Source organism: Panulirus ornatus, chromosome 73 (assembly GCF_036320965.1).
Source record: "Panulirus ornatus isolate Po-2019 chromosome 73, ASM3632096v1, whole genome shotgun sequence".
Classification (NCBI taxonomy): domain Eukaryota; kingdom Metazoa; phylum Arthropoda; class Malacostraca; order Decapoda; family Palinuridae; genus Panulirus; species Panulirus ornatus.
Window position 1 is genome coordinate 3,678,619 of NC_092296.1, and position 144,179 is coordinate 3,822,797.

The window sequence follows — 144,179 nt, forward strand, 5'->3', positions numbered from 1 at the left end:
TATATTTCCACTGAACAGCAGACGTTCCTTTTCCACAAATTCAACAACTACATGCAATTGTTTTCTTTACCTTACACTCGCACCTCCACTAGTCTACCTTGTGTTACCAACTGGTTCAATAGGCTTTTGGGAGATTTTATTGTGGAAACTAATAACAAAACCTGCCTAAGGAGTGACCAACCCATCGTGCAAGTGCCATGATTGGCTGGAAAAAGCCGCCAGCGGATGTTACCATTAAGAATATCCTGAAATTACGACTTAAACAAGTTAAACACATTAATGATTGGCTTCTGCGCAGTAGGAACAGCAGTGAGCACGTCTGCCTCTAAATGAATGCACTGAACCATCAGTATCACCCGATATTAAGGAATCAATTTATTAATTGATCGGTACCTCCGCCTGGGTGAGCTAGGAGCCGTGTCTGGTGGCCTGTTAGTGGCGGTGGTCAGCAAGTGTAAGGGTGTCGGGACTATGCTGCGCACGCTCCTCAGGCGTTCGGCTAGGCTAGGTGCTGCGGCCCAGTATGCAGCCTCGCCCTTAGCCAGACACTTACACGTTGGCGTTGTGGAAGCTCCCTTCAACAGGGGACAGGTAAGGATGGAGTCAGCAAAATCACTGATTGACAGCTAACTTAAATGTATTTATCGCTTGTCAAGAAGGTGTGTCAGATGTTGCCGAGAACTGAATACGCTTTATATCTCAGCATTTTATGAAATCACTATTCTGGTGTATATTCGTGACATATATAAGGGAAGGTGATTTATGTATACATGGTGGTTAATCTATCTAAAGTGCACTGTATCAAGAGACAACAGTCTTATCCTTCCTTGGCTTTATGACGTCAAGAAGCAAACCTGTTTCTCAGGGTTAAATGCACTAGTTGCCATGCTTCACGTTTGCACTGCATTTATATTTAGTGCATTCTTTTTTTCTTGCCAACTTGTAAGATTTCCAAACGTTGATGCTACTCTAGCACGTTTATTTTGTTTCTTTCTTGATATGTTCAGCATATCACAGGTTATAGTGGATACGCGTTTGACTCATGCATTGGACGTTGCGTATATGATACTTTTTATCAGTAGAAATTACCATCTCGTTCAGAATGTCTAACATTTGGGCGTTCCTTCGGGCCAGGGTGATCATGGAGGGAGGAAAAAGTGGCCTTGAGTACCTTGTGTTTGCCTCTCGCCACCACTAGGCTAAGGCGAGTCACAACATTCACAGAGTCTCTGATGTAATACCGAAACATTATAAAATGCTTCAGGTCATTCACCTTCATATTATCATGAAGGATATTGGCTCCGTGTTTATACTTGAAGGAAAATTGACTTGTGTTAAAAGGGCAATAATATACAGTATATATATATATATATATATTGCCTCTTGTATTGCCCCGTCCCTTAACCTTGTATATATATTCTACCTCTCTACTGTTGGAAGTGGAGGCGGCTGCACGTATGCTTATAAACATTCCTATGCGATGCCAGGTACCCATTTTATCGACCAGCTCCTGGTTGGGTCGGGTGGGGATGAACAGCTGGATGGACTGTGGGACGGTTGCCGCGACCAGAGTTCGAACCATTGCGGATATTATCTCCAGCGGCCCTTGCATGCGTGACAGCCAGTAGTGTTAACCGTTACATCACAGAGGTATCACAAACTCAAAAATAACGGTCCAAGAGTGAAATACCTGCTGTATCTGAGTTTGCCCCAATAGCTTTTACACGTGGGTAAAAGACAATATTAAGAACCAAATATAAAGTTTAAGATGGACGTAAACGAGAGAAAAACCTAATATTGAGCAGAAAGTTATAGTGCTACAGAACTGGTGATGCTGGAACGGTAGGAAAAAAAATGCTGTTTCTAACGTAGGATTTCACTGGCTGACCAAGGCCAACCAGTGGTCGCCTCCATGTGTGGTGGGTCTATTTGTATCACTGAATATATCTAGAACTACCTTTAACTGCCCCTGGCCAGGTTAGGTCCAATGTAGATTTGTGGCTGTCCCAGTCAGTGTGGACAGGCTATTTCATTCTCTGATATATATAATCATACCTATACCAACAGAGGCGCCTCGGTGTGGAGGATGGACCACGAGCCATTAAGGACACTGGCGTCCTTAGCGAACTACAAAATCTCGGTAAGTCATGAGAATTTCTGTCCGCCTAGCCATGCGGCGCTGGTGTGGTTGTATGATGTGCTGAGGGACGCGCCATCACGGGATTTATTGATCCACCGAACTGTTGCTACCTGCCGCTTCTACGGTGATGTATGGTGATAAGCTTGTGTCCTCCTGGGGACTCACCTCTACGGAGACACTGTTCACGGGAATCAATAGCATGATAAGTGTGGAGAGGGGAGGGAAAATGCTATAGGACGGCTCGGTCGTTGAATGTCACCAATAATCGATACTGACATAGGCCCTGATGCAGTTCCAACCTCCTAGTAAGACGTAAAGTATTCAATATACGGTAAGGCAGCTACCATATGCTATGCATCTAGTAAGAATGAAGTCTTGTAAATGCGTTTGGCAGATCTTGCAAGAGCTGCATCAAAGTTTTATGAGAGATATGTTAATATTCTGTTTACATTTTAAGCAAACTCTTTGTGAAACAAATTTTGATCGCCATCTTATGCGTTAAGATGTTCTTTTGGACATAAACTTCAGCTCAGTCGAGTAACTGTAAGTGTTTTACAGGGGTTGGCGTGCTGAATTACGGGTCGGTCGAGATGACGGAGTGTGCCGACTCCCAGGCTGGTCCGAGCGGGGAGCGCCACCACCCGACCGTGCTAGGCTACAGCCGCCGCCTCGCCTCCTCCGTCGCGCAGGTCGTGCGCGACGGGCGCATCTGTCTTACCCTCGGAGGCGACCACTCCATCGCCATCGGTACTGTCAACGGCCATGCCCAAGCCAATCCCGATCACCAGGTGCGTGTCGTTTTCACAGTGCATGTCCAAGTCTTAAACTTACTTGAATATTTTGATTTGTGACAAGTTGTGGTGTCGGCTGATGTGGTAAGAGCTCTGGTGTTGCAGGTGGTGGTGCTGTGGGTGGACGCTCATTCCGACATCAACACCGGGTCTTCGTCAGGCACCGGGAACATGCACGGCATGCCGGTCTCACACCACCTGCGGGAGATGGCAACACAAGTCAACCGGCTACCCGACAACTGGCCACAACCATGGTTGGGCAAACATCCGTCACATTATGTTACTGTATTATGGGATATTTGTAGTGTTAGATTAAGTAAGGCCTCTTATGAAATAGGCTATTGTTTGATGTGTGTCAAGAGGTGAATGATTAACGTTGATCAGAAACCATACTAATAATGACTGATATGTAACAGAGATGAAACTACGCTATTGATTGATGTGTTACATGTAGGCTAGGCTATTGACTGTGTAACATGGTTACTAGGCTAATAATTCTAATGATTGATGGTGTACGTGTTGAAAGTTAAATTATTATTAACGTTGATCTGAAATAATTCTGGGCTAATGATTGGTGACAAATGTTAATCATATAAAACAAGGCCAGTGGCTAATGCTGGACAGAGATGACTAATATCATTGTATCCTGCTACAGTATCTCCTCTCAACACATCGCCTACATCGGACTGAGGGATATCGATAAAAAAGAAAGGTAAGATGATAATGTACTTTGCTGTAAGCTGTTGAATGTGGAGTGTGGTGTGGAGGGTTGATTGCATAAGCCAAAACACTGTTAGAAGGATGTGTAGAAGCTAGCGTAGTTCGAGTGAGAATTGGCCAGGGGGTGCTGAAATGGTTTTGACATACGAGAGGAAAAGTGAGGAAAGAATAGAGAGGTTGCACTTTAGAAATGTAGGGAGAAAGGTGGGAGGATGGAGTGAAGGAGACTGGGAAATCCTGGGCTGAACGTTCAAGGCTTGCATAAGGGAATGCATCGAGTTCACACAATATATGTGGTTAGGGACTTCAGTCGAGAGTGGCCTGAAAGAACGTGTTAAAGCGGTCTAAGTAAACCATTTAATGGTTTACTTAAATGTGTGGTTTGGTTGCGATGTTGGGCTCTGGTTTATGTCTCTTTATCGATTATATTCGCTGCAATTAAAAAGAAAAATACTAACCACAATACCAGTGGCTTTGCACATATAGGCAACAAGTAAATATATTTCCATCATTCAGAGCTTGGAATAACACGGCCATATGTTGAGCAGCTGTTTGTGTGCCAGTGAGAGAGAATTCACAGCTGTTCATTTCAAGAGATAAGAGCTTCCGTTGCGATGTTACCCTCAAAAGTGTTCCACCGAATCAAAATTGCGTCAATGAAGTGGGAATTTTCGATCTGGACCCTGACTTTTGTTAATTCATCCTTCTTCGTCAGTAATGCAGGTATATGAAATCACTTTAGGCCATGCTTAAATAAGTATTAATTTGGCAGTGCACATAATACACTTTAGATTTCGTGGATTTCTCCAGCATCTCTCAACAACCTGCGGCAAATCTAGCCTTGGTTAATGCACTGACGTAGAATGTTATAGTAGGATATATGTATAGTGTGTAAAGACACAAATCTTGCTACAATGTAATAACCTGCGCATAATCATTACACACATGCGTGTATCGACTTCGTCTAACAATGACTTTCATTACTTTTAGAATTACGGTTCACACTGAGCTTTTATTTTATCATTCTAACAAGGAAACATCAGTTGGTGTAGCAGTGTGTTCTTAATGTATCTAAGAGACGTTGGCAACATTGATAATTTTATGACGTAGCGGTAACACCTCATCCAGATTGACTTCCCTCTCAACCAAACATTTCTGCATGCATGTTACAGCATCAAAATATGCACTACTGCCGTATGCCTAAAATAAGTTTATTTCCAAAACTATAACTAGGTGATGTGCTTTTGTGGGAAATGAAGGCCTTTGTTTCTGTAAAATAAAACGAGTTTTTTTTAAGTACATGAGCATCGTAAATTATTCTTCAAAGATACAAGCTGTAGGCGCTCAAGAGTCATGGGGAGAAGCGTTCTTAAGCCCGAGTTTTGTCTTAAAATTGTTGTAGTAGTACCCTATTTTCCCCGTGAGATCCGGCCCTTTTAGAGTTCCGGGCATGATACTGCTTGCCGCTGGGTAGTGAACACTTCCGTATGGGATATGAGACTGCAGCGGGGATGGACGCAAAATCTTCCATAAAGCCACAACTGTCGGGAAATTTGCAACACTAAATGCACTTTGTACACTGTTGTCTCCACTATATCACGTCCACAGCACAACAGTCAACATCTCTCATTCCTTTCTATTAATTCCCCTTATTTATTTTCCACCACAGCGAGTTTATGAAGGACCTGGGCATTCTGAGGTTCGGGATGCGTGAGTTGGACCAGCTTGGGGTGTCGGCCGTCATCACCCGCTGCATGGAACACCTCCAGCCATCAGCCATGCGCCCACTTCACCTCTCCTTCGACATCGACTCTCTAGACCCTATGGAAGCACCCAGCACCGGCACCCCAGGTTAGTAGGGACGGGAGAGGTTGCTTTAAGACTATGGGGGAATTAGGAGGAGGAACAAGGAGAAACATGAGATATAACTTAGGATTTAATGTAGTGGCAGTAAGGGAAAACAGCCAGTAAAATGTTCTGATATTGTGTTGCATCAAAAAGTCTTTGCCAACAAAATATGTTAGTAGTATAGCAACTAAAGTATGCTGCTAGGAAAAAAAAATATTTCGCTAGTAAAGGAGTTCATGGTAAGTCTTGCCACTAATGTAATGTGCTAGTAAAATGTCTGTAATAAGTGGAAAACTTTGCTAGTAGTCTCTAGTAAAATGTACTATTGCTATTAGTCTAGTGACATTTAGGGTTGCGAGCAGTGTTACAAGCAAAACAAAAATATTTTGCTTGTGTAAGGTTCTGTTTGTACAGTGTTGCTAAAAAATAAAATGATTTACTAGTATTGCGTGCGAGTGAAAGTAAAACATATCGCAAACATTAGATGTTTCTGGTATTAAAAAAAAAAAAAATGCTTAAAAAACAGCTGCTAAGTAACAGGTTTTGACGCGAGTGTTATCATCGGCAGTGCGGGGCGGGATTAACCTCCGCGAAGGCTTGAACATCACCGAGGCGGTGTGGAAGTCCGGCCTCCTACGTGCCCTGGACTTGGTGGAAGTAAATCCTCACCTAGGAACCAAGGAGGACGCCGCCCTCACTGCTGACGCCGCAAGACTCGTCCTTCTCAGTGCTCTCTCGGGCTACAGGGGCGCGTAGGACTCCCCTCCCTACTCAAGGGACACTGGAGGACGCAACTCGATTGGATGCAAGGATACCTACACTGGACTCGCCCATTTTTACCCGCATTATCCTTCGTGATGCCTATTTCTTGCCTATATGAATATAAACTCATTTATTTACCCGTTTATGATATCACTATCGGAAACGCACCTTAACTGTACGAAAATATTTGCTTATACGATAGTGATGAACCCAGTTGAATAATATCTAGAGGAGAAATTATTTAATGTGGCTGAATTAGATGGCGCTATTATATATAAGCTGATAAAGAATCTCTAGCAAATTAGACATATATCTATGTGTTAATGTTTGAATATAATTATATGACTTGTTTTAAACTTAGTGTCTTTTATTGCCCCAAGTGGCGAGTGCCTAACGAAAAACAGTCTTCGATGGCGAGTAGCATATCCTAGCTCATTCTATACAGTAACACCATGGCCTCCCTACACAACATCCAGGCCTTCCTACACAACATCCTGGCCTTCCTATATGCTAGCATTCCTACATAGCAAAAATCTGGCTCTCCTATGTGATAACATCCTGGCCTCATTAGGTAGTAACTTCCTGTATAACTCTGAAGCACTTATAAAATCCAGGTCTTGTTATATAACCTAGCTATATTTAGGAACATTTTGGCCTTTCTATATTATGACTATAGCAACATTTTGGCCTTTCTATATTATGACTATAGCAACATTTTGGCCTTATATATCATAATAACAACACGGCCTGCCTGTATAATAACATCCTAACCTCTTTATATATGATAGTTGTAAGGCTTTCCTATATGGCAACATTCTAACCTTTACACACACAAAATCCTGACCTTCTGATCTTGCAATGTCGAGGCCTCTTTGTTTGATAACACCCAGGCCTTCCTATATAACATGGCCTTGTATGATACCTAGGCTTACCAATGCATTACCCTAATCTCCATGTACAGCAACACCCTGGCCTTCTATCTGGACAGCTCTATCAGTACATGACAACAGATGCTGTCAATGTGCTCCCGTCTGAACTGCTAACTCGTAATGTCTAGAATTACCATCTGTGCAACCTGAACTACCGGGTTCATCCAGTGTCATCGCAAAAACCGTTTTATTCTTCCTAGGATTACAGTAATGACGTTCCTGCAGTGTCACCTTTTCTATTGCCAAATGTCATTATATTCGCATTTTAACAATACAACTACCTCTCACACAAATATAAATACAGTAAAACTAAATCTAAGAAAAGCTCTTCAATTCACCCCCTTAAAAAAAATCACATTATCCGTGAATCGGAAATAATCCCCGAACGTAGTTTACTACATCGGCCAGTCTGTAAACAAAGAAAATATATCTAGAACTACAATGCTAATCTACCTGTCAATGGATAAGGTAATAGCATAATCCCACGCCATCCCATTACTTTCTTAGAAAATGTGATTGAAAGACGAACTGCAATATTTCCCCATCCTTCATGTCATCAGGCGACAACAGTGACTGCATTCATCCTATGCAATAATATATCAAACATTACACTTGACATTCCTATGTTTATTTAAGAGCAGAGCGTGACAAACGTCCAGGAAATTCCATAATGCACACATCCTTTGATTGTGAGAAGGAACAAGCCTTACGAAATCGTCCTATATTCTTACACTTGTAATGAGACGCACTCCAGACCAGTAAACGCTTATGGAGGAATAAATAAAACATTTCTCTAAAGAACAAGTGAACTGGGGCAAAATATTAGGGAGATTAATGCGAAACGGCGGTGTGTCCTGTTGGTTTGAAAGATGGGCGACGGCTCGGGGACAAAGGAGGTAGTTAGGTGGCGTCGCGCGCCCCACCTGCCGGAACACCTGCCTTACAGTTTTATCGACTGGCTTTGTCAGTAACATTATTGTTCATCTGTACATGCAAGACCATGCTGGCGACGAAGCTATAGGTCAAACATCGTACATGCAAGACCTGACGCGGTCATTACGCCCTATTTTTAATTTGCAGGTATAGTAATAAACAAAATCAACTCTGCACAAACAATAAAAACATTGCATTTTTTTCGCCCCATATCACTCACTTCCATCCCATGTAGAAACTTACAAAACGTGTGAACACATCATGAAACAAAACGCGAAATTAAGCACAATAAGTGACTTGCAACTCCTCCCGACTCATCGTAATATTTCTCGGCCCACTGACAGTGACACACGGAAGGTAATCAAATAACCACTACAATCCTTGTATTTGCTAAAGTAACCAACAAGAGACTAATCCTCAGATGAAAGTCCCCGGCATACCTGACTGAGTCACTTTTTATGGGAATCGAGTTCATTGTGCTCTGTCATCCTCCATGAATCGCTACTCCAGGCACTCTGGCGTCCCTCTAGGCAGTGGCACTGTTCTTGACCTCCTCCCATTCGGCTATATATATCTGATGCTCTCCATTACCAAGGAATTCAGCAACTATTTCATTTGTGTCAGTCCAAGTTAACGACTGCAGAGGACGCCTTCAACACGACATTGTGTTGTGGAACTCTTGGCAAATGTCACTCCTTGGAGCAGTAATCACTTCGTCCTTCACTTCATCAGATCACGTCAACGTATCACTTATCGGCACACCTTCAACAACCACAGCAATCACTCAACAGGAACACATAAAAAATCTTGACATCTACCGCCGACATCAACATCAACAAACACATTTGAAAAATAAGTACTGAAGATGTAGGCCTATGTAAACCATAGTATATAAACACTAAGATCACTTAAAAAGCAATGATAAATATAATGTAAATTTACTAAAGCTTTACAGACAAACACACAAGTTTGAAATCATTTTCAAGGTTAGTCATCAAATACACTGACGATAATGAATATCCACATGACCGTTCTAAGCATAACAAGTACAACCGAAATTCGGGATATATTCTATGAATTTTCGCCCCAGAAAAATAATGAAATACAATCTGCTCTCCACTTCTGCAGTGAAGTTGCAGTGATAAAGGACATTCGTAACACATCCAAAAGCATTTGATTATCAAAACGGACAACAACAAATCAACAATCTCCCTCCATTTTGCATCCACCACAATTATTCTACATCTACACGTCACAGCCTATTGTAATAGGTTAATGTGAGGTACAAAAAGGAGATTCAGATGTATCTAAAACGACGAGCGAGATGTCTAGAAATTTCTAAATTGGTATCATATTACCGACCGGAAGAGGAATCTATTTCACTCGTAAAATTACGCATAAAATGATAAAATCTTATCGTTGCAATATAATACTTGGAATTAATCAAAGCAACTTTCATGGACAACGTACAGGCAAAAAAGTGAATAGAATGTTTCAGTTATCCAAAACTAAACATAGAAAACGAGAAAAATAACCAATTATAACCTCGAAAAAGATTTCTTATTTATTTTAATATAATATAACCATATATCGCAATACAAGTAGAAAAATATAGGTTGATGAGATATAGTAGTTAGAATCAGAATAAATATTTTTTATTATCGATTTTTGTGTTTTCGAGCGTAGCATCACTTCCTGCTAGGGGAAGGCATTGCGAAGTTGAGCGCGGGAAACCTGCCGACGCCATCAGCGAACCCGCACCGCCCCACGCCTCTCTGATCCCTGCCCCCTCCACCACCCTCTACCACCACGCTCCTACATCCCGACCTCATCACAGACTCACTCTGTAACGGCACGCGGCTTCCCCAGGCCAATGTCGCTGCAGAATTATGAGAAGATCGAAAAAATCGGCGAAGGAACTTATGGCGTTGTTTACAAGGCCCAGGACCGGATCACCAAGAGGATCGTGGCGCTCAAGAAGATCAGGCTGGAGAAGTAAGTGTTTGTGAGGCTCTGGTGAGCTCGGGGGTTGCACTGTGCAAAGGGGGATATGAAATTGGCGTACGTGTCGTGTGGAAAGGAGATTAATTAAATGGTGGTGAGAATGGAGGTTGTTGATACGGGGCCGCGTGGTGGCCGAGGTAATGACCCCTGGGTTGGCCTGCCTTGGCCCGCGGACCCGCTTGGCTACACACCTCCCGGCCATTGGGATCTTACTGTGACTTGTAAACTTGCAAAAATACAGCAAAAAGTTAAGAATCTTCGATCTGTGCGAGTCGTGAGTTTATTAGTGCATGAGGGATGTACGAGTCTTGTGGCGTGAGATTTAAATGTTAAACAGTATTCGTAAGAGATTTATACTCATATTTCTGGTAATTAGAAATTGTTCATATCCTTGAAAGGACTTCCTGCTGGAAGTAAATTTAGTTGTATCATTTTGATTGGAATTGCATAAGCAAGTCTGGTGTAACCAAAGATTGATTTTAAGAAACCATGTTGCAAACATCTTTGTTTAACGAACTTGCACTGGATTATCAGCCATTCCTGTTGTGAGAAATACTTATTGAAAGTATTGAGAAAAGTAATTGGTATCTGAATATGGTTATTTTACCGACAAATGTGTATTGGTAGGTCAGAGTAATGTGTACTTATTGCTGCTTTTGTTTATTCTTGTTCTTATTTCCTTTAGATTTAAAGGTATTTGCAAATCAAGACCGATAAATTTTGTTAATTTTGATTTCATCGTGGCTAGAGATAATCATATTCTGTGAAGTGTATGGCATAATGTTTGAAAACACTTTAATCAGTCAGTTCTATAAGCATTGGCTGTTCCAATCACAAGCCAACTTACCATAGCTAAGGTGGATGGTAGGATGAATCTAAAAATAGTCTTGGTCATCTTTGTTGTTGGAGACACAACAGTGCCAACTTGAAGAAAGATAGCTGCTGTGTGTAAGGTAATTCCTTTAAAAATACAGTTAAGTATGATTGGTTACACTATTGGTTATGGTTCAAAAATCTAACTTCCTTGGTTATGGTTCATAAACCTATCAGCCAATGGGAGCTTTCCATTTTTTTGGTTGTTTAGCAGTTTGCCATAGCATCAAAGCTACCTTTGGATGTCGTCGTGTTCTACAATGCCTGTTTAGTGTTCAGACAATAAAAATGCAGATCTTGGTTCGAATCATTAGTTTATTTGATGTTCCAGAGCTTTACCGGTTAGGGTACTTAGTATGGGTGGAAATTAGATTATGTACAACTCGTAAGAAATCAATAGACCTGGTTTGGGCTTGAGGCCTGTCACTTGCAAGAGTAACTAAGGCTGCCGGAGACATATAACCACATTAATACATGTAAACCTGCAGATTTGAATTTGTACACGCTCATTGTGTATGATATTCAACAATTTATATAAGCCTCATTTAGCGTCTTGATCATGATTTATCTTGAATCAATACACTAGATAACATATACCAAGCACTCTTGCCTAACTGCTGTCAGAACATGACAGACTCAGCAGCTACATGCACCAATATAGGCCTCTCCAAAATCAGCCATTCCATGCTTTTGAGTTGGGAAAATACAGCTGCAGTACTGCAGGGAACTCGTATGACAAATTGTATATAGACATTATTGGCATGTATTAATCATATGATTATTTTTTGTTATTTTTTACGATTAAGCTACATGCTATGAGAATCACCCTGGATATGATTTGAAATCCAACGTCAGTCTCAATGTAAGCTGTTCGATAGAGCCAGATAATTGCTTTCTTGGCCTATTATACATCTGGCTTATCGTAAATCGGAATTACTATTTATGCAGCTATTAGTAATGTCTGGTGAACTATTGAAAATGGTGTCATAATGTGCATTTAGCACGATTGCCTTGTATACTTATTAAAGTGCACACACGAGCAAAATTCTTTTGCTGTGATGAGCCTTCATACTGTTCTGTTATTGTTGTTAAAGTAAATGGTTCTTCCCCTGATTTTTAATCTCAGCCAATTGATTCCATCAATTATCCATTGCAGCATACCAAAGTTACCACCATATTTCACCCACATATCATCAAAGATTGGTTTGATGCTCACTGTTAAAGTCAGCTTTAGATTACAATTTCTTGTGTATTGGTTTTTGTATCTTTTTTTGTTGGTGTATCATATAAGTACATATTGGCACGTGTAATATGGAAATATGTTTAGGATTTGTGAACTCTAGCTTGCAAAAACCCTTAAAACTGTTTGTAGAATATTACCTGGAGAAACCTCATATAGCACTGATGATTATTGTGTACGTAATGAAAGGAGCATCCATCCTGCCAGTTTGGGCCATCCAATACCAATATAAAGGATTTTATATATATATGTATATATATTTTCTTTCAAACTTCGCCATGTCCCGCGTTAGCGAGGTAGCATTAAGAACAGAGAACTGGGCCTTTGAGGGAATATCCTCACCTGGCCCCCCTTCTCTGTTCCTTCTTTTGGAAAATTAAAAAAAATGAGAGGGGAGTATTTCCAGCCCCCTGCTCCCTATATATATATATATATATATATATATATATATATATATTGCATATTATTCGCCATTTCCCGCATTAGCGAGGTAGCGTTAAGAAAAGAGGACTGGGCCTTTGAGGGAATATACTCACCTGGCCCCCTTCTCTGTTCTTTCTTTTGGGGGGGGGGGAAAATTGTAGTGAATGTAAGTAGATAAGGCCATTCATCTGTTCTTAGTGCTGTCATGAAAAGCGGTGTACAGATTTAAAAAAGTGGCTGACTGTGTGTGTGTATATATATATATATATATATAACATCTTTTAGTGCATGTTAATGAAAAGTATATGGATATTTGTATTGGCAACATCCCATGAACCGGTTGTGACAGTGAAATGTGGGAAGTAGTTAGAAGTAAGCACTGGGTGAGAAAAAATGTACAAGGAAATGAAAAAGTAGAAACTATGATTGTAAATATTATATATTGAATTGAGTGATTTTCCTATGAACTTTTTAGCCATTTGGAATGCATTCTCCAAGGTAAGATCATTCATTTGTATTATTTACAGTGTCTAGCTTGTCATTAATTAATATATATTTTTAACATTATGCTATATTTTATATACCAAATGTTTCATGACTTTAGTATGCTTTATTTCCTACATATACTGTGGTGTTTAGATAGTGATCATCCCCAAACAAATGCTCAAAAAAAGTTTCAAGGCCTTAAAAGTATTGCAGATTTATGTATATTGTAAACTTATTAGTTGGTGTACATATGTTAACCTTTTAAAAACATGCAGTTATATGTAATGTGTGACCATAAACGACGTATGATATTTACACTGGTGATGGCACATTTTAACACACACTGTGACCCCTTTAGCCAATTGACCTTGTTTGTACACTTATTACCTACAATAAGAGAACAAATGTGATAGGAAATGTACTGAAATCAGTATAAAGCATCAAAGATGCTAATTTAATTGGAAATGAGAAGACAGCAGGTAGCTAGCAGTGTGATGTATCCAGCAGATGTATTTAGTTTTCATATGTAGGTCTTTAAGTGCAAAACAGAAAAGCATTGTGTAATCTCTCTTTATGCTAGCTGGTCAGGTTTAACAAATTACAGTAGTGTTCTTGGTGGTGGTGACTGTGAAGAGATGGTCATATTAGCATTGATTTTGGTGAGGTTTTGAGGCTACTGCTTGAAGGATTTTCATGCACACTTCCTTTTTTCCACATACCATGATTGAGAAAAGTCTTTAATTTACTCAGCAGCTTTATTAATGTCTTCAGGTAATTTGCACATAGTTGAATATTAGTTTTTATGAAATTTCATTCTCTTCTAGAATGTTTGACTGCTGAACCCCTCCCGTTGTTACAGGAGTTTTAATTGTTGTGTACCATGCTCTTTACTATCATTATCTCTGAATGATACCAATCCTGTAATTGGTACTTTTTACATTTGTTTATCTAATTTGCTGTGTGAGTGAGTGCATGGTTAAGTGTCGTATAACAACAGATGGTTTTTCACTTTGATGAGGATAGCCTTTCATGATTCGGTTGTTTATCTGTTAGATACACATTGGAGTGGGAGCACCAACTAGGAAGAAAAGATTTAAGTACAGTACAAAGCTATTTCAGATGCTTCGGAAATAATGAATTCTTGAGATGATAGTCAAAAATTACTCTGAACTTCATCCTCTCCACAGGTACTATCACCTTTTTCTGTTAGTTTTGTACACGCACCATTTCATTCAGTTCTTTGCATTTTGCTTCAGGTGCTTCATGCTAAGGATGTGACTTTCCTCTGGGGAAACAGGTTAGTGCCTTCATTCAACGTTGTTTGTCCCAGTAACCATTCATTTCTAGTAGCTAGCTGGATTTGCTGATTGACATTGACCAGTTTTTTTAGTTTCTAACAGCATTCATATGAAGAAAAGTAGGGCTTGTAATAATACTGCTTTGTCATTTATTATCTTTTTTCCTTGTGAAGATGTGTTTAATATTCCCCTTGAAATCATCCACACCAGACAAGCTTGTCTGTTACATTAGTTCTCAGTCATTTGATTGTCTTTAAAAGAAATAATAGATTGTTTTTCACTGTGCCCTTGCACCGCATGTATGGGATATATATTATGTGGTGTGCAACTTTTTATTTATGCCTTGTCTTCCTTTTTTGATTATTTAATTTCATTGGAATTTTTGTAGAATGGTGCTAAAGTTCATACCAGTTCTTGTGCTACCTAGTGTGTGTTTGGGGCATTTTACTGTTGCCCGTGTTTCAGTTTTTGCATGCTTTCATTCTTGTTTATATGATAACTTATGAAAAACAGATGATAGAATCTACATAATTATATCAAAGATGTCCTGTGCTGGTGCAAAGCTGCATATTTTGAGGGGCTCACAGTTACTTAATTTGCATGGTAATTGGGAAAGGCTGATTTTTTATTGCAGTTGCAATTATTCAGAGCTTAGTGATGGAATGTTGATACAATTTATGTATATGGTAAGACATACATCTTGGCCTATAAATATTTTCAAATTAATGAGGGCATTAGCTCCTTTCCTGAAATTGTGTCTTGTGAATTTGAATGATACATGGAAGTGACGTTTGTAAAAGATGAGTAGTTATTTGCATATGGTGCCTCAACAGGAATGGTAATAAGAGCATTTATTTATCCTTTTATAGTTTAGATTTGCATCTTTAACAAGCATCAAATATGAAAAAATTGTCCCTAACATTCAATAACAATACTTCTGCATCAGTGGTAAAAACAAACATTTAGAAAATGTTAATGTAACTATATTTTTAGAATTACATTATTGCTTTCTGAACAAACCTTGCTCACATGATAAATTTTTCAGGAAAGCATTTGAATGCTGTCCATTTCGCTCACATTTGGCCCTATAATGCAAGTACCTCCTGTTCATTGGTTGCATTGCCTTCAAGAATTGTCCATTCCATGTACATATTTGATATGCAGACTGTGTTACATTGTAGGCTGAGACCCTGTTACTGTATTATCCTCAGCTTTGCATTGTGAAACTTTTAGTTTTCAACAGCACACCTGAGGTAGGACTGTTTAACTGCCCCCTGTGTCCACATGCACAACCACACCACAATTAAGTTTTATACCTGAGTACAGTTCTTGCCCACTGTTTTATGTATGGTTATGTAATCTCTATGTGGATGCACATTCACAAGCACTTCAGCAGCCCAATGAAAGTAGTTGATCCTGGCCTCTTATTCATTCCAAAAGGCAAACTTTGTAGATAATCTACTTGTTCATTCTAGAATCATCATGTAGGATTATGTATGCATATATTTGTAATGTAGACAGATCTTATCATTGATTCCAAAATAATTAGATCTTTTAATTTTGGGGGATTGGAGCTATTATTCCCTCAGAAAAATAAATTCATAACATTTAGCACCTTTAGGCACTTTGTACGTGATTCGGTGTATTGGCCTGCATAACGAAGATTAGTTCCAGACTCCCAGATATGTTACTCAAAGGGAGAAAACTCCTTTGGTTAAGGTTACGGTGCTTAGACTGAGTGAATTTGAGAAGGGCCATTTATTAATATATTTGAAGATAGAAGTAGCCGCCTTAGAAAGTTTAAAAGTACATCTAAGTTGTTAGATCAAGGACTTGGTATCATCCATGGCACAGATTCTGTTAGAAGTAGAAATTATAGCATAACTGGTATTATCCCAAATACATATTTTACAGGCATAACTCGGTTTTTGGATTACGACAAGTATCATCTTGGTGAGTAGGTCACTTTCCTTGAAAAACTAAACATAGTTGTAATGAAACAGATTTGTCTTTTCTGTTTGATCTTTCTTCTTGAATGTGTATCTGACAGGTTAAATAAACTTGTGTCAGGCTGTCCCTATTAAAGTAAAACTGACAACTCATTCTTCTGGGGATTTAATGTTATGTATTCTCGAATCTTGCATATATTTGTTTTGGCGACAAGTGAAGCGTGGAAACAACTGCCAGTTGGTTCTGTGCATAAAGGAGAGAGAGCCTTAGATTGGTATGGTCTCATACATGTGATAAATGACAGCTATGGCACTACAGCTGTTCGGAAAAAAAAGAGGTACAATGTGGAAGAAATGGGTTTATATAGCGAGAATTAGTAAGAGTTAGGGGTATTTCTGTTGATGCTAAAGGATCAGTTTGAGATTGGTTGCAGAAGTGTTTTGTTTGTAGATGTATGACTGGAGATATTGGTCTCATTTTTGAAATACATGAAACATCCCACCATTCATTGATGAAGTTAATGACCCATGAACTGAATTTTTGCAATTAACCCCTCCCCACTGGCTATGTACACATCCAGTCTATAACTGTCTTGTGTAATATACAGAAACCAGAGTGTACCATCTACAGCCTAAAATGGCTTTTCAAGATGTTGGGTTATTGGTAGTCCAGCCAGGTAGCTAGAGCTGTGGTTTAGCAGTGTTTAATAGCTATCACAGTCCTAGTTACCTAGCAGTGTTGCCTGGGTGCTGCTATTGCCAAGAGACCTTGCTACTGCTCTGCTGTTAAACAAGCGGGGACATTATGCTGTTCATCATGTGCTCATGTTGGGATTCTGAGTATGGCTCATCAGTGGAGAAAACTTGCAGAAATACATTTAATTTTATTGTTAAGTAATTATCATGTATAATTGACTATACCAGTTTTATGTAATATGCTCACTACCACAGTACTACCAGTTGTTGATGAAGCCACCTATGTCCAAAATTTCAGTAGTTCATGTGTGTATAATCAAGTATCAGTAAGAATGCCATATCTGATATTAAGTTAATGTGTGCATAGAACAGCGGTACCTGTGGCAGTGGTTGCATTAGGTATTTGTGGTTGGGTAGCACGCTGGCTGCTGTGGTGGATATGTGTTTTTGGTCATAGCACCACAGGATTCAGCATAATACTCAATAGCATGCAGCTGAGCCAAACCAATGTCAGTTTTGGAATTTGTTCCATCAGATAGAATTGTTAGGTAGAGTAAATGGTTTGTTGTGGAAATTGATTGGAAAATGCCTCAAGAAAGTAGGTTTGTGAAGTCTCATGGTGAAATAACCATATATCAAGGAATTGTGTTCCTGTTACATGTCTATGTTAAATTGCTACAGCTGTCATTTTGTTATTTTTTTGAATGATGTGTAACTGGGCCTAATAAATTAGTTGCTAAGTTTGTCAGGCTTTCAGGTAAATTTTTTTTCTTTATACGTGGTGCATATTAAATGCATTCATGTTATAATAGAGTGAATGTTTGCAGATGCGCAGTTTATTCTTCCTGATATTCCCCTCTAAGGTGGGAGAGGTAGTTATGAGAGAAAAAATGTACAAACAAAAAAAAAAAAAAGCTTGTTTACAAACACTGTCCAGAGCAATTGTTTCCTGTTTACCAATATCAATAGTGAGCTTTTAAAGATATTTTTCTGCTTTTCATCAATGTTGATGGTTTTTACTCATGGATGCAGCTTATTTGATCCTAAAGTAGATTATAACTGAAAGCTAGAGGTTGGACATATGCAAGGTAGGATGTATGTCTTTCTTTGTACTGCCTTGCAAGATCAAAACCTCCTCAAACTTGCAAAATCAGGATAAGCAATCATGTATTAAAAACTGGAATGTACAGGTGCTCTGATATGAGTATATTAGATGAGATGTAAAATAGATTAAGTGGTTAATAAGTGACCCCAGAAGGATGGGACTGTAAGGATATACAAAACTAGCCAAAATGTATATTTCAGTTTTCTTGGGGCTACCTCACTGAAGCAGGGGGTAGCGATACTGTTTGCTGTGTTTCTTTGGGGCGGGGGTAGTGCCAGGAATGGATAAAGGCAAGCAAGTATGTATGCATATGTATATTTGTATATGTTGATACATATATGTATGTTTATGTGCATGTGTGGCCATTTATATATATACATATATATGTGTGTGTGAGTGGATGGGCAGATCATCTGTTTCCTGGCGCTACTTCGCTGATGCAGGGAACTGCAATCAAGTACAATAGAATAAATAAATACATATATATGTGGTATACCGGGGTCGACATGCTGTCAATGGATTGAACCAGGGCATGTGAAGCGTCTGGGGTAAACCATGGAAAGTTGTGTGGGGCCTGGATGTGGAAAGGGAGCTGTGGTTTCGGTGCATTATTACATGACAGCTAGAGACTGAGTGTGAACGAATGGGGCCTTTGGTGTCCTTTCCTAGCACTACCTCGCACACATGAGGGGGGAGGGGGTTGTTATTCCATGTGTGGCGAAGGTGGCGATGGGAACAAATAAAGGCAGACAGTATGAAGTATGTACATGTGTATATATGTATATGGCTGTGTGTATACATATGTGTACATCGAGATGTATAGGTATGTATATTTGCGTGTGTGGACGTGTAAGGATATACATGTGTATGTGGGTAGGTTGGGTCATTCTTTCGTCTGTTTCCTTGCGCTACCTCGCAAACGCGGGAGACAGCGACAAAGCAAAATAAAATATAAATAAAATAAAATATATATATAGTGTCTGTGTGAACTGGGGTTTGCAACATATATTGTGAATTTGTTTGCAGTGATGGTGGTTTTGAAAAGCTTTTTGAGTTATTGTTCACCACATCAATAGACGAACTATTGATAGATTTTTTGGACTCGAAACACTCATTTGTAGTATCAGTGTCCTGATTTGAAAATTTCAGCTAGTGCTAAAATCAAGAAACTTGAATATAACTTTCATGAGGTAACTGTACTAAAATTGTTGTAAACAAAGTGCAGGGGGATTAAGTAGTTTGTTGGTAGTAGCTACTTGGGGAAGCAGAACATCACACAACAAGCAAACACCAATATATGACAATTTACAAAATTTGCTGTTAAATGTGGCAGTATATGAACGAGTATAGTGCAATGTATGTTCACTTCTTAATGGAACATAAAGAACAGTTGTGTAGAAGGTAGGGGGGATGTAAACAACTAGGCTGTGGATCTTTGAACCCTTAATAGAGGAATTACTTCAATTATTCCAAATTGAATACCCTTCATATCACATGAGTGATGGGGCCTCATGTAATTTCCTGTCAGGCTCACAGTAAGTGGTAGTTATCATGTTACTGACCATCCTGTCAAATGCAGAGATACATGAACAATTAGGGTAGTGTACTTTTTTTTATTTTTATAACAAATGGCCAATACTTTTTATTTTTGGGAAGGGATCCAAAGATATGGTTAAGTCAGCATTACGTAATCTTAGTTTTATGTAATATTTTATATTGTTATTTATGAGACAAAGATAACCAAATCATATGTCATTAACAGTGAGGCGGATGGAGTGCCAAGTACAGCCTTACGGGAAATATCCCTTCTAAAGGAGCTAGATCATGAAAATATTGTACGTCTTCTTGATGTGGTTTATGGTGATCACAAACTCTACATGGTCTTTGAATATCTTAATCAGGTGAGGATCATATGGTTTTGTGACAAGTCAAGAAGTACTAGATGTTTTAGATCTGAAACTTGTTAAAGTTTCACACCACCTGGGAGGGTTACGTGTAGATTTTTTTTCCAAGTTTGTTGTGTATTATCATTGTCTCAAATTAAGTAGTTTAAAGGTATGTTAGTTGCTATAAATTGTCATGATTGTTATATATATGGTAGTTCACATTATATCACGGTTCAAACTGTACTTTTTCATTTAATGGGTAGGCTTGAACAGAATATACTATAAAAGTAATGTTTGCAGTCATATATATTTTATATTCATTGTTAGCACACATCATTAAAGATCCTTCAGATTGCCCATGAGGGTAGTAATGAAATATCTTCACCATCCTTATATAAGGTGGACTTCCTGTGGCAGTACAGAGGAAAGTCTTGCTACATTTATTTGGGGGGGGATGCTTGTTTGTAAGAAGGGCATTTCTCTTTCCCATTGCAGTCAGTACTGCCTGATTATTCTTGTTTGCTTTTTATGGTATAATATAATGGGAAAGAATTTAGGAGGAAGTTCTCAATGGTTGTTGCATGGGTCATGTGTGCCAGTTGGCTTTTGTATTATTATGATTTGTGATGTGTTTATGAATGGGGATCAGCTTACTCCAGTGAAGTTTTATAGTTATGGAGACTGGTTAGTCATTCATTTAATGTAATTTTTGTGGGCACAATGCTCTACCATCCAATTATTTGAAATTATGAATTAGAAGTGTCAGAGAAATGAGGAATGCTGTTGGAATATTTGTGTGTCATAGGAAAATAATTAGAAATAAAAACAAAATAGGATTTAGGGGAAATATCTTGCACCCCAGAAGATACTGCATCAGGCAATTATTGATTGCATGGTAAAGATGGATTTCTGTTTCTAAAAGGACCTAAAGAAACTTTTTGATGAGTGTCGTGGAGGGCTTCCGACAGACCTAGTGCGGAGCTACATGCAACAGCTCCTGAGGGGTATTGCTTTCTGCCACACACACCGTATTCTTCACCGTGATCTCAAACCACAGAATCTTCTCATTGATGCCAAAGGTAAAAAAAAGAAATATGAAAAGGAAATTTAAATCTGTATGTATTTCGACATAGAAGGAACAAATTGGGTGTACAAAAGATTCAGGTTGTTAATGCAGGTTTTAAGGTAGTAATTTTCTGGAATCATGGCTGCAGAATCACATGAATATAACTTTGAATTTCAAAGACTTGAGAATGGGCATATCCAAGCATTACTGAATTAAAAATTGTGTTAACATTTATAGGTGCAATCAAGATTGCAGACTTCGGGTTGGCCCGTGCATTTTGCTTGCCAGTTCGAGCTTATACGCATGAAGTGGTAACCCTATGGTACAGGGCTCCAGAAATTCTTCTTGGAGCCAAGAACTATTTTACTGCCGTAGACATGTGGAGTCTTGGGGCAATCTTTGCTGAAATGGTTAGTACAGTAATGCACCAGACTGGTTGGTAATAATAATATAATTGATTCTTTCTGAATCTGTCTGTCTCTTTTACCTTCAGTTGTGCAAATATATTACTTAAAAAAGTATCTTCTGTCCTGTGTTGTGATTGACTGCACCATTTCAGAAGACTTTGATCCATGTGACTCAAATGATTCTTTCACACAATTTGTCCTCGTATCCTCAACATGTTTCTCCTAATTTCATCTTCACAGTGCTACACATTCATCTATTTCTGCTGCTTTCTTTATTTACTGTCATTAACTACAAAAACTATGGTTTGCACCCTTGTGTTACATAAGAGAGGTTCTTCATACGTACTCAACACCTCGAGTTCTTTCCATTCACCAGAGCTTTCAGTGCTCTTCAGTTTTCGTTGCAAAACTGTAATCACAACTGCTACTTCCCCAATACTTTCTTTTTTTTACCTTTCACATTATAATAAAGTGACGTTTTATGTCTTTTCAAGAACTAGAATCTCGCTTTGCATTGTCATGTCAGTTCAAGCTTACTCATGATCAAAGTATTCTGTTATTCCGCCTAACTTCTCAGATTTAGTTAACACATCATCAGATGATAAGTTTATTTCCATTAGTTTCACCATAGTTCAGCTGAATACCAGTGTCACCTAATGACTCATATCAATGAACATTTTTAATAACTTCCATACAATTCCACATTTATTTGTCTATATTTTTTTAATAATATAAAAGGATTTTTGGATAAAAGAAATGGCAAACAGTGTCACACAAACCTGTTGATCACCGCCATCATAATTACTGGAGAGTTTCATTTTGCAGTCTGCATCATATCTTACAATGTTATGATTAGGGTAAACAGTGCATCTGTCTTGGATATTAACTTCTTTCCCAATGGATCAGATGCACACCTACAAGTGGAATCGAATATTTTGATGCATGTAACTTATTAGTCTAATGTTTATAAGAAACTTATTTACTGAATAATTATTAGGGTCTACTAATAGCAAAGGACCCTCAACAGCTGACTCGGAAAGCTCTGTTCCCTGGTGACTCTGAGATTGACCAACTGTTCCGTATATTCCGGACTTTGGGAACGCCAGGAGAAGAGGATTGGCCAGGTGTGACTCAGCTACCAGACTATAAAAGTACATTTCCCCGCTGGGAAGTAGATGCTAATTATTCTATAGGGCAGTTGATCCCTCAACTGGACCATTATGGACGGCAACTGCTCTTGGTAAGTTCTTGGTATTTGATGAGAATATCATGGTTTGAAGAGCTGTTATCTTGAATCATGTTCACTGCTCTGAACATATGTTATATGACAGACAGCTTTACATTGCAAATTCAGAATGCTGTGAACCAATAATGTGGGAAAAAAATAGTTTACTGTTTACACAGGAGACATCATTTTAGTCACCAAGAAAAATTAATATCCCATTGTATATCATTCCAGCAAGCAAACTACTCATTAGTATTGTAAGCATACAGGGTACAGTTTTTAGGCAGACATTATTGTAAAAGGGATTCCAATAAACCTTATGGATCTGTACTCAAAGATTAATTGGTGCTGGTGTCAAAATTTGAGTCCTCCAGTATTCCATTGTGGCCTCAATTCAGTTAAATTCTTTTATTGACACAGGCTTAGGGGAAGACAAAGTTCGAAGCCCACAACAAGCCTGTACTGAAGAGACAGACAATGTCCCCAAGAGCGTGGGTTTATCTGTAATCATTTACTCCATTTCCAATGACAAGGATTAAGTGCATATAGGGAAGTACAATTTATGGGAATTAATTATTCATGAATGGGTCCCCCAGCCACTGACTCAGGCTTGTAAAGAGTAAGAATGTTGTTTCTTAGGGTTGACTTATTTATACCCAAGAGTTTGTTTCCTCAATATGGGAAAGATGAATTACTTTTAGCAGCATAGCCTATTCATGTGTCTTCACTATATGTACACAATGAATTTTTATTCTTAAGTTTATTAATTTATATGAGCATTTAGGTGTAAATACTTCAAATGTGTTTTGGTGTCCTAAATTGTGTCGTCCCAATTTTGATGTTTATTTATGCAACCCATTAATATGCATTGTCTCTTTAGAATATCTCATTTCTCCGGCAGAGTATGCTTACATATTTCCCAACGCAGAGGATAACAGCAAGACGGGCATTGATGCATCCGTACTTTAATGATGCTTACCTTGTTCCACCTCCAGGAGTACAATAGGCTTAAAGAGAATTCTACTGTTCTTGGACAAAAAATGGTTGTTGAATACTAGTTGAGTACCTTGACTGGTTCTTTCAACTAATATTGCTCCTCGGCAATTCTGTCACTTCTGTGGTCAGTCCACGTAAGGTTATGTCTGGCCATAACATATGAGTAAGCTAAATATTTTTTCATATGCTTAAATTTATATTTAATGCAAAGAGAAATTCATTATTAACTTCACTAAAATGCAAGGTTTTGGCTTATCGAAATCTTGTGCAACATGAAAGGTTCTATCAAGTCTGGCTGTGAAATAATTAGGATTAAGTATAGTGATAAATTTTTGTATCATTTTTATACTTTGATTTCATATGTAATATGCATATCCTATTTTCTTTTCTATTCAGTATCATGTTATACTCATGTATTCTGCCTGCCATTTCGTCTTAATCTCAATAACCGGTAGTGCCTGCAGTCTTCTTCCAACACCTATCACATTTTTATATATCGGACATTCAACAGCTTTTTTCAAAGCATGCGCAGAATGTGTGTGTGTTCAGAAAAGAAACATATAAAGCAGAGCAATCAATCATTTCATATTTAAAAGAAGCTTGAGAGCAACTCAGTGATTCAGAGAAAATCTACTGACATAATGTACTGTAATATTTTGTATCCATCTCTCTGATACCCATTTCCTTTGGGAACTCCTTCTGGGGGTGGCCATGACAAAAGTCTCATCTAACTGATGAAACTCCAGTGCCACTTCTTAGCCTCTAATGCCTCACCCTTAGGCCACTGTTAGAGGGCAAATCTAGTGCAGTGTTTTCAGAAGCTCTTCCCTAATGTTCCTACCAGCAACTACCTAATGCCTCAACTTTTTACTTCCTTCCTACTTCTATCTTATGTTCCTGTCTAACGTACCTATGTATTTCTATCTATTATTCTTAACATTTTGCCATAAGGCAAGGCTAGTGCATAGCACTCACTGCAGAAAAGTCTTTTTACCGAGTTGTGGGACTAAGAATTCTCAAGTGTTATGTGTGACAAGGAGAGATTGCATGTTGTAGACAGTATGCCAGTAGCTCACATGTGGATTTGCAGAAAGAAAAAACAGCTGCTTGGGTCATAGAAGTGCACCTTGACGACCACTGAAGCGCTGGCTCATTATGCAACCATCACTAATTGTTCCAGTGGGTAACACCTGGAGGGTTAGTGGCAGCTGCATAATGAGCCAGCAATTCATTACTTGTCAAGTTCCACTACTTTGGCCTAGGTAGCTGTTTTCTTTCTCCCTAATTTTCATGTGGACAATGGGCATTCTGTCCACAAACATACATTCTCCTTGTTGCACATAACACTTAACTAACATGGCTTGTTCTTATTAACTTGATTTTCCTGCAGTGAGTGGTGTGTGCTATCCCTCCCGCTGATAGGGCTAAGAATGAATCTACAAATTAACTTCCATTCTCACCCCAGCTATTCTCCATTTACCAACTATGTTTGCAATTTCATCACATCCCACTTTGCTTGCATTATAACCACCTTTCTTGCAAAACCACTTATACATCCAAATTTCTCATGAAATGCTTCATATCATCTTACCTCATACTCTTGAGATTGACAGGTGCATATACACACACCCATGCATGCTAAACAATTCCTCAGTGGAACATAAGAGCCAATGAACAGGGAGGTATATTATGAGTACTACCCATCTGGGTATTAGGAGGGTTAGTGACATCTGCTTAGTAAGCCTGCATTTTAGTGGTTTTCGTTGCACTCCACTGACCCAGGTAGCTCTTTTCTTTCTGTCTCGCTAACATTTGCACCACTGGCATTCTGGCCACAAACATACAATCTTGTCATTATAACCTTAACACTTAACTCACAAGCTCATTTTTCACAACTCTAGATTTTCCTGCTGTGTGCACTGCACTAGTTCTGCCTTTTAGCAAAATGGTAGGAGCAGTAGATATAAGTAACTGGTAGGTACATTTAGGAAGAAGCATTACACAGTAGTAGTCATTGGGAGCTTTATGTAGGAGCCTCTCTAAACACTGCACTATATCTGCCCCCTGCCAGTGGCCTGTTAAGGGTGAGGCAACTCACTAAAGGTTAAGCAACAGCATGGGAGTTTTTTAGTTATGGAGAGTGTTGCTGTGGCCACCCCTTTGAGGGAGTTGCAGTTGAAATAGGCATCAGGTATAGAGACAACACAAGTTAGATTTATGCTAAGGCTGATGGTGGATAAGGTACTACATTTGCTAAGAAAAATGCTTTCTTTTTATACTTATATAACAAATGGTGTATGTGTAATCTAGAAATTTCAAAAACATTCATTGACAATGAGCTTTGTAATAAGCATTGTAAATGAAGGACATATGAATCTCGTGAAATGTATGTCACAAAACCATAGTTGTTAAAAGTCCCATTATGTGAAGTGCTTTATTTATATAAATTTGTAAAAAAAAAATACAAAATGAACATGTAAGAGTTATTCTGGAATTTTTCATTTTTTCCATAATCCTTTATGTTGTCTTAATTTGATTAGATCGAAGTATAGTTAGGAAATTTTAACTGCATGCTGGACTTTGTTCCCAAAGTTCCTCATGCTGTCTTCCACCCTGTGGGAGGGCAAACTCCAAGATGGAAAAGTTTAAAAAAGATATGCAACAAGTCAGCTCTAAGCAGTAATGAAAAATGCCTTGATAACCCTTCCTTTAAAAACAACCATATGTGTTGCTACAGAATGCAGATCATGACATTTTATACAATTAATGCATGTGCGATGGTTTTGCTTGAAAACTCATGTATTACATTAAATTACAATAATATCAGTGTCAAGAACATAGAGTTTCAGGTAGTTTTACCCAAAGTTTATCTCCAGTGCCTTGTATAGAAAAAGAGTATTATGAACAGTGCTAAAGTATAGTATTAAATAATTTAATGTGGAAAATACCAAATGCCTAATATCTTGGCCTCCTAAAGAGCCCAAGACTTATCAATATTAACACATGAAGATAACTACTAAACTAAAACAATAATGGTCATCTAGTAGCATTAACTGAAATTACAAAAAAATCAAAATTACAAATTACTATTTTTTTAAATACTTTTCTAATCAGCATTCATATATAACTATTTTTTCTAGAACACTGCAATGAAAATATATTTCTTAGAAAAAAAGTTTCTTTAAATGTCACCACCCGTTTTCATTATTATAATTTCATGAAAGTAAAATAAATTCTTCACAAATTCTGAAAGTTATACGCAGAGTGATCTATCATCATCATTTGGGAATCACACATATAATTTCTTGTGAAAACCAAACTTAAGGAAAATTTGCATTTCCTCAATATATATGAGTTAACAACCAGAACTCTAATTAAATGAAAAGGATGTATAGCACCATTCTTTGGTTTTATGATAGTAACTTTAGTTTCATTACATTTTAAGCACAACCTTCAGCATATAATCTGTATAATCCAAGAAAACTGTAAATGTTCTGAAGAATTCTTTTCATGTAAATTCCATTACAATTACCTGTCTTTTGCCATTTAAAAGACAGAGATGTTATTGGTTTGCATGATCTTAGTGTGCGTTTTAAAATTAGCACACTATGCATCCTGACAGTATGTGAGAGGAACACCATCAGTGACATGTGAAAGTTATGGAGGGAGAGAAATGGAGGAAGAATGTATGGAATGGTATATGCTATGGAGGCATTTAAGGACAGGCAGACTTTGGCTATGACTATCCTCTTGATGGAAGTTCCCAGATGGACCAGGAATCATAGATATAGATAATAGATGCATCCCAACAACAGAATAGTTAAGACAGTTTGCATTTATACCTAAATTTCTTTAGTAACCTTATCCTCAGATTATAAATTTTTATGATCTGCACCAGCAGACCTTAAGGGTAACAGGCATATTGTTTATCATAAGAAATAACATTAGTCTTGTACTGAAACATAAAGCATTAATAAACCAGAAAAGCTTGCATACTGAATATCCTCCCTATCTTTATAAAGTTTAATAAAATACCTGCTTAAGAAGCTAATCCAAAAACTAGCTTGAGAACTATAAAAAATTTACACATTTCAAATGGAAATCATATATACCGTAATTTCAATGACGCCAAGAAAAAAATTCCCTCATTAGATGAGTGGAATTAAAAGAATCGAGTAATACAAAAATATATTAACCACATACACCTTGATGCTATATAAAAACATTTAAACTTAGAGATGCAGCTGCTCTTTCAATCCAGGGAATACCAATTAAATTATGCATCATCCTCTACTTAGAAGTGTGCAGCCTTTTCTACTCTTGGTTATCAATGGGTAATGGCAAGGCATTGGGATATTTCAGAGGGCTAGTTTGAGTTGTAGGTGAAATATGGGACCTGCATATGCCTCTAAAAAGCATGGGCAAGAAGAAAAATTGCTCCATTTTTTCTAAAGCATGCATGTGAACCTATGGTTGCTAGAAAAGCTTAAAGATTTTGGTGCAAGCTAATAATAGTTAAAGAAAGCTTATGGTATCTTATATGAATCTTAAAGCATGGGCCCTTCTAATGTGGGGGTTGAAAATGTGAGAATGCACATGTGCTTCATTCTTTCCCTGTAAATACGTGGACTGAATCAGGGCATGTGAAGCATCTGGGGTAAACCATGGAAAGGTCTGTGGGGCATGGATGTGGATTAGGGAGCTGTGGTTTCAGTGCATTACACATGACAGCTAAAGACTGAGTGTGAATGAATGTGGCCTTTTTTGTGTTTTCCTGGCGCTACCTCGCTGAAGTGGGGGTAGTGATGGGAATGGATTAAGGTAAGCAAGTATGAATATGTACATGTGTATAGATGTATATGTGTATTAATGACTGCTGTATTGTATGATAACCAGTCAAACCATTGGAAATACACAAGCTAGATTATGTAGAATTCAGAGAGCATAAGCAAAACTGCTGGTCTGGAGCCCAAGTCAGCTCTATAGCTCCAATCGGATGCTGTTATAGCTGCCTCTATGTAGCTAGGGTGCTCTTGAGAGATTTTTTAACTTTTGTGTTCACAGTAGGATTCCAACCTTGTGCTTTCTTATATAATTGTAAGGGGGCACTTAGGAACCCTAGATATCTCCAGAGGTATTTGGTTCTGTGGTGTCACTTTGTAATTATTGACCTATAACAGACGCATTATTAGGTTTCAGTGTTGTCTGTCTTCTATTAGTTATTAGTTTTGTATAAGAGGCTTTTTAAAAGGGTTTCCTTTATGTCTGGAATGTACTGCTAGCTAGGGGGTTGTCATGTTTACAAACACATGCAAGGAATTCTTGTCAATTAAGGAACAAGCTATGCGCCCCAAACAACCAGTATACCACTATTGACATAATTACTCCATGTGCTGTCATGACCTTCATGCACATGGGTGGAGAGGTGCCTACTACTTATGGCAACAAAAACAATGGAAGAGGCGAGGGAAACGAGTGAGACAGAGACTATGACAGCCCATTACAATGTGGATTCCCTGTAAACACCAACCCTCGGATGCTGAACCCAAATCCCCGTGGAAAAATGCCAACCTCTAGAGACAAAGGGGATTCAACCAATGCAGCTACTAGAAGTGTACAAAATGTCAAATGTTAACGGGATACGCACAAATGCAAAACCTGAAATTCAAGCCTTACTCTCACAACACAGGGTTGATATCACAGCAGTGAATGAGACCAAACTGCACAGCCTGAAACCCTATTAGAGGGTGGACTTATCAAATTTTGAGTTGCTACGACTGAAAGAGAGAAGTTGGAGTGACCTCTACACATGGGAGGATCTTCAGTGGGTGTTCTCTCAGAGATTCAAGTGCCTGATGAACTGGAGGTACTTTTGTATCAACTTGCCAAGCAAATTGTGCTCTAGTGGCAAATGTTTACATACCTCCTGATGCCTGCATTGCGAAAAGGCAGTTTTTTAGAACATCTTGTGGACACAGTGGACCTGATACGAAACCGTAGATCTGATGTCTATGTTTTTATAATGGGTGACTTAAACTCTTGACCATGATTCACTGCATAGGAAGATTTCTACACAACTAAATATGTTTATTAACCTACCAGGTGCTATGCTTCTCTGCAGTGACATTCTCCATTCGTGATAGTGACCCAGGCTGTCTATCTGCACTACTACCACCCTTCCACTGTTTTTCTTTACACCACAAACACACCTCACGCCACACATCCTCAGGCATTTCCTTTTAATAAGTAAATCCTCTTTCTTATGCATTCAATACACTTTGATGCAAGAAATTGAAATTCAGTTAATTTGCAGCCTTAGAATGATGATAAACACTAGATGGTACAATGCCATAATAGATTTTTGTGTTTCAAGAATGTGATGCAGGCCAATGGACAAATGAAGGTCCTGAACACAGGTTAATCGAAAGGCCATCTAGTCATCACTAATCATCAGCCAGAAGTTACAAATTGACCCTCATGCTTTAAATCTCATCGAATTCCTAATTTCCTTATAAGAAAACAAAACCTCAGTACTTTGGTGGGAGAAACAATTACATACAAAATAAATGTTTTCAATACAGACGTAATAGTAGGCTAATCCTTCTTGGGATAAAAATTACTATTGGTAACAACATATACAAAGGATTTGATTATTAAAGTGCAGCATTTGCATTTACATTACGAACAATATCATTGATATGCTTTCATCTTTTGGGGTTGGTTGACAACATAAAATCTAGAATAATTGCATAAATCTTAAATGTACAAAATTAGCTTAACCATTAAATAACTAACGGAGCACCTTATTTTTCCCAGCCATCAAGTACAACTGTGTCTATTTGTAATCAGCGTTACCAAATTCGAAGCAGTAGTTTCATCATCTACAAACATCATCTACTTTGCTTGATCTTTCCATAAATACTGCTCACTACTTCTTAGCAACCAGCAGGGAGGATTCTATGTGGTAGAAACGCTCTACCAATGGAGTATAAACCTGAAAATATGGGCAACAGACATATTGTAGGCAGTTTGCATGCACACATCAAAATCACAGTTTAAATCTGGTAATAAAAGTATCATAACAACAAGCCATAAAACCTGGGTATATATGATTATAAAATGTATAGATGCTTGTAAAACCTACGTAAAGGTACTTTCAACATAAGTTCTGTATCTGCGGAGAATGGTTGTAGATGGTATCCCCTTGTATATATTACACATGACCCCTATAGACTGGAAGCATTCAAGTGAAGTCAAAGTTTGTTTGTCCCTGATACAAGCTTGTTAAAGTGGAAAGGACAATATACATCTATATATCTGATAATCTGAGTGCTGACTATTTCTACACTAACCAAGGGCAGAGCACACCAACAGAGCCTTAAACATACACTGGATATTTTGTGTACTTAAGTATATGCGAAGCAGGAGAAATATCCTTACTTAGATACAAATGCACACAAAAAAAGTGGAAAGTGGGGGAAGGGGTTCATTTCTTCAAGCATACTCTAGCTTAGAAGTGTGGATAAAATGAAAAATGAGAAAAGATGCAGATATTTGACTATTATAAAGGGTGTAATCAATAAAACTAGAAGATGGCATATTGATTTTGTAAAGAAATGGACTGACAATGGATACTGAGACAGCACTTCAAAAATGTATTTAACTGGGGTATATAGCAGTATATATATAGAGGAAGATTGCAGTGAAGAATCACAAGGGAAAGAAGGGCTTCAGGAGAAATATAGTAAATAGACAGAGGAAACATTAACAGTTGTAAAACTACTGAGCTGGAGGAAGCAAAATATATAAGAGAGGGAAGGTTCTATAAAAAAAATGGCCATCTTTAATTCTTTGCATTCACACTCCAATAGGTATGTATACTGCACAAACCTTTTAGGTCAGTCATTTACATTGATGACATACCTTATCAGCATCTGAATTTGGTTTGCAGGCCAGTTTAAAGTCTTGCCTCTTTATAACATCTTGGTACTGGCCACCCTGAAGTCCATGTTTGGCTCTATAAGCACATCCTAAGCATGCTGAGTTGGCAATCTCCTAGAAATTTAAATGTCAGTTAAAATGGGAGGGGCAATTTTATACAAAAAAAATTGAAGATTCAAAATTATTGATGATAAACATTCAAACAATGGAGAATGTTCACAGGAAATTCTAAATAATCAATCACTAAATAATGCTCTTAAAACCTGAACATCATTCATGATATGTTGAAAGAGGAAAGTTTCACCCACCATAGTATAAACAGGCGTGTTAAACACATCAGCCAAAACCTGCAAAAGACTTTTGTTGCTGGAAGCTCCTCCTGTTGCTAACACTCGTGTCCCACTACCTGCAAAATATTCAGGACTGACATAGTACTTAAGTTTGATCTAAAGACATTTATATTCTTAATCAACTCCTTGCATTAAAATCTCCAAAACCGCTCTGAATTTAGAGAGAGACTTTTTCAAGTCTGGACAGGTTAGGTTGATGATACTTGTGCCTTAAAACCCCTGTCGTCGATCAGTAAAAAATCAATAGAAACTTTTCACATATTGGTGTGGCCACCGATGAAGACTTACCATCAATGATCAGCTATGGATATACAACATAACAAGTCTCCTTAATGTTGACAGGCCATCAATTGGTGTATTAGAGCATCTCACATGCTTCCTATTCTGCAAGTCAACAGAATGCAAAACAATTGGCAAGTCTGATGGTAAACTTGTACCCTGATTTCCAATCTTAGGTTATCAGTGTTTTAAATCTATCTATCTCTGACAACTGTTCCCACCTGGAACTCATTCAAGGGGTGGCCATAGAAATCTAGTCTCCATAGCTAGTTAACTCTATTGCCACTTCCTAGCCTTTAGTACTTCACCCTTAACAGGCCACTGGTAGAAGGCAACTCCAGCACAATGTTTGCAGAGGCTACAACCTAATGTTCCTTATATGTCTACTTAATGCTCCTGCCTAACATTCCTACTACTTCTAACTAATGTTTCTGCCTAATGCTCCTGCCTAAATGTTCTTACTAACTAGATCTATCTACTGCTCTAACCATTTAACCAAAAGGCAGGGTTAGCACACAGTGCTCACTGTAGGGAAATCTAGAGGTACAAAGAATAAGCTGTGTCAGTTGAGTGTTGTCAAGTGTATGTATGACAAACAGGGATTATATAATTGTGGACAGAATGCTAGTAGTGCATGTGTGGGTAAGGAAGAAAAGACAGCTACCTGAATCAGGAAGGTGCAACCTGACACTTCACTGTAAATGGTCTATAAGCTTAGTACAGGCTTTTTCTCCACCTGGACAGCAAAGTTTCTCATTATAAGTACCATCTGACAAAAATCTATGCTATTGATAGCACCTATGAAATACAGGAAAATAAATGGTCTTCCTGGTAGGAATTATACAATGGAAAGATATGAAGCATTTGAAGTCGTGTAACTTATACCCTGAAGCATCAGCACCATTACAAATCACTGCCACTGCAAATATATTGAGAAAATGCTGTCACTAGATCACGTTGCAAGTACCTTTCATCTTTATAATGCAATTTCCTCCAATATTATGGCTCAAATCTCTGACCATTAATGAGTTCAAAGGTCAAGGAAATAACATGCCTCCTGGAAAATACCAAAAACAAATACTTGCATATACATCTGTTTAATTTATTTTTTCAAACTTTGTCCTCATCTTTGTCTTAATCTTTATCAGGATATGAAAAGCTTGCCTATCATATAGAAAAAAAAAATTCAATTACTACAAGCAACAGGAGAGAATGAAGAATTCCAAAGTTTAAAAGTACATGGAGACCAATGTACATCAAAATAATAATGGGAAACATCACTGGAAATGATGAGAAAAAGTGATGGAGCAGAGATACAATACTAGCACCAATGTGGAAGGTGCTAAGATGTATATGGACAAGAGTATTCTGAGGATCTATAAAAGCAGCCCTTCTCTGCATAACTTGTTTGGATTACCTTAATTTACTTTCCTGTCATTTTTGTCATGGCCACCCCTTTAATGGGACTACCTGGAGGGAATGGGTGTCAGAGACCAAGACAGATATACAGTGTTCTTGTTCCAGGATCTCCTGGGGCTACCATTGTGCTCAAAAAGCCAACCATGTCCACTAGGTGGGACTGCAAGTCAAAAAATTAGGTGATATTGTGTGTATGTATTTGTGGAGTGAGCACTGAACAACTATGGAATATGTCTTCTCTGTGAAAGTTGCATCTTGGGGATGCAGCATCTGGAATGACACATAAACAAATATTTACAAAGCTAGCCATTCAATTATGGTTAAAACCTAACAGTTAACTGAGGGATGTCACACTGTAAATCTAAAACCATAACATACAAAAATGAAATTACATTAATTTCACATTCTTTCCTGAACAGACATGCATGCATGTTTTGAGACTGTGTTTTACTAAGTATAACCTACATAGTAATTAAGTGATGGTATGCCAAACCATGATGGTGTAACACAGAACAGCTAAACTGTGTTGGCTAAAATATTTGTAAGGTTTCTGAAACTACACTGAAATACTTGAGTGCATCCTTTCTAAACCACTCTAAGGATTCTGTACTCAGAAGCCTGTTAAGTTGGTAGTTGTCTAAATAGTTACAGGTATATCTATGCAGTGTGTGCAATGAATCATCTATCAGGAAACTGCAACCTTACCTCATATGTTATCAATATTTCAAGGAAAACTGTTTGATGATAAACTATGATCCTATTTCTTACCTGTATTAAAGCCTAATTTCTCTGCATAAGCACGTTTTGCAACGAACTGTCCTTCTATAAGTGCTCGAACCTCTACTTCTCGACTGGTGAAACGTGATACTGACTCGTCAGATTTATTGTAGCGGTAAACACCCTCAAGGTCTGGGGTGATTTCACGCATATCATAGTATATACCTTAGAAATGAGAAATTCAATCAAATTACACTGTAAACAGATCAACTCTGAGAACGAAAAAGCAAGCAGATCATGTATATTATCTCTATGAATACAATACGTAACTCAAATAAGTTTTTTTTTTTTTTGCCGCTGTCTCCCGCGTTTGCGAGGTAGCGCAAGGAAACAGATGAAAGAAATGGCCCAACCCACCCCCCATACACATGTATATACATACGTCCACACACGCAAATATACATACCTACACAGCTTTCCATGGTTTACCCCAGACACTTCACATGCCCTAATTCAATCCACTGCCAGCACGTCAACCCCAGTATACCACATCGATCCAATTCACTCTATTCCTTGCCCTCCTTTCACCCTCCTGCATGTTCAGGCCCCGATCACACAAAATCTTTTTCACTCCATCTTTCCACCTCCAATTTGGTCTCCCACTTCTCGTTCCCTCCACCTCCGACACATATATCCACTTGGTCAATCTTTCCTCACTCATTCTCTCCATGTGCCCAAACCATTTCAAAACACCCTCTTCTGCTCTCTCAACCACGCTCTTTTTATTTCCACACATCTCTCTTACCCTTACGTTACTTACTCGATCAAACCACCTCACACCACACATTGTCCTCAAACATCTCATTTCCAGCACATCCATCCTCCTGCGCACAACTCTATCCATAGCCCACGCCTCGCAACCATACAACATTGTTGGAACCACTATTCCTTCAAACATACCCATTTTTGCTTTCCGAGATAATGTTCTCGACTTCCACACATTCTTCAAGGCTCCCAGGATTTTCGCCCCCTCCCCCACCCTATGATCCACTTCCGCTTCTATGGTTCCATCCACTGCCGGATCCACTCCCAGATATCTAAAACACTTTACTTCCTCAAATAAGTACTCTTCTATATTTACAAAATGAAGGCACATATTCCTAAACCTAACTTCTGCATCATCATATATATCTATCTATCTCTTTATAATTAAGCTAAGACCAACTTTTATGAAAGAGGCCTGGGTTACCTAGAACCTTTCAAAAGGATCTTGTTGCCCAAGGTTGTGCTACTTCCAGCAGTAGGGAAACACAGACTTCTTATGATTGAGATGTTCTTTGATAAGACTGCACTCCTAATGATACAGTAACAAAGGTGACTTTTCAGTCATAGAGTAATCTCTTGCACGAGGAGCCTGAAACACCTGTATCATCACATAAATATATTCTGTCCTTCATTCCTGTTACCTCATGCCCTACTGAGTTCACTGAATTTTGCAGCAACCAGACAGTCAAACTTTCCCTATACAAAAAATCTTTAACAGCAAATTCAACTTGAAATCAGACATCACAGATGGTAGATACAAGGATAACAGAGTAAACACTATGCAAGAGTTCTGCTTCATTGAATTGTGAAAAAAAGATGGTTGAATCAGCATATATGCATGTGTGGAAAAAGAAACACTATGCAAGAGTTCTGCTTCACTGAATTGTGAAAAAAAGATGGTTGAATTAGTATACATGCATATGTGGGAAAAGATCTAATTATCTATCTCTATCTCTGCTGCCCATTTCCTTTGGGAACTCCCATCAGGGGGTGGCCACAGCAAAAGTCTCAACTTATCCCTGTCCTTACATGCCTCCCTCACATACACCATTCCATGCACTCTTCCACCATTTCCCTTCCTCCAGTATCCTTCCACTTTAATTCCCCATATCACAGGTGGTCTTCCTCTCATACAAACCCATTTCATTGTACTCTCTCCTTGTAAAGTCCCAGTCTTGCACTCTTTCCACATGCCCATACGACAGCAAAATATTACATTTACCCACTCTAACATTCCACAATTCATTTTTTTCTTCATTCCATTTAGACATACCACACGCTTCTTTCAAATAGCTCATTTCCTCACCCTGGATTCTTGACCTCTGTGACTCATTCCATTTCTATGTTGCACCAGCATAGGTCAGGATTGGTAGGACTATGCAAGGACATTAAAGTAAAAGAATATTATCATAATACTTGATTGCCATTTCCCATGTCAGTGAGGTAGTGCCAGGAAACAGACAAAGTAAAAGAAACTGAACAATACACACAGCAGAATCTGACAGACAGTATATCATGCCAAACCACCCTCATCATCATTATTGGAAGTACACGAAGAAATTTTTCAGTTCAATTATGATTTCAGAGTAAACAATAGAGGGGTGGTGGTTATTCATGTTATCTTTAAAATGGCACACATACAAGATCTCTTCAGTAAAAATATTAACCATGAGAGACTGAAGGCTACATTGCAAAGCAAAAACAGCATTACTTGAATTATGCAACAACATATTCAATGTTCAATGAGATCATGAAAGAGAAATAAGGAAATAAAAAACATAATTGTCATACCAATGTTTCCAAAGTTGCCTCGAGGAGTCATATCCAATAACTGGTTGAAGATGTCCCACGAACCATCAGCACTTTCATTACGAATCCTCTCACGTGTAAGAGATCCATTTTTGAAGCTGGAAAAAATATGTAATGTTACTCTTGTCTCTTTACACTGTGAATGTTGTCTTCTGTAATAAGAGCAGCGTGGTATGCTTAAAATTTCCCCAGACCCTATCAGCTCTTCAGGAATCAAAAATACAAAAGCAGTATTCAATCACCAGCTGAGGATTCTAAAACATGGACTAGCTATTCCATACAAGAAGCAGGTGCAAAATGCCTGCCCTGTAAGAAATAAAATGTGTGACTGGAATCTTAATTGTACACAAGAAGTGAAGAAAAATATATGTTTTAAGTCTTGCTCAGTTCCTACCTACTGCTTCAATCAACTGCTCCTACCATTCTGCCAAAATGCAGGGCCAGCACATAAGGCTTGCTACAGGAAAATCTAGAGTTACAAAGAAAAAGCTGTACAAATTAAGTGTTGTTAAGTGTGACAAGGAAATACTGTATGTTTGAGGAGAGAATGCCAGCATTCCATGTGTGGGTGAAACAGAAAGAAAAGACAGCTACTTGGGGTCAGATGAGTGCAAATTAAGAAGTACTGAAGTGCTGGTTCACTACACAGGCTTCACTAACCCTCCAGATACCCAGGTGGGCAGTACCAGTAATATACCTCCCTAGTCAGAGGCTAGCTACCAACTACTACCTACCACTCATTCCCCCTTACCGAAATAAAAACTAAAAAAGTAAAAATATTGTTAATTTTAGAGTAATGAAACAACAATAACCAGTATTAGTGCCAATGAAAATAATTTTCACAACTTGCATAATAAACTTCTGCCTGTGTAAATAATACATATGTGCATAGTGTGCTTTTTGTATATAGTTTGAAATCACGTCTGGAGTAAAACCATAAAGTATGTACCATGCTCAGGTGTATCTAACGTGAAATGAGGCCTAGATAAATCCATAATGATCGTACAATTGTGAAGATGCACAATATCCACTGCACCTGCCTGCTTCCTTTCCCCATCAACACAAGATCTTATCACACCAACAATGAGAGATGATTACTAATTCATTTGGTAACTTTCTTTACTTATGGATATTATACAAATAATGTGAAAGGATTTTTTTTCATTTTTTCACCCTGGGGGAGAGTCATCTCTCATGAACACCGCAGTTATAAAGTTATGGATACTCTGTCTCAAAATTATTCAGACTGTAATGGTTCTGATTACCTTCAGCTCAATCTCAGCTAAAAAAAAAAAAAAATCCTCTACTCCTACATGGTTAGTGGTCACTCAACTCTACTTGAACTAAAAGATCCTTCAGGTGCCAAAGGTGTTATTAAGCATTATGAGGACTTCAATCCTCAGGCCACCTCTCAACAAATGCAATATTCAGTGTGGACAACAAAAGAGTCCCTTAGCAGTATATGAAGAATATCAAATTAAGTTACAAAAGAGAAAGTTCATACACAAGAGCATAATTTTTGAAGTAAAGTTGTATCTTATAAATACAAAAGCAAAAGACTGACCTGAAGGGAAAGGATATGAAGCATCCACCCATAAAACATAAAATTGGTAGACCCATGCCTTACAATGTACATCTACAGTAACATACATAGCAAACTATGAAATATAGGCAATAAGCTTACTCTCCACGGGATGAAATGTCACAAGGCACACACTAATAATGTACAAACCTTGATAGTGGATTAATATCCTATGTAGCAAGTACCTAATTATAGGAAATGAAATCACTTTCCATTAAAAAGATCACGAGTAGAAAAAACAGGAATCAAACTTTATGAGATTATGAAAACTAAATCACCATAAACTAACCAGAGAAGAGCCATATATGCACTGCTATCCACTGGGTTGACCAACACATTTCCCTCTAATTGAGGTCTAGGTGTATCTAACCAAAGGAAGAGTGTGTCACTGGTTCCTAGGCTGACTGCCACATCTCCACGCTCAAGGCACATACCTGCAAGGCAATATCAACATAAAACTATTGTTGGTTGGTGTAAAGGAACAAAATGGATTTCTTCAATGAGGAAATAAAGGCAGCAGTTGGTAGGCAGGCAAAGACCAGAGAGGTATAATACCATTACTACCTGCCTGGGTATTGGGAGGGTTAGTGATGGCTGTGTATTGAGCCAGCACTTCAGCAGTTGTCAAGTTGCACTATGATCCACGAGCTGTCTTTTCTTTCTGCCTCACCAACTGAACTGCTGGCATTCTGTCCGCAAACACAGTATACAAAGAAAGTACAGTAAACAAAAAAAAATACATTATATAAAATGAATGGTGAATCTTCACTTTTTTCACTGGGCATGGGATGAGGATTTGTGATAGGTTTCTCAGAGCTGCACTGAGCCAATATATGAAATCCTACAATCCAGCAAGAAAAGGAACAAAAATGAAGACAGACATATTTTGGTTATAAATGAGCTGGCATGCAAGCATCACAAAAAAAATGCAATCAAGCTTTCATACTGTGCACATAAATGGGAAAAATTTGTATATGTTGGATGTTTTTTTATGTGGGTTATGCCATATGCCCCTTCCACATTTTTGTTGTAACATAAAGATAGCTGTGTACTTTTTTACCTGCTAGAGAGGCAGGATTGTCTCCTGTGAATGCTATCACAACACAGTCTGGATTGAAGCTGTAACGGTCCACAAAATATGATGATATTGGCCCTAGTTTCTCTGATGCAGGAACAGGTGTTCCCAATTTATCTGCAAGTCCAGGTGCACATGCCTGAAATTGTACATATTATCATCATACCGAGATATCTTATATATAATGAGACTCTAGATGAAAAAATGACTTGCTGCATAATGGTATAGTATATGTATATCATCCTTATATGATTATGAAATGCAGTAAACTTCATCCAAATTGATGAAATTGAGAGTAAACTGTGAATCTTTCCCTTTTTGTCTACTGAATCTGAAAACCAAGGAAAATGATCCTAACAAACAAAGGAAAATAGCTCCAATTTTTTTTATTAACTTTCCAAATAACTTTTAAGGACAATATCAAGAAAAAATAAGAATACAAAACAAACACTTTGAAACTACAGCTGCTACACTAAGGTTGATATGGAAAGCAACAATTACAGAATGTGAAATTTTACATAAATAAATTCATTGTCAATCTAATGAAAATACTAGTCCTAGAGTTTACTTACATCAAGACATGGCTGTGACCATGTTTTGGTGTTTATGTCAAGCAAATTCATGCCTGAGCCATCAGCAAAGTCAATTGAAGCATAGCAACCCAGGAACAAGGAACAGGCAAAACTGCTTACAAGAGAAATCCTCTGAAAAAGATTTTTCAATAATACTTGTCACTGGTCTCGAGTTCTAAACAATACACTGTACAGAACTGCCAGAGGTAATTATACTATGAACATGCATGTAGTATCTTAATCAATAAATGCTTTAACAAGAGAAAAAGATTCTGATTCCGAATGATTTATCAACATATATGAGTGATACAGATACAAAACTTTCTTCTCATATATGGCAACTTGAAAAACTACTAAAACAAACACCCTAAAATAGGAAATGGAAAGAACAATCAAGAACAAATACTTAAACTTAAATGTAGTTACTCCAACCAATAGTCCCTGCAAAATAATCAGCCAAGATCCTAGTCACTTTACTCCTTAGCTCTTGATCTGATATGACAAAGGCTAATGCCACTAAGGCCTGGACACATGGCATGCAAATGGCAGCTGCTTCCTAGTTTCTGTAAAAAGACTGGCCACATGAGGATTGACAATTATAATGCCTCCTCTCATCAAACAGTGATGCTGTGGAATCCTTTTCCTTCTTTTGTCTTTCCCTCATACTATAATCTCTTCATCTTTAAGGACAATATCTGCAAACGCTTAGGGAACTCCAATAAATTTCTTCTACACTTTTCCAATGCTCTTCATGTTTCCTTTCATCTAAGATGACTATGAATGTTGCATATTTTTTGTCCATGCCAGGAGCCTTTAAAAAAATATATGCACATTCCTGTTCCTGCAATTCAAAACTTCCTCTTGATCCTAACCATAAGAATTAAAAATTACAAACTACAGCAGAACAAAATTTTACATAGATTGGAAAACCTCTCATTATACAAGTGCTCTAAAAATTTTACACCTTTTAAAATCCAAACGATAAGAAGCACTTTGCATTTAAAGATGATCTTACCTCAGTATTATTGTAAGCTTCTTTTCGATTCTGGTAAATCTTGGCAATCTGGGGCCCCGTAAACCTCTTGTATGCCCGAGAACCAGTGATGTCAGCAAGTTTCTGGAAAAGGATAAAAAAATACCCTTTTACAGTATCTTGTCTTATGGAGTATGTACACTTTTAACTATTTTAACACAAATATACTTAGATGGTGAAAAAGACAGCTAAATATATGAGAGAAAATACAAGTGGTATCAACACAATCTTTTACCTGTGGACTTCCAACTTTTTCTTCCAAACCTTGGCACTGACTTGTAGTTGAAGAATCCATCCATAAAGGAGAGTCTGTAATGCTAAAGGCCATTGCTAACTGTTCATGTAGAAAGCGGTCAGGCTGTAATTCTGCCAAGGTTTTAGTAGCACCATTCCGCCAGTACACACTACCATGTTGCTGTAAAAGTTGGTTACATATAAAATTCCACATAACATTTCAACTCTTTGCTCATTAACTCTCTTCCCATTTACCTGGGGTGAATCATGAGCATTAGGTCTCTTAATTCACGAATGCATATCAAACCTACATCCATTGTGCTGGACAAGCTGGATGTTATAAAACTAAAACAACTCAAAATCTACATATGGAATTTGCTTCTGGGTAGACATTATTGGCACAGCCAAAATCTTTCAACAAGGGGACAGGGGTGGCCTGAAACCAAGTTTCTCTTTGTTACAGTGCTTCTATAGCACATCTGCTTTGTGAGCAGTAAAGAAACCCCACATGATTGAATATCTTCATTCAAAGCAATTCCATGCTGTTCAGCAGCTGCACTTGTAATTGTACCAATTTCTCTATTAAATGAATGGCCCAGGGCCTCCTCAGCTGTTCCTCTGACAAACATACTTTCAACTTCAGAACAAAGTAAACCCATGGTAAATCTGGTGCGAGATAACATTACAAGTGATACTATCTTCATACATTCACCAGTTTTAGCAATAAAAAACTCATAATCTTACAAACGAAAGTCCCATTCAAATATAAGTAAAATTTCAAGAGACTAAAAATGCTTCCTTCACTGTCTATATATAAAATCTGATACAATAATACCTTTAGCTTGAACATCTCATAATTACTTTTAAGTTTGAGAAACTTCTCTTATACTCAATCAATCCAAGTTCAACCCATCATCCATAACAGGTATTAATTATAAAGAAAAAAGGGACAGAGAGAGAGAGAAGGAAACTATAAGTACATATTCATCTCAGTAATTTGTTCACTAAACTTGAGGAGCTTTGTTTTAGTCATCAGACTACCACAACTTAGTATTCACCTCACCTGTCCAGTGCCAGATATGGCTGCAATTGTAGAGAAGTCAGCTCCTGCAACCCTTAGCTTGTCCATTAGCATGTCAAGGGCCTTCACCCACATGATTGTTGGAGCCGTCACTGTTACACCATCACCACGAACATGTACTCCACCATGGGTCCTGGTCAGAATTTACATACGCTAATAACATTCTGTGACACAATTGACTTGGCTTAGTTAAGTGTTAATACAAGCAAGCATATCTAATAACTTTCAAGCATTTTTACTGTCACCAAAAAGCAAGATATGATGTAAATGAGTTGTAATCCATACTAATCAACCAAATATACATAACAAGAAGAGGATATAACTTAGTACTATAACGTATAAATATAACATTCATAAAAAAAAAAATGGAAATGAACAATATACTTGATAGGATTCTACCTGTACTCTGGTAAATCATTATCAAACTGGACTGCTGCTTCCTGCAGTAATTCTAGCTGGTCACTGACAACAATAGCTTTGACCTGCAATGATAAAGTTTCTCAGAGCACAAATCTATAATATACATCCGAGTTCCTAACAGCCAGTAGGTAATGCATAATCCATGAAACAAAATAGTCATTCCTCTAATGCATGTAACTTTCTGACATCAGTAATATCCTTCTTCAGTAAATTTGTTTCTAGAGAGCTATAAGCCTTCACATCAAGCTTAGCTACAGAAGCCCATCATAAGGGGGATTCCTTTAGTAACCACATAAATTGCAGCTGATGTTCCTCCACCTTTAGCATTACTGGAATACTTGGTATGATGCTTAGTCTGAAGGTTAGCCTAGATAAACATACTACAATCTTCCACATAACATTTACAAATTAGTTGCAATCATGGTTCCAATGTTCCTCAAAGTTTCCATAAATCACTCTTTACTGGAGAGCACAACACTATCTTACAATCCACTCATTCATTACATAGACTTAGAATACAAAATACACACGGAAGCCTGATATTAGCATGACTGTCAAAGAACTGATCAACATTTCAAAATGAAAATTACACAATGCTTTTAGTGGTATGGTAATTCCATTCTTTTGGCAATTGCTATTGTGTATACTTAGATTTAGAAAATATAACAAAAATGTGTAATATCCATTGATGTACGGATAATAAACATTATAAAGTTGTTACTATGAAGCCATGAATTAGTAAGATAATTTATTTGATTCTATTATTTCATAATGCTGGGTCTTTTGTCTGCTTACTGCCACTCATAGGAAATAAGTCTGAGGGTGAATGATGGGTGTGACTGGTATATTTCGCCTAGGGTATTGAGCATTCAGAAAAATATTCACAGCTGGGAAGGTCAGATGATGTCTTCAGAGGATCTATTAATTTTCTACATATACTTCACATACTTTAACATATATTAACTATTTTCCCCAACGTTCATAACTTCTACAAGCATTGATTTATCTAATACTACAGAATAAACTACAAAGCTTTGAACTACATTCCAAAATTCAAAGTAAAACCTTACACTGCAAAGCAAAATGACTTAATATTTGTAGATAGCGTCGAGTCACGGGTAAGTAATTAATCTCATCTTGGCATTCTTAACACTTCTAATCTAATTTTCTTATTCTAAGTGAAAAATGTATTACCACGTACTTGCTGGGTACTAAAATCAAACCCCAAGTAGTTCTTTGGCTCGTGGGAGACCATGTTGGAAGGTAGCTCTGCATCTGACATCCTGACCGGCAGATAAGGCAGATAACTAAGATGATCTTGATGAACCGAGGCGATAAAGCAGATAACTTCGATAACAATACAATCAGGAAAACCAGTTCTTCTTGCCGGACATCAGGTTGAGGGGGCGCGGCCGCAAAGACACCTGTTGTGTCAAGCCGACCTCATAACCTTCCAATGAGGTGTATATTATATATCACAACGATTATGTCAAGTTCAGTTGTCTCTGCATTTGTCTCAGGTGGTAAATCGGCTTCGTATACACTGAAAAATTCAGTCAGCAAATGTATAATGTCATTAAACTCGGTCACAATTCACTTACCTGCCTAAACCTGTAAACATTGTCTTCGAATTCGTGCAAGAAGGTCTGGTTTGGGCTTAATAACTTTTTATAAAAAAAAATACGTCCTTGGATTTCTATAATAAAAATTCAAATCAATTTAAGTTAATAGGAATAATTCACTTACTTTTCATATGTAACTTTTCGTTTTTACCGTCACTCTAGCAATGAAATCTTCCAAACCTGGAAGATCGAACAGTGAGAGCAAGCATGAGTCATGGAGGCTTTCCGTGTGGAGGTTTAAAATCAATTCGTCTAGCTTTACATTATTTAGCACAACGTATTGTGATTGTCCTCTTCATATTTATCACCTTTTTTTTCGTCAATGTAAACGGTCACTTTCAGAATAGTATCCTACTACACAGTATTAATGGACCTACCTAATCCATGGGAAAATTGACGGCATCCTGTCTAATGACAAAGACTACACAGGTGTATAATCTTTGGTCTGACGGTGAGCTCTTTGTAGTTCATGCCAAGATAAAGGAAAAGAGTTCATTGAGAAATAAAGCAGGAAAACCCTGGTTTCTGGCGTTTGTGACAAAGTTACGAGTGTCTAACTCATGACTGGGAGTGACAGGAGACAGTAGTACAAAGGTCAGTCCTGTCAACGGGAAATGAGGGAAGAATGGTGTGTGGAACATTTCCATTTGTTGTACATCACAGTACCATTGAAGCAGAGCAGCATGGATTCTGGCGTTGCTGGCTAGAGCACTGGCCCCTTAGGATACGATGGTGCCTTGCAGAGGCGGCTGGACTTGGCGAACTTTGGGCACAGGAATAAGTATTGAAGTTGGTCGTCCAGATCCAACGGACTTCAGAAACCAGCGAGGGGGAGCTAGAGACCGTGTTTAGCCTCTGGCTCTGTTCGACCCGGTGAGACATAGAAGGAAAGCCAGGGGATGTATATGGACAGGGACACTGGTGATACCATGTAGATGAGCTGTGACAGGTGGTGTGGGAGGACCATTTGCTGAAGGAATCATTCCTCGGCATTCTGTGATGGAGTTACGTGCGGGAAAAGGATCTGTGCTTCCCTCAGTGGTGTTCACCAAGTTATAAAGTCCTATTGCAGATCCCTAAAGGTGTCTGTGGCTTGAAGACAAGTACATTTTCTTAATCTTATACCTCCCCGTTGTTGAGATAACCTGTGGCGCTCATGATGTTTTGGAAGCTTCAGAAATAACTGTTCAAAGACGGATGAGCATACTTGGTTCAACACGAAAAGGCCAAGTTTAACAAGGTTTTTTTCTTAAGCAATTTGTAACGATGCTGCTTGAGTTCATTTCTGTATAATGTGCTAATGTGCAAGAAGAGCTTGCGTCAACGTATGGAATACGATGCCATATTAACATTGAGCAAAATGCACTCCTTTACATTGTTATCTACACGTGACTGAACTTTTGGTTTGTAACCACTGTCTATTGGTGCAGATTGTCAAGATAACTCGGCATCCTGAATATGTGACTATTCTAGTACTATATGTTGTAACAGAGAGAAAGTAAAACCTGGTTAACATTTGCAAGGTGGATAGGCGACCCTAGTAGTGAACTAAGACGTTGGTGGACTGTCAGCGAAATTTTTGGATCTATTTGTAATAATTATTTTGATAAGTACCATAATTACATCGTATTATTCATGTTGATAGCATATATGGTGAGCTCATTGAAAAATGATATATACGAATTGTTAAGCTTTGTGGGACTGGAACTACAGTTAAGATTATTAACAATAACGACGGCAAAAAAGAATGTATACAAATTATGACTAGAAAATCTAATGAATGATGTGAAGGAAGAAATGCCAGTAAAAACCCAATACAACGTCATTTCAATTGAGTGACACAAAACTATGACGTGAAGAGGATAGAGTAGTTTGCTTAGAGTTATATCTACGAACCCAGACTTGCCAAAAGGAGTTTCATATTAAAAATGGGGAGACAAAAATTGGCTGGCCGACATAATCCAAGTTCCGTTTTCTGTAGATCAGCTGATGGCCCGCGTCAAAACAATCAACAAAACAAAATGGCTTCACGCCGCTTGCAGGGACCAGACTGTCCTTGACCATCAACAGCCGCCTCACACTTACTTATTTAACTGAGGCCACGTTTATGAGGATAGTAATGAGGTATGAGACACAGCTTACACCCATTTTTGCATAAAGCGATAATTATCACGTTTTAGAAATTGCGTAATTGAGGTGGTTTGTCAAGCAACCCCATAGATGGTATGTTAAATACTGGACAGCTGAAGGTCTTAAATTATATGTCGAGGTAGTTTTCGACCTCATCTTCAAGGAGAACTGACTAGAAGTCGAGTGGGACCTACCAGTCAATTATATACGTAGATCGTCAATAAATCTAATCAAAGATGAAGTGACAAAGTATATTAGGGTTTCGTAATTTGTGGCGAGTTGGAAATAAATGACAACCGTCATTAACACTTGTATTTTACATAAAAAGTTAATGACATTATGCAGGAATGCTTGGAAACTGTCGTGCTTGTTTAATTACAACTGAATACTCCATCATCAGTTTTGAGATTGTGGTATTTGTGTCCACTGATTGAGTTTTTTACGTTAAAATATATATTTGAAGTTCACCAAGGGCACTATGTTCAGTCCTTAAGAAATAAATCATTTACAAATTGCAGCACTGGGCATTCAGCCTTTCTAATATAGAAGCGAGTGTATTTTCAAAGCTTTTTGGTATCAAAAGCATACCCAAATTCTACCAAGGTCACATATTTTGGACATCACCAGCTTCCTAAATCCTATTCACCCACCTGACACCCTATTATCATTTATGGAATCTTGTACTTACTTGTTGGATAGGCATACCCCCAGCTGTGGTGGATGTCAGTGTTGCCTGCATGAACTCCACGATGTACTGCATCCTGGATGCTTCAAAACAGGCTTCTATGTTCTTGGCATCTTCCTCTATAAAAGAAGAGATGAATTACTTCCACATTTAGTAAATACTGATATAAAATTTTATAAGTATAGCAGAAAAATTAATGTTAGGTGTAGCTGTGTCTTGATATAACAATTAACAAAAGATTTTACATAGTCCATTGATTGAATCTCAAAAAACTTTCACATTAATCTCAATTTCCCACATCTGTTAATGAGTACCCACAGTTTAAGTGCTTCAAAGGATAACTTAAATCTATAACTCTTGCTTACTTTTTAATATTTGTTGTTTGTGGTGTAAATATAAACTTCCTCCTCAACAATTCTTTGACGTCTTTTCAGAAGAATGTTCATTCAATTACCTTTTTTTTTGTTGTAGAAATCTAGTACCTGTACATCACATCCACAATGTAGAGATAACACTCATAACAAGACAAAATAAATACTAAGAAACAAAGTGAAAAAGTGAATTTCATTCTACATATTCTTGTATTTAAACATTTTCAAATATGATCTCAATTAACCCATCTAATGATATGTTATGCTCTGTTTTCTCAACAGACATTGATAGCTTGCAGCCCTCACAAAAGGTGACTTTTCACTTGCAGTGTAACCTTATGTAGGCAGAGTCTGGTAACACACACATACATACATATATATATATATATATATATATATATATATATATATATATATATATATATATTTTTTTTATTTATTTATTTATTTATTTATTATACTTTGTTGCTGTCTCCCGCATTAGCGAGGTAGCACAAGGAAACAGACGAAAGAATGGCCCAACCCACCCACATACTTATGTATATACATACACATCCACAGACACATATACATACCTACACATCTCAACGTTTACATATATATATATATACACACAGACATACATATATACACATGTACACAGTTCATACTGTCTGCCCTTATTTATTCCCGTCGCCACCCCGCCACACATGAAATAACTACCCCCTCCCCCCACATGTGTGTAAGGTAGCACTAGGGAAAGACAACAAAGGCCACATTCGTTCTTTCATATTTGACGTTTCCTGCATTTGTAAGGTATTGCCAGGAACAGAGGAAGAAAAGGCCTTATTCACTCCCATCTATTCTGTAGCTGTTATGTGTAATGCACTGAAACCATAGTCCCCTCTCCACAACCAGGCCCCACATTCCTGTTTGTGGTTTGCCCTGTCTACTTCACATTCCCTGTTTCAGTCCATTGACAACATGACTACATTTAAAGGTATTGTAATTCTGAAAGTGTTCTATGGATGCGAGTCTTGGGTCCTAAATGAAAAAGAAAGGAAGAGGGTGGATGATCTGGTCATGAGGTTGCATCATCATCAGTGAATGAAAAGGAGTACATCTTCATCTAAGTTCTCATTCCAAAGGGGTTTCTGATTGTAGCACAAACTTAAATCTGGAGGAACTCCTTAAAAAGGGTCCTAGGTTATATGATTTAGAAAAAATATGCAGGTATTACCAGACTCTATCTGCATGTGGTTGCACCATGAGTGAAAAGTCAACTTTAGTTAGGGTGTATCATTGTCATTTATATTGGGAGAAGCCTCAAGGATTTTGGTATTTGGAGACTGAAATGACTTGACAGGTTGAAGGTAATCTACCAAAAGCAGTGACTCCCTGTATGATGCAAGGAGTATAGTGTCAAACTGCAGATAATTTTTCCCTTAGAGATGTTTCTCTTTTCTTCCAGGAATGAAATGGAAACAGTCACCATCTCAAGCAAAGTGCATTCTTGATGCTGATATCTATCCTTAAATGTCTACCACAGGCAAAATGTCACGTACAACAGGAGCCTCCACGAGCAAGCAAAATGGTGGGGCAACTCTGTACCAATGTGATGTTTGTGGCAAGGACTTTCCCTTCAAAGTTGTGCTTGATATGCACAAAAAAGATCATACATTCAAAAATGTTTGTAAGTGTCATATTTGTGGTGTTTCCTATCCTAAAAAAAGTCAGCTGGATATGCACTATAGAAAACACACTGGTGAAAGGCCTTTCAAATGTGATGAGTGTGACTCATCCTTCATGAACAGCAGCAATTTGCAGAGACATAAACGTAAACATGTCTGCAAGCGACGCTATAATAGTGATGAATGGGATGCAGCTTACACCCTTAGTGATAATCTGAGTGCTGAGAAACGTGCTAAAAATACTGCAGAAGAAGAAAACCCTGAAAATCCTTATACCTGTACAGAATGTGGTGAAGCTTTTCCCAAGATGAACACCCTAATGGTTCACAAGAGGAAGCACTCTGGTGAGCGGCCATACTCATGTGAGGAATGTGGAGCTGTGTTTGCAGTGCGTGCTAGCTTGGATTACCACAAGCTGAAACATTCTGGTGGAGAATCCTCGTACTGGCAAAATGTATGTGACATTTGTGGTGAAGCATTTACGTCCAAAGATGGTCTTATGCAACACCAGAGAAAGCATACTGGTGCTAGACCATTCAACTATGATAGATACTTTGCAGCATTCTCCAGTCCTGGTGATGGTGCCTCATTAGAGAGCAGCCTGCAGGTATCTGGGCAGCAGATTGGAACACAGCAGGCACCAGGGCAGCCAGTATCTGGTCAGGCGCAGCTCCCAACACTACAGCAGCACCAGGTTCACCCAGATCAGCAACAACACCACCATCAAATGCATCTTCCAAACCAACATCATTATCCACAGCATATACATCATCAGCAACAACAGCCAGAACAGCAACAAGAAGAGCAAGAATCATCTTCACTCACATTACAGCTGCATGAGCTGCAACCATCTCCCCAGTTACATCAGATGACAAGCCAAGGAGGTTCACATATTCAAATTCCTTCAGCTTTAGGTGGTCACCATACATCTCAAGGGTATGCAGCTCAGGTTGGGCAGGAGCACCAAGTTGTCCCTGGACCTTTGGGGCCCCAGGCACAACCAGTGCAACAAACTAATGGAACAATGGGAAACATGCAGAATGTTAATATCAAAGAAGAACCACATGAATGACTGACATTTGCATTCATGCTTCTATTAATCTGTTATGTGTGATATCTTTTTAATTTTGTTATATTTCATATTTGATAAATGTTTAATAGTGATGACAAATATGTCAGTTGAAGTGTTCAGTGTTTCTAAGACACACCTGAAGACATGGAAAAGTAAGGTAATGTAGTTGTGTTCTAGATTTCTGAATAGAACATTTGCTTGATAATTCGACTTCAGAAGCAATAAATTAGTTGTTGATACAATAGATAAAATTATATTTTGATTATTAATTCTAGCTATATGCTATATTACGTGCAGATTATTTATTGTTAGCATACTTGGTCATTAATCTAGCAGAATGTAATATTATATGATTGTTGATATGACCATAGCACATGCAGATAATACCCTCAGATCAACTGATGATATTTGGAAGGTCATTCACTTTTAAACACAAGTTGTGAAGGTGTTAGTGTGGATTTGTAACAAAACTGCATTCTTCCTATGCTTTACGCTTGTTTAATAAAACTCAGGATACTGGATGTTAGTACAGTTCAGTGATGGAGCTGCAGAAGCACCCAGTTCAGTCGGGAAGAAACTCCACGACATGGAAATTACTACATACCTGCATTATTTATGAGGTAAAGACAAACATTTTAATATTACTTTTGTATTATACTTTACAGTTAAGCCATGATTATCTTAAATCCTGCTGGTTAGGAGAATAAGTGAAATTTATGAGCTTGAAAGTGAGCTAAGGATACAATTGGTTGTCCCTACTGAGGCTACACATATAAGCATATCACATGGAAAATTATTTCACATATACAGGTTTAGTGTCCCAAACAGTGCTGCCAAGTGTATACATTATTGGTATGTGAATGAATAACTACCATATTGTAGAGTACAAGCCCACCAACCCTAGAGTATAGTGTCTCTTTTGGGTATCAGTACATGAATATGGAGAACTTCCTTCTGCAACCAGTGACAGTGGTTAAGCACAGGGTGGTCTTTTGCATTTACTACATAGGAGAGGAGGTAAATGAGTTCTGTCTGCACATTGGTCTCGTAGGATAGCTTATCCTAATGGTCTGCAGTCTCTTGAAAGATACGCTGTACTTCTAAATCAAAAGCCTAGTCATGTACAGTCTGTAGGAAGATACTTTGCACGTTCAGAATTAAAGCTAGGATGACAGGAGCTTTGGATTGGCTTCTGCCTGTCATAGGGTTACTGGCTGTTAAGTCAATTTGTCATTCCTGTATTCAAAATAATGTTTTGAAGGAGGTTATATACTGAAAAATGTAGAGATAGGCATCTGCCTTATCATGGCAGCTGTTAGCTTCCCCTCCAGCATTATGGGAAATTTTGGTAGACAGAGGGACAGCAGCAGTACGGTATGACACGTTAGTGGGCAGGATTTACTACTTTTCAGTTTAGGAAGGAAATTGATAGTGTTATACTCTACAGCATAAACCTGTGCATTACTTACAATTATGTATTGCTCAGGAATGCACATTTTTTAGTGCACAGGGTTTAATATTCTAATCTAATTGTATAATACTCTGGACCACTTTCATAGAGCTCCAACAGCTTTAAGGTTGCTTTGGAATGACAAGTTTATTGTTAAAATTGACAGTGACAGGACCTTGCTAAAGATGAATTTTCACCTCTGTTTTAGCCACATGCTGACAGAGTCTGGTAATGCCGCTGGTTAATTTGTTATATATGTACAGGATGGTAATTTTGTATGTACAGTATATTAAATCGGATATTTAGAGTATATATTTTTTTCATACATGCTCACCATTTCACGCGTGAGTGAGGTGGCAATAAGAACAGATGACAGAGCCTTAGAGGGAAAATTCCTCACTTGGCTCCTTGCTTTATTCCTTCTTTTGGAAATTAATACAGGAAGGGAAGATTTCAAGCCACTTGCTCCTGCCCCTCCTAGTTGTCTTCTACATTATATAGGGAATATGTGGGCAGTATTGTTTTTCCCCTATCCCCAGGGATATATATATATATATAATTTTTATTTATTGTACTTGATCGCCATTTCTCAGTTTCTGTTAACGAGTCCTGGTATTATCCAGGACCTCTTTAAAGGCTCCTGCAGCCCAAGTCTACTTATTTATAGTAGCATGGAAGTGGATAGTCCTTTGGAGTGAGGATTTCTTTGACAAGACGGAACTCCCAGTGATACTCACCAAAAGTGACTTTCACACAGTGTAACCTCGAGCAGGTGGAGTCCAGACTCTGCCCTTGTGTTTATATCACGAGTGAAGTTGCCTTCAGTGAGGGTATCATCAGAGTATGATCTCATTAAAGGACTTCCCACTCCACAGGAATCTGACCTTTCCTCATTATTGATTGTAGTGCAGCTTCAAGGTGTAGGAGACCCTGGAGAAGGGGTCCTGGAGTTATTTAATAATAATGCAACATACATGACAGATGGAGAGCAGATGCAAACAAAAGAGGCCATTCTTTGTCTGTCCCTGGCAATAACATACTTTACAGGAATTTAGAGGGAAATGATGTGCATGTGTGTATGACCAGACTCTCTTTACTTATGGTTACACGTGAGTGAAAGTCACCTTAGTGAGACTGTCATTGTAAGTTGACAAAAGGGATTAGTCTCATCGAGAAAATTTTTCCTCCAAAGGAGTCCTTTTTTTATCTACTTCTAATTCTATCAATCCAAAGCTGCAGGAATGCCATAAAAGGGAACTGTTTCCCATAGTTTCTGTGGAGAGACCTGCCACACAGGGATTGACCATCATGGAATCTCTTTCTTTTCCTTCCTTCATGTTTCCTCTTTTCCTGCACCTTCTACTTTTAAAAGTCAGGTCTACAAACATGTGAGGAGCTCTGATTAACTTCATTTTTCTCATATCCTATTTTCCTTTCATCGAAGATGGTTGTGATTGGGCCATATTGGGACATGGTGGTCACAGTAAACATATATGAATGGTTTATATGACAGTGATTAACTTTATCCCTAACTTTTTTATACCCATTAATGAAGAAGAATCAGTCAGTGACCCTTATCACTGTAAAACATCTCCCCAGCATTTGAGACATGCCCAAACTGCTGGAGTGAGTGGCCTCCACTCCCTCAAAAATAGGGTCATGAAGACAAGTTTCTGAGTCTAGACAGAGTTACCATCTCAGTGCTTCTGTATATACATTCAAAATGATTATACAAGGTGAGAAGTGTGTTAATTCTTCTGCATCTGTTTTCAAACCTTGTTCCTGTGATAGAAATTTTGTGTATCATTTTTTTTAACTGTGATTCAATTGTTTATGCAGTTAGGGCCACTTCAACTTGTCAAGCGGAAAATTTTCCATATGTTATGCAGACAGGACAGAGGGAAAGTGCCTGTAATATCCTCTGCTCACATATCTTCCCTCAGATATGAGTCTTTTGACTCCCAAAACATATTTTTGATGCAAAGCTCTAGGTGGTCTACCAAGCAACATTTTCAAACATGCAATCTTTCTGCAGTTGCAATTTCCCTGTATTTCCCACCTTTTCAAACTTCAGGACTAATGTTTTACATTTGTGTAGTTTTGTGAAGGTATTCTTTGAGCTTGCTGCCATAATTAACTATCTTACAATGGGAAGAGAAAGGGGGAGACTCAGTGTGGTGATTAGAAATTGAGACCCCACATTCTTAAGAGTCTTCTTTCCCTTTTTCCTATTCAAATTTATACATTACTTTCTGTATCCTGTTTACTCTTTTTTTTCTAAATGTCCATACTATTTCAGAACTCCATTACTTTTCCTATCAAATATTTCATGTGCCCTCCTTTTGATTTTTGTCTCTCTCTCTCTCTCTCTCTCTCCCTCCCTTCCCCCCTTTGCTTTTTACTCGCATCCTAATCTTCAAAACCTTCGTACATTTCTTTCCCCCAGTGTCAGAGTAGGCTGAATATTTTCCAGTAGTAGATTCATACTGCTCTCTTCCTTTGAGCTCCATTCTCTTGCTTCCTTCCATAGTAACACAATAAAATATTGAAATCCTAACCACTCTCCTGCCCCAGAACTTCAAACCATATCTCTCATTGTCACTTTCTCAAATACCACATCTCATTTTCATCACCATACATTTTCAGATTTTTATTCACACTTTCATATTCTATTTTGAAGTTCAGCCAATTATCTCTCTACAAGAGTATTGTCCATGTACATCAGTTTCCATACCTTCCACTCCTGTGATTTCTCACTTGCTTGTACCACCTGCCAGATCCTACATAACAGCTCCATCATTATGAAAATCAAACACCCATGGGTATACAATCCATTTTCCATCTCACCCAGACTTCAGCGTAAACCACTGTTTTGTTTGTTTCTCTGCTTTTTAGTATATGTGCCCCTTTCCCCACAGAAAGCAGCTTTCCCTCCACCATATACACTCCTAACACATTCCAAAAACCATTCCTGTAAATTATTATAATGCTTGTTTCAAGTCTATGAATATCAGTTGTGGCATGCATTTTTTTCTTTAAAATGTGATATACTTTATTATCTTCCTGAATGTACCTATACCTCCAATACAAATCCACCTAACTTGTTAAGTTTTGCCATTCTTAATTTACCATATTCCTAACTTCCTGTGATTAATTAACCAATTCATCTGTAGTTTTTTGCATTCATATGTAGCATCTTTATATTTGTATTGTGCTATAGTTAAAACACCCATACATCATTATATTTGTATTAATCGATAGTTATAACATTCATCCATTCCCTTTGGTACATTACAGTCATTCTGTGTATTCACTGATAGTGCAAGAGAGCACTATGTATCATCTCATTCTTCTCCCTCGCCATATCTTGTCACTATGTCTATTCTGAGCCTTTCCTTCTTACAATTTGTCTTGGCTGTACATAGTCTCCCATGAACCAGTCTTGCAGACTGGGTTATGCATGTCAAAAATCTTGATGTACCAGTTTGGCACAGAGGCCCAGTCTGTTTGTGCCAGAGCTCAGTTTGGTGTGCCAAAGACAGAAAAGACTTTAGAATGTCATTTGATACGAGTTCAGTTTCAATTATTTTTACTGAAATGTAATTGATTTTCTTCTGTTCACCCTTCATGTATATTAGCGAGTTTTCCTGCATACCAAATTGGCACAAACTCCCAAATTTGTAGTGCCAAACACCATTTATATTTGTCTCAGACATAGCATTGATTGAAATAAATAAGGAATGCAGCTCCTGATCAATCTTCTTCTAGATCCAGTATAGATATTCTAGTTTTTCAATATTATGAAAATTCAGTAGCTCTTCAGAATATTTGTACAATCTCATGTCATATGGCTCTGATAATAGGAAGCCATTTACAGATCATGTCCACATATATAACAGCGTCCCATCTCGTACATTCACATATTGCTTTATTATTATGAAAACGTTAACACAGATTTCTTTATCTGTTTTTTATTCCATTTTAAATTTTCTGTAGCTTTTCATCTACATTTGTTCATTCTAATTTTGTAATGCAAGCAGTTACCAAGTGGCAGTGAGCAAGGTAAACCAGCATGCAAGACTTTAGTAAATGTTTTAAGCTTTCCTTTTTGGTTTTTCACTTAAAAAAGATACATGCAAAAATCTTTGTCCATTTCAGTATTTTTTAATGATAGGTGATAAAAAAGTTTGCTCAATTTAGGTTTACAAATTTCCAACAAAATTGTGAGAAATGAAAATTAAAAATGTCAACTATGAAAGTAAAAATGATAAATGTTGTGGCACCACATTGCAGAGTCATAGGTTGAGTACATGTTAACGTTTAAAAGTATCATAAGAGTAATTACTTAAATGAAGTTAATTACATATTGAACATAGGAATAAGGCAAATTGACTATTCTGAAGTGGCTAATAATAGTTTCTGGTTCTAGTATGCTCACTGAATAATTCAATGCATTGCCAGTTGATTCCTTATTTATTTGCATGCCAACTGAAAATTTGTTGTAAATTAATTTTTGTGTTCCTAACATAAAGTTCAAAAGAAACATACAGTAAAAGTAAAATATAACAGATAATTTGTTTTATTAACAACCTGTATACTCATTGACTGCATCCTGTATAAATATACTTATCGTTTTTGCTGTTTCACAACATACGCAAAATGTACCGTATATATCTCTTTGCAAATGACCCATAACAAATTGAAAATATTATTAAAAAAATTGGATCATGTACATGCAATCTCTCCTTAAACCAGAGGTGAATAGCTATAGTCTACAGTCTTACTTTAATTGATGGATGGCTATAATCTGTAATACCACAAGTGAATAGCTGTAAGCTATATTCAAATGAAAATTGAAAAATTGTAATCTTTCCTTAAACCACAAAAACTATCTTCTGCACACTGAAGGGGAATCAGAAAAAAAAAAAATCCACACTGAAAGGGTTGAAGTCCCAGCCAATGGATGCTTCCTCAGATTACTCATAGATGTTACTAGTAGCCTACTGCCTTTGCTAGAAAAAAAATGTTAGCATCTCAGTCACACATAGGACATCAGAAATGGACATACATCATCTGGGTGGGAAGTACTCTCTACTGTATACTAATTTGTTTCAAAGTGAAACAAAAGCTGGTGTATGAGTGATGATATTTTGGGTGCATATAGAGTTAATTATTTATGCAGATAAAGTCCCCTCAGGAATAGCTGGAAGGATGTCTTAAAGAAGGTATTTCGGCTATTGGTACCTGAAAATTCAGGAAGGCGAGAAGTTTGTTACAGGTAGAATGAAGTAGATCAATTTGGTATGTGGGGGATGGTGTGCTGTCATTGGGGTGAACCTGCGCATATGATGAGGTCAAGATAAACCACAAAGTAATCTGTGTTGCATGGATGACTTTGGTTTTGGTGCATTATACATGAAAGCTAGAGAGTGGATGTGCAATAAAGGCCATTAATTATTTCTGATATCACCTAACTGTGGTGAGAAAAGCAATTCTTTCGATTTTTTATATTAACTCCTGCCTCAGAAAGGTAACATAAAGAACAGATGTAAGAACCTTCAAGGGAAAATCCTCACAGCACCATCCATTATTTCTACCTTTTGAGAGTAATAATGCAGGACAGTAAAGTTTACAATGCCCAGGTACCCACCCTCTTTGTCGTATGACAAACGAGGACGTGTTCCCTTCCATATACTGGGAAAGGCAATTGTAAAAAAAAGTTCATTCTATTTTAGGCAGTCTATTACAGTATAATGTATTGAGAAACTGTACAGTATGTGCAGTATAATAAAGACGTGCTTAAATCATCTAAAAGTTTCTTAGATTAGGTAAATGAAAAAATATTCCTGAACATCATTCACAAAATCTTATTTGTTCCAATTTTTCATAAAAAAGAGTCAGATCTTATGGGCAATTAAAATTTACATCCTGAGAAAATCTATAATACTGCAAGACATGAGTTACATAAACAAAACAACTTTAATAGTCTACAAGCATAGGCTGAATACAGGTTTGTTAAAAGGGTTAGCTGGGCAGAGATCCCATTTTATTCCAAATTCTGAGAGGAATGTGACCTTTTACAAAATCCTACATCCTCCCTTCCATTTCATCATCTGTAAAATTTAAAAATATACTAAAAATCTAGTAAAGTATTATGATGTGGTCATTACAGAAGATGAAGCAAAGTTCTATTTGTCTGTCATCAACAAATCTCTCTCCAATTTGATGGGACGTATCTGGAGTATATAGCCTCTCATATCACTCAAATGTCCTTCAACTCATGTCTAGTGAAGAGAAATAGGAACTTCTAAACTAATATAAGCACTTCTTACCATAGGTTTCTGCATACAGTGATGATCTATCAAGTGCAACTTGCAGAATTAAACTAAAGAAATGTTTGCAAGATCACTTAGGACTATTAAGATTTGAAAGAGCAGAAGAGGTATGTTTAAAATGGTTTAGGCACATGGAGACAATGAGTGAGGAAAGATTGACAAAGAGGATATATGTGTCAAAGGTGGAGGGAACAAGAAGTGGAAGACCAAATTGGAGGTGGAAGGATGGAGTTAAAAAGATTTTGAGCAATTGAAGCCTGAATATGCAGGAGGGAGATTGGAGTGCAAAGAATAGAGTGAATTGGAACAATGTGGTATACCAGGGTCAATGTGTTGTCAATGGAGTTTATATGTATATACGTGTGTATATGGGCCATTCTTTGTCTGTTTCCTGGCACTAACTCACTGATACAGGTAACGGTGATCAAGTATAATAATAAAAAAAATATATATTTATTATTTATCATACTTGATTGCCCTTTCCCGCTTCGGCGAGGTAGCACCAGGAAAGTACAGGCATATATTTTACAACAAAAAATAACAAATACTGATGCATTCTAACCCTAATGCTTCCACACTGATTAACATATTGCTATCATTAATGCTGTTAACAACCCAAAAAGATGAGAGCTCTTCCACCAGCCCTTTCTTCCAAGTCCATGAAAAATAACTTTATCTTCAGGGAAATGCACTCTTCCATCAAGTGGTTTAATACATGCACTAGATGTATCTACTGTCAATGGGAGTATTACATTTTTAAGATGGTTTGGCCTTGTATGAGTTATGTTAGATGACAGAATAGTGAAGGAGATCTAAGGTGCAATAGTCAAAGGTATAATAAGAGTCATCTCACTAAAGGGATGGACAGAGGTATTTTAGATAAGGATACTAGTGTAATAATTTCTTTATCAAATGCAACATATTTTTCTTTTGACAGGCTATATGTGTGAAAGGAGACAATTTTACTTGACAAATCAATTTATTGTACAAAGTGAAAAATCATACAGGTTTTTAACAATGAGAAACCACAGCCCTGTGAGCAAACATTACGATCAATATTCATTCCAAATACTAAGAAGGCTCTTTGCAGGTGTGAGAAATGCTTATAGTAGTTCCAGAGTCTCTGTGCAGTTTAGCACACTGGATAATAAATTTGTGACTAACTCCTGATTGTCATCAGCACCAAATGTTTCAAAGTTCCTTTTTTTTTTTTTTTTACAGACTGTCAAATTACTGATCTATACATAACATAATACAGATAAAAGTATTCTATGAATTTTAATAAATGAGTGAAATGAAATATATGCTACATAAACAAAATACTCTACTTGGACCCACACAAATTTCAACTTAGACTTAGTTCAAGCCAAACTCAGAACCTTTAGATTCATCAATGACTGAGGTGATGTGCAGAAACATATCCCTCATATAATGTCTTCATACTTAAAGCATGATGGCATGATTCCAGGGGGTAGTCCAGCAGCCACCGGATCCCCTTTTGTGATTCTGTTCCTGGGGCAATATTTGATTGTGTGGGCAGAGTAACCTGTTGCACCACATATCCGGCATATGTATGACGACAAAACTGGGCATACTACACGCCCTCTCCTGTCCTGATGGAGAAGTTTCAAAAACAGGACATTAATCTGCTGAATACTACATTATAATATGACTCTAAATTGATATTAATAACCCCTTATATGAAAAATGAGAAAAAAATCACTGAAAAAATCTTTCTCCTTGAGGAAATGTTATTACAAACCATAAAGAAAGAAGAGAAAAAGATGTAGTTATACTACAAACAATACTCAAAAAATAAAATTCATTAATGATCCAAGTATAACAACTTACACAGCACCTGATATCCATTTCCCACAACATAGTACTATACAGTTGGTCTACTTACTTCTAAATTAAACACAAAATTTCAACGAGTCTTAAGCACAAAGCTAAAGCATGACCTATCCATTTAAGGTTAGATCAAAGCTTATGCCACTGTACTCAAGTGTTAGGTGGTTAAACTATTGAAGATAGTCTATGGTTATTACGAGAATAAAGATTAACATAAATAAAACTTTTATAAACTATGGAAAAGCATGCTATTTACCAATAAATCTATCACCATTACTGTATTTCCAAATTACATGGGTGGACCAAGAAGAGTACAAACAGCATTAGCAACATCAAAGTTTAGTCATAATATAATTATACATATACACAACCCCAGGATCCTTATTGCGGTTAAACTTATAGTTTAAGATACAATTCTTATACATTCCCAGGTTCGAGAATAAGATACAATCAGCGGGAAAATAAAGAAGTCGACTGGAGCAAAAAACAAGATCCTTTGGGAGAATACTGTCTGTCAAGTGGTCAGTAGATGATTTTCCATACACGGTGTTCCCTAGAGCAATCAGAACCCCAGTACCAACAGCAATGTCTGATACACATCAACAACAAATCTGTTGCTTGAAAAATGCACTTTTGATAGGGAAAGAATGACTAGAACTTCAATGACAATCTTCAATTTCACGTACCTACCGTCTTGGCCATGTTGACACCATCCCCACAGCCTACATTACGATGGGATAATTTGCACGAAACTTCTACAGTTTGTATAAACATATAGACCAGTAATGTTAATATGTAATTATAAGTATCCTGAAAGTCCAAGGTGAAATGAAAAACACATATAAAGCTAATAGGTAACACTAAACACGATAAAACTGCTTTCAAAACACAGTAACTCTGGAGTTACCTCATTGTTGCTACTGCTGGGTTTATTCCTTTAAGGCTGGAGGGGCATCACCCTCATGACTTCAGGTAAGACGTAAATCATCTCCATGACTTCAGGTAAGAAGGTCATCACCTTAATCACATCACCGTGTGAGGAGAAGCGCCTCAGGAACGTCTGATCTACCAGGACATCCTGACCACCATATTAGATGGTCACTGTCATGGGCGCGATTACGTCAAGCTGGGTAAAGCGGCTTGACAATTTGGCTCAGTTCATGTCGTGTCCAAAATGTTCATGAATACATGTCCTGAAGTGTCATTTTATCTTGCCACACCTACAGCATTACATTTACTGCATTTGTACAAGTAAATAATACAGGACTACAATTCTATAGGATAACATCCATGGAAAAAAAATACGATAACCTGGGGATAAAATTAAATTAATAATGTGATCATTCGATTATCCAGTACATGTCGTTTCCAGTGAACAGAATAGTAAAACAAATTACATTTCTATGACCAGTTGGTGACTTAAACGATAGCCACCGTCTTGTGCTTAATGCCTTACCCACAGGCACTTTAATAATATGCGAGACAATGAAGCTGAATATGCTTATTTAAGCCCTGGTCATTATTTCCTATATACTACATGCCGCTCTGCGTTGTAGTTTCGGGGGCACCAGTCATGACAGCTGGAGAATGGACACAAGAGAATGGGACCTTTTATCTACTGTTCCAAGCGCTCCCTCGCTTAAGCTGGACACGGCGATCAAGTATCCTGTAAACTTATATATTGTAGATTGAAATATACTGCAGGTGAAACCTTTAACCCAACTGCTGATCCTAAAATGTATTTATAAAGACCCACTGAAGTGAGACGTGAAAATCGTGGTCTCTGGCAAGATCCCCTGGCAACACCTTTTGCCTCCATGGGTCTTCAGCACAACTGAGCCAGAGACCACATATGCCTTACGGGTAACTGGGCTGGCTATGGTGACTTGGGTGGTTATGGGAAAAGGGTTCGTGGTCAGGAAATAGCTGACTAAATCACCCTATCTATCAATATACATTTTAACCAAAACGTAATACTCTGTATACATAGTCGCTGATACAAACATCATTTCTGAAGTAAAGTTTAGACGCAACAAGAAAGCAACTATTCAAACAAGATATGAAAATATCTAATAATGATGTACGATTCGCAAAACTATTTCAATGAAACAAAAATGGGTGATGGTGGTGGCACAGGAAGTGCTGGCGTATACCTGGGAAGTGATGAAACACGAAACACCATGGAACAAATAAGGCGTCGCCCAGGGTAGCTCACCTTGAATACGTGAAAGATGTCTTCCTCCCCGTTCATAGCGCAGAAGGCGCACCTCCGCTGCCTTCGCCTGCCGGAGGCAGAGCTGGTAGACTGTTCCTCCCTCACACCTATCTCCAGAAGCCTGAAGCCGCCCCTGAAAGAGAACAGAGAATACGTTAAATTAACGCTATAAGGCGTAAGGGGACGTGGGGCATCGGCGTGTTTGTCAAGAAATATTTTAGAGCTGGTGCGTATGAAACACTGCATTACTATCTGTCTGTTACGAGATACATGTGTATGAGATTGTGCATTACTATCTGTCTGTTACGAGATACATGTGTATGAGACTGTATACATCAGGAGAAAATGTGTACGACAGTATGAATGCGTTTAGAGCAAGAAGAATGCTTGTTATTAGCAGTGTCTACACAATATGAATATATTCCACCACATGTACATGATAGGATAAGCTTGTGTACAACAGTATATGTACACGATGTATGCAACAGCACTAAAGTTTGTATACATCATGGATGAACAAGATAAGAACGTATATATACGGCATTATGATTCAGTATGTACCTCTGGTTACGGCCGGCAGTAGCAGGGGCAGGAGGAGTAAGAGGAGGGTTCCAGGGAGTGGTGCTGAGGGCCGGGATGCTGCTCGTGTGTCTCCCGGCGGCCGGGAACCCTTGAAGAAGACGGTCGTTCCACAAGTAGTGAGAGGAAGGTGGCACCAGGGGAGTGGTGCTGAGGGCCGGGATGCTGCTGTCTCTCCCGAAGGCCGGGAACCCTAGAAGGAGACGGGTGTTCCACAGCCAGTGAGAAAGGTGTGCTGGGGGAAAGGCGTTCCCGGGCCCGGGGGTCCAAAAGGGTGCCCGGGAATTTCCTGGTATCTCAGAAAATGTTTGTATATATTGAAGACCAGCAGCATTCACATTTTGTGTGAGCCTACACAGTTCAAATATCCTTAAAGCACATGTGAAGTAGACACGGAAATTGTGAAAATGTTCTTAAATCACGAGTGGAGACTCGTTACCCCTTGCAACATAGCGTAGTAGACTTCGATTACCATAAAATACGTCACCTTTGGCTATAGGATTTAGGTTTGGATGAAAGGCAGCAGGAGGGAGAGCAAAAAGGACAGCGTGTGCACAGAAACGCATCATAAAAATTATTCTCTTTTATTTTACTTATGTCTATATTTATCATGGAGGGAGTATAGGAACATAAGGCATCAATGCACAATATCAACAGAGCGGAGGCTCCATTCCACACCTCTCTCATCTTCCATGCCCCCTTTTTGGGCATATATAAGCCCATAGCATAAAACCGTAGTGGATAAAAAACAGGTTGACTAATGTTGAAGGAAAGGAGACCCGAAAAAAACTTCGTACACCCTGATAAAATTCCTCTCGGAGGCCCTGGATCGTTTTCTCTGGGGCACGGGACGAGAGGAACCAACAGTTACACAACAGTAAGTTTCTTCCTACCAGTTCTATCATCACTGTATTACCTTTCCCATCTTGACGAGGCAGCGTCAGAAACGAATGGACAACGGCCACAATTGAACACCTCCTCTGTGACAACAAGCCACACTTTACGATTTACCATGGTCGCTTCATAATGCCTAGTAAACCCCATTCGCAACACGTCGCTCCCCATATGCATAAGGATCCAACTCATTCTAGGTGTGTGTGTGTGTGTGTGTATTACCTCTTTGCAAGTTGATCCTGAGGGAGGCGTTGGCGTGGGGAGCTGGAGATGCCCTCCGTGGAACATCGAGGAGTACGCTGGGTTGTTGTGGCCAGGTGTGATGGCTAGGCGCGGCACCCCTCCCTACGCCCGCACAGCACTGCACGCCCGCCCATTCACATACTACAGGAGGAAAATAATGTCACAAATGTTTTAATTACCTTTTTTCCTTGCTGTCAATTTTATCATATCTTACATAAAACTCGAGACAACAGAAACACGATCAGTTGATTAATCTGAGTGATCATTAAGGCGCCATGAGCATAGAGACAAATTAAGGTTGTACGCTCCTGTAAATGCAAGTGTCGTGGGATTAAAGAAATTACATACGCGACCTAGGAGTGTATACACACCTGAGCAGTCACTCACCTGGTGTAAATCCTCTGTGTTCGGGAACTACAGAGCGTGTGCACTGCGCCTGGGTGAAGGTAATAGGCTGCCACTGATTGGTCATGAACATGGGCGTCAATGACCCTGGGTTCGTTAATCTACCAGTAATTGCCTCGCGCTGCATGAAGGTAATTAGTAGGCCGACCTACCGTCGAGAACGTTGTCAAGCAAACTGTGAGGGATGGTGTCTGTGGTCACTGGTCAGGAGGAGGGGTTTCACGTTCGAGCCCCATTCACCATTGGCCAATTGGGGAGGCAAGAAGGCCACGCGTCATCAGACAGGCGGGACCAACTCATAGACCTTTGTCTTTCATAAATGTCGAATAATAATATTACTGTCGTTATTAACAGCATTAAATTCCTATGGATACAGTGTAGTCTTGGTGAGAGAGATGTGTGATGGTATAGAGTGATGTGGTGAGAGGGAGTTTGTACCGGGGTTAAGCTCAGTGTGGGAGCTGGAATGGTAAACATTTGTATTTCTCAGTTAACCAAATGCCATCGTATTTTCATAAATAGAAATACATACAAGTATATATTCAATATATTTGTTGCCTTCCAGAGAATACACGAGACAACAGCAAACATGTAGTTGTACACTAGAGTACATAACACCATCAGTATATGCGGTAGAAATAATAATATATCTTCGTTTATGTGGTAACCATAAAATTGTTGAGCTATACGAGAAACCATCATGTTCCTGCTGACCAAGCCAGCGGCAGCTGAGTGACGCGCTACGCTACCCCCTACAGTAGACGCTGGATATAATCTGATGTATATATATATATATATATATATATATATATATATATATATATATATATATAGTTATATATATATTCGCGATTTTCCGCGTTGGCGAGGTAGCGTTAAGAACAGACGATAGCTTTAGAGGGCATATCCTCACTTGTCCCCTTTCTCTGTTCTTTTGGACAAAGTAAAACGGGAGGGAAGGATTTCCAGCCCCTCGCTCCCTTCCCTTCTGTTTTCATAACAAATGTCTCCATAACGTGTATACATCTTTGTGAAAACTAAATTGATCAAGTTTAGAATCACTGTTGTGTGTTCTTTGTTTAGAGGAAGTACTGACAGCTGTCTCTCTCTCTAGTGAGACCACACAAGCAGCTGTATCTCCCTAGTCAAGACAAACTAGACCAGCTGTTGTTTCTAGTGAGACAATAAGCGCATCTGAGAGAGAGAGAGAGAGAGAGAGAGAGAGAGAGAGAGAGAGAGAGAGAGAGAGAGAGAGAGAGAGAGAGAGAGACAGACAGACAGACAGACAGACAGAGAGACTGGGCGGAAAGATGGGAAGTTTACAAGATGTTAGTCCTAAACGCGGGCCAATAACACGCCTAGTGCTGTGTGCTTCTCTCGTCACCTTCTGCCAGTGATGTGAGGTCAGTGTTGGGAGGCAACACGTTATGTGTGAGGTGACCTTTAACCCCTCACCCCAACCCACCTGCTGGCCAGACGCCCTGAGGTGACCTGGTATCGCCTGGCTGGTGGGTGTGTGACCTCTCATGGTAACGGTGGGATAGATGTATGGATAGATAGATAAGTCGATGGATAGATAGATAAATAGATAAGTAAATGGATACATACTCGGATAGATAGATGGACACATAAATGGTTGGATAGACAGATGAACAGACTGATAGATGAATAGAAATAGATTAATTCATGGACAACAGATAAACAAATACAGTGTAGATGAAGATAGACTGGTAGACAGATAGATGAATAGATACAGTTACATGGATATATATATATATATATATATATATATATATATATATATATATATATATATATATATATATATATATATATATATGAAAAAATATGCAAGGTTGAGACGGGGCAGCACCATTGTAAAAAACTCCCCCTCCAACACACAAATAGCAATCACGTGTACACATACCCAAGCAAAGTGCACCACCAGGGGTGACCTGACCTTGACCTGACATGACCTGACCCACTGGTGCGGTCACTTACCTAGCTTTGCCTAACCCTGCTGAACTCTGACCCCGCAACCCTAATCCTGGCTCCTCACAGTGACGTCTCTCTCTCTCTCTCTCTCTCTCTCTCTCTCTCTCTCTCTCTCTCTCTCTCTCTCTCTCTCTCTCTCTCTCTCTTTCTCTCTCTAACTCCTGAGCAAGCGAAAATTGTATTAGAAAATACAGACGTTATTATAAAGAGATACTGGATTGCTCGACAATTTTTGTTCGTGGTCATGAAATTTGCAGGTCTAGGATTCACACTGGATATATGCTTTAATATCAGAAATTCCATCATTAAATGAATAGAGGTATTGAAGCCACGACTGAACAAGGAAAAAGGCGAAAGTTGTACAAGGGTTATAAAAAACAATATGAGGGTCAGGTGTTAAAAAGGATGCATGTATGGCGTATGCAAGGGAGGGACATTGTATTTACTTTGGTAGACTTTTTTCTTTTTTTGCATTGAAACAGAAATTGAAGTCCAACAATGATGATACAGATGGTGTAAGAAAGTTCTATGCATTATTTCAATATTCCTCAGTCTAAGGGGCATGGTTGTACTTCCCTGGGTGGCTGTTGTTAACCTGCAACTTATAAAATGAATTCTAGCCAAGTGATTCTTCAGAATTAATACAGTTCTATGATAATAATGACAGTATTTCTCCCTGAAGAGGAATTTTGCATCAGACTCAAACAGAAACAATAGCTTCAACGAATCTACTAGGCTTTATGAGCTAAAATTATGACCTCCACTTGGCTTTATGAGCTAAAATTATGACCGGCAATGATTTATAGCAAGGTAGAATTAGAGGGGAAAAATCCATTGTTAAAATTCGGGCATACTATGCTTTTACAGCTGTTTACTGAAAATTTTGAGAATATTCGAATTGAATACAGAATGACCCTAACTTTTACCCAGTCTCAATGTGATTTAACCCATGAAGATAATCTATATATAAAGTTAACTTTAAGGAATTCATTCGTAATAGCATAATCAATCTATCATTAAATATATATAAAAGGAATTAATGGCACAGCAAGTGAGGGATTGTGCAAAGCTAAGGATAATCTTTAATTTTAGTTAGGCTTGAAGACTAGACATACGTAATAATTTACTGTATTTCATTTATTCTAATCACCACGAACCACATTTGTAAATACATTAACAGATGAAAATAATAAAAATGAATCTCATTTGTTACATGTACATACATACGGATTTGGCTGCCCTATTTTAAGCTGACGATAATAATTTTGCCTCTTATTTCTCAAACATAATCTTATGAATATGAAAAAACTCATCAGTAATAGATATTACTTATATCTCCTTATAGGAACTAACTAATCCCCCGTCTTATATTCGCAGTATGCTCTACCTAATATTACACACACACACTATATGTATATATTTATATACATATATTTCCTAAGGTTTTCCCTGTTGAGGTAGTGTGTGTCCCCGGAATTAGGCCAAGTGAGGTCAGGTGAGGTAAGGAGGTAGATGGGAGGTTATACCTGGGTCAATCAATCTTGCTATATGTCTGTTATTTCATATTTCTCTAATTTTACGTTTAATTATATTTCAAAATAATGGGCATCACACTTATGCTTATCACTACTGTTAAACAAAAAAGGGTAATGGTAATAGTTAGTCTTAACTTGTAGATTATTATGACATATATTTATAAAGATTCCTCATTCGTTATCACAATTATATTATTTTATGGCTGGAAATGATAAGGACTATTTACATACATGCATGATAATTGAATATATAAATAATTTGCAACGCTTTTGTTGAACTGAATTAATTAATACTATATTTTAGGTATCGTCTTGCAGTGACTTATGGTAGCAAGGATAAGATTTAAAAAAAAAAAAAAAAAGTCTAGTTTTCCTATTGGCTGACAGCAGGTGAGGCGCCTCCTCTTGGCTTCCGCTGCCCGCTGGAGAAGGAGGTGATCAGGTGACCTGGGGAGGAGGTTTTGGGGTATAAATAACCAGTTCTTCTAGGAACGTCAACAGTTCGTGATCCTTCGCCATGGACGACAGGAACATACCTACGCCTCCGTCGAGTTGGGACGAGTCTGACGCCGAGTTGGATTCAGGCGAGGGAGCATCTCCGCTCCACGATCTATGGTATCAGCAGATGCCCAACGGGACGCTGGCTTCAGGTGAGGGCAAGTTATATTTCTTTCTCGAGGTCAGCGTGTATGGGAATACGTGTACTTCCCACTGGTGAGGGTGATTTATATATTTTCCTCGAGGTCGGCGTGTGTGTGGGTGTATGTACTTATCACAGGTGATGGAATTATATATTTCCTCCTCAAGGTCGACTTCTGTGGGGGTATATGCACTTCCGTAAGGTTTTGCGATGTTTGTTTCACAGACAGTGTAACTCCTTGACCACACAGTCCGGTAAAACTTTAACAATAATTCAGAATGTGTTGCTTGCCTCGCAGCGGCTAACGCTATGCACTTTGTATAAATCTTGATCACTTTTAAGACAATGTCTCTCGGTCTTCGCAGCGAGCACCGAACCCCTCAGAAGCTGGACAACCTCACCACACACAAATCCGCTTGCAAGCTACTGGTATTCAACGGTAGTGCCCCAACCACCGCCGCTACGACATCGTGCGTCGCCCAGAGAGATGTCCCCACCTCATGCGATGAGAAGGACGCCCGCCTCACCGCTTCATGTGCTCATAATGTCAACACTCTCCATCTCCAGGATTCCCTTCCTGCCGACGAGTTCTTTGCTCTCGATTCCTCCACCGCCGCCGCCACCTTCGCCAACGCCACCACAAGAGATGGAACCTTTCGAAATAGCTCCTATTCAAAGTAAGTATCCTGTGTTCAATATCATTAGAACGTCAAGGAAAATTTTTCCTCTATGAAATTATATTTTGTTTAGTCTCTGCCAAACCGTGTTCATTAAAGGGTGTTTACTGTTCCAGGCGTCGAGAGCATCCTCGCCGAGTTTCGAGCCGCGGGAGCAGAGAGTGAATATTGCCCCGAAGACGATACCCACTTCTCTAACCAAGACATGTGAGTTGATGTTGACTTAATCCTGCCATTCAAGGTTGACATATTGCTTAACTAGAACTGGTGAACTTCAGTGCCGCCTCTTAAGCCTTTAACGCCCCCCCACCCCACCCCCTTAACAGACTATTGTCATAGGGCAACTCTAGTGATGTGTTCCCAAGAGGCTCATATCAACTAACTTTACCTGTAATGTCCATACCACTACGTCGTAGTACCTATAGAACAGGGGAGAGTATACTGCCTATGTATTCCCTGCGTGTGGAAGAGGGCAACTTTGGTGGGTGGTAGTGTGGGGTTTGAAATCCCTCTTATATTACTTTCCAGAAAGAAGGATCATAGCATGGTGCCAAATAAGGAATTTTTCCTCTAAGGCTGTCATCTGTTCTTGATGCTAGCTCACTTGTGTGGAAAATGGCTAACACTTATGTACCTATCTTTGACGCCTGATCCTTCCGGGAACTCCCATCAAGGGGATGGCCAAGGCAAAAGAGTCCTTACCCATATCCTTTACACTCCTCCCTTAGCATACACCATTCCATGTATTCTTTCATTTCATTTGCCTTGGTCACAGTTGGTCTCTCACACTAACCCCTTTAATTGTACCATCATACACTTTATAAAACCCAGTCTTACATTCTTTCCATGTGCTAACATTGAATATATATATGAATGTTTCAGGTTGGTAATAGGGGAGAGGCCTGGACGCTCCACTGTGTCATCATCAGAGACGCCATCACTATCGTCTCAGTCTCCCATGTGGCCTAGCTCAGACCATCCCTGTGCCCAGCCTCTCTCAGCTTCCTTGTCACAAGCTAGTGATTCATCTTCAACCACATCTTCACTCTCTGATGCCGTATCTCCTCTGGATTTAAGCGACTCTTCCTCTTGTGAAAATTCACATGACAATGAAGAAAAGGTGAGTTAAAATCTTCTCACTGTCTGGCCATTATGCTGTGGTTTCAATACACCATTAAAAATAAGTGAGAATCTGAGAGCACCATTTACAATACTGATGAACTGATCCACCTTATATTGTTTATACTGAATCACAAACACATACTCTACCCAAGGAGCTTTACCTTGGAAATGCATAGCTGTATAGCATTATTCATTATCCTAAAAAAAAGCCACCTGTTTCAGGTCCTATAAACTTAATTTGATCTAAAGTTTTGATACTGAATTCTTCTATACGTTACATGCACATTACCTCTAGATAGTACTAACATGTTCACCGTGAAAACTGGTAATTTCTCGTATTCCCCCATTCTCTCTTCAGGAAACAGAAGAGGTCATGAATGATCTTGAAGAAGAGGCGAAAATTGATCTCGAGTCGGAAGAGGCGAAAATTGATCTTGAGTCGGAAGATGCGAAAATTGATCATGAGTAGGAAGAGGCAGAAACTGATCCTCTTCCAATTTGACCCTGGACCTTACAGCTTCTGACCCGGTGCAATCCGGTACAGCCACCCAAAGTTTTACACTAAGAGTAAAATTTTCTTAAAAAGAAAAAAGTATAAATGTAAAATTAAAAATATAAAAAGTTTAAACAAAAAAATTTATATCTTAAGTAAGTTTAGTTTGTAATTTTTCACAAGTAAAAGGACAATTACCGTAAATTCATCAAATAATATGCTACGTCTTCATATTTATAAAACTAAGAAACTAATTTGCACTTACAGTAATTAAGATCATAAGGTATTCTTTGGATTGTATTGACAAGTTTTCGTATTTAAGTTTTTCACAAGGTTATGCTGTTTCTCACATTACTGAATTAGTAGCAGGAACAGATGAAGTAAGGCCCCATTCACTTGAATCCGTTCTCCAGCTGTCATGTAATGCTAAGCATGATTTTTTAGTTGAGAAATTTGCAACTGAAATTGTAAGTGATTTTAGTAGCAAATTTTCTTTTATAATAGAAATTACCTTAATAAATTTGAAAGTAAATTTGTTATATACATAATCATTTATGTGTTTTCCACAGGAAAATAATTTTAGTTGTTTTTTTGCATTTGAAAAAATTAATTGCATGAGACTGAAGTTGCTACCAACAATTTTTACTTGTGAAACCATTTATTTCCACCTGAAAATATAATGGCTATATTTTGTTTGTTAAATGAATAGATTACTGAAATTAGTAAGAGCTTTTAATAATGGAAAATAAATTTGATATCAATAGGGTCTTAAATAAGAAGATAAACTTCCTGATACAATATCATCTTTCACATGTGAAAATATTTTTACTGATTTATATTTCAAATATAATACAAAAATGGATTGCAACTGTGCATTTCTTACCAATCTTGCTGTCACTGTTTTCTTACATTTGGAAATAAGTTTACGATTTTTCTTTGTTTCTATGAATCCTTTTGTCTTTGTTATAATGTGCAACTCCTCTCTTTTGGCAAAATTTCAGGAGCAATAGATAGAAGTAGTAGGCAGGAGCATTAGGTAGTAGTGGGTAGGAAGATGTGGGAGCATCAGGTAGAAGTAGTCGGTGGTAACATTTGGTACATGTAGTCAGTACGAAGGGAACGGGCATCAGAGATACAGATAGATAGACAGACCTAATACCCTGCAATTTTACTCTGACCTGCCACATCATCCACTCTTGTTACATTCAGATTCTCTGCCTCTAAAGATTCATTCCCATTCATTGAAACTGCCAAGGCACTCATTCAACTCCTCCCATAAACCACTACCACTACCAGGTGCATGAGCACTGACAATCACCCACCTCTCATAGTCTGCCTTAATTCTAATCTACACCAGTCTTGAACTTGATTCCTTGCACTCTAAAAAAAGTCCAAGAGCTCCTTCATCAGGAGTGCCACATCCTTTGCTCTTGTCCTTGCTCTTAATCTTACCCACTTTTACACCTGGAAAAAAATAATAACTCAATATTTGATTAAAACATCCTTTTGCTCTGAGGGTGCCAAAGCTAAATTATGATTATGAAACCTGTGAAAGTAGATGTGGCTCTACTGATAAATGCAGTCATTAAAGAAACAATTATTTAGTTCTGATTTTTTACTTTGTATAAACAGCAAGTATGTGATAAACATTAAAATCTGACAACAAATGTTTGAGATCTGTATGAGCAAAACACTAATATTCTTATACTCTTGAAAAAATAATCATTTAAAAGTAAAAGAAAAAGAGAATGGCCATTTTTTGAAGAGCCTGACTAGCTATTTACGAGCCGTTTTCAGGAAAGACTTGGTTAAAGTACGCACTCCCTACATAGTTATAGCAACTGATGCATTTAAAATGCATTTCTGGGTTACATATACAATCCTGCAATGTTAACATCTTGTAACTTTACAGAATTCATAAAAATCTTTACAATGTAAGCATCCTGAGTGTTAAACAAAACTCTACATCAGTTGCTTACATAGTGATGTGAATGCACTTGCAAAGTATTTCCTGAATACAGCCCACTATCACATAAACATTTTGTGCTCGAGTGCAAAAGACCAGGACATGAATAGCCTGTAAAAACAATAACAAATAACAAAGTTCTATATTAAAAAGAAATGTTTTCTTACAGTATACACCACCAAAGAGGATAAATTTCTGTATTAGTGTATAAAACACAGAGATCTACAAATTCACTTATGAAAGACATCATAGGACAAGGTTTCAAAGTATTTTTTGTTTACGGAAATCCCAAACCTCACCACATGAAGGTCGGTAAGAACTAATAACGACAGGTGCTGATACTACTACAAACTGCAAAGCTGGGTTCTCACTTTAAAAATATCGCCTTTTGTGTTGTGGGTTACATAATTAAAATAACTTTAGTCTTTACAAGCACAATGATTCATCTTGCTGAAAGACTTCTCTTCATCTAGTGTTAAGACTTTACAGAAGAATGTGCTTATTAAGAATCCACCTCTTGGGGGAATAAAATCATTAGTATTTGGATGGACATAAAATTGGAGCACACATGTCTGTCAATAGTGAGCAAGATTGAGCCAGACTGAAAAGTCTACACTTCAGAATACTTTATGTACACCACCCAAAAGGCAGCAATCTAGAGGTTAAACTTTTCAAAAACATAATTAACTTTGAACTAATATTCTACTTAATCTTCTGAGCACCAATTCTTCGTAGGAGAAATAATAATTTTGTCCTGTTTCCAACTTGAGTGGAAGCCAGACCTCCAAGTTGGCTGTTGCTTCTCCAACTTGCTGGGCCTCCACTGCTAAGGAATGCCAGACAGCTTCAGTCATGAGTTTACTGGGCAGGTTGACTGTTTAGCTGAGGCAGATGACAACCCACTACCTCTCCCTTCTTGTTTCCCACCAGTAACTGAAAAATAACATCAGATAATAATTATAAAACTTTTGTATACTTTTTTCATCTAACAGGCAATCAGACATGCCTGTTTCTTTAGATAATATTTCAAGCTTTAGCAACACATTTCTTACAATTCAAGAAGATTTTGGATGTGTAATGTAGATCTGAAAGAAGAAAAGTTTGATATGGTGAAATCATAGGGGTTTCATTAATGGTTCATGATTTTCTAGACCTAACTGCCTTTCCTGCTTTGGTAAGGCAGCATCATGAACAAACAAATATATGGTATTAGATACCCCTGCCCTCTACCAGTGTGCATGGTTTGACTGGGGACCCTAATTCTTCAGGGTTAATTCCCAAAAAAGGTGCATACCTGCATGCCAATGATTTACCTGGAAATTGGAAATGATAATGATACTCAATAGAGAGGTATGTAGTCTCATCTGTCTTACCTTATCTTAAAAGTCATACCAAGGGAAATGTTTAGAGGTATGGTAAAGACTTAAAGATGTGAGATTTATTCTAACACATTAATGAAGGCACAGGAATACTTAAATATTCTAAGAAGGCAAATCTATAAACACACCATGAGATACATTAAAAATGTGCATACCTACAATATTACTTACTCTGTCTTTATATAATGCTGAGCAAATAAACATTCTATTTGTAGCTTCCACTGGTATTCTCTGAAGAAGCTGGCCAGTCTGTGAAAAATATATAACTCATAATGAATAACTGATATAAGTGGAAAAGACGGATAACAATACAAATAAAAATCACAAAGGTATGTGATGTTAAACTAATACTGAATTAACAACTTATTACAAAGAAAGCTGTATAATAGGACAGTACATTATACTCTCTTAAACTTTATCTCTATTAATCAATGAATGACCAACTACAACAAATTTTCATAATTATTTCCAAAACATACATTCAAACAAAGAGTTTACATACAGCCAAACAAAATATTCGGACGAGTCCATCATAACAAGTAGCAATTAAGCGACCTTTGTAGATGGTGAGACATGACACATCGGCCTCACTAGATATGTGTCCTCGACTATTACCCGTCTGAAAAAAGTTTCCTTCATGACTGACAACAAAGAAACAGGATTTAAACATAAGACTATCACTAAATCAAAGGAGATAATGTACAAAGATATGGAAAAAGTTACTCGTGCAAAAAAAAAGAAAAGAAAAGGAAATGCACGCTTAATTAATGTTCTTAACTTTCCCTTTCCCATCATCAGAGATAACTCTTATAAGAAAAAGGCTTTACCATAATGTTAAGAGAGGCTTATGACTTCTTGGGCTAAACTAAATATACTTAAACTTGAGTACTTTAATTATATAGCATTTCCAGCACACTGCAGCGAGATTGCATGAGAAGTATTTTTGTTTCATTGTGCAGATGAGGAATGCTAGTGGCTGCATGACAGCCAATGACTGTTCTGAGTGCCTTGTTTTGTGTAATTTGCACCAGCTGATACTCTGACAGGCACCAAAAAATAATGACGAAACTATTGGTAGCTTTTATTGACTGGCGATGAAGGTGAAAAACTAACCGTAAAATCATAGTACACAATGGCTTTGTTAGAGCCACCAGTGTACAGAAATCCTCCATGAGTCACTGTGGCATAAACCGTCAGCTGTATGTGCTCAAGGGTTCGCAGAAACAGACCTACAGAGCCAAACATAATCAGTTATATCACTTCACATATGTAATCATAAGGCATAAAACAGTAAACATAATATACAAAGGAATATAATGATGAACCTTCTTGCTATACAACCATAACATACACAATGTTGAACCTTATTGCTACACAACCTTAATATCATATACAAAGCATTTTATTTTTGGTAATGTGAAACAAATAAACACTGTTTTACTTACATGTCATGATAAATACTAATATAACATAATACCAATAATAAATAAAATGCTTTTAATATTTCTAATCCTGAGGAAAGTGATTCAAATTGTACTGTGTACACCTAAATTAAGTGAAACTGTAATGTTACAGAAAATGTTAAATCAAACTACAAAACAGAGCATACAAGGACTGAATAATATTGACAGATTATAACTCATTCACTGCCTTTGTGGTATGGATGGTGAAGCCAGCATCAGACCATGAGTCAACTCTCTTTATATTTTCAATTACTTTTAAATACTAATCCATGATTTCTTGCAGAACTTTTCTGTGCACTGTATGACTGAATCTTATGACTATATCCCCTATTCAACCCTTAAATTATGTGATTCGCAAAAAGTTGATCACAACGTAGAAAAAAGTTCTTTAAATCAAATCTTGTTTCCCCTTTTCATATATATATATATATATATATATAGATAAAAATTTTCTGCATGTGTCTATCTACAATTCCCTGTTTTCTTAAATATTCCATTGACACTAAATAACTCATACATACAAGACAAAAGAGCCTTACCAGACATAGCATCTCTGATCATTAGTGGTGTAGTTTTAGCAGCAACAAGCAGCACACGGCGACCCCCCTCAGTCATGGCTTTCAAGCTTGTTACTGCCTTGCCACAGTACTGCACCATTTCTGTTACTCCTTTGTCCTATGGAGTAATCAATTACTGCATCATGTTGCTTCACTACTTATTACAGAAAACCCATCAAATAAGTAATTAATCACTTCTTGAAGGCAGCCCTATTCACAATTTGAAAAGAATCCAACTTTAATGATGACTTTACCTTAAAATTCCATCTTGCTCCACAACCACCTTCAGTCCCCAGGAAGAGATGGCCCCAAGATATGTCTAGACAACGCACGCCCTCACCAACCTCACAGCGTTGCTTTACTATGCCAGTCTAGAACAAAGCAGAATTGAGACATTCATATTATTAAATAAGATTAAAGATGGAGATATAGTCTTGTTAATAAAAAATAAATAAATAACATATTTTAATCTCCATTAACATAAACATATATAGAACAAAAATTGCAACTAAAGAGCACAAAGGCAAATGGATTACCTTGCCACTGAATATGCAAATTGTTTTATCTGCTGATCCAGTTACAACCTGAAATTCTGGTGCATCTGAAGCAAAGTCAGGTTTGCCAACTGCCCCAACACAAGTTACTATGTCAGTATGATCAACATAAGTGGTCATAACACGACCTGAGGCCATGTCATAACATCTTGCAGTCCCGTCACTTGATGCAGTTATCACAAAGTCTCCAATAACCTGTGAACGCAAATGGTGTGTTTATAGTTATTCATCTACATCCCAAATATTCATGCTAGATTCATGCTATAGCATCTTGCAAACCCATCACTTGACTTAGTTATTACATTCTCCAATGACATGGAAATTCAAATGGCATAAATATACTTATTCATCTATATCTTTAAAAGACCTTTGGAAAGGGGGTGGTAAACACAGAGCAACTGGTTGCGGGAGAGCAATATGGATGGCTTCATGAGTGGTCTAGGGTGTGTGGATCAGATGTTTACTTTGAAGATCTGGTGTGAAAAATACTTGGAGAAAGGCAAGGATCTGTATGTAGTATGCATACACCAAGAGAAACCACATGATAGGCTTGACAGTGAAACATTGTGGAAGGTGCTACAAATATCTGGTGTGGGAGCTATATGGAGAGAGGAGAGATGTTTTTTCATTATCTCAGCTGGAAGACTTAGCTGGCAGAGAGGAACATCAGAGATCATTAATAACATAAAGATGTAAACAGATCAAGTGAAAATTCTTAAGTCATACAGGTAAAGACACTCAAACATATATCAAGTATTGTAAAATTCATATCTCTGATCAGTATCAATATATTGTAATCTAGGTTACAAAAAGACGTAACAAAAACATATTATTTCACATTGTCAGGCTTGACCACCCCATGCTTCTGCCATTAGAATGAGCAATATTACTGTATTGCTTAATTCAGTATTCCACAGCATTAAACATTATCTGATTATTCTACAACAAATCAAATATTCACATTACAGGATTAATGGCACAAAGTGTTATTCATTACCTGCTGATATGCCTTGTGTTCAAATTTACTTTGCAAATCTGCAGAAGTCAAACAGAATGTAAGCGCACGAATTCAGATACCTAGGAATAAAGGTCAGCTGAAAGTATTAATGAAAGGGGGAGAATTGTAGATGCACTAAACGCTCTACTGATTGGGAAAAGGCATAGTGCAGAGTACAAGAACTTACACGATGGAATACCTGTTCCACCTCTGATATATAGATATGAAACCGAGTTGATGCGAGTCAGAAGAGGTCAAAAACGATAGCAGAAGAAGTCTAATTTGTACTTAGACTTATGAAGATAAATATAAATAAGAATAAATAGTACTGGAGTTCACCAGCTATGGGGACTCTTCTGCCGTGTCATCTTGAGAGAGCTCCTGGAGAGAATGGGCATCAAAGATACAGACAGATAAGACAGAATGTGAGTAGGATATGTGGAGCAAAGAATTTAATAGGAAGGTACAAAAATGAAAGTCTGTGCCTGGTATGGCCATGTAAAGTCTATGGCAAATGACAGGATGATGATGTAGACTAATGCTGCCTATGGTAAAAGGAGATAGGTAACGAAATGGATAGATGCAGAGAAAACTGATTATGGCTATGGATATTTCAAATGAAAACACTAAAGCATTTTGTGCATTGAAGTGGAAGGAATTGAGACATTAATCTTCAGATGACTCAACTATATGACCAAGGCACAAAAGTGAGAAAACCTTTCAAGATTGTACAAATTGATGTTTCATCATCCTCCAAAACACAGTTAACAGTTTAAATAATGGTCTTAGTTAGGCATATGTTTACTATCTATCTATATCTCTGATGCCCCTTCCCTCCAGGCACTCCCGTCAACAGAAAGACCAAGGCAAAAGAGTCTCCTGTCCTTACATGCCTCCCCTGCATCCCCTTTAATTGTACTGTCATATAGAGCCCCCTTCCATACAATGTCTTGCATACTTTCTGTTTACTACAGAAATTCTTTTATGAATACCAATACCATGAGACTTTATACAATACAGGCACTTGGTGCATAAGGAGACTCAAATGACTGAAAATGTTACGATGTCAGAATTTCACAGCATTTACTGGTCCTTTACTTTTAAATGTATACAGTACAAGGCTAACAAATATAATCTTTAAGAAATGGTCCATCAGTACTGGATATAACTACAATTATCAGCAGGAACAGTTTTGTAACTCAAGGAGTCTGCTAACTCAGAAGAGGGAGTTCTCAACTGATCGGAGGAAGAATTGTAATGCATTTGTGGTACATTCCATCTCTGTAGGAGATTGGATTACATTTACCTAATGCAGGCAGATTATTTTGCAGTCCCTCAAGACATTCTAAAGTTTTGCAACTGCTTACAAATCATCAATGAATAGACAAAGTCTATATTCAACTGAATTCTGAAAAAAAGGACAAAGCAACAGAACAAACATCAGCCCATAAGAAAATGTAATGTAATCTTATTTGCTGCATGATACTTACCGAACAAAGAGATATGAAGCAAGATGATATCTTCTGGTGTTTTATCATAAAAGACTTAAGCAGTGCTAATAATGTGTTAAAGGCTAACTAACATATGATTAAGGTGTTTGTAAAACTAGCTGAAGAAAAAAAAAAGGCAAACTGGAATGCATCAATTTTCAGTGGATGGCCTATGGTTAAATATTGCACACAAATTAATCATTAAATACTTTACCTTAATATCCAATACTGCACAACCATGGGATGGAGGGTTTACAAATGCACGTTCATCTCCTGAACTGTCCATCACTTCATCAGTATCTATGCTACTTTTGATATCTTTTTCTGTCAGGGGAAGGGAACTCTGAGATGATGACATTGATGCTGGAGTTACAGGAAATTTTCTTTTAGCATTCATTGCAATAGGTGAATTCTTTCCACCTTTTTCCTGTAATTTCTTCTTTTTTCTTTTATTCACCCGGTGTCTCTTTGTCTTTCGTTTACGTTTCCTCTTCTTTTCTTCAGTGCAACCATCTGATTCTTCCAGTTTGTGCGATCTCCCAAAGTCTTCATCTTCTTTCTCCCTCTCATCATCTGCATGTTCTTCATCCCCCACCACTTTCTCAATTTTCTTCCCTAATGAAGCCTTAACACAATTTTCCTCTTGTATTTCATTATTCAATTCTTGGCTTTCTTGCAAATTCTGCTTGATCTTACATGGAGGTCCTCGAGACCTCAAACTGTAACAGTGTTCACCAGATGAATTTCTTGATTTCTGGCTGTCTGGTGATGATGCAGGTGAAGATGTAGAAGTACAGCTCTTTCTTGAAGTGTTTGAGAATCCCTCTTTTTCCGTTGCTTGATTTGTTTGAGCAAAAGCAGATTCCTGGCATCTTTTGCTTAGAGGAGGTTCTTGAATAGTCCTTGACATTTCCACCATACTAGGTTCTTGGAACAACCCTGCCGATCCAGATTCATGGCATGTTTCTGTAGTCCCATATTTCTGGTTCATCTTAGCAGATTTGGGTTCCTGCAATGTTTCAGACGACACAGGCTCCTGACATGGTTCAGATGAACCAGGATCCTGAGCATATTCTAGTTCTTCTCCTTCTCTCTTAATTTCTTCAACCTCCATTTGCCTACTACTAACTTGTGCATTTATGGATCTACTTTCCTCTTCTTCAGGCCTTAGTATAGACAAGTCTTCACTATCTCCTTGGGAAGATTCATTATCTAATTTAACATCATGCTGTTCAGAGGAATCAACAACAGCTTCTCCATCACCAGTAGACAACTTAAGTCTAGTTCTTGATATTCTCTCTTCCTCCTCTTCATCACGATCAACTGGTACTTCACTTTCAACGTCGCCTTCAGCTGAACTTGAGAGAGAGTTGCTCCTATTTCTACTTGTGGCCTCTCTTACATCATCTTTGTAGAATGCATTAGCCTCAGAGCTTTCAACAGGGACTTCTAATGCTTTTGCATCATTGTCCGTTTCTGAATCAGTATTTGATATGGACTGTTGCAGTTTATGAATGTTACTTGCTATTTGTTGATAAAATTCTTCATTAGGGTTAATAGGTCCAAGATAAGTAATCTGATATGTTTCCTTAGACTTCAAACTTTTACCTGGTGAATGGCAAGTGGATGTACATCTCTGTCTTCTTATAGTTTGAGATTCATTACTTGAATCATTGGAGGATGTATGAGAGAAACTGAAAGAACGAACTCTTGGACCTTTTTCTTGAGAAGAGGAAACAACTGAGGCATTATCTGTCGTGGACTGCACACAAACATCCTCCTTTGACAATCCATACCGTACTGAAATATTTTCTACATTGTACGTAGTAGTTGTGTTACTGGTATCCATAGGATCACCACCATCTGAACTGGAGTCTTGATGACACGTTCGTGATGTTCTGTCATTGCATGGTCCTCGCAGAGAAGGAGGTTCTCCTCTAGAAACCATAGCTCCGGCTATCCCACCACTAGAACCACCTTGTCGCACAAGCTGCTGTAACTTACCCATTCGGAGATGCTGTAAGCGTCCTAATTCCTCTGTCATGCGTCTTTTCTCTCGCATCAATTCATGAATTTCTTGATCAATGTTCTCTAAATGCCGAACAAATTCTGTTTCTTGTTCACTGAAAACCATCATTTGCTGTAATGCAACAGTGGTATCCTGACTGAATTCAAAATCACTAAGAGAATTTGATATAGATGTTAGTTGGCTGAGGTGATTTCTAGGACGTCCTGTTCGATGCCACCACCATCCTTTAACACGACTTTTACCACGTTGCTGGTGTTCCCAAGCTCCACCTAAATCATCTGTACTAGTGCTTTGATCTATCTTAATAGTCGCTAAAGGTGTTACACTTCTGGCTAAACTTAAGTTAGGAATATAATGTCTTTTACTGTTAATGTTGTTATTATAGCCTGGGTCACATGCTATAACAGGGCGTTCCCTTTCTGTCTGCACACCAACAGTAACTCTTGTTTCAGCTGTCACAGTATTGCTAAGAGAACGAGGTGAAGCTGGTGGTGCAAAGTGACCAGGAAGACTCTGGTGTGGGGTTCTGGCCCGAGAGGCACATGGGGACGGTGGTTCCATTTTGTACAGGTGAGGTGTTGGCCGTCTCTCTGTTGGTTGTGGAGTGGCTCCATTGCGGTGTGATGGTGGTCGCATTTCTGCACTATGGGTGCTGCTACGCTCACACTCATTCCTCATGCAGCAGCACATAAACTGAACTGGAGTATGTCGTTCTAACTTAATACGAGGGCTAAATTGAGGAGGTGGAGGTGGCGGTGGGCGAGGTGGGTCAGGAAAATCATTGTCTGGAGAAAATATCAAGGGCCTTGGATGTGGTGGGGGATGAAGTCCTTGTGCTGAGGGAGGGAGGGGAAGAGTGTCAGGAGGAGCAGGGTTCTTTGGACGCTCTTCTGAGGATGGCCTTTTCACATGTTCGTACTTCAGATATGATTCTGTTGATGAAAAAAATACTTTCAATAACTAATCATACCAACTCTAGCATAATATAAAATTTTTGCTTAAATCTTTTCCATACAGAATCCTTCAAAAAAAAATATGTGAAGTTAATGATATTACAACTGTATCCGGGAAGCATCTTTTAAGTAATTTTTCGACTCTAATATTCCTAACCACTGCCCCTCAGGCTCACAAAGCATTGGAATGCCCAATTCCCTGTGATAGATTTACTTTCATGCTAACAACACATGTCATCATTCAAATAAATCAAAGATTTATCTATTCAAGTATGTGAGTACACAGTAAAAATTAATCATGTGATACAAGAACATAGCTGTCTCATACAAAGTTGTATAATCTTACATTAGTTGTTTTACAATGTAAGATACAAAGGCATTTTAAAGTTCAAGGGTAATGTATTTGTAAGAAATAACCTGCTATAATATGCTACAAAGTGAGGAAAAAAGGAAAATGATTCTAACAAAATAGACACATCAAAAGAGCTTAAATCTAAACCTTGTAAAGGAAAATGCAAGCTGTGTAGCAAAATTATGCCAAAAACCTATGAAATCATAAATATTCAAATATGAGATTTTCCTTCTTAATATAATATACTGGTGAATACAGCTACAGTCAATTAAGTAGAACTAACCATCAAGCTTCTCCTGTTTGATAGACCTCTGGTAATGTGACGATGAGAGTGGGACGGCAGGTGGCTGTTGAGTAGTAGGCAACTGGGGAACTGGTCTTTGAGGTGGTGTGGTACCCAGGGGTCGTGGTGGCCCAGGCATCAGTGCCACAGGAGATGGAGGAGCCAAACCATAGGGGTAAACACATTCAGAGGTGTGGGGTGTTCGAGGATTGTGCATGCAGAGGCCACATTCACTTATTGGGGATGGACGTTCCTCCTTCACCTGAAGGTGATACACTGACTGTACCACAATGCATAAAAAAGTTTGCTAGCTCATAACTTACATAATGTCTCCATAATTCTACACATTTCTATGCATTTTAACAAAATTTTCATCCATCTCTCTGTCCTGCTTTGATACCTCCTACTGCTACAACATAAGTAAATGAAAGGCACTTGTGTTGCCTGATCTCCGGAATTACTTACTGGGACTTCAAAGAAAATCACATTAATAATTCTTTAATCTGCAAACAACTCCATACTGCTATATCTGTTTTTGCCTGACACATTTCCTTCATAAATCTAAACTTCTAATCAGTTATCATTGTTGAGTTACAGCAACTGGAAAAATATTGGTTTTCCTAATATGTAAGTTTAGGCAACTTGTCACCTCTACTAGGGGATAACTATGAAAATCTTATTAAGAACTGTTCTTGAGTTATTGTGCTAAAAAGAACGTGTCCAGAGACTGATAAATGAATACAGAGAGTGATGGAATAATGTCCTACATGCGAGAGGCAAGGTGGAGAAGACAAAAAATTAAAAAAACTCTCACAAAATATCAATATATTTCCTCCTTCCTGTATCAAATGGTAACTGTATAGAATACTATCATCTTACCTTTAGTCTTGTTGGAGCTAGTAAGAGTGAACTGGGTCCAGGTACTGGGATGTTATCAGCTGTTGGCCTCTGATTATTTAAAGGTGGCTGATTAGTAGCCATCAAAGTCACTGTTGTATCAGACACCTGACTGCTTAGGTCTCTAGTATTGCTAGGATCACCACCTAAGGTTTCCATTACACAGAGTGGCACCTCAACAGGAATTTGAGATAACATCTGTATAGGGTTTGTGGGTTTAGTCCCAGTAGGTGGTGTGGGTGCTTCTTGTTTACTTATGGAACCTCTTGTCTTATTTGTGTCAGTACTTTCCATAGATGAAGGAACCTGATGTTGCTGCACCTCCTCTTCCTCTTCTTCTTCCTCCTCCTCCTCTTCCTCTTCATGTTCCTCATCTTCTTGGTCATCGTCTTCATGATCACTCTCTCTATCCTCATGGTCCTCCTCCTCCTCCTCTTCCTCCTCCTCCTCCTCCTCTCTTTCCCCTCGTTCATGGTCATCCTCATCATGTTCACTGTCACCATCACCCTGGATAAGATCTTCCATCTCTGAATCTGAATCATGGATAGTAATAGTGGAGGTGGGGTCACGGGGTGGCGGAGAAATTATCTGACAATCTTGATCTGGATCTGAATCAGCACTAAGAAGGTCACTGATAGACAATGTTACTTCCTCCCATGCACTGCTATTGCCATGCTGCTCTAGGGCCAAGATTTCACGAACCTGCAACAACAAGTACTTTAATTTCTCTCTTTCAATCAAACGAATGACACTTCAAATTTGTAACGAATAACTGCAAAGATATATACACAAAAGTGATTTCTTTAAGCAAAGTATTAACATAAATTTTCTTAGATTTTGTACCATATGAATGAAATAAGCATAAATTTCAACACACTGTAATCACAGCTAAAATTCTCAACTCACTCAAACCTGGATATGCTGGATTCTGATATATCAACTAAATAACACAGTGTTGGTAAAATTTCATGAACAAATCTGCAGATTCTAAAAAAAAATCATGGTTAAGGGATGCAATGAAGGATGAAGGGTATTTCCACTGGACACATAATATCATACGAACTTTAAACATCAGCCAATGAAAGGTACCAAGTTCATATTCACCAATGAAAGAGTACTGACAGTCTTTCAAATAATTCTTATATACTCTACACTTAAATCCTATTCACTGATGCTTGCAGAGCACCATTTTTTTTCTGGCATATACTCTCAACTTCTGCTTTCTCAACTCTATAAAGTAGCACTCCAACCATCCAAAATGCCACCAGACACAACTGTGCAGACTATCAAGAGGGATGCCTTCTCCATGGTCGCTGTCCTTTAGCTAGCCTGTAGTTTGGGGCTAAGAATCCTAGTTTTCAAAAATAAATTTCCAACCTGAAAGAAATTGGGCTTTAGAAGCATCCAACTGCAATGGGTTATGTCTACCCAACCATGAAATCTCCAAATCTACAAGAGAATTCAAAATGAGGAGCATAATAATAGAAGATTAAGCAGATTTGAAAAGTACATGTAGACAGGACACTTTTCAAGAAAACATGTTGGGAAAAGAGGACAGATTGTGATTAATGACAAGAGAAATTTGATAATATAAAAAAAAAAGACAGTCAATATAACTAAGATCATATACTTTCCCTTGTCTTTCCTTTTTCCCTTTCTTTAACCTCACTATATTTCAATTGAGGGCTGCCCATGAAGTGGACTTTTGTCTATGACTGGAGCTTCCAATGAAAAAAAAGAAAAACTATAGGCATGTGGTATGAATAAGCAATGAAATAATACCTAACACTGCAAAGTTATTCAGATTACATACAAGTAAAAACCAAATGTAATGTACAGAGAAAAGTGTGAAGAAGTTGCATTAAACAATGACAAAAGGAGGAATGAGCAAGAATGTATAAAGGTTAAGCTGTAAGGAAATTTGTTCGAAAAAACCTGCTTTGTGACAGGATATGACAGATGAGGTATAAGCAGCATTCTGAAGATCTTCTTCAGGTATTGTGAATCATTACACAAAAATCTTCTGCAGCTATAAAACACTTATATTTGCAATCTAATTAAGAGCATCTGTCATTATCAACAAAATGAAAAATGAGGGATAAATTACCTGCTGCACGACTTCTGGTGGAAGAGAATTTAGTTGTGAATTCTCCAAACTGTTCAATAACTGGAGCTCATCATCAGGTACAGCATCTGGAGTTTTGAAGCGTTGCTGTGTGAGACGCTGAGACAAAGCTGCTCGGTGCTCAGACATAAGGTGATTCATCATGAACTGTGCCTTGCGAGATCGTGGGTCATCCACCAGCTCCTGATGTTTACCAATATTATTATAAACTTAGCATTAAAACTCACCAGTAAAATACAAAAAGTTAAGAGCTATGCTGGAGATTGATTTTGGAGATGTAGTGGGAAATGCTTAAGTGGAAAATAGATACTGCCATTTAGAGTCTGCAGCAATATGGAAGGAATAAGTCAACATATGGTTTCCTAAATGAGACTTATGGTAGGTTGAGTGATGGTATAATATACAACTGAGAAAAAAAAATTATGGGCTGTGCCCACCACAAAAATAAGATACATTTCAACAAATGATGTATACAAACACAATATTATGGCAAAGATAGTTTTACAATATAAGAATGAGTATTGTATGGAGTAACAAATTTCTGGACTCTGTGAAAAGAGGGTTACAGGATACAAGTTATGCAATCCTATCCTGTCAAAGCAACTGGACCAAAGCATTAAAGTTCAAACTATCCAATGTGATATTTACCTTTAAATTAGCAATCTTCACTTTAGCCTCATCATCACAACATACCAGCCTTTGACCTAACCCTTACAGGTAAGGTGAAAAGATTAAGATGATTGCCGGAAGCACAGATAATGAAAATAACTATAAATTCTAAGGCATGAGCATTCTGTTGCCTCAACTGTTGTCCTTTTGTATAATCCTGTGATAGAAAAGGCATGTTATAGAGAATAGAAAATGTAGGCAGCAGTGACTTTGATGTATTGAAGAGCATATGAAAAGGTAATCAGCATTATGGGAGAAAAAGATTGTCATTTCTTTCATATGGTGTTCTCTTCTCCAGCCAATTTCACTCTGTAGCACAATTTAATGGTTTGTCACATTTTGGTCTACCACTTAGTTCTCAAATGCAACACAAATCTTTGAATGGTATGTTTAGATAACTGGGAGTGGATTTTGGCAGTGGATGGAACAATGAGAGCGGAAGCAAGCCACAAGGTGGGTGAGGGGACTAAGGTCCTGATTATATCAAGGGGTGTGTGAAAAGACAGGTCACTCTCTGTACAGTCAAAGATGGATATTCTAATGATACAACAGCCCTGAAGGATGCAAGGCATGGGTTCTCAATAAAGAAAAAAGTATGGAGAAGGGGAGATGAGGCGGAAATAAAATTTTTAAGGACAAAATGTGGTATGAGGAAAGATGATAAAATAAAGAATGACAAGGAGAGAGAGGTGCAATAAATATGTCTGAAAGAGCTGAATGGTTTGGACATTTGGATAGGATGAGTGAGGCAAGGTTGTCTGTGACAACATACATGTTGGAAGTGAAGGGAACGAAGACATGGGGGAAACTGTGGAGAAGGTGGAAGAAAGGAGTGAAAGATCCTTTAAGTGAATGGGGCCTGATCATGCATGAGGGTATGATACATGAATGGGATAGAGGAAACTGGGAAGATGTGGTATACAGTGTGCAGTGCTGTCAATGGAATGAACCATAGAATATGAAGTGGCCATGGCAAACAATGGAAAGGTCTGTGGGGATTGACTATGGACAGGGATCTTGGGTTTTGGTCCATCATATATGATAGCTAGAGAGTGGATGTGAGCAAATAAGGGCATTCTCTGTCTGTTCCTGGCACTACCTCACTAAGCAACAAATGGCAAACAAGTTTGAAAAAAGTATACATAGGGATTCCTAAATTTTTTCATTTAGTAATTGTTTAAGCAGAAATGTTGTCTTCAAAAACACTGGGCATGGGTATGGCTGGCAAAAAAAATGTCTGATTAAGATTATGCATGCATCACCCTAATCTTAAAACATGAAATGATTACAAAAATCATCATAAGAGAACATGGGAATGACATTAAAATGAGTACAATGTTGACATCACCCTTGACTACCTCTAAAAAGTATTTTACATGAAGTGGTCCACAAGTTAGATTTCTGCATCTTGCTGAACAAGACAGGGGTGCAAATAAGCAATGCATTCTAAATCCTGATACAAAATGAGAGGCACTTAAGCACTACAATTCAAAAGCACTGCTGTTTTCCTTACCCTAACTAGCTTAAAACATTCTGAGCTCATACAATAAGATATAAAAGAAGCATTGAGTGTCAGGTGCTAACAAAACCTGAGACCAGCAACTGAAACCTAAACAAAAAAAAAAACAAAAAAAAAAAAAAAAAATCCAAATGATCATCACAAGGTTACCACAAATGTATATTTCACTACAAAACTGGAGGCTGGAGCATTTGTTTTCCTCTACAAAAATAAGGGGGGGGGGGGAATTGAGGATGTGGCAAAACAAAATTATAAGAGGACAAAGGGATGGGGCTATGTAGTTTTACCTGTTAAGTGTACAATAAATGAGAAGAGTTTGGAGGTTAAAGGAAGATGTGAAAAATAATAAAGTAGATGGCTAGTTGCACTGTAGCTCTGATTCACATGGCACTGGGAAAAAAAATATACAATCAACAGGATAGTAACAAAAAAGATTCTGATGGCACTCTAAAAATGACAATGCCTAGAGTGATATCAAAATCTGCTTAAACTGTTTCTCAGCATGGGAATACCTCACCTTCACCATGAAAAGCAGTTCTGACCAATGGGTATCTATCAGGAATATTGGAATTCTATGTTGCATTTGGTTCACCTTACTAAAGAAAGCATATGAAACTGATTCAGTCAGAAATATGTCATACTTACTACAGAAAGCATAAGAAGCACTGATTAAGTTAACATGATTAGCTCATATCCCAGTTGCAATAAAAAATAATCACCTACCAGCATACTAATGTAGAAAAGACTGAATCATGAGTAGAGCACATTATTTTTGTCTCGGTTAACCACAGATGCAAGAAGATACGAGAAATAAATCACAGTCTAAAGGAAGAAGATATTCCTTCCAGAATCTAATCAGTATGTTTTCTTTTTTTACACACATAGGAAGTGCAGGTCCCTAAGTATATTGTCTTCACAATACAGGAATCGCCTCTGAAAATGTCATTTGAACTAACTTATCAATGTTTTTTCCTTGATGATCCTAAAGCTTCCTCAGTGTAACTGACTTATCAGAATGAGAAACCCTGTTCTTCTCACACAATTAATACAAATAACAGTGCCCAAAGAAAACTTCAGCTTCACAAAATATTTGCTACTTCTTTTGAATCTATCAAATAAGAAATTGGGGGATTTAAGTGACTGAAATGTTTCTCTGGGACAACCTATGTCACTGCTCTCAGGATACTGACATCAATATACACATTAGAATAAAAAAATAAATCCAGATATATCATTTACTTCAAGCAAGAAGCAAATCTATTCCCTTCTATTGTGAGGCAAGTAACTGTGTTAAGTCTAGTAGCCTTCCTATTTCAATAAATACATGGTGCAAATACACTATTTTTTTTTTTTTTTTTTTATACTTTGTCGCTGTCTCCCGCGTTTGCGAGGTAGCGCAAGGAAACAGACGAAAGAAATGGCGCAACCCCCCCCATACACATGTACATACACACGTCCACACACGCAAATATACATACCTACACAGCTTTCCATGGTTTACCCCGGACGCTTCACATGCCTTGATTCAATCCACTGACAGCACGTCAACCCCTGTATACCACATCGCTCCAATTCACTCTATTCCTTGCCCTCCTTTCACCCTCCTGCATGTTCAGGCCCCGATCACACAAAATCCTTTTCACTCCATCTTTCCACCTCCAATTTGGTCTCCCTCTTCTCCTCGTTCCCTCCACCTCCGACACATATATCCTCTTGGACAATCTTTCCTCACTCATTCTCTCCATGTGCCCAAACCATTTCAAAACACCCTCTTCTGCTCTCACAACCACGCTCTTTTTATTTCCACACATCTCTCTTACCCTTACGTTACTTACTCGATCAAACCACCTCACACCACACATTGTCCTCAAACATCTCATTTCCAGCACATCCATCCTCCTGCGCACAACTCTATCCATAGCCCACGCCTCGCAACCATACAACATTGTTGGAACTACTATTCCTTCAAACATACCCATTTTTGCTTTCCGGGATAATGTTCTCGACTTCCACACATTTTTCAAGGCTCCCAAAATTTTCGCCCCCTCCCCCACCCTATGATCCACTTCCGCTTCCATGGTTCCATCCGCTGACAGATCCACTCCCAGATATCTAAAACACTTCACTTCCTCCAGTTTTTCTCCATTCAAACTCACCTCCCAATTGACTTGACCCTCAACCCTACTGTACCTAATAACCTTGCTCTTATTCACATTTACTCTTAACACTATATGATCCTTAAAAAATAGAAAGCTACATTAACAGCACAGTATCACGTCAAACTATGTCCAAGTTTGGCCCTAAGCAGCTGGACAGCACTTAAAAATATTCACCCTAACAAGATAAGTAATTATGCATTTTTACTCACTCATCTGTGAACACTACTTATATGATGCTACTCTTTCACTGTCCTTTGATTACACTTTTGGTTCCCTACAAGCTTCTTTTCACTTATCCCACCCATTTACAACCTTAGCACTTTGTCAGAACTTCTTTTTCTCCTCAAAAGGAGAAATCTTTTTTTGCTTTTGAAATTACAACCATGGGCAATTCCTTCATCCATACATTAAATGCCCTTAACCTTGGACTGTTATGTACATACAACACTCATCTTTCAGGCTTTTTATTCCTATAGGTCCATTATGCCCGAACTACTTTTTCTTAATTTTGTTTTCTTCTAATTTCACTCAAATATCATCTGTTCTTGCAACTATTACAGTCCTTTCAGAAAATCAACACAAGAATTATATCAAAGATGAAGGATGGCATCTTCATATGCTCCAAAAAATTCTGCATTTCTAGTTTTACCAATGACTTCCTCTTTTATACATATTCCTTTAATCATATGTTATTTTGTATCCCTCCCAATCCTAAAAGTGCCTCTTAACTAATTTTCTCTTCCATCCATTACACATGCTTCTTAACAATTGTATGACAACAAGATGCAGCAATTCTCTAACAATGCTTTCCATACTTCCAAACCGACACTTTACCTCTGATGATAAGACTGTGGTGAGGACTGAAAGAAGACAATGCAGCCTACTCAGATGCATGCAATGAAGCATAGATCTGGAAGGATGGAAAGAAAAGTATGCGTGGCTGAAATGGGTAATTTCTAAAATGCCCATTCTCCAAAACTTCTAGAGCTAGTTTTGTTTACAAGTTCAGCCAATTAGGTACTGTGCCATATTAGTACACCCTCCAAGCTTGCAAACATTTTGTTAAATTGCATTCAGATACCATAAGCAGCTTCATACTTTCAAAATATATTACAAAGAAAGAAAACTGCTATTTGACAGTTCATTACCTGAAGAGACTTTTTATCCATAGTGAGTAGTTGCTTCAGCATTAATCTTCTCAATTTTGGCATCAAATGCAGCTTCATGCGGGTTCCTTGACTTTCACCAGAACTCCCCTGACCTTCTTTACTTGAACCTGCCCCTTCTACCAAACTCATGGAGCAAGACCTCATTCGTCCTGGCCCTGGTCTTGATGTTGAGCATCCATTTGTAGGATTTTTCCGAAGGTCAATCACCCCTGAGTTCTCTGATAAGTGTCGTCGGCGAGGATATGCTGATGATGACGCCAGCTGTCCTGAATTAAGAGACCAGTGAGATTCCCCTCTTCCAACATCTGTATCAGAGTAAGTACCAGAATCTTCTTGTTCCTCTCCACAACCTAATCCTCTCTCTCCACTTATGCTACTACTTTTCTGCAAAGCATTTAGCCGTTTTCTTGAGGAGGAGGATGTTTGGGGTATGTCTAAGATATTACTAGATCCACCTTGCCCACGTCCCACAGAAGCCCATTCCTTTGCACTGAAACGTATATCAATATCAAACTCTAAGCAACTTGGGTGGCGACGAGGCATGGACAAGTCCTGAGCACTGTTTTCTTCTGTGGCTTCTGACATACCATTATCATTATCTTCATCATCAGCTGTAGAGCAATCTTTTCCACCATTCTTTTTCTTTGCAGCAAGGAATGTTCTTCTCAATTTATTTGCAGCTGCTGCAAGTGCTTTTCTCTTAGCTGCTTCAGCATAAGTGGCACTTTCATCACCTTTTGTTTTTTTCCCCTTTTTTTCTTTACCTTTATTCTTAAACATAAACCAGTCATCTCTTGGTTGTGTCACAGCAGCACTTGCACAAGTAGGTCGTATACTTTTGTTCAAAGGACCAACAGACTTATAGCTACCAGGTACATCAAATTTGTTTTGCTGTAGTTTCAATTTACCTTTCTTCCCACTTTTCTTTCCCCTTCCTTTTCCACTAACATCATCACTACAGCCCCAGGCATCTCTAAAAGGTATATGATGCATAGGGATAGTCCTTCTAGGATCTCTCTTATCTATATTATGCCGTTTTCTAGAATCATGAGAAATGTCCCTATTTTTCTGAATCGGATGAGATAAACAGATAGGTTGCCTCCGTAAATCTGGCAGACCAAAAACAGAGTCATTTCTCTGTCCGTTGAAATTCCCCTCAAAGTGATAGTTACGACTACTTGACCTGCTGGTGTCTCGACTTTTCTGACCCTGGTGAGATGCTGAGGAAGACCTTCGACGTGGATCTACCAAATCATAGTTGGAGTCAGGTCTATGTCCATTATAAGTGCCCTCTGAATGATGATTTCGGTTCCCAAGCCTGCTGCTGCCATGTCGTTTTGTGCCATTAAAGCTTTTCATTACACGAGTACCAAATGACCAGTGTGGCATACTAGGATTTGGATGAGCACTTTTATTATCATCTCCCCAACTTGGACCACTCAAATAAGCATCCATGGACTGCTTCTGCTGTGCCCACCACTTCACATCAAAGGCATACTGACCACTATCTGTTTGGAAGTAGCCTGGATGCGCTTGTCCCCACCGTTGTTGCGTTGCAAAGGAAGGAGGAGCATGATGGCTACGATTTGAATCTGCAAACACATTAGGTGCTGGTATTAGGGGCCATGATCCAGCAAAGTGTGTAGGTGGAGGGCCCATCAGTGACTGCTGCGGGCCATGTGAGGGTCCAGTTGAACTCTGAGGTACATTACTGTCCTGTTGAATATCATGACGCCGCCGGCTTTCACTTCTATAATCAATTGGTGATGGAGTGGCTCTCTGTCGTGGAGGAGATGATATTGAAGGGTGAGAGTCTGTTTCGTTACTCATATTCCAGTCCATTTGCGAAGAACAACGATTGCTCCATCTTCTTGACTGTTCCTTTGGACACTCACGCTCCCCCTTCAAGTCCCAGCGTGAACGTCTCATGCCACAAACTTAACGCTGTAAAAATAAGAAAATAAAAGAAATTAGAACACGAAATATCTTGGTTATCTATGGTTCATATGATTTCATAACTTTATCCTCAAAAAGAATAATGACATGTATCTATCTTAACTAAAATCAAATAAGTAAATAAAAATGGTACTCTAAATAAAATGTTAGAATTTCATGAAAAATGAAAGTTTTTCAAGATCAGTGTACAAAAGATTGGCCTTTAATTCCCCCACATCACTTCTTGAGCCTAAATAAGGTAAGCTAAGAACTAATACTTTAAGTCCAATCCACTTTTTGTTTTGGATTTTTTTTTCTCAGACTCGTCACAATCACAAGTCATCATGGAAGCCAGGCCTGGAATCGAAAATAAAAATATAAAAGAAAATATAAGAAACCAAAGGCTTTATTCATTCCCACTGCCACCCCGCCACACATGAAATAACAACCCCCTCCCCCCGCATGTGCGTGAGGTAGTGCTAGGAAAAGACAACAAAGGCCACATTTGTTCACACTCAGTCTCTAGCTGTCATGTATAATGCACTGAAACCACAGCTCCCTTTCCACATCCAGGCCCCACAGAACTTTCCATGGTTTACCCCAGACGCTTCACATGCCCTGGTTCAATCCATTGACAACACGTCGACCCCAGTATACCACATCGTTCCAATTCACTCTATTCCTTGCATGCCTTTCACCCTCCTGCATGTTCAGGCCCCGATCACTCAAAATCTTTTTCACTCCATCTTTCCACCTCCAATTTGGTCTCCCACTTCTCCTTGTTCCCTCCACCTCAGACATATATATCCTCTTGGTCAATCTTTCCTCTTGGTCAATCTCTCCTCACTCATTCTCTTCATGCAACCAAACCATTTCAAAACACCCTCTTCTGCTCTCTAAACCTCACTCTTTTTATTACCACACATCTCTCTTACCCTATTATTACTTACTCGATCAAACCACCTCACACCACATATTGTCCTCAAACATCTCATTTTCAGCACATCCACCCTCCTCGACACAGCTCTATCTATAGCCCACGCTTCGCAACCATATATATATATATATATATATATATATATATATATTATCCCTGGGGATAGGGGATTAAGAATACTTCCCACGTATTCCCTGCGTGTCGTGGAAGGCGACTAAAAGGGGAGGGTGCGGGGGGCTGGAAATCCTCCCCTCTCGGTTTTTCTTTAATTTTCCAAAAGAAGGAACAGAGAATTGGGCCAGGTGAGGGTATTCCCTCAAAGGCCCAGTCCTCTGTTCTTAACGCTACCTCGCTAATGCGGGAAATGGCGAATAGTTTGAAAGAAAGAAATATATATATATATATATATATATATATATATATATATATATATATATATATATATATATCTATATCTATATATATATATATATATATATATATATATGGTAATTAAAACATTTAGAAATATCATATATCTACATTAACACAATCACATCTTTAATCACTGCCTACCTATAACAATATAGCTACAATATATGGCTTTTGAGTTTACACTTCCCATGTGGCTCCCATTTTTCATAGGTCTTTCTATCTCATGTAGGACCCAGCTTTCATAGGACCGTCTGTCCATTATGGGCCAAGACTTTTGTAACTTAAAACCTAGTGCTTTTAAAACTACACCAGTGGGGTCACTGTGGTTACCATGAGCTGCCATGGGTCACACAGTGACCACATATGATATGATGCTCATTCAGTCAAGTTTTCCAATATATTTACAGCTTATGATGTAAAAACTATGTTAAAATTGCTGTAGATTAATAGATTATCTGAAAGAGTTGGAAGGAAAAAGATAAATTGTGTAAGACCCTACTGTAGTGGCACTAGCTATGAAACAGCATGCAGAATGTTTTAAGATTTATTGTGTAAATGTTTCCATGTACCTCTGCTGTGCACTAATCCCAAACAGTATGATGCTGTTAATTTGCTTTTACACTGTTTTTTATTGTGTACACAAGTAGTATCAGCCATCATCAGCCTTTGCACGTTAACATGACTATCACATCATCACCTTACCCACTGTCACCTGGGGTAAATGTGTGACTTTCCAAAGAACATGGGAGGTATGGTATCGTGTTGTTTGTATTTTTTCATTATTCCACAGCTGTTTGGTGTATTTCATACCTTTTAAAGGGTATTTTGCAAGAATTCAGACTTTCCCATTGGTAATTCAGTATTGTACCTTTTATCAAATATTTCACCCAAAGTTCTTGATTGTCTTACATATATAAAACACACCATTCATGATTATTTTCTTATTTTTCTCATGAAAAAAATAGCTACCTACAATGCTTGTGTCAGAAGAGGAAGGGACAAGAAGGGGGAGACTAAACTGGAGATGGAAGGATGAAATGAATAACATTTTGTGATAGGGGCCCGAACATTCAGGAGGGTGAGAGGCATCCACAGGATAGAGTGAACTGTAACATGGTATACAGTGGTTGATGTTCTGAACCAGGGAATGTGAAGCAACCTGTGAGGCCGGGCTGTGGATAAGGAGCTGTGGTTCAGTGCATTAAACATGACAACTAGAGCATGTGAACAAAGGCAGCCTTTCTTTGTCTGTTCTTGGCACTACCTCACAAATGTGCGAAACAGTGATCAAGTATGAAAACAAGTGTTTTGTTTGTAGTTTCATAAAAAATATGATCACTGAGTATATTTTGTTTTTCGAGAATATGGTGGTGATCTTCTTGTAAAGGTATGTTATATCTATGAATTCTGTTTTGAATGCAAATGAAAAATCTATTTTGTTTCCATAGTGTTTAATTACCAATCACCATTAAACTTATCTGTGTGAACTTAGCTATGACAAAAAATGCATGTCTTGTACATGTACAAATCAACCAACAATGTTATCTCTGATATGTAAGAACTGATTCTCATGTGAAGCAGTGTTCAGGCTATACACTGAAATTCAGTTTATGGGTGCCACTTCGTTACTGGAACGCTTGGTTTTAATTCTGCAGTCATAACAGTGCTTCTGCTCATCGATGAAAGGAAGAGTCATTTGAGAAAGCTTGAAACTGTATCAAATCTTAGTAAACCATACATATAATCATCTTACATTCACATTACAAGACATTTTTGATGCAATTCAACCTCTCACTTGCTGAAGTAAGTTTGGCTAGAAGAGGTTATATAAGTTCACACATCCTCAGAAAATGTCTACCCATCTTGTCAAAGAATGATTCGTGACATGAAACTCTACACGAAATTCTAACTATCCATAAAACCCCTGTATTTTGATGGAGACGTTTGCAGGACATCCTAGAAAATCAACAGTTTTTGTGTGGTTCGAGGATTGGTTGTGACAATGTCACTTAAATATTCTCAGATTCATGTTACATAGTCAATAACATTCAAAAGCAGAGATACGGAAAGAAATAATCAACAGTTAAGGGTCTGTGCGGCCAATCAAATATCAAACCAGATGGTGAGGAAGTAAGCAATGAATAGTTATTAGAAAAAGGAAGGGATGGTATTGGAGATGCCTAAAAAGTGAGACACATGGGAGTTGGAACCACCAAAACTGTGGATATATTAATAGCAAACTACACAACCTATCTGACAAAGGCATTACTGGAATAATGGGATTTTTTTACTAAATACTGCCTAATATGAGCACAGCACTGCAGTTCTATAAAGACAGAGGTGCAGAATAGAGCAACCACAACAGAAAGACCAGTGGAGCAGCTAGAGTATTATTTGAGGAAAGACTGCAAAAAACTAAAGCTGTACTTTATGAAAGAAGACTCAGAGAAGATTTAACATTCTTAAAATAATGAAGGAAATACACAGAGTAAATAAGGGAAAGCTTTTTAATTTGAAATTACAAGAAAACACAAGAGGGAATAGACCAAAGATATTCAAGCAAAAGGCAAATGGGTATACAACTAGACCACAAGTCTAAATCTCAAGCACATAAAAACTGTAAGTGAACTTCACAATTGAAGCGACAACCCTAAACTTGTAATAAGTACAAAAAAGAACACAGTCTAAAGATGTGGATTCATTTATTGGCATATTGAGGTAAATCATATCAAATGATTTATTTCTCTTAAGTAGAACACTAATAAACATTATGGTTGTAATTTCAGGTACCAGTAAGTTGTCCAACCCTAATCTGAAAAAAAAAATGAACTAATACCTTTGCACAACATATTTCCCATAAAATATAAGAGCCTGCTACATTGGAGAATGCTAGCAACTCATGAATGATGTTGAAAGAAAACATACTGAACATTATACGTGCAAATTATGCTAAAACAAGTTGTACCTTACCTATATATAACTACAGTAACATCTGCGATGCATTTTTGGGGGCAACTATTCACTCATAATATTACTAAAATATTAAGTCTGTTTTTTCTTGATATTAAATTGTTTCAGCTAAACATTTATGGCCTTTAAGCAATGACCATGAGACTCTTGGGCATGATGACCGTGTATCTGGTTGAAGGCAACATCATTATACCTGAAGGTTATACCATTGTACCCAAGAGTTTAAGCTAAAAGACATCCAACCACATGTAATGTGAAGTAACTGCTTGGTTTTATCATTAAATTCACAAATGTCATCTAATATAAACTGATTTCATAAAAGCTCAATCATATCTCCCATGGATAATTAAAGCCAACACCAAATCCCTGAAGGATATCTTTATGCAGAGGTTATTATGCCACACTATAACCACCAGTGGATCAAGTTGAAATTTGCCAACTAGTTTATTTTCCTTTATTAATCCTTTTTTGACCTCATCAATCAACTTTCTAGGAAAACAAATTTTGTAAATATAAAGACATACAAATAATTATGCTGAGTAAAAAGATCAAATTCAATTGAACTAAATCAGACGAGGTCATGGGAAAGCTCATATCAATCTTGGGGTCCAAGTAAAGAATGACCTAGGACAAAACAGTTAAATCAATCTTACCTATCATACTAATGAAGGGGATCTGCCTCCTGACCCTAGTCAAACTTGATGTAATCCAGGGGCAGCAAAATGTTCACTTACCCTAGCCTACCTCAACACAATGGAAGCACATTTGTAAATAAAGAGTCAAAAATAAATCAATCTGCAAAATAACATCTGAACCACCAATGCCAACCAGTCAGCAAAATAACCACTACTTATGAAACTCTAATGACATTTCCTTGTTACAGCAAATGGAAAATAAAACTGGTTTGATCTGACATGTATTTGTTCCTTTAACTCTACATTTTCCTGGTGGCTTAAGGTCCCTTATCATTTTTTGAGGACAAGGAAGGACTAAAACTTTAACAACCAAACAAAATGTTACCTCAATAATAGGGCTACGTTTTCCTCAACTTCACCCATACTATTTCATTTTCCTAACCTTGCCCTCCTATACTAAATATTTACATTTTCAAATGACAACTAGCTATCAATATATCATTAGCAAGATTATAGACGTTCGTTCATGTAATTAAATATCATACTCACATCAGTTACAACATAATATAGTAAACAGTATACCATATACTTTAGCACCCTTATGAACAAAACTATTTAGTATAATAATGTTTCCTTTTATATGGTAGTATACAATATGAAGACAAGAATAATGCTAGGCAAGTAAAATTATGGTAATTACTTAAGAAAACATTAAACAGATAATGGGAAAGAATATGAGATTAATGAATGTGACATTCTAAAATTCAACCAAACCTATGAAACCCTAATCTTAATTTCCCCGTGGAGCCAACATCTATCCTTTTTATGATGTTGTTTGATAAATAAGAGTGTTGAGGACTTATGTTTATAGCCTACTGAAAGCATTTAGTACATCCAAGCACAAACGTCTTCCAGAAACGTACACATTTCAGTACATTATTCACAGCGTGGCAAGATGCAGTAGATGAAAGTACAAGTAATTTTCCAATAATTCAATTAATATATGAAGGATGAAGGTAAATTTTAGCTGCTAGGAGATATTAATTAAGATTCTTGACGCAGTCTGATGTCAAATAATCTTTCACATACACTTCCCATTTTTACCCTTATCTTCAAAGTCCTTCCCACTATCAAATCATCTAGTCTCAGGATAGCAAAAATATCATAATTTTCTCTCAGCATTACTAGTCTTCATTAAATAGACTACTTTTGCAAAATATCATAAATCTAAACCACTAAATAACAAAATTTCTCTTAGACTTAGGCTGAGTTTAAGGCAGAGGAGATTTCTTCCAGACTCAAGCAAAATGACTCAATATATTTCATATGGGGGTTGTTGACAGGTACCCAACCTCACTCCCAAGCGTACCCTAATAAAGGCTAAATCTAACACCTGTCTTATGACAACCTCCTACCACGTATTACAGAGAACTAGGGGTGGGAGGCGGGCGACCTTACCGTGCACACTCTCAGTAGGATCTTCACGTCGACCTACAGCAGAGTACACCCATATACATGAACACAGATGAAACAACTGTCAATATAATATATGTCATCACATGCATTAAATGGTTACTTGACAACAGTGCGATACAACTGCTGGACTCTTCATTGTCAACTGCTTGATGCCTTGTTCTCACCAGATAACACACTTTCATTGATAGGAGACTCAATATTGTTCTAGGTCGTAACTGCTTATGCCAACTGGAGCACTACCGTAATTCATATTCGGACTGTCAGTCATAATTCACAACATATGCATTAACTACGGAGATGATTTAAAATGAAACACGGAATTAGAGTTCACTTGTACGAACTTTAAAAGGCCACCGTTCCAGTGACCTTCTTTCCCGATCCAGACACAGTAAATTGTTCTTGTTGCATTGCGATAAGTTCCTGAAGTCGATAACAGCTCACTGACACCCACCTACCAGTGTGATAAGTTTTCTGTCAACGATGAGATGGGTCAAGGACATACAATCAAAACATTGTACCCTTCACACAAAGTGACGCCATATTTGTTTTGGTTCTGGGGCGCCCACACTGTGTACACCTGGCTTGATTTATTCTGTAATTCTAACAATACTCATAAGCCATCTATGAATAGATTGTATATATTTATTTCATGAAATGACCTTCTGATAGGTTTTTATTTTCTCTTTATACGTAGATTTATGTCTTAGTTAACTCATCAGGGTATAAAATTTTATACCAAATATTATAGTCTGTAAAATATGTGTTTGATATAAATAAAGTACTTATGAAGTATATTCTATCATAAAATTTCAACGAATAAGACAATTAAAATAAATTGTACTCTAAAATAGAATAGTTATGAATGAATATTTCGTATTAATGATAAGAGAATGTGTTGTTGGAACCCACTGACGTCTGCCGTTCAGATGTGTGTCGTCTGCCAGACAGGAAAGTTGCACGATCGATAACAACAGAGCGCCTTTGTGTGCATCCCTCTTCTTCTCTATTTCCTAACACCTAACAGTGAGTATATGTCAGAGTATATGTGTTAGTTTCATATGATATCATTAGATACAACCTGTACCATGGTTTGGTATATTATGTAGTTGTAAGGCGTGTGGTACATTGACATGATCTGCCCTCATGTCGGGGCCATAGGGAGGGCGGCAACGACCATTCATACATTGATCTTCATATCATGTTTCCCTGTAGTAGGCCAAACTAAGTTGCTCCTATAGGGAATTAATCTGTTCCTCTCTCTGTTCCCATAATAAGGTCTTGTTGCTCAAATTGTTCCAATATCTCTTATGTAGGGTTTAACCGAGTTTAAAGTCTGGTGTTTCAGCATAGAAGTGTCTAGTGTTCTAAGTATATGTATTTGTGTGTGTAGGTAACATTTAACAATTTAGTCTCGCTTAAAACTTTTAATCGCGGTATTTCTTTATGTAGGTGTCGAGTATTTTAATAGTAATTTCTTTTGGCAGGATTTGGGAGTAACTTTGATGAGTACCACATCAGTTCTAACACCTCAGATTTGGTCTCGTTATTCTGGAAAACCTGTGAATGTTACTTTATCCAGGAGGCTAACTTATGTTCTGGAAATCTGCAGAAATCATATCTATGGAATTGTTATAGTCTGGAAAGTTGTACCTTAGCAGTCCCTTTCAAGAATGTTGAGCTAGGTTAGCTGTTAGGTTTCTTGGGTTTGCATTGTTTCATGTCATATTTATCTCTTCTGTCAGAGAAAGCCTTGCATCTTAAGGAACCTAAAGTAAACATTCTGGAAAGTGATCGCTGGAAGTGGAGTAGAGGTCTTCTCTTATCTATTCCACCACAGGAGCAGAGTTGCAACTCAAGGAAACCTAATGAATAATCTTTAAAGTGTTTTCTGTGGTTGGAGTAGTGTTGTGCTGACCATAGCGAAATGGTCATTGTTCTGTTTAAGTAAATTAGTTGCAGCATACGGATGCTCTGCATGTCAGTGCACATGTGACAGTCTTGCCTACTTCTTTCACAGCTGATGACAGTTGCAGCGAGAAAGCTTTGGTATGATTTTTAGCTTTGACAGATTACAGTCTTAGGAAGCTTTAATGGAGAAACTACAGGCCATCCTTATTGTTTCAGCTGTGGTCCACTGACCACTGCCTTTCTCTTAGTCTGGAACTAACCTTGCCAGTCCCTGTGACCAGTGATGAATGACAGAGTTCAGGTACAGTTAGATGTCAGATTAATTTTAATAGGTTAGCATCTTGACAGTGTAGAACAGTGAGATGGCCCATAGACTGTGTGGTGGCAAGTATACCAAAGTGCACTGTTGTCACTTTCTTTGTCTGAGAAATGCCATAATTGCATTACAGTATTTATACATTTCACTGAATGATAGCCCCTGCCAAGCTTTGATGATTCTAGTGTCATGATATTTGTTGATTTGCTTGGCCTAAATGTGCCATCTTGTTAAAGATATTTACCCTGTAAAGTCTCCAACAAATGTACTGTGGTTAAAGACTTTGTTAGTTTTTAGCATTTAAAAACTTCACACAGACTTGCTTCAAGAGAGGACAAAGGTTCTTCATCATCTTAATACCATTTGATTAGATAAAGTAGATGCAAAGTCTTGAGTTGACAACTTGAGACTGTGCATCTGTTTAATTAATTTATTTACAGCTAACAATTCTCTCGTTCATATTGGCAATATATGCTTGATTAGCAGGGGGATTTGTCATCTCCATCCATTAGTTGTCATGAATCTGGTCTTTGGTATTGTTTTAAGAAAAAGTACATGCCTATTCCTAGCAAGCTCAGTGGTATGTATCTTCACTGTATCACCTATATTCTTCCAAGACCCTATAGTAGTCATATAATCTCATGATGCAACAATATTCCTGATTTCTGGCAGGAGTTATTGTACTTACTTATTGAGTCTTTTGTATTTTGATATACAAAAATGGGATTAGAGTTTAACCTTTCACAAATAGAATTCTCTAAATGTTATTTAACCATCATCTTATAAAAGCAGAAGGTATCACTACTCTAGTAGCTTCAAGCACATTTTACTCATAGCAGCATATATGATTTTCCATTTAATTTGTAGGCTTGTGCCCACAGATATGGGTACAATACCATAGGAAACTATTAGTCCCCGAGATAGTTGAATACTTTGTTACCATATGGTTGGAGCACATCCAAGTTAAGGTGGTATCTTGATTTCACACTTTTTAGAATGATTATTGTCAATTATCTAATGCTATGAAAGTACCCCCCTGTCATGTATTTTATTGGGTGTAGATGCCCTCTAAACAAAGGAAAGTTCTTCCTCATTCTCTCCTGCTTAAAGAGGAAAACTTATGATAGATTAAAAAAAAATCTCTTTCCTTTCTTGCTTCTTAGTTCATATTCTTTAGATTGGCTCAAGTTCAGCCTTCTGTGTACCAATACCATAATACATTGATGGACAGATTAACCATTCCTTTCAAGAGGTTGATTTTGTTTCTGAAGTACAATTTTTCACTTATGGATCATTGGATGGTAAATATTTTAACAGAAACACTGGTAAGGAATATGAAGTATCTGCCTTTACTGAAACTAGTCTTTTCACCATAAACCCTCTTTGAATTTTCTGACTTGATACTTTTTATCTGGTCTGACCCACTGTAGTATTGTTGCCCATGACTGTAGTGTTTTGGCACAAGAGCAAGTTTTTTTTGTGCAGTAGCTATTTGCCACCATGTATAGGCTGAGATGATATTTTCTGACTTGAGATAGAAATGAATGGTAGACCTTGGCTATTAAAAAAACTCGCATAACTGTTAATGGTGCTGGTACTGTGAGGAATGTAAAGTTTTCAGTTTAAAAAACTTACAATGAATAGTTTTGTTTTTTCAGGATAGTAAGGGGGCATTGTCAGTGGTATATGTTAAACATGCTTGATATCTTGCAAAATAGTATGATTATAGCTATTTAATCAGTAGATATTACCAGTCCTATGGGTTGTGGTCTGCTAACATTGGATTGACCATTTATCTTCATTAAACTATCTTATGTTTCTCAGACTAATCACAGCCACAAAGTTCTTCAAACTGTAATTGGAACTAAACTGGTTGTAGGCAAAAATCTGAGCATTTGTTTTATCAAATGCAAATAATTCCAGTACAATCCCCATTCAGAGGAATTAGAAAGAATCCGTTGATATAGCAGTGCAGGCAACACAGGCATTTAGACAAGTCATGAATAGCAAACTGCATTTTGTGTGAGTGATTCAGTGGTGGGACTTTGTTACATTGTGGCATCTGTAAAGCCTTCTTTGATAATGTTTCAATTGCTAGCTGGTGCTTTGACATCACGATTCCACTTGCATTTGCCATTATGTTTTTTTTGGAAAACTTTATGGTGTACATCTCAGAGGCATGCAGAATATGACTACTGCTCATGAATTTTTGCCCTTCACCCAGAGAATTTAGGTGTGCAAGCATAAACTTGCATCTTGAAACAGAAGTCATGCAGTGTATTTTCTTATTTCAGGTTTCCCATAAATATTAAAAAGAGCCCTAGAAAAGCATCAGCTCTCAGCAAACTTTCAAACTCAGCTTGAATATTGAGAAAAGTGTTGTATCTGTGAAAAATAAGAATGGAGGAACTCAGAATAGATTAAAGAATTTTTTAAATGTGGAGTGAAACAAGATGATTACTAAGAAGAGATGGTATGAAGAATATGCCATGTTTGTAAATTGTGTATTAGGTATAAGCATTTTAGCTTGTATGGCATTTTTCTCTCTTTTTATATAATTTGGTGGGACATAGGCAATACAAGTGCCTCTTGTTCTTGTTTTAGTTCTTTCCAGTTCTTTCTCTTGCATAAAACTTGTCAAGGCACCCCTCATTCTTTTCACATGATTTCAGAGCAGTGTTTTGCATCTTATAGTCAAAACATTGTGTTGAAAAAACACCCGTACATGTTTCAAGCGTTTCTGTTAGTTGTATCCCAGGCAGTCAAAGTATTCGATGAATATTTTACATGCTTCATTCTGAAAAGGTAGTATGGTATTTGTAGACATAGATATGAATTATTTTATTTAGTTTTTGTTGATGTTCTTGAACCCATGCATATGATATTGTGGCAGTTTTTGTCTTGACAAAATGTAAGTACACTTAGTGATTTTTTTTGTGCATCATTCCAGTAACAGTGTAAAGATGATAACTTGCTTTTGCAATACTGTTTAATGATATAATGTAAAGTTGAGGTGATGTGGAGACACTTGATTGCTGCAGTAATATAGGCCACCACAGATGTGTGTGACCGAATGGAAAGGTAGTGGAAAGATAGGAACAGTATCATAGAATAAGTATTTAGGAAAATTAGATGGTGAAAATTGTCAGATTTGGAGGCAGTAGCTGAATCTTTCAAATAATTGTGATGGTAGATAAATGATTTGAGTAGAAAAGTAAAATACCTGTTGTGTAATGATAAAGGGACAACGGATTATGATCCTAGAAAAGGGATGATAGAAATGTGAGGGGAATAAAAAGATGAATAGGTTTTTAAAAAGTAAGGGTGTATTTGACACACTTAAGTGGTTCTTTGTGAAAAAAGGAAATATTGATGGTAGACAAAGAATGAAGAATTTGAGAAATGGAGAGGTTACTTTAGGTAACTGATTTGGGGTGGTGATGTAAAAGTTACAGGCATTAATGCTTCAAGTTTGGACGTTAGAAGAGTTTAGATATCATTAAGTACGGGGGTGAGGTTGAAAATATCAAAGATGGGTGGAGAAGAGTAAGTGAACATAGATATATAGAAATGCAGGAGTGTAGATTGAGTGGGAAGGGAAACGTTGAAGAATGTGTATGGAAGACTTCTGAATGCTGTTAAGCCTTTTTATGATTGAAGTAGTGTTTGTGTGAGTTAATGGTGGTATGAGTGAGTGGTTTCAAATTATGTAGGAATGTATCCAGTGTATTTAAAGTCAGAATTTTTTTTTTTTATGAATTAGGCATATTGTGATATGGCAATGGGTGATTTTAGTGAACATTTGAACCATAGTGGAACAAAATTAAAGTTACTGACTTATTTTTATGCCCATAATGCTGGTACGTTAACTGAACTGGTGGCAAGACTACTAACACAAGTATAGTGAAATGGTGAGTGCTAAGTTGGTACATCGTGTCTCCAGCAGGGAGGATGAGGATGTTGCCCCGGAGAAGATCACTGATGTTGCTGGACGCTCAGATGAGGAAAGGTGGGCACATCTGCCTAGACCCACTATTGCCTCTGCCAATATCCTCCAGTGCTATGCCCTGGCCTCCACACATTCAACCAGCATGGAAGAAACATATACATGGAGTGAAAGCCTTTCATATAGGAAATAATAAATTTCATACCAGTAGTGTTGTGAGATGTGGATGTGAGACACGAGCTGCAAGGAAAACTATATTCTCTGGAATTCAGCCAACAGGTACCATACACCTTGGCAACTATTTTGGAGCTGTGAGAAGATGGATAGAGTTACAGGAAAGTGGTGAAGATGTCATCTATTCTATAGTAGATCTTCACTCTATAACTTTACCTCAAGACCCAAAGACTCTTCATTCGAACATTATTATGATGGCAGCTTCACTCATCGCATGCGGCATTGATCCAAACCAGGCCATTCTTTTCCAACAGTCCAGAGTATCGGAACATGCTCAGTTCAATTGGGTTCTTGGCTGCATAACAACGATGGCTAGGCTGAATCATCTTCCACAGTACAAGGAAAAGTCTTCCATGCTAAAAGAGATTCCCCTGGGTCTGTATGTATATCCAGTACTCCAGGCAGCTGACATATTACTTTACCGAGCCACTCATGTACCTGTGGGAGATGACCAACGTCAACACATTCAGTTGGCAGCTCACCTAGCACGGGTCTTCAACAACAAATTTGGTCACACCTTCACTTTGCCTCGCTCATTGGTTTATGATGACACAACAGCAAGAGTGAGAAGCCTTAGGCAGCCTGCCAGGAAAATGTCGAAGTCAGAGATGGATCCCAAGAGTAGAATAAATCTCACAGACTCTCCAGATTGTATACGAGAAAAATTTAAGAAGGCTGTAACTGATTTCACCTCTGCAGTATATTACGATGCAGAAAATCGACCAGGAGTATCAAACCTGATAGCCATACATAGTTCAATAACTGGAAAGAGCTTTGATGACATCCGTACCGACTGTGAGAACATGACCACTGCACAGTACAAGCTGTTAGTTGCTGATGTTGTCATAGACCACTTCAGCCCAATTAGACAGAGAATAGAACAGCTTTTAAAGGAGAGTGGACATCTTAATCAGTTACTAGATCAGGGTGCTGACAGGGCAAAATCAATTGCTGCCAGAACATGGGAAGAAGTGAAACAGAAAGTGGGTTTGAGTGAGAATTAGAATGTATGAATGTTTTTGAGAATTTTAGATGTCTAAGACAAATTCCTGGCATGTTCCTGGCAAAAATATTCTGTAGACTTGCTTTGTGTTTATAATTGTGCTTTATATATATATATATATATATATATATATATATATATATATATATATATATATATATATATATATTTATTCTTCAGTGATATATGATTTTGTATAGGGTTATGCTTTTACTCATTTGTATATGTCTGTTACTGTGCATATGATTGTGATATTGTTCCATACGAGGTTAATAAAAGAAGCCAAGAACATTTACCAATAGTGTCTTTGAAAATGAAACCAGTCTAATCTCGTTGTTCCGTGATTTGATGTGAAGAGACAAGCAGTTACATTCGAGAACTGATGCCAGATGTGTGTTTGTGCATTGTGTGAAGTGGTTTTTGAAAAGGTGTTCAAGACATCGCAATTGTAGTGTTGCAAAAGTTTGATGTCAGCATTTGAGGCATAGTAATGAATTGCTTATTGGGTAGCTTACTACCAAGAAAAAGCATGGGTCTTTGTTCGAGCCCTAGCTAGGCTTTTGAATGTTCATGCATAGGGCAGCTGTATATATATATATATATATATATATATATATATATATATATATATATATATATATATATATATATTACATAGGCTTGGAAAACGTTCACAAGAAAAAGTAGCAGTTTATATTGCTGTCGTTCAACGCGCTCTGTCAGTTACGATGGCTTCGTGAGCTACCGTGAAATATGGACATTTTAATTGATGTGTTAAGAAAGATTAAATTTTTAGAGGACTTTCATTTGGTTGAATTCATAATTTTGAATGGCAAGTGGGTCATTTATGTGTATCTTTTAATGGAAGATAATAGCCGCCAAACTGGTGAAACCTTGTGAAGTATTGCGGTTCTTTTTATGAAAGACAGGCTTTATTGGTTTTGTAATTGATGGGTTTTTAAGTATGAGCAGTGCACATTATGAATGATAGTGGATTCATTGGCTACCTGACGTTAGAGGGCAATGGTTAAGCTAGAGCCCGTAATAGTCGCTATGAGTTATGGGATTTGATGACCCCCGACGACATTGAAGCTTCCTTCGTGCGTGTATATTACTGAAAGGAAGGAAGTAGGTGTGGCACTGAGCCAGCAGGAATGCTGCCACCGTTTGGGTGCGACTTAAGAGCGGCGCACGAGGCAACATCTGGCCTCCTCGCACAACACCACTTGACATCTCCACCCACTTTGGTGGTGTGTGTCCTTACCGCAGACGTTCGTTTTCGTTCCCATGGTATTACATCGACTCTGAGCGAAAGTATTTGACTTCCCTTCAGCATATCCAGCCTCTTATTGACCCACCAGTCCTGAGATAAATTGGTAATGGTTTTTGCTTGTTGTGTGTGTCTGATTTACATTAGTTTAATTTCGTGATTATGCGTCGGTGGATGTGTCTCGTATGTCGGATGACCTAGGGATAAAGCTTTCCCGTACATGTATTTTCGTCTGATTTTCGTTCGTTTTTCTCTCGTTCATCCGCTTTCGGCTTTCTCCCGTACTTGCTGTTAGCAGCTTTACTCTGGTGACAGCCTGTTTTCCGTACGTGTTTAGACCAGTTTGATTAATGTCCTTGTTGAGCCCAGCTTTTAGTCCTTGTGTGACCCTGTTTTTTTTCTTGCCGACCTAGTTTACCCTTGTAATGTCCCCTTTACCCCTATCTCCCGTGTCTGTTTAGTCTCGTCCTGCCCCTGTTTAAGTCTGTCTGTATATCGTATCTGTTAAGCCATCTTCTCCTGTCTCAGGCCATATTATTGTCTATAATCTTTTCCTTCCTGTCTGTAAAACTTTATCCTTGTTTACACGTATAAACTTTTTACTTTGTCCTTTTAAACTTAATTTTGTGGTCTTATAAACTTTTTCGGTGCATTTCTATATAATTTTTGGTTATAAATTCCTTTGTATTACATATTGTGCATTTCAGCTGTTTTTCGTGACTGTACGTTTTTTCGGCATAGAATTTTATTTCCTGTTTGTACAGACTTTTTTCCCCCCCTCTCCGGTTTGACGTTTTTCTCCGTTTAGAATAAACTGTCTTAGAATTAGCATTATTTTTGTGTGTTTAACGCAGGTACTTTACTGGTAGTCCACCAGGCTTTGGAGACGAGTAGTGATAGAAAAGAGTGTACGAACTCTTTACCCTCCGTGCGAAAATAGAAAATACTGCCTTTGCTCTCTTGTAGAACTTTCCGCTGATTCTTGTGGAAAGATGGAGTGTGTTTTGCGGCTGTATACATTTCTTAACCCTTCATCTCAGGTTTCTCGGTGTGGGATGAGCGTCATACTTGATTAATCTTTAAGAAGCTGTTTTTTTATCTTAGTTTTTGAGAGAACTCTCTCCTTACTCTAGGAAGGAACGCCACAATCCCTCCCTTTTGAAAAGTTTTCATTGCTTCCCATATTTTTTTTTTCAGCCAGCGATGGCTCCCTTGAAAGTCATTTTTCCCCATTAAGAGTCTTTATTGCTTCTCCCATGATATTTCAAAAAGTTTTTCAAGTAATGAAGGCTGTTTGCTTCTGGGGTTTCATAAGGGTTCCTTATTCTGTTTGGACTTCGTAGGGGCGTTATCTCTATCATACGGCGCTCTGCTTGTGTATACCCAGAATATATGATTGTGTATACCCAGGATATATTATTATGTATACCCAGGATATGGGATTGTGTAAACCCAGGATGAATGATCATACATTCTCTTTTTGTGGCGCATTTCGCCATCAGTGAAACTCACGGCCGAGTGTTCAAGACCCAGACAGGGCAGCTGGCTCAGCCAATTGTGCTGTCTGTAATAGATGGGTTCGTAGCGTGTATGATATATATATATATATATATATATATATATATATATATATATATATATATATATATATATATATGTGTGTGTGTGTGTGTGTGTGTAGATATAGAAAGAATATGGGATCATTGTTTCCTTAAAGCTTAGATGGTTTTGGAACCGTAGACGTCAATTATGTTTATGGAGGACGTGGAAAGGGTGAGTGAAGGATGTGTGTTCGGGATATAAGAAGGGTTGGAAGCATCCCTCATTGTTAAGAAAAGGTTTCAAGGTCGTAATTCACTCGTGACGCCGATGATTCAAAGCACGAAGTAGGAGAAAAAACCAAATTGCTATGGACGCCATTGTTGACTTGTGATGCAGGAATACGAAATGAGTCGTGTCCCCATTAGAATTAAGACTTTTTGATCATACGTTAAATCTATAGTTTATTTATTTAGTAGTTCCTTTTCAACGTAGGAGTAACCATGCATAGGTAAGGAATATAACCGTTCGTGGATATTAAGCTCAGGGTAAAATCCTCTTAGAGTATATTCGGGTCTATACTCTTGACACACACACACACACACACACACACACACACACACACACCTCCAACCCCAGGTAGGAATATATCTGCCAGACGCACACTACACCATGGGTTATTGTGAGGAACGGGAGCCTGGGGAAGTGTAGGAACGTCTCACGTTTTGTTTTTCATCACATCAAGGACTTCCCTTTGTCGTGTGGGGTGGTGGGGGGATGAGAGAAGAGGGTGGGGGAGGGAGGTCTTTTGCGGAATCGGCCGGATGAGTTATCTCCGGGGGGAGCTGCTGGCACGATGGTCGCTCGTCCTACCGGAGCCTCTGGAATCTTGGGCCTTATAGACGGGCAACTGTTTTCTTTCCTTTTTTTTTCCATTTATTTATAATCCAGTTCTTACGAGGATTATACTTTATTATATGATTAGATATCGTCGTATCGTGTATTTTTTTTAACGATATTATGTTGAAATTATGTGCGTTTGTGTATGTAGTACGTCATGTACGTCTTTGCTAGTTCATTGTCAATAATGGATCTTGTTAGTGCATTTATGAGCGTCAGTGTGTTGAGTTGCGGGCAGGCGATGGTGTCAGACTGGCGGTGGTGGGGAATTATTATATCTCCTTGATTGTTGACGTGGCTGGAATGTTGAACATAGCTGGCGGGAAAGCACACACACACACACACACACACACACACACACACACGGTCCAGCCCCAGTTGAGATGTGACTCACCCAATTGAGTAGTGTAACATACTTATATAAAGGCCAGACTGTTCTCATGAAGGTTGGGCGCGCCCTTTAAAAGGCCAGCCAGACACGGTCTGGTCTTGTAGGACCCGAGTGTAGTAGGATTGATTCTTGATCCCGTCGGAAAATTTTTGCCTGGCGAGGGATTTTTTTTTGAGGGGGGGGGTTGGGTTGCGAGTTGGTGAAGATGAATGGCGTAGTCGAGGGATTGGGGTGAAGATTTGATTACTGTAGAAGTAATATCCCATTGTTGCCTTGTTCTTGTGTTGATAGTTCGGCCGAGGTGGGCGGGGAGGGAAGGAAAGTAGTGGGGAGAAGTCTGGTGTATGGGGAGAGGAGGGATAGATTGTTGCAGCTTGTGGTCTAGGTTAATGATTTGTCGGTGCCCTACATTGTTTTCCTGGAGCCTAAGTAACCATCAAGTCTCGTTCCTGTTTCCGGAGCGCTTGCCTGACTCTTTTCTCTTCTCTTTAAGGCCTTTGATACGTTATTATCTGGTGGGCAAACTGTTGACATGTTTGACCAAGGGAGATGTGTTGACACAGCCTCCGGGAAGCGAATAGGGTCTTAAATTGTGTGTGTGCACTTGGGCGTATATATATTACTTTATCAATTCAACGCCACTAGGAATGCTGGTGCTGGGGCATTGTCCAAATAGGAACACGGTTATTTTACCATGTTACCAGGCTAGAGTTGGGATTAAACCTAATTGAATGGTCGATCGTATTTTATTTTTTTCTTCTCGTGTGCGATGGTGGTTGTGTGCATATATATCTATCTACGGGTTCGTTGAGTGCGTCGTGAATGGTCGTTAGTATATGTGCGCGTAAGGTTTAGTTTTATGTGGGTATTCAGTTGTTGATAGGGAATCGCCAGTTGGTCATGGTTAACTTTGGATTACAGAGTGATGCAGGATGCTAAAGCCCAGTCTCACTGTATACAGTCGTCGTATGTTTTGATACCTTTCATTGTCCTTTTCCTCTCTCTCTCTCTCTCTCTCTCTCTCTCTCTCTCTCTCTCTCTCTCTCTCTCTCTCTCTCTCTTGCTTACTAGTACCCGGCGCAGGATAGGCTATTAAGTTCCACTATTGGCAGTTGGCGCTGGGCCAACCCCTTTTCCGTGAGCTGAACCTGTGTTACATCTGGTGTTTCGTATAACCCTCTCCCATACTCTACCACGGTGCTTCCTTCCCATAACCATTTACTTAACTGTTACATCTCATTTTCTATTACGTTGGGTCCTTCCCCTCCCATTTTTTCACCTACTTTATATTACATTGGGTATCATCCCTCTCCCACTTTCTGTTTCATTGCTACGTTTATGCTACATCGGTGTCATCCCTCTCCCATTTTCTCTTACGTTGGTACACGTAAGAGAAAACAGATGAATGAGACTCAGGGGTGACTAAAGACCCGCGGATAAGAACATGTCTTGATTATTTAAGAAGTTATTTCTCAATGTTATGGCTGTTTGAAACTGATGCGGGCCCCCTTCTTTCTGAGTTATGTTAGAAAAAATGGATTGTAATTAATTACTAGAAAGGAAGGAAGGCTGGCTGTTTCCCCTTCCCCTTTCAGTAAGTTGTGAACCAGATTTCCCGGTTTTTATTTTTATATATCCACTCCTTATCGAGGGTCATTATAACTCGTTTTACTCTTAAAGATTTAGTCAGATATTTCAGTTTCATCCTCGTCACTGCATCTCCGGTTGCCCTCCCGCCCGTGTCTGAGCGATTGTATGTTAAGGTGGTTCTCTGTGAGGGAGGAGGAAGAGGAGGTGGGAGGTAGTGGGACCAACCGACCGCCGGAGAGGTTGTAGGGAGGGAGGGAGGTAGGGTCGGATTTTGGCCGTGTCAGTCAGTCAGTCAGTCAGGCCTGGGGTGGGGGGGGGGGGGGCAGTCGACTCCTCCTTTCAGATCGTTAATTTATGTCTGGCGCCAGCGTCTCCCTCCCTCCCTCACTCACTCACTCTCTCCCTCCCTCCCCTTTCCCGTATTTGCGCCAAACCCTACCCCTCCACTCTCTCTCTCTCTCTCTCTCTCTCTCTCTCTCTCTCTCTCTCTCCAACTTTTCATTCGTATGTTGTAGTTGTTGTTGTTGTTGTTGTGTTTAAAGGTTCCACTTGCGTGTAGTCGTACTGGAGGCTATATGATTTTCTTTCGCATTTGCAAGTGCGTTCAGTGCTTGCTTGTGCGTTCATGTGCTTGTTTGTGCGTTCAGTGCTCCATCATCGTGTACAGTACGCCAGGCATTCGACCCTCCTAGCCAGCCAGCAGACCCCTGGCTGCGTCACATGAGTATGTGTGACCCGCCACCTTGTATTACAACCCCTCTACCCCTCCCTCCCTCTCTCATCCACGTCCATCACGGCTACAACTCCACCCGTATGTGAGAGAGGCAAGTTGTACCAGGCACTTCAAAAACTCGTATATTTTATCTTCTTTCTTTACTTTAACGAGTGTTTTTTCAGGTCCTTATTCCACTTTGCATTAAGGACCTGGCTTCTATGTTGTGGTATTTAGGGTATATATATATTTAATCACCCTAGTTTCCGTTTTCTTTCCCCCTCTTCATTTTCATCTCCCTCTCCTCGTTTCATTGTCATCGGCAGCAATCCCTTGATCGTTTCACATGACCCGCCCCTTATCGCCATGACCAGGGTCACCACCCTACCTCGTCCTGCAGGTCCCTTACCTAGTATTTCACTTGTTTTATTTTGTGTGTGTGTTGGGGGGGGGGGGAAAAGCGAGGCATTTGAGATAGATAGAGAGAAACTGGTACCGTCAGATACATAGGTTGAGTTGATGTGAGCTCTGAACACGCCATTCTCATCCGAAAGGAAGTCTTGGTTTGTGGGTGGTGCGTTTTCTAACACGAACGCGGGAGGGGTTAAAGAAAATGTTTTGTCCTTTTTTTTTCTTTCCCCTCCGCGTTTGCTGATAGTGTTGCATAGAAAGGCTCATTATTGGCGTTTAGTTTTAAGTCACCCTACCCTCTCCTCGCTGTATTGGTTTTATTTAAACGTAGGTGATGAGTATGTGGTGTGTGTGTGAGGTAAACTGTAAAGTACATGTGATGAAGAAGATGGGATAAAGGTTTGGGGGACTGAAGACGGAAAAGGGGGGTTGGGGTACAGATTTTTCTTAAGGGATGCTGTTCGTAGTGTGGATGGAAATTGTGTTGTGACATTGGCCAGCCCGGTGTATTGGTTTAGTGTAAAGGGCCGTTACTGTCGTGTTCGTGGGTCGTACCGTCGTGCACAAGGGTCGCACCGTCGTGCACAAGGGTCGTACCGTCGTGCACAAGGGACGAAAGTATTTGTCGTGCTCAAGGGAGTGAAGAAGGCATTCGGGTCGTTTAAAGGCAACTTTTACTGAAGAATGACAGATGATAATTGATAAGTGTGATTGATAACGGATGATAATTGATAAGTGTGATGGATCTCATTGTATTATTTATCTGCCGGTGACACACAAGACTGTAGGTGTGGTGCTGGGAGCGAGGGCTTTGACGGTCCTCTCCGCCTGTGGCAGAGACTGGGAACTCGCCCATATAGCGTCGTAACACTGTCTTCCCCCTCCACGTAGGGTGGGTTTCCACTTGTTATTGATCCCAAGAGACGGCTCCTCCTCCTCCTCGGCTGATCTGAAAGCCACAGATATTTCCCCGCTCCTCAATTTTTTCCCACCTTTTGTTGGTGACGAGATCAAAGTATCTCCCCCCTCCTCCTGCGTGTTGGTGACGAGATCAAAGTATCTCCCCCCTCCTCCTGCGTGTTGGTGACGAGATCAAAGTTTTCCTCCCCCGTGTTGGTGATGGGATCAAAGTTTTCCTCCCCCGTGTTGGTGGTGGGATCAAAGTTTCCCCCCCCCCCCCCTGGGTGTTGGTGGCACCGCCCGCTCGCGGGGGGGGGGGGGTCAAAACTTTCCTCGTGTAGGTGAGAAGGGCAGAGTTTTCCCTCCCTCCTCCTTTGCTGGTGCCCCCGTGGAGCCAAAATTTTCCTCCGGTTGTTGACGAGACCAAAATTTTTTTCCCCCCGCGTATTGCCCATGGGGGTGGGTTGTTGGGGTGGGGGGGTGCAGAGTTCACCCCTACCCCCTTCCCCCATAGTGGTGATTTGAGGTCGTATTTTCCACCCCTCCCCCCCCCCTACTTGGTTACCTCGGCGCCATGTTTATTTTCCCTCTCCGCTGGTTACGTAGAACAATACAGTTTCCCCCTCCCCTCCCCCCCACTCAAGACACTTGACCTTTCCATAGGTCGGGGTCAGAGTGCGGGTGTGTTGGTCGCCGCCTGACCTTCTGACCTTGAGGAACATCATTTATACACGGTTTTACCAAGTTGCCGGGCTAGTTTGAAGGTGACGATTCTCTCTCTCTCTCTCTCTCTCTCTCTCTCTCTCTCTCTCTCTCTCTCTCTCTCTCTCTCTCCTCCCCAGGTCGTTCTAGTGCGTAGTAAGTGTTAGGTCGCCCCCCGCTCTCTCTCAGCACACGACCCCTTCGCAAGCTCGAGGCACGACCACCCTTGTGTGGTGTGTAACGCCGTGGCTGTGGTTACTTGACGACTGCCCTACGGTCGGTTTTAAAAGCCGGGCCATCGTGCCCTAGGGTCGTACCGTCGTGCTCTAGGGTCGTACCGATGTTTTTAAGGGTCGCACCGTCGTGTCCAGGTCGTATAGTCGTGCTCTAGGGTCGTACCGAGGTTTTCAAGGGTCGTACTGTCGTTATCAGTCGTCGTGCTTAAAGTTCACACTATCACATTCGAGGATTTCAGAATATATATATATATATATATATATATATATATATATATATATATATATATATATATATATATATATAGAAGACAGTGTGCGTCGGAAATACAATATGAAGGTTTTGGAAGACATATTTCTTGCAGACTGTTACGAAATTTGACCGTGACGTCAGCCATGTTATCGCCTGGTGGGCGGATGTGTCCTGGGACGTATGTTGTGGCGGCACGAATGATAATCAGTGTATCTGAAGTAGAACGTATTGGTCAAGAACAGAAGAAATTCTGTTATATGTAGACGTACAGTGACCGGATGATATAGATAAGTGAGCGAGTTAGAGTAACTAGAAATTAGCATGTGAAGCAGACAGATTAGCTGAGGGTATACATCTTGCGGTGCCGTCCGTCTGGCTCTCGCGATTTTTAAAGATTTTGTCTATCTTTTGGGCAGAATCGTAAGGCAACCGAGTGCAATGTATTCATGCTTGAATGTCATCCTCTTGCCTGCATTGCTTCCTGGTGGTGGTGTCTGTCTTTCGGCCTCCGAGAATGTTAGCGTCCCTGGCGCCAGCGACCATTTGTGTCAGCGAACGTGTAGGATGATTTGGCAAGGCCCCATCTATGTTTTGCCGGGGTTATTGAGTTGCAGTCCGTCTGGGGCTCAACATACCCGATTTGTTTACTCGTCTGGTCTTGCTGGAGGTACGCACTTGATGTGTGTCAGTGGTGGGTGGTGGTGGGGGGGATTGCGCGGGGGGGGAGATGGTTGCTGGTCTGCGGTAGGTGGCGCGCGCGGCGGTGGCGCCAGTAGCGTGGTAACTTGGCGGGCTCTGGCAGTCATGTCTCACGAGGCAGACTGCCCGTCGCTGGGAGGCCAACCCATCCCACCTCCCGATCCACCTCCCGTTACTGATTATGTAATGTCACTTGCAGGCCTTCACGTCCCATAACATACACACACACACACACACACACACACACACACACAGGTCCTTACACTCTGTACATACGTAATAGATGCTTACACAAAATACAGACAGACACGAAAACATGCATACAGACAACACCAACCCCATACCACAATAGAACATGCTCGCTCTTGGTGGTTTAAAGCTGCCGGCACATGTCATGCATGTTTTAACACAGGATCACAGCCCTACATTTACCATGCATGCACACTTTCACAGTTTTTTTCACATGTAAACTCGATGAAATGTAAATTCACATTCTTGTGTTCCTGGCGCACCTTCCTACGCAATTTATAGCTAAATTCATATATATTACAATATGGTAAATTGTGTAGTTTTTTCTCTACGAACGTGTGAAGAAAAATGACCAATATTTCATCGCAGTTTAAGATAAAATGTAGCCAACTTTCACCAGATGCGTCCGTATGTTTGAATGACATTGAGGCATTTGATATTTATGTTGTGCTTATTTGTGCGGAAAGAAAAGGTTAGAGTTTAACGTATTTTTTAGATTGTCTATATAAGATTAAATGCTTGCCTAATTGTATGAATAATTGTATCAGACATGAGTGGGATGTTCTGGGCTCCAGTGATGATGACTGGGTGAGAGTTTTAATGCATAATAGGAGAAGGAAGAAGCCAAGCTTGCTCAGGTTTGGGGAACATCATTTTCATCCTACATCAGAACTAGCCTAAATGTTAAGCACTCAGATTTATCCTAAACTTAACCACGCTTAATCTAACCTAACCTTACTTTCTAGTTTAACTTAGCCTTAGCAGAATCTTTGATCTAACTTCACCTTGTGTCCTAACTTAATCTAGCAGCGTCTTGACTTTAACAAGAAACAGCTTCTTAACCCCGCCAAGATAGCAATCTTAAGTTAAAGGACGTTTTAACCAAACTTAACAAACTGGACCTCCACACTTAAAGCTGACTGCCTTACTTAAATGTTTTTAAGTAAACTGGACCACCTAACTTAAAATCTTTTAGTAAATTGTACCACCAGATTCAACCTAAAGCTAACCACCAAATTGAAATTTTTTTTACGAGTTTAAATAAAAAATCTTGGCGCTGATAAGAGGACATTTACCTTGGTCTTCATCTAAGTACGCGGGATGCAGATGTGGGCCCCCTCGTCTTGCATCATTATTGATAAGTTGGTTATTGGGGCTCCTTTCTTCTCCACGTACTTGGGAATTATTCGCCCTTTCTTTCCCCAATGTTCATTGAGTAATTAGGGTTTAAGTAATTGGATTATGCCAGTTTTTATTCTGGTTTAGGTAATGGGTGACTGGGAATTTCTTAGATATGGTTATTGTATTGGCATGGGTTTGATATGATGGTCCACCGTTCAATTATTTATCGTAGTTATTTACTGGTTTATTGGCATTGTTTTAGTGCGTATAACTGAAACGATAATTGTTTATTACTGAAATTTGATTCTTTTATTTCGTATGACTATGCTTTGAGAGCTGCCAGGGTTTAAATGTAGTGTTTTTTTGGTCCTTTCATTGTGGGAATTTTGGTATACTTGTGTTGGCTTCAGTTTGAGGTGGGGTACAGTTGATAGAACGGGGTTACGGGACAATGACCCTAATTCGTGTGCAGAGGGAGGGAGATTAATGTCTGTACTCCAGTGATTAGACACCTTAACCCTTGAGGGTACAGTTGGTCAAGTTATTAGATTAATGACGTAATCCTGTTGGTTAGAGAGAGATAAATAGATTTGTATTCTTGAGTGGATAGTTCCATAAGGTAAAACCCGTGATTTAGTAGCATATAGGAATACCTGGTGAGGATGTATTGAGTTAAACACATTACATGGAAACTGTAATGCTTGACTTAGAGAGAGAGAGAGAGAGAGAGAGAGAGAGAGAGAGAGAGAGAGAGAGAGAGAGAGAGAGAGAGAGAGAGAGAGATTCTTGTGAAGTAATGCGAAATCCCAGTGGCTTGGAAAGGATTATGTATATATAGGCGTCCTAGCTTCGTCTCTTTGATGTATATCAACTGACTTATATTTCTCTCTTGTGTCTCCCCTGATGATGTGATTATTACACGAAAGTGCACTTGGGAACTTTTCGTGTTTCATTTTCCCCGTGGACCCATAGGAATATATAGGATATGTAGTTAATACCTTAAACCAGGGTGGATGGAGACTAGAACAGCTCAGCATGAGGATTAGAACACACACACACACACACACACACACAAGTATCCCTTCACTCGTGGAGAGGTAGTAGCGTCGTGCGGGGGCGGGATGGGCGGAGCGCCGCTCCAGATTATCGACGTTCTCACCCCTAAGGCTGTTGTTGGTGGTTGTGGCCGCTCCCTCGCCCGCCCGTCCGCCCGCTCTCGAGTTCGTTGGTTCGACCCCCCCCCCCCTTCCTTCCTACCCCCACCCCCCCTGTCCCCCATTACCAGTAGGCTCTGGTCGGGCGTGTGTGTGTGTTAGGGAAAGGGGGCGTGGTGTGTCAGAAGGGGGCGTGGTGTGTCAGAAGGGGGCGTGGTGTGTCAGAAGGGGGCGTGGTGTGTCAGAAGGGGGCGTGGTGTGTTAGGGAAAGGGGGCGTGGTGTGTCAGAAGGGGGCGTGGTGTGTTAGGGAAAGGGGGCGTGGTGTGTTAGGGAAAGGGGGCGTGGTGTGTCAGAAGGGGGCGTGGTGTGTCAGAAGGGGGCGTGGTGTGTTAGGGAAAGGGGGCGTGGTGTGTCAGAAGGGGGCGTGGTGTGTTAGGGAAAGGGGGCGTGGTGTGTCAGAAGGGGGCGTGGTGTGTCAGAAGGGGGCGTGGTGTGTTAGGGAAAGGGGGCGTGGTGTGTTAGGGAAAGGGGGCGTGGTGTGTTAGGGAAAGGGGGCGTGGTGTGTCAGAAGGGGGCGTGGTGTGTTAGGGAAAGGGGGCGTGGTGTGTCAGAAGGGGGCGTGGTGTGTCAGAAGGGGGCGTGGTGTGTCAGAAGGGGGCGTGGTGTGTCAGAAGGGGGCGTGGTGTGTCAGAAGGGGGCGTGGTGTGTCAGAAGGGGGCGTGGTGTGTCAGAAGGGGGCGTGGTGTGTCAGAAGGGGGCGTGGTGTGTCAGAAGGGGGCGTGGTGTGTCAGAAGGGGGCGTGGTGTGTCAGAAGGGGGCGTGGTGTGTCAGAAGGGGGCGTGGTGTGTCAGAAGGGGGCGTGGTGTGTCAGAAGGGGGCGTGGTGTGTCAGAAGGGGGCGTGGTGTGTCAGAAGGGGGCGTGGTGTGTCAGAAGGGGGCGTGGTGTGTCAGAAGGGGGCGTGGTGTGTCAGAAGGGGGCGTGGTGTGTCAGAAGGGGGCGTGGTGTGTCAGAAGGGGGCGTGGTGTGTCAGAAGGGGGCGTGGTGTGTCAGAAGGGGGCGTGGTGTGTTAGGGAAAGGGGGCGTGGTGTGTCAGAAGGGGGCGTGGTGTGTTAGGGAAAGGGGGCGTGGTGTGTCAGAAGGGGGCGTGGTGTGTCAGAAGGGGGCGTGGTGTGTCAGAAGGGGGCGTGGTGTGTCAGAAGGGGGCGTGGTGTGTCAGAAGGGGGCGTGGTGTGTCAGAAGGGGGCGTGGTGTGTCAGAAGGGGGCGTGGTGTGTCAGAAGGGGGCGTGGTGTGTCAGAAGGGGGCGTGGTGTGTCAGAAGGGGGCGTGGTGTGTCAGAAGGGGGCGTGGTGTGTTAGGGAAAGGGGGCGTGGTGTGTTAGGGAAAGGGGGCGTGGTGTGTCAGAAGGGGGCGTGGTGTGTCAGAAGGGGGCGTGGTGTGTCAGAAGGGGGCGTGGTGTGTTAGGGAAAGGGGGCGTGGTGTGTCAGAAGGGGGCGTGGTGTGTTAGGGAAAGGGGGCGTGGTGTGTTAGGGAAAGGGGGCGTGGTGTGTTAGGGAAAGGGGGCGTGGTGTGTTAGGGAAAGGGGGCGTGGTGTGTCAGAAGGGGGCGTGGTGTGTTAGGGAAAGGGGGCGTGGTGTGTTAGGGAAAGGGGGCGTGGTGTGTCAGAAGGGGGCGTGGTGTGTCAGAAGGGGGCGTGGTGTGTCAGAAGGGGGCGTGGTGTGTTAGGGAAAGGGGGCGTGGTGTGTTAGGGAAAGGGGGCGTGGTGTGTCAGAAGGGGGCGTGGTGTGTCAGAAGGGGGCGTGGTGTGTTAGGGAAAGGGGGCGTGGTGTGTCAGAAGGGGGCGTGGTGTGTTAGGGAAAGGGGGCGTGGTGTGTCAGAAGGGGGCGTGGTGTGTTAGGGAAAGGGGGCGTGGTGGGTCGATTTGTGTATGAGATTGTGGGGAGATCATGTATGTGTGGGATTGGGGAGATTGTGTGTGTATGTGTGGGATTGGGGGAGATTGTATGTGTGTGTGGGAGAGCTACAACTCCCAGCTGACGGTAACAGCTGGCGATAACCTCCCCATAAATTCATGTTAGATAACATTGTCTGTCGCTTGTATAACTTGGGTTTATATTGATGGTTGGTAGATGTCATCTCTCTCTCTCTCTCTCTCCTTCCCACATCTATCTCTCTTCCGGGGAGGGGAGAGATCTTCCCCCCCCCCCCCCTGCCATCTCCGTCCTCTCGCGTGACCTTGGACTTGACCCCTGAGGGAGGGGGGGGGGAGGGGGTGGCGTTAAAGACGAGGGGAGATGAATTCTTTAAACCCCCCACCCCCTTCCCTTCCCTTCGTCCGCCATACTCTCTCTCTCTCTCTCTCTCTCTCTCTCTCTCTCTCTCTCTCTCTCTCTCTCTCTCTCTCTCTCTCTCTGCGGCGCACAATGGGGCCCGCGGCGGGTTGGGTGGTGGGGTGTTTGAGAGGGGCGCCAGATGACGAAGCTGTGCTGTATTGGTGGTCGACATTTCCCCCTCCCTCTCCCCCTCCCCCTCCCCAAGTTCCCGGAGGCTTCAAGGCTAAGGTGAGTTAACTCCTGCTGTTCGTCGTCATCATTGTACACGAACGCGTTCGTGGAGAATGGCTTGCAAGGCCGGTGGCGTCGTCGGCGTCGCGTGATGAATGTGGGGAGGAGGAAGTTGTGGGGGTGTGGGGGCGCTTATCGTTCGTGAGGCTAAAGTCGTTCGTTTGCGTGACGCAGGGGCGGCGATCGTGTCGTGGGGGGGGGGGGGGTGCGCACGCGTTACGCCGTAACATTTTCGTGGGTGGACGCGTTACGCCAAATATTTTACGACGGGGGGAAAAGTCAACAAAGGTTTTTTTACTTTCTTCTTAACGAGAGATCGTACACACATTTGTTTATTTTTTTACAGTGGAGTTGTAAATGATGGTTTACAGTGGAACGTAAAATCCCCTTTTGTGAACAAAAGAAGGAATGCTCGCATACCGTTTTCTGAAGCTATTACCCTTTTCTTTTTCAGGGAGTACTTATGTAAGTGGGTGTGGCAGGTACTTAACAGCTATTGCATGATTGCGTATCTCATTTGCATACTGGTCTTTCAGTATCTGTTTCCGGAAGTACGGAATAGCTGGTGATGGATTGGCATTGGTGATAAGTGGATCACGTTAAGTGTGAGTACTGAAGGAGGGTAAGTGTGTTTAAGGCGAAGGAATGGTTAAGTGTGGAGTGTTGTAGTGATTTAAGTGTGTTTAGGGTATGGGGATGATTTAAGTGTGTTCTTCAGTGGGCTGTTGGGGTCAGTTGCAGTGGGCGGTGGTGGTCAGTTTCAGTGGGCGGTGGGGGGTCAGTTGCAGTAGGCGGTGGGGGGTCAGTTGCAGTGGGCGGTGGGGGTCAGTTTCAGTGGGCTGTGGGGGTCAGTTGCAGTGGGTGGGTGGCTGGGTTTGTGTAGTGGGTAAGGTCTACTTGCTGTGGTAGATGGTCGAGAATGGTAGTTATGTTAATACTTGGAAATCCATTTTAAATTCTAATTATGATAAGGAATTTTAGGAGTATTATAAAGGATTTTATGACGTGTTGAATTAATTCGTAAAAACGTAATTTTGAATATTAAAGGAATTTGAAAATATACGAGGATTTTTAAATATCTTTCAGGAATTTTAAACTTATGTAAAGACTTTTAGATATATTAAAAAATTTGAAGATAGATAAGAATTTTAAACATAGGAAATTTAAATAAGAAGTTTTAATGTAGATAATTTTAAACATAGGAAATTTAAATGTTATTAGTTTTGATATGAATAATCTTAAACGTATGTAAGGAATTTTGATTATATATATATATATATATATATATATATATATATATATATATATATATATATATATATATATATATATATATATATATATATTTTAAACGCGCACAGTGAATTATAAACATATATTGATAGATTAAAAATAGACAAGTGATATTATCCGCGGTCCCTCTGTGGACATGGTGACGTCAGCAGTGGTTAATGGAGCAACAGACGGCAGATTGTGTTACGCTGTTAACGACGCCATTCAGGTCGACAGACATGCTGCTCCTACGGTGATCTGTGGGAGATGATCGTGTGTGTGTGTAGCCTGGGGGAGGATGGGATGTGGTTGGTCGCTGAGCCGTTGGGGAAGTAGATAGCGATGATGCTGGGCTGAAATTCTGTTGTTGTGTGGTGTTGCCGAGCGTGGCCCCCAGCATTCCCCAGCTGCTGGGAGGGGGGGGGGGTTGTCTCAGCTGCTAGGAGGCGTGGCCAGGAATATCACAGCTGCTGGGGGGGCGTGGCCAGGTTTGTCTCAGGTGCTGGGGGGCGGCGTGGCTAGGTTAGTCTCAGCAGCTAGGGGAGGCGTGGCCAGGTTTGTCTCTCATCTGCTAGGAGGCGTGGCTAGTCTTGTCCTCAGCAGCAGGAGAGGAGGCGTGGGGTGTGTTGGGCAGGTCTGTCTCAGCTGTGTACAGTAGGCTGTCTACGGCTGAGATGGGAGGCAACATGGCCGACCCCAGTGTACCATACATCCCCCGCCTGACCTCCTCTGACCCTGGTGGTGTGAGTGATGGCCCGCTCTCCCTCCTCCTCAGCGGAGCCACGTCGCATCATTCATTGTTTTTCCTACGGTGTTGCAGGGTCTGGAGGACCTCGTGTAGTGTTGCAGGGTCTGGAGGACCTCGTGTAGTGTTGCAGGGTCTGGGGGCCCTCGTGTAGTGTTGCAGGGTCTAGGGCCCCTCGTGTAGTGTTGCAGGGTCTGGAGGACCTCGTGTAGTGTTGCAGGGTCTAGGGCCCCTCGTGTAGTGTTGCAGGGTCTAGGGCCCCTCGTGTAGTGTTGCAGGGGTGGCGATGTTGCGGGGTGTTGGTAGTAAACTATGGCGGGTGGGAGCCATAGAGTTTTTAAAAGGGTTGGTTGGTTTGGCAGCCAACGAGGAAAGAATTAAATTGGAAAGAGATTTAATGGTCTGAGTACAGATGTGTGTATTGTGGGGAGAGTGTGTTACACCCGTGTTACACCCGTCTCGTGTGTGTGTGTGTGTGCCACGTCTTTTTCGTATGTGCGTATTATACGTGCGGCTTTTGTCACGAAGACCATCACACAGACCCTGGGTCTGTGCGGGCCAGAGTAGAATCGCGTAGAAGGGTTGAGTGATAGGCCACGGGGTCGTGCCGTCTCGCTCAAGAGCCGTACCGTCGTGCCCCCAGGGAGCCCTACCTCCGTGATCAGGGAGGGTTAAAACCTGCATTGTTTCGAGCTAGAAGCATTGACCAAGTAGACGTCAGCCATTTAAAATCATTATTAAAACAATTTAGACATTAAAGAATGAGATAAAGATTACATTATGTACTTTGCACACAGGAGCGGAGGCGAATGGCATCTTCAAATGTCTCTTATTTATGAGCGCGCTTCCCGCCTTTTGCATTCTGGCGCTCGAGCGTCGGGCCATCCCTGATCGAGCGGTTGTCCTGGCCGGGAGGCTAACCTGGCCGGGCGACCAAACCTGCTGGCGAACGTCAGTGGTAGCCGATTAAACTTAGCGATTAGTATTGGCTGTCCCACCCATGTTCGCCCCGATATTGAACCTAGCGTTTATTTTTATCCCTTCCTCCTGTGTTAGCTGATATCGAACTTGGCGAGCATTATTGGCCCTCCCGCCTATGGTACGTGATGTTGAACCTAACGAAAATTGTTTCCCTTTCCGCCCTTGTCATCTGATATTGAACCAGTGGTATTATTTTGGTCTCCAGCCGATGTTACATGATATTGGACCTAGCGAATACTATTATGCCTCCCGCCTATATTACCTAATATTGAACCTAGCGACATTATTGACCCTTTTCGCCGATGATAGTTGGTGTTCAACATAGCCAACGCAATTGGTCCCTCCGCCCTCGTTAGCTAATGCTAATCCTAGCGAACACCAGCTGGCGTGCGTTAACGACTAAGTTGCCTCTGTCGGTCGGTAATATACCTAGCGAACACTTGCTGGCGTCTAATAATGACCTGCTCGCCTTTGTTGTCTCGCATTATGCCTAGGAAACACCTGGTGGTGTAGGTTGTCCGGGTGTTGGTGTGGCTATGCCGAACTGCTGACGTAATGTCTGGGGTCGAGGCCCACGCACGCACGCACTCGCTAACAGACCGCCGGTCGATAATACGCATACTCTGGCCCGCTACACACCCACCACGCACTCTACCTCCACGCTTCCCTCGCACTCTACACACACACACACACACACACACAGGCACAACCTGATTGTTCAATGTCAGGTCAGAGGTCAGGCTCTCATTACGAAGGATCGCTCCATTGTGTTTGTAGGGTCATGCCATTGTGTTCCCGGGGCTCAGGATAAGGTCCTGGGTTCGAACCCTGGCTGGTGGAGGGTTCATGTGCTCTATTGAAAGTGCGTGTTCATATGCGCTATATTCGCGCGCGCGTGTGTGTGTGTGTATATATATATATATATATATATATATATATATATATATATATATATATATATATATAGAGAGAGAGAGAGAGAGAGAGAGAGAGAGAGAGAGAGAGGATGAAGAGCCCGTGGGTTTAAAGGCGTATGCCTGAAGTCATGGCTTATCAGGTCACGTGATCACTGACGTCAACAGGTCCCTACGACCCGGACGACCAATGGGGGAACGACCCCTCTGTCCTGCATGTGGGGCCCCGGGTCGTGTAGGAGGGGGGGAGGGGAGATGTGTGTGTGTGTGTGTGTGTGTGTGGCTCATCATGTAACCCCAGGACACCCCTTGTTCCAATGGGGGTCCCTGCTGCTTGAAGGCTGCTGCGCTCCGGTCCGTAGCAGGGAAAGGATGGACTTCTCTAGGGTGATAAGCTCTCTCTCTCTCTCTCTCTCTCTCTCTCTCTCTCTCTCACACACACACACACACACACACACATACACACACACACCTGTGTTGCCCTCATCAGACAATATAAATGTTGAAAGGTGGTCCGATGACGTCAGCAATGATCAACTCTATATTTAAGTTTGGTGGAAGGAAGGTTGTGTGGCGAGTGTTGTATTATATATATGTGGCCCACAACTGCTCCCTCTCGCGCCTTTGTGTTGCAGTGTTCCTATTTTGAGTGTTGCGATGATGCAGCCGTACCGTAAGCTCGCCAGGTGTGTTGGGTGTGTTTCTGTATTAAGTTGCGCAAGGAAGAGGAAGGGGTGTGGCTTGTTGTGTTGCATTATACACCCATGCACCTCTGTTTTTGTGTTTCCGAGTTTTGAGTTCTGGGAGAGACGGGTATGTAGCACCGTCGTGTGTGTGTGTACACACTGGGGGGGGGGGTTGTTTGTGTTTCTGTCTCCCAGGTTTCTTCCTCCCTCTCTCCCTCACAGGCAGGGGTGTTTACACCCCCCCCCCCTCCCCACACAGAGGCATAGGTTTTCCGCGTATGTGTCTGTGTGTTTGCGTCTGTCTGTTTGAGCTATCTTTTCCCCCCTGCCTACTCTCTCTCTCTCTCTCTCTCTCTGTTGTGGTCATAACCATCTACCTTGTGTCATACCTTTCTCTCCCTCTTGTATGAAAAAATTTAGTTTTTTTTTTTCAATCATGAAAATCGTAAAGGAAAACAACTCCAGAGAGAACGTAGGGTCGAGTGTGGAATACATATCCAGCCACGTCCGATAGCGATGTGCTGGGTTGTGGGGGTGCCTGACCCCCTCCTGAACCCTTCAAGATCATTCTAGATGAACTGTTGGTAGCGTAGTTCTAGATTACCTTTATTTAAGGGTCAGGTCAAAGGCCAGGGGTCGTGCTGTACGTGGCTCATGTGTGTCTGTGTGTGGCGAAGGGTAAGAGGTGAGAGTAGTGTGTGTGTGTGTGTGTGTTGTTTAGTAATGTGAGCGTGGCAGGTGACCCGTGAGGTCGCTGTATTTGTTGGTTGGCAACCGTCACATGGAAGGGTGAGGGGGGGGGTGTGTGTTAGTGTGTCTGGTGGCGTGTGTTGTGGTCGTCACGGTGTAAGGTATTGTGGGGGGGGGGGGTTATCCATCACACGCTGGTGGGGGGGGGGAGGTAATAGGAGAGATGGTTGTAAACACGAGTAAAAACATGGTATGTGCGTGTGTATGCAGTTGAGAAACGGGGCAACACAAGTGTGAAACTCTCGGCCCGTAACACAGAAATAGTGACCACACACACACACACACAGTAATGTTAACCAATGTAATATATATAAGGGGTCCGCGGGATAGAGTGCATTGGAACGATGTGGTATACAGGGGTCGACATGCCGTCACTGGACTGAACCAGGCGTAAGTGGAGCGTCCCGGGTAAACCATTGAAAGGTCTGTGGGGCCTGAATGTGGACAGGAAGATGTGGTTTTGGTGCATTACACATGACGGAAAGAGAATAGATGTGAGCGGGTCCGGCCTTTCTCCTTCTGTACCTGGAGGTACCTCTCTAGCGCGGGAAACGGCGATCAGGTATAAAAGATACACACACACACACACACACACTGTGTGTGTGTGTGTGTGTGTGTTTATACAGGAGGAGACTTGCCTGGTGTCATTCAATCGTAATGAAACTGGCCAGTGATCGACCAAAGTCTGACCTGACTGTCAGTCTGACCGCTGTAATATTGCGTCGCCGGAAGGGGAAGAAACATGGTATAGTGCAAAGGGCGCTGCAGGGTCCACATCTGCTTGCTGAAAGGTAATCAGTCGTTGGCAGGGTTGATCGCTGGGATCTGTGTCCCGTACAGTGGTGAGCGCTGGGATGGTTGTGCTCCAGCTTCCTACATACACACATACACCGGATTTCGAAAATATATTGTAGCTATAAGTTGATTTAATAAAGCATGTCAAGCACTCGCTGTATGTAATCTTTATTATTATCATATGTACTATGTAATATCTCTAATTATTACCATCTGTACACGGTTTAGACTTCAAATATTCACCTGAAATATATTGTTTTTGCAAACTGCAAAAGTGGTCGCTAAGGATTTTAAATTTCAGGATGGATTAATACTAATTTTGTGTTTACACAAATTTAGACGTTTTATCGTATTAAATTAGACGTCTGTAATGTTGACAGGAACGCGTGTGCACTTAATAATAACTTGGTAATCACAGGCTGGTAGTTATCGCATGTGCATTGACGATATATGAAATATAGATCATTTATAGAAAACGGGTTGCGCGCTGTTATGTATAGCCGGCCGACCACCACAGGTCTAATTGCATTCCGGGATATTGTGAAGGTTCATTATATATGTGGCGTTGATGGACGCCCGCTGCCAGTCTAATCCTCCCCGAGCTGGTCGACGCCAGCCAGGTGTACGATTGTACGACCAGTCAGGTGTATGGTAGGTAGGTAGGTATGGCATTCGACCCCAACCTTCCATGGTTTAGTAGGTAGAAAGGTCACTCCGTCATACTTTAAGGGTCGTTCAGGTGGCACTAAGGTTAAGGAAGGGTTATGGCCCTGTTATCATACATTAGGGTTGGTATAAAATGGCATTTCGGGCGACGATAGATGCACGTGCAAGCTGCGCGTGTGACGCGCGGGCGCTGGCTTGATCTCTGCGGGCGTGGCTTGGTAAATACAGGAGATGATGCATTACGTCATACACCCAGGGGGGGGGGTGTTGTTGCCAGCCATTACCCGAAAACCAATTTGAAAGAAAATGAGATAAAAAGACGATCGTCCTCTGGAGACTAGGTTTACCTTTTAATATCTTAAAACATTAAAGGAAATTATGTTCCTATATAGATCCGTTACGAGAGTAATTAAGGAATTTAGATCATTAGGTCGTGTTTTGCTCGCTTGATTGGTCTGGCTGGTCGCTTGGATTAGTATGTCTGTTGCCGGGGATATATATATATATATATATATATATATATATATATATATATATATATATATATATATATATATATATATCATGCCTGCCTCTTGCTCAAGGGGTCCCAGGTTCGATCCTGGCTGATGGAGCTTTGTATGATATATATATATATATATATATATATATATATATATATATATATATATATATATATATATATATATATATATTATTTATTTATTACCGTGCGCTCCGCTCCGTGGGAGGAGAGGTTTGGAGACATGGCAGTCAGTTCTTCGTGATGGATTGTGTTGGATCTTGTGCTCTTCAGATTTTTCATCTCGTTAATGTAACACGACGAACCTCCGGCCTGAGCTGAGCTGAAGGGCACGACCTTTTGAGCTTGACCCGTTGAACACCACGACCCTTGTGTATGACCAGCGTGACCTTTGACATTGTCGGAATCGTGGTGATTACGGGGACGACCAAACATCTGTCTGGCTTGTTTGACAGTACAGCGGGAGGTGGCAGTAGAGAGCTAAGCTTTGCCAGTAGTTAAGCTCACTTGTTTACTGCGTCTCTCATAAGCTAAACACAACAACATTGACCTGACATTGACCCTGGAGCACGGCGCTACACCCAGTAGGTGCGTGCGTGTGTGTGTCTGTGTGTGTGTGTGGTAACATGAAATTTTGACCTGACCCCTCGTTAAAGAGCCAGTACGACCACATGGGTTCATGCGATGGCGTGACCTTTGACACAGGAGTGGTAGCGAGGGTCATCGTACCCATGGGTCGTGCTGAAGCGGTTAAACGCTAATACGAATATATAGATGTATATAAATTTTGGCAAGTAACTACATTGGCAAGTGATGTTGTCATATGGTGGTCATTAATTTGCAAATATTTTGAATTTCTACATTGATATTTTGTTTGTGTTTGTAGGTTTATTGTGTCTGTGGTGGTTAGAAGCTGTAGTTTTATTTCGTAGTGTTTTGTGTTAAGAATGTTTATGTTCTGAGTGTCTGGGAAGATGCCGAAAATCGACGAGTAAGGAGCAAGTTGGCACTGACACTCATTGGGGGTATAGAGATGGCGCTTGGTGGCGTGTTGCAGTGTGCTGGCATGGTTTGGTTGATGGTGTTAGCTTAGGGGGGGTCTATAGTAACGCAGGTGGGTCTAGCTTTACCGAGGAGGGCGTGTGTGCGTGAGGTGTTATGTACGTGTCTGTGTAGTGAGGTGGGTTGTGGGCGTGAGGGCGGGGGCAAGTGTAGTGGTGTAATGGGCGTGGCCCGGGCTAAATGCTGGTAGTGAGGGGCGGGGGAGGGGGTGTGGGTGGTGGGTGTGGGGGGGTTATTGTAGCGATGGTGGGTGAGGGCGTGACTGTTGTGGTCAAGTTGGTCGTACAAGGCTTGGGGTTGTGAGCAGCTGCCTCCTTCAGCGTCTCCTTCAGTTTGAGATGTATTGTGTGTGGGCGTGGTACATAAGCATTGGTGGGGCTCGAACCAGCAAGATGATGGGCGTGTACAAGGGCATGTTGTGGGCGTGGTACGGTGGCGTGAGGGCGTGCGGGCGGGTCAGGCGGGGTCATTAAGATGCTTGGTGCTGCACGGGCCAGCCGCCCGCCCTGGTATTGATTACACTCACCGCTGCCGCCCGCCCAGGACCGGCCTGGCCCGCCCGCCCAGACGCAGCCCCCCCCTGCCCGTCGTAGCCCGCCCAGACCCTGCTCCCAGCCCGTCCTAGCCCGCACAGACCCTGCTCTCAGCCCGTCCTAGCCCGCCCAGACCCTGTTCGCAGCCTTGGCCTGTCCAGACTTAGCCCACAGCCTTGGCCCGCCCTGACGCAGACCCAGCCCTTACTGGCCCGCCCACCCGCAGTCCCAGCCCGCCCACCCCCAGCCAGACACGCAGCTGGTCCGCCCACACCCCAGCCAGACACGCAGCTGGTCCGCCCACACCCCAGCCAGACACACAGCTGGTCCGCCCACACCCCAGCCAGACACACAGCTGGTCCGCCCACACCCCAGCCAGACACACAGCTGGTCCGCCCACACCCCAGCCAGACACACAGCTGGTCCGCCCACACCCCAGCCAGACACACAGGTGGCCAGCTTAAAGCGTTGTACGCCAGCTGCTCCTGATTCTTACTTGAATAGAAAAAAGCCGTGTGTGTGTGTGGTGTGTGGTGTGTGTCCGTGTATGTATGTGTGTGTGTGTGTGTGTGTGTGTGTGTGTGTGACAGTAGACCCGTAAAGCGGCCAGTCATGGTACCAGGCATTCGCATGAAACCTGAAAATAGAACGGGAGTGTTTTACTCTTGTGTTGATAAAGTGGCTTCTGATGATATTATCTTGACTACACACACACACACACACACACACACACTCACCCGCACACACACTCACGTTATATATATATATATATATATATATATATATATATATATATATATATATATATATATATATATTGAACACTTAACAGCTTTCGTAGTACAGAGCGAATGGCAAAATAATCCACAGCGCAAAAGCGCTACGCTATAAGATAGCGGTCGTGTGTGTGTGTGTGTGTGTGTGTGTGTGTGTAAGATTGGAACATCGCGTGTCCTAATCCTACTCAGACCCCCCCCCCCCCTCCGCGGGAGTACTACCTGGCTGATGGAACACGTAGGTACGACCATTGGGCCGTGTCGTGACGACCCCCCCAGCGCCACACACTCGCTTACTTCAGGGTCGGTTGGGGTCGTCTTTCGTGGGTGGTTAACTGTTATAATGTTGTCTACAGCAAGTCGTTTTTTTTTCATAACATTATAATGCAACAACCAAAACACAACATGATTTAGTTACGGTCTAAAGTTGAATTGGGATGTGATACCTTGAAATGCCTTTTATTTTCTTTAATTTCGTGTAAAGAAAATGTGGTCAAGGTGCATTATGCATCATTTGTCAGCGAGTAAATTGGCTTTTTGATTGTGTCGTCTGTCTGGCCCTGAAGTGGGTTGCCGACTTCCATTCACGTGAAGGTTTTTTTTATATTCCTCCTTGTTAGAAGATGGTTCTGATTTTCTTCCTAGATACATATAGCTATAATATAGACCCATTTATATGTAACCTTTATATATATATATATATATATATATATATATATATATATATATATATATATATATATAATCTCCTAAGTTAGATCAGCAGCAGATCGACTACCCAGAAGGTTAGGATGAACAGCTGGGTTAACTGTGGACCGAATCCGTCAACCAGGCATCGAACCCATGCCGATGGCCGCCATGCGATCCGAGCCATTTCTACGATCTCCCCGAACATTAAAAAAAAAAAAATAACAGCAACACTCTGCTCAGTGTTTCTCCCCAGTGTACTGTATATCTCCCCAGCGCAGTCGGCACCCTGATCACCCCACAGCCTCGACCAGGCAATGGAACAGCTCGCCATTACGAACGTAGATCGCATAGTGGCAGAACTGAGCTGTGTGTGTGTGTGTGTGTGTGTGTGTGTGTGTGGCAATACAAGATGTGTGTTGCAGATTAATATTAGGTTTGTAGACTGTATCATTTCTCTCCCTCTCCCTCTCTCGCAGTTCTCTGTCTCCCTCACTCTTATATAGAGATCTTGAATTTATTATTTTTTTTTTCTATATAACCCGACATTAAGAGCGAGACAATGGCGAGGGTTTGATGTATTGTGAAGGGATCCATTACGTAAATGACTCGTACGACGTCATTAGGCTTTCGGGGGGGGGGGCCTCCTTCCCTCCGTCTCCTCCAGACGTCCCGTGACGTCCCCTCCCGTCCCAGTAACCCTTCCCCGTCCTTTCCGTTGACGGTCGAGCGCGTGACATTCTGGAAGCTTCCGGTTGCATGACCGGGCGTGCCTCGTGCCCGCTGACTTCCGGTCTGTGTGTGTGGGGGAGGGTCATCTCGCTTGACCTATCGCAGACTGTTATTGCGAGATCACCATGCACGACGGTACGACCCCCGTGAGCACGACGGTACGACACCCGTGAACACGACGGTACGACACCCATGGGCACGACGGTACGACACCCATGGGCACGACGGTACGACACCTCTTGAGCACGACGGTACGACACCTTGAGCACGACGGTACGACACCCATGGGCACGACGGTACGACTCGTTGAACACGACGGTACGACACCTCTTAAGCACGACGGTACGACCCTTTTGGCTTGAGGTCGTGCTCGATGAGTTGAGGTCGTACACACACACACACACACACACACACACACGTACCTTGTGTTGTAAAAAAAAAAAAGAGATTTAAGAGGTCATATTAGATTCACGGCACGAACTCCTTTCTCAAGCTGTGGCCGTAAAAATTGAAGATAGAGAGAGAGAGATAGAGAGAGAGAGAGAGAGAGAGAGAGAGAGAGAGAGAGAGAGAGAGAGAGAGAGAGAGAGAGAGAGAATATGAGGAGTGGTGGGTTAATAATAGTAGTAGTGAACAGGTCAAGCTAAGGAAGGACAGCTGGCATAGAGAGAGAGAGAGAGAGAGAGAGAGAGAGAGAGAGAGAGAGAGAGAGAGAGAGAGAGAGAGAGAGAGATTTTTACCTCGGGGGTTGAAGGTGATATTACAGCCGTGGTCATCATACCTGGTGTACGCTGGCTGCTGGTTCGTGTTATGCTGGTCCGTACAACCTCGCTTGTGATCCACTCGGGTCATGACCGTGCTATTCCATATCGCCCATTTCATACACGTATACACGAAGGAACTTAATGATATCAATATTATCTTCATCACGCGAGCGGATGGATGAATTGCTCTGTTTACATCCCTGCTGGCGGCGAACAGTGTGATTAATTAAAGGGATTGCATAATCCAGTAGTTTACGGACCCATGAAGATATAGAATGTTTGGTAACAATGACTGGTTACCATGCACGAGGCACACACACACACACACACACACACACACAAAGAACGGATTTGTTAATTCATAAAGGAAATTCTAGTTACATTATCAGGATCCGTGATGGTTTAAAGTTAGCAGAGTTGACTGTAATAAAGATGGTGATCTTGAGAAAGTGTATTGGCACATTGATATAGTAGTGTGATAGGATCGTCAGAGGCTACGGTATACTGAATATCGTACCTTTTACGCGTTTAAAACGTACCTATACTGAGTATCGTACCTTTTACGCGTTTAAAACGTACCTATACTGAATATCGTACCTTTTACGTGTTTAAAACGTACCTTTGTGAAGTGGTTTATTATCTTACAATGTTCTGTTAACTGTCGAACTGTGACCTTTATATCCCTAAGGAATGTAGCTTATATATACAAGAAACAGGTAAGATATATATGTATTGAACACAACACATAAATGGCTAGTATGTGTTGATTATATGTTGCGTTTCTGATTTTATTAATGCAATGTTTTGCGGTAGTATCCACTTTTCTTATATATATATATATATATATATATATATATATATATATATATATATATATATATATATATATATACTTCATGACTTTTTCTGCAGTTGTTGATTTGATTGTATTTTATTTTTAATGCCTCCTCCTTGTTGTTTATCTTGACCCTCGTAAATAGATTAATTTTAGAAGTATGATCGTGTCAATACCTCGTCTGTTCTATAGTTGGATAATTAACAGCATATGCACGGTGTGCGGGGGGGGGGTGTTCTCTGTTGGGGAAGGGTCATTAACATATTTTTTTCTATTAACAGCTGTTGACGCATTAGTGTTTGAAATATGGATAATGACGCATGTATTTCATTCACTTGATTGGTATTTTTATATATATTGTTGTACTGGTATACAAGGGCGCTTCCATCACAGTGTACCCACGTGGTACACTGTGATGGGTCGTACCGTCGTGTTCAGGGTGTCGTACCGTCGTACTCAGGGGGTCGTAGTGTCAGTACATGGTATCCGTCAGTAGGCCTCTGAGTTGCGTTGGTCCGTGGTGGTGTGTCGTCCCTGCGTGTGGTTGTGTCAGAAGTTATCCTACCTCCCCTCCTCACACACACCCCATCATTAACCACCCCACTTCTCCCGCAATTAACCCTTCCTGCCCACATTGTCTGGGGGCGTCTCGTCTGTGGGGTAGGGGCAGGGAGGGAGGGGGCCAGGTTCGCTATCTCTTCGCCATTTTTTCTGTTCCAGGTTCTTCTCTCTTTTTTCCGGCGGTGTTATGAGCAATTTCCCTTTGACGTCCTGACCCGGAAATGGGTGCCGGTGTAACCGGAAGTGACGAGGGTGACAGGGGAGAGGGACCGCCGGTAAAATGGGGGGTAGGGGAATTGACGGTAGAAAACGTATTGAGGGGGGACAAGGTGGGGGAAGTGACGGTAGAAAACGTATTGAGGGGAGACGAGAGGATAGGGGGTTATGGATGGGTAGGGACGGAATATGGAATGGGAAAGGATAGGTACCATTCCTTAACGAGGCAGCTCAAGATGGAGGAGGTCAGAACAGGAGTGTGTGGGGTCAGAGGTCAGCACCAGATGGGTTGTTGGTCAGAGGTCAGGGTCAGCAGGATGATAGATCAGGGCTGGAGTGTCTAGGTCATAGGTCGTGGGCAAGAGGTTGTGGGTCAGGTCATAGTTCAAGGCACCTGGTTGTGGGTGGGTCAGAGGTCAGCAGTGGGTAGTTCTGACCTTAATACACGTAGCAACTACAGCAGACCAAGTGATTGGGTCGTACAGGGTGGTTGGTCCCTCCTCGCGTTTTCTACGTCGTCCCCTAGTGACCACGTGGCCAACCAAGGCTTTTGACGGGTCGCGTCCGGGCAGACCTCCTCATTCATAACTTGTTTGGTTACTCTACTCTCCAGCCCCTCGTATCGACCAGACCCGCCCTACCACTTTGCTGCTACCTACCTACCTATCTACCTACATACCTATCTACCTACCTACCTACCTACCTACCAACCATACCTGGAGACACACTCAAAAAGCTCTAATTCACAGGAGCCTAAACATACAGGAGGGTGTGAGGCATGCTTGGGATAATGATGATTAAAGCGATGTGGTATACAGGGGGCGACGTGCTGTCAGCGGGCCAAATTAAGAGGACGTATGATGTGGTAAGGGAGAACCAGCGTAACGCGCGCGGGGCTGTGGAAAACGGGGGGAGGGGAGTGGGCGGGGGAGATGGCGGCTCTGAATTGGATGCATTATACATGGCAGCTTGAAAGTGGATGTAAGGAATTGAGTCCATTCTTCGTCTGTCCCTGGCGCTACTTCGCGAATGCGGGTAAGGGAATCGTCAAAACCTGAAGGGGATTTTGGACTTTCGTTTTAAGCACAAGAGTGATTTACGAATACGTAGAACTGTTAGGGGAAAATGAGTGTTTCTCTACGTAGGTTTGAATTGATCATGCAACGTGCTTATTGTGGGTGTGGTTATTGACCATGCAACGTGCTAATTGTGGGTGTGTTAATTGTTCTACCGCCAATTGATGGGTTGTAATTGGCTTGGCTTATTTTTAATCGCTATTGTTATTAATCGCTGGAGGACGCTTTTAACATTTTACCGTCAGCTTACGCCTTTGTTACCTACCTTGTTTCTATTCGCAATCATATATATATATATATATATATATATATATATATATATATATATATATATATATATATATATATATATATATATATATATATATATATATGTGTGTGTGTGTGTGTGTGTGTAAGAGATGAGATCTGTTGTGGGATCATAATCATCTCAGGTGTTTGTGGAGCCGACCCTTCGGGGTAGAGAGGTTGTAGGAAGGGTTGTGAGGTTGTAGGAAGGGTTGTGAGGTTGTAGGAAGGGTTGTGAGGTTGTAGGAAGGGTTGTGGACAGTGGTAGGGAGGGAACCACACATCTCTGGTGTTGTAGTAAGGACGGGGGTGGTGGGATCATCATCATCATCATCATCACACAACGTATCACGACGCTCCCCGTACCCGCTGTCCCTCGACGTAGTGTGTTCTTGTCCTGCCTCGGAGGAGACACGACGGGTCTCGGAGGAGACACGACTGGCCTCGGAGGAGACACGACTGGCCTCGGAGGAGACACATGACACGTGCGTCTTAGGACGGTGGTGGTGTTGGCCTGGGGATGTGTATATGGTGGAGCTTGTAGTGGTTCCCTCCTCACCACCTGCACCTTCATCGTTCAGCCAGTTAACGTATTCATGGCGTGGTGATGGCCAGGCCCGGGCGTGGTGGTGGCCAGGCCCGGGCGTGGTGGTGGCCAGGCCCGGGCGTGGTGATGGCCAGGCCCGGGCGTGGTGATGGCCAGGCCCGGGCGTGGTGGTGGCCAGGCCCGGGCGTGGTGGTGGCCAGGCCCGGGCGTGGTGATGGCCAGGCCCGGGCGTGGTGATGGCCAGGCCCGGGCGTGGTGGTGGCCAGGCCCGGGCGTGGTGGTGGCCAGGCCCGGGCGTGGTGATGGCCAGGCCCGGGCGTGGTGATGGCCAGGCCCGGCGTGGTGGTGGCCAGGCCCGGGCGTGGTGGTGGCCAGGCCCGGGCGTGGTGATGGCCAGGCCCGGGCGTGGTGGTGGCCAGGCCCGGGCGTGGTGGTGGCCAGGCCCGGGCGTGGTGATGGCCAGGCCCGGGCGTGGTGGTGGCCAGGCCCGGGCGTGGTGATGGCCAGGCCCGGGCGTGGTGATGGCCAGGCCCGGGCGTGGTGGTGGCCAGGCCCGGGCGTGGTGGTGGCCAGGCCCGGGCGTGGTGATGGCCAGGCCCGGGCGTGGTGATGGCCAGGCCCGGGCGTGGTGGTGGCCAGGCCCGGGCGTGGTGGTGGCCAGGCCCGGGCGTGGTGATGGCCAGGCCCGGGCGTGGTGGTGGCCAGGCCCGGGCGTGGTGGTGGCCAGGCCCGGGCGTGGTGGTGGCCAGGCCCGGGCGTGGTGGTGGCCAGGCCCGGGCGCGGTGGTGGCCAGGCCCGGGCGTGGTGGTGGCCAGGCCCGGGCGTGGTGGTGGCCAGGCCCGGGCGTGGTGGTGGCCAGGCCCGGGCGTGGTGGTGGCCAGGCCCGGGCGTGGTGGTGGCCAGGCCCGGGCGTGGTGGTGGCCAGGCCCGGGCGCGGTGGTGGCCAGGCCCGGGCGTGGTGGTGGCCAGGCCCGGGCGTGGTGGTGGCCAGGCCCGGGCGTGGTGATGGCCAGCCCGGGCTGACTGCTTCTGTAAAGTAAGACTGTCCCCTCGTCTTACCACACACTCGCGCCACACACACCAGGGAGTGAAACTCGACATCCTCCGCGTTAAGGGAGCAGGTCAGCCAGGTAGAGGGAGGCTTGGGGCTGGCGACGGAGCGGTGGAATATGGAGATGGCAATGCAGGGAGGAGTGTTTCCCTCTCCCTCCCTCCCTCGTGATGGAGGTGTGTGTGTGTGTGTCGCCCACAGGTGCGGGGCGGGGGCATCACACCACGGGCTCTGTACACCATCCTACAGCAGCAGTGGGTGGGTGGGTGGGTGGTAGTGAGGGAAACAAGTACCCACCTTTAACCCGGCTGCCTCCATCTTGTTCCAGATTAAAGAAAGTTGCACAGCTGCTCTGCCTGTGGTAGGGGCTGGGCGGGGCTCTGTGCCACACTGCCCTGGGGGGCGAGGAGGGGGGCCAAGGGATGGTGGGGCGCCGCCCCCCCCCCTTCCACCCGTAGGAAAGTGATGGGAGGGATGAGGAGGTGGAGGGATGAGGTGCCTCCCTCCCACACAGAACCAGGTCTAACCCGTGTCTCTACCCACCCATTCCCTCACACCGCCACTGTGTCTGGCCAGAGTGGCAACTCTATTTTCTTGCGTTCATGTTAAAGGGAAAAACACAACAATCTCTCTCTCTCTCTCTCTCTCTCTCTCTCTCTCTCTCTCTCTCTCTCTCTCTCTCTCTCTCTCTCTCTCTCTTTGTCCAAGCGCCTCGTCTTACACACACACACACACACACACACACACACACCGTCTGTTTTGTCTTCCACGCACAGACACATGATCTTTGTTTCTCCCCGTAACTCCACGCCCCGTGTGTGGCATGTCACTCTGTCCCACACCTTCCCTGGTCCTCCCTCTGTACACACACAGTGTAGACCTCCCTCCCTGTACACACACACACACACACACACACACACACACACACACACACACACACACACACACACACACACACAGTGTACACCCCCCCTCCCTGTCCTTACTGTACCAGTTAGTCATTACACAGAGCTGGCCACACGCAGTGGCATTTCTCCCCATGTACCGTCTCACCACGTGACCTTTAACCCCACCGCTTCAACACATCTCCCCCAGCACACATGATACACCCACCCTCCGGGACACATGATACACCCACCCTCCGGGACACATGATACACCCACCCTCCGGGACACACGCCATTGCACTTGGCCGTGGGTTCCCTCACACCTCTGAACACATCTTGTAAGGGTCGGGGGTTGGCCTCCCCCTCCCCCCCTGTGGTGACCTGACCTAGGTGCAGGGGTTGACCTTTCCCCTCTGGTGACTTGATGGAGTGGTAGAATTGTTAACCTTTTCTCTATGATGACCTGACACTGGGGTTAGAGGGTTGACCTTCCCCCTCTGATGATCTGACCTGGGGAAGGTATAAGGTTGACCTTTCCCCACCTATCACTTGACCCTCGGAGGGGAAACCACAGGGGTTGACCTTTCCCCCACCTGTCACCTGACCCTCGGAGGGGAAACACATGGATTGACCTTTCCCCCGGCTATCACTTGACCCCCTGGGGAAACCACAGGGGTTGACCTTTCTCGTGCCGGGGAGGTCATCCCTGGGGGAGGTAGGCCTGGCCTCATTAAACATAGACTGTGTTGTCAGAAAAGGTCAGTTGGGTAGACCCCTGACGGTGTGAGGCAACAGATGGCTGTGCGAAGACCACACAGACCAGGGGAAGGTGCGCCTCGCACGGACCCTGTGGTCTGCAGGGGTCGGGTATGGGGTTCGTGCTTGAGCATGGGTAGGCAGACCAGCGGACGGTGAAGGGGGATGCGAACCACGGACACGGACTTTGTGGCGGACACAGGATGACATGTGTACTTGGCGTGGATCTGCATCACAGATGGGAGAGAGGGAGGGAGAGTCAGCCCCGTCCAGGGAGAGTGAGTGAGGGAGAGTCAGCCTCGTCCAGGGAGAGGGAGGGAGGGAGAGTCAGCCCCGTCCAGGGAGAGTGAGTGAGGGAGAGTCAGCCTCGTCCAGGGAGAGTGAGGGAGGGAGAGTCAGCCTCGTCCAGGGAGTGTGAGGGAGGGAGAGTCAGCCTCGTCCAGGGAGAGTGAGGGAGGGAGAGTCAGCCCCGTCCAGGGAGAGTGAGGGAGAGTCAGCCCCGTCCAGGGAGAGTGAGGGAGGGAGAGTCAGCCTCGTCCAGGGAGTGTGAGGGAGGGAGAGTCAGCCCCGTCCAGGGAGAGGGAGTGAGGGAGAGTCAGCCCCGTCCAGGGAGAGGGAGGGAGGGAGAGTCAGCCTCGTCCAGGGAGAGTGAGGGAATCAATAGGTATGAGAGAGCAGCAGTAGGAAGGTGTTATCGAAGCCTCCAGCCACCTTCCCTGGTCTCGTCTTCGTCAGGAGGTTGAAGGGCGTGGGGCGAGGCGGGGTGTGGGTCATGTGAGGATAAGGGGGTTGGGTGTTGTCATGAGTGAGGGAGGAGAGGCGGGGTGGTACTGTGGGCAAGATGAACCTCATCCCACACCTGGTTTTCGTCAAGGATCAACGCGTCCACCTGGCTGTGTGACCTTAACCCCTCTACCCCCACCCACCCCCCCTCGTGACCTTGACCTTGGTTAAGCCTGAGGTGGGGAGCATGGTTGAAGGGGGGGGGGAGTCACGCTTTTGGCCCGTACCGCCACTATCTGGGTCAAGGGGGGATGGTGGAAGGTGAGTAAAGAGTCTCTCTCTCTCTCTCTCTCTCTCTCTCTCTCTCTCTCTCTCTCTCTCTCTCTCTCTCTCTCTAAGCCGAATCTTGTCTTTGGCTCCTTAACCTTCGTGATCGAGTGTGTGTGTGTGTGTGTGTGTGTGTGTTGTGTGTGTTGTGTGTATTGTGTGTGTGTGTATGTGTGTGTGTGTGTGTTGTGTGTGTGTGTATGTGTGTGTGTTGTGTGTGTTGTGTGTGTGTGTGTGTGTGTGTATGTGTGTATGTGTGTGTGTGTGTGTGTGTGTGTGTGTGTGTGTGTGTGTGTTATCGTGGGACAAACACAGGTGGAGGTGGTTATATTTGGTCAGGAATATACGAAGATAAATTCCACCTTCCACTCACACTGTGACTGATATGTCACTCAACTTGGGGACGCTGAAGTAAAGAAATTCAGTTATTTAAAAGCATGTAATTAATTAATTAGAAGGGTGATCAGCACAGGGGAGGGGGGGGGGGACACTTGAGAGGTCTCTCTCCCTCCCCCGTTTTCTTTTTTTAGTATGTTTTGATTCGTTAGGTTTGTGTGTGTGTGTGTGTGTGTGTGTGTGTGAGAACACGACGCGCTTTATGCCCCGTGTGTGACGCCGCTTTCTGTCGCGTTCCGTGAAAAAATAAGAAAAAAAACGTGTATTGGTGCGGTGGGGGGGGGGGGGGTACTTCCACACGGCCGGGACCACCCGTAAGTACGCTGGGGGGGGGGGGGGGGGTGCAGCCGGCGCCCTCTACGGTGAGAGAGAGAAGTATATTATACTCCGGGGGTGAAGTGGGCCGGTGGTCGATTCACCTCCCGTATATAGAGTACGATCCTACTGGCCTGGCCTGGCTGGCGGACATTGGTCGAGGGGGAGGAGGCTGGGTGGTGATAGTACAGGAGGAGAGGATTGACACAAGACCAGGGGAGGGGGTGGTTGTGTGTGCGTAACCAGGTACCAGGGGAGGGGGTGGTTGTGTGTGCGTAACCAGGTACCAGGGGAGGGGGTGGTTGTGTGTGCGTAACCAGGTACCAGAGAGGTTTATGTAATGACGAGGCCTAGCCTTGTACAGCGGCCGCGGGCGGTAGTGTAGTGGAGAGTTGGGGGGGGGGGGGGGGGTGCAATTAGATGGGTTTTAATGGGGTGGGGGGTTATTGTGTACAGGCGGAGGGGGAGCAAATGGCTGGGTGGGGAGAGGGTGTTGAGGGAGGATGCTGCTACGGGGGACGATCCTGGGGAGAAAGACGACTCACCCTCACCTCACCCTCACCTCACCCTTCCTCCTCCTACAACCTCACCCCCCCCACCCGGACACTCTCCACCCCCCCCCCCCCACACACACACAATTCCCTTCTCCCTCCCTCCCTCCCTCCCTCCCTCCACACACGAGCCGATGGTGGAGATACGGAAGCATTCTGAGGACACTTGACGGTTGAGGGAGCCTCCTCCACCACCATCGCCACCTCCGCCGCCAACACCTCCTCCTCCTCCTCCCCCGCCACCTCCACCGCCGCTGGTGGCGTGCCGCCCCCCGCCCGTCCGTCACTTGCCGACCCCCCGTGGCTCCTCCTGCTGGTGCAGGAGTGGAGCGGGGTCGCGGGGGCGTGCACATACGGCAGAAAAGGTCAAGTGACACGACTCCCCCGCCACACACACACACACACACACACACACACACACACACACACACACCAGTACTGTGGTACATAAAGGTCATTACTACACATGGAAGTACTGAAGAGACGCACTTCAAGTCTTTAAAACCCGTCTTGCGCCTATCCTCTCTCTCTCTCTCTCTCTCTCTCTCTCTCTCTCTCTCTCCCATCCCTTTTCATCCCCCGGGACCTATTCACGCAACACGTCGCTCCCCCTCTTACCCCCCGCGGCGCGCGTCTTTAAAAAGCGATAATTGGATTACCTGGTCATTTATCTATTATTTTTTATATCACCTTCGGATGTGAGGTTCAACGTCATAGTCTATTGCCAACCACAGCTTAAACAAGCTTGATCGAAGTCATGCTGAGGGTGGTGGCGTCTTGTGGTAAGTGGTTGTCTGCTGTTAAGCTTTGGGTCAGGTGGATATGAAAACCTGCGGGTCACATAAGATAGACTTCACAGCTGGATGGACAGTGTGCGTCATTAAGTTCATTTAAAGCTTTCTGTAAAGCTTGAAGTGCTTGTCGGACATGTGTGGCACTTTAAAGCTTAGCTGGCTTGCTGTGGTTGGGGAGGGTGGCGCTGTGTGGTGTGCTTCAAGCTGATTGTCAAGCGTGAAGCTGTAGCTAAAAATTGCGGGTATCGAACTGTGTATAAAACCAGGAAATGATGCTAACCATTATACGTTTTCCTTTATATCTTCGATGTATATCAACTGACTGTTATATTTCTCTCTTGTGTCTGCCCTGATGATATGATTATTACGCGAAAGTGCACTTGGGAACTTATCGTGTTTTATTTTCGTCTCGTGGACTAGACAAAGAAAATGGAAAGTGGAACCTTCACGTAGTGAGTTTACGAAACACATGTCACGTGCGTGCGAGAGGGGCTTGGTCGTGGCGCCAGACCGCACGAACGGAGGAGGGTGGTGGTGGGTGACGTGCGTGCGTGCGTGCGTGCATACGTGCGTAGAGCTGGAAGCATCGGCCGGACAGACGGACGGACGCGCCTGTGGACACCATGGGGGGGGGGGGGGGTATTGACGCTGGCCAGCCAGCCGATGTCGGCGATTCGAACCGGGGTGTCCATTCTCTCTCTCTCTCTGCTTTCGCTCTGTCTGTGTGGTGAATGTGGTGTGCGCGCGCGCGCGCGTGGGGGGGTGTAGGGGAAGGGGAGCTGGGGTGGATGATGCTGGTTGGGTGTTATCCTCCCCACAGTGGGGAGATGGGGAGGGGGTATATCC

General features: G+C 40.9%; 8 protein-coding genes across 24 annotated transcripts in view; 5 read left to right on the forward strand and 3 right to left on the reverse strand.

Moving 5' to 3' along the window:
* Nucleotides 1–414: 414 nt before the first annotated feature.
* LOC139748330 (arginase, hepatic-like) lies at nucleotides 415–6,617 on the forward strand. The gene is made up of 7 exons (XM_071661386.1): nucleotides 415–591; nucleotides 2,068–2,140; nucleotides 2,699–2,928; nucleotides 3,037–3,185; nucleotides 3,587–3,643; nucleotides 5,321–5,502; nucleotides 6,068–6,617. Exons 1-7 carry the CDS (start codon nucleotides 472–474, stop codon nucleotides 6,253–6,255), a joined length of 999 nt encoding a protein of 332 aa, XP_071517487.1. The 5' UTR covers nucleotides 415–471; the 3' UTR covers nucleotides 6,256–6,617.
* A 3,220-nt stretch (nucleotides 6,618–9,837) lies between these two features.
* Nucleotides 9,838–26,263, forward strand: LOC139748342 (cyclin-dependent kinase 2-like). Of its 6 annotated transcripts, XR_011712640.1 has the most exons (8): nucleotides 9,838–10,118; nucleotides 14,386–14,446; nucleotides 19,960–20,098; nucleotides 21,006–21,162; nucleotides 21,387–21,559; nucleotides 22,554–22,796; nucleotides 23,202–23,272; nucleotides 23,683–23,726. XR_011712640.1 is itself a non-coding variant. In XM_071661402.1 (7 exons), the coding sequence occupies exons 1-7, from the start codon at nucleotides 10,013–10,015 to the stop codon at nucleotides 23,785–23,787; spliced, it is 984 nt and encodes a 327-aa protein (XP_071517503.1). In that variant the 5' UTR covers nucleotides 9,838–10,012; the 3' UTR covers nucleotides 23,788–26,263. The 6 variants fall into 6 exon arrangements, 5 of the variants coding, with proteins under 5 accessions (XP_071517503.1, XP_071517505.1, XP_071517508.1 ...); XM_071661402.1 differs by lacking the exon at nucleotides 23,202–23,272 and having other exon boundaries at nucleotides 23,683–26,263; XM_071661404.1 differs by lacking the exon at nucleotides 23,202–23,272 and having other exon boundaries at nucleotides 22,584–22,796; nucleotides 23,683–26,263.
* LOC139748340 (xylulose kinase-like) lies at nucleotides 26,198–44,856 on the reverse strand. Of its 2 annotated transcripts, none has more exons than XM_071661400.1 (14): nucleotides 44,716–44,856; nucleotides 44,316–44,538; nucleotides 43,094–43,176; nucleotides 42,677–42,827; nucleotides 41,615–41,794; nucleotides 41,362–41,463; nucleotides 40,347–40,478; nucleotides 39,760–39,913; nucleotides 38,989–39,133; nucleotides 37,100–37,215; nucleotides 34,535–34,708; nucleotides 32,027–32,124; nucleotides 31,701–31,832; nucleotides 26,198–30,771 (listed from the first exon to the last, which is right to left on the reverse strand). In XM_071661400.1, the coding sequence occupies exons 2-14, from the start codon at nucleotides 44,394–44,396 to the stop codon at nucleotides 30,706–30,708; spliced, it is 1,614 nt and encodes a 537-aa protein (XP_071517501.1). In that variant the 5' UTR covers nucleotides 44,397–44,538; nucleotides 44,716–44,856; the 3' UTR covers nucleotides 26,198–30,705. The 2 variants fall into 2 exon arrangements, with proteins under 2 accessions (XP_071517501.1, XP_071517500.1); XM_071661399.1 differs by having other exon boundaries at nucleotides 44,316–44,564; nucleotides 44,716–44,748.
* Nucleotides 44,857–45,362: 506 nt separating this feature from the next.
* LOC139748341 (uncharacterized) lies at nucleotides 45,363–56,687 on the forward strand. The gene is made up of 2 exons (XM_071661401.1): nucleotides 45,363–46,860; nucleotides 49,373–56,687. The coding sequence occupies exon 2, from the start codon at nucleotides 49,438–49,440 to the stop codon at nucleotides 50,662–50,664; it is 1,227 nt and encodes a 408-aa protein (XP_071517502.1). The 5' UTR covers nucleotides 45,363–46,860; nucleotides 49,373–49,437; the 3' UTR covers nucleotides 50,665–56,687.
* Nucleotides 56,688–57,838: 1,151 nt separating this feature from the next.
* LOC139748344 (uncharacterized) lies at nucleotides 57,839–65,363 on the reverse strand. Of its 2 annotated transcripts, none has more exons than XM_071661410.1 (5): nucleotides 64,619–65,363; nucleotides 64,211–64,372; nucleotides 63,077–63,185; nucleotides 62,516–62,648; nucleotides 57,839–60,062 (listed from the first exon to the last, which is right to left on the reverse strand). In XM_071661410.1, exons 1-5 carry the CDS (start codon nucleotides 64,761–64,763, stop codon nucleotides 59,874–59,876), a joined length of 738 nt encoding a protein of 245 aa, XP_071517511.1. In that variant the 5' UTR covers nucleotides 64,764–65,363; the 3' UTR covers nucleotides 57,839–59,873. The 2 variants fall into 2 exon arrangements, with proteins under 2 accessions (XP_071517511.1, XP_071517510.1); XM_071661409.1 differs by having other exon boundaries at nucleotides 63,077–63,287; nucleotides 64,619–65,350.
* Nucleotides 65,364–66,509: 1,146 nt separating this feature from the next.
* On the forward strand, nucleotides 66,510–72,027 carry LOC139748343 (uncharacterized). The gene is made up of 5 exons (XM_071661408.1): nucleotides 66,510–68,816; nucleotides 69,172–69,483; nucleotides 69,600–69,690; nucleotides 70,366–70,603; nucleotides 70,964–72,027. The coding sequence occupies exons 1-5, from the start codon at nucleotides 68,684–68,686 to the stop codon at nucleotides 71,072–71,074; spliced, it is 885 nt and encodes a 294-aa protein (XP_071517509.1). The 5' UTR covers nucleotides 66,510–68,683; the 3' UTR covers nucleotides 71,075–72,027.
* A 668-nt stretch (nucleotides 72,028–72,695) lies between these two features.
* On the reverse strand, nucleotides 72,696–100,603 carry LOC139748338 (uncharacterized). Of its 5 annotated transcripts, none has more exons than XM_071661396.1 (13): nucleotides 100,482–100,603; nucleotides 91,639–93,603; nucleotides 86,126–86,326; nucleotides 84,001–84,720; nucleotides 83,122–83,401; nucleotides 79,719–82,465; nucleotides 77,000–77,212; nucleotides 76,718–76,834; nucleotides 76,446–76,581; nucleotides 75,557–75,672; nucleotides 74,946–75,062; nucleotides 74,615–74,692; nucleotides 72,696–73,997 (listed from the first exon to the last, which is right to left on the reverse strand). In XM_071661396.1, exons 2-13 carry the CDS (start codon nucleotides 93,586–93,588, stop codon nucleotides 73,923–73,925), a joined length of 6,750 nt encoding a protein of 2,249 aa, XP_071517497.1. In that variant the 5' UTR covers nucleotides 93,589–93,603; nucleotides 100,482–100,603; the 3' UTR covers nucleotides 72,696–73,922. The 5 variants fall into 5 exon arrangements, with proteins under 5 accessions (XP_071517497.1, XP_071517498.1, XP_071517496.1 ...); XM_071661397.1 differs by having other exon boundaries at nucleotides 100,478–100,598; XM_071661395.1 differs by having other exon boundaries at nucleotides 100,191–100,578.
* A 331-nt stretch (nucleotides 100,604–100,934) lies between these two features.
* The window catches only part of LOC139748237 (synaptosomal-associated protein 25-like), an 84,980-nt gene continuing 41,735 nt past the window's right edge, over nucleotides 100,935–144,179 (forward strand). For 2 of the 6 annotated variants that reach the window (XM_071661107.1, XM_071661108.1), the window contains exon 1: nucleotides 100,935–101,049. Coding sequence is in view for 2 of the 6 variants with exons in the window: in XM_071661103.1 (XP_071517204.1) it covers nucleotides 106,202–107,434 (1,233 nt within the window). In the remaining 4 variants the exon portion in view is untranslated. Of the gene's footprint in view, nucleotides 101,050–106,193; nucleotides 107,729–144,179 lie in introns of those variants that run through there. The other 4 variants (XM_071661105.1, XM_071661106.1, XM_071661103.1 and 1 more) reach the window with 3 other exon arrangements.

Coding starts and splice junctions, on each gene's coding strand:
- LOC139748340 (XM_071661400.1), bottom strand. CDS start 44,396: ATGTCAGATGCAGAGCTACCTTCCAACATGGTCTCCCACGAGCCAAAG. Junction 41,464..41,614: donor AAAAAGTTGGAAGTCCACAG/GTAAAAGATTGT, acceptor ATCCTTTTCCAG/AAACTTGCTGACATCACTGG. Junction 37,216..38,988: donor GCATATATGGCTCTTCTCTG/GTTAGTTTATGG, acceptor TATTTTTTCCAG/CTTCAAAAATGGATCTCTTA.
- LOC139748341 (XM_071661401.1), top strand. CDS start 49,438: ATGTCTACCACAGGCAAAATGTCACGTACAACAGGAGCCTCCACGAGC.
- LOC139748330 (XM_071661386.1), top strand. CDS start 472: ATGCTGCGCACGCTCCTCAGGCGTTCGGCTAGGCTAGGTGCTGCGGCC. Junction 592..2,067: donor CTCCCTTCAACAGGGGACAG/GTAAGGATGGAG, acceptor CTATACCAACAG/AGGCGCCTCGGTGTGGAGGA. Junction 3,644..5,320: donor GATATCGATAAAAAAGAAAG/GTAAGATGATAA, acceptor TTTCCACCACAG/CGAGTTTATGAAGGACCTGG.
- LOC139748343 (XM_071661408.1), top strand. CDS start 68,684: ATGGACGACAGGAACATACCTACGCCTCCGTCGAGTTGGGACGAGTCT. Junction 69,691..70,365: donor CACTTCTCTAACCAAGACAT/GTGAGTTGATGT, acceptor TGAATGTTTCAG/GTTGGTAATAGGGGAGAGGC. Junction 70,604..70,963: donor CACATGACAATGAAGAAAAG/GTGAGTTAAAAT, acceptor TTCTCTCTTCAG/GAAACAGAAGAGGTCATGAA.
- LOC139748338 (XM_071661396.1), bottom strand. CDS start 93,588: ATGAGACGTTCACGCTGGGACTTGAAGGGGGAGCGTGAGTGTCCAAAG. Junction 86,327..91,638: donor TGGATAAAAAGTCTCTTCAG/GTAATGAACTGT, acceptor GGTAAACATCAG/GAGCTGGTGGATGACCCACG. Junction 83,402..84,000: donor TAGCTCCAACAAGACTAAAG/GTAAGATGATAG, acceptor ATTGTGGTACAG/TCAGTGTATCACCTTCAGGT.
- LOC139748342 (XM_071661402.1), top strand. CDS start 10,013: ATGAGAAGATCGAAAAAATCGGCGAAGGAACTTATGGCGTTGTTTACA. Junction 10,119..14,385: donor AAGAAGATCAGGCTGGAGAA/GTAAGTGTTTGT, acceptor CATTTCATTCAG/TTCTTTGCATTTTGCTTCAG. Junction 14,447..19,959: donor ACTTTCCTCTGGGGAAACAG/GTTAGTGCCTTC, acceptor TGTCATTAACAG/TGAGGCGGATGGAGTGCCAA.
- LOC139748344 (XM_071661409.1), bottom strand. CDS start 64,763: ATGCAGCGCGAGGCAATTACTGGTAGATTAACGAACCCAGGGTCATTG. Junction 64,373..64,618: donor ACACAGAGGATTTACACCAG/GTGAGTGACTGC, acceptor TTCCTCCTGTAG/TATGTGAATGGGCGGGCGTG. Junction 63,288..64,210: donor CAGGATCAACTTGCAAAGAG/GTAATACACACA, acceptor GTCTCCTTCTAG/GGTTCCCGGCCTTCGGGAGA.